The 141,037-nt window shown below is 52.4% G+C and overlaps 1 protein-coding gene across 1 annotated transcript; it reads right to left on the bottom strand.

The window, feature by feature from the left end:
• Positions 1–22,442: 22,442 nt before the first annotated feature.
• On the bottom strand, positions 22,443–101,021 carry LOC102445544 (protein-arginine deiminase type-2). The gene is made up of 16 exons (XM_075906208.2): positions 100,798–101,021; positions 85,884–86,067; positions 79,606–79,678; positions 68,980–69,041; positions 65,875–65,992; positions 63,535–63,660; positions 59,003–59,181; positions 56,327–56,430; positions 52,556–52,667; positions 50,554–50,661; positions 38,289–38,440; positions 36,723–36,867; positions 34,363–34,456; positions 30,965–31,050; positions 26,266–26,394; positions 22,443–23,047 (listed from the first exon to the last, which is right to left on the bottom strand). Exons 1-16 carry the CDS (start codon positions 100,887–100,889, stop codon positions 22,814–22,816), a joined length of 1,998 nt encoding a protein of 665 aa, XP_075762323.2. The 5' UTR covers positions 100,890–101,021; the 3' UTR covers positions 22,443–22,813.
• Between the last annotated feature and the right edge of the window lie 40,016 nt (positions 101,022–141,037).

Raw genomic sequence — 141,037 nt, 5'->3', positions numbered from 1 at the left:
ATCCAGCCCCGCTCCCCACCATCCGGTTCTCTCTATCCTTCTCCTCTCTCCCCCACTCCCGCCTCCCCCACCATCCAGCCCCGCTCCCCACCGTCCGGTTCTCTCCATCCTTCTCCTTCCCCCCTCCCGCCCCCCCCACCATCCAGCCCCGCTCCCCACCATCCGGTTCTCTCCATCCTTCTCCTCTCTCCCCCCTCCGGCCCCCCCCATCCAGCCCCGCTCCCCACCATCCAGTTCTCTCCATCCTTCTCCTTCCCCCCTCCCGCCCCCCCCACCATCCAGCCCCGCTCCCCACCATCCGGTTCTCTCTATCCTTCTCCTCTCTCCCCCCCTCCCGCCCCCCCCGTCCAGCCCCGCTCCCCACCGTCCAGTTCTCTCTATCCTTCTCATCTCTCCCCCCCTCCCGCCCCCCCCCCCCACCATCCAGCCCCGCTCCCCACCATCCGGTTCTCTCTATCCTTCTCCTCTCTCCCCCCCTCCCGCCCCCCCGTCCAGCCCCGCTCCCCACCGTCCAGTTCTCTCCATCCTTCTCATCTCTCCCCCCCTCCCGCCCCCCCCCCACCATCCAGCCCCGCTCCCCACCATCCGGTTCTCTCTATCCTTCTCCTCTCTCCCCCCCTCCCGCCCCCCCATCCAGCCCCGCTCCCCACCATCCGGTTCTCTCCATCCTTCTCCTCTCTCCCCCCTCCGGCCCCCCCGTCCAGCCCCGCTCCCCACCATCCGGTTCTCTCTATCCTTCTCCTCTCTCCCCCCTCCGGCCCCCCCGTCCAGCCCCGCTCCCCACCATCCAGTTCTCTCTATCCTTCTCCTCTCTCCCCCCTCCCGCCCCCCCGTCCAGCCCCGCTCCCCACCATCCAGTTCTCTCTATCCTTCTCCTCTCTCCCCCCTCCGGCCCCCCCCGTCCAGCCCCGCTCCCCACCATCCAGTTCTCTCTATCCTTCTCCTCTCTCCCCTCCTCCGGCCCCCCCCATCCAGCCCCGCTCCCCACCATCCGGTTCTCTCTATCCTTCTCCTCTCTCCCCCCCTCCCGCCTCCCCCACCATCCAGCCCCGCTCCCCACCGTCCGGTTCTCTCCATCCTTCTCCTTCCCCCCTCCCGCCCCCCCCACCATCCAGCCCCGCTCCCCACCATCCGGTTCTCTCCATCCTTCTCCTCTCTCCCCCCCTCCGGCCCCCCCCATCCAGCCCCGCTCCCCACCATCCAGTTCTCTCCATCCTTCTCCTTCCCCCCTCCCGCCCCCCCCACCATCCAGCCCCGCTCCCCACCATCCGGTTCTCTCTATCCTTCTCCTCTCTCCCCCCCTCCCGCCCCCCCCGTCCAGCCCCGCTCCCCACCGTCCAGTTCTCTCTATCCTTCTCATCTCTCCCCCCCTCCCGCCCCCCCCCCACCATCCAGCCCCGCTCCCCACCATCCGGTTCTCTCTATCCTTCTCCTCTCTCCCCCCCTCCCGCCCCCCCGTCCAGCCCCGCTCCCCACCGTCCAGTTCTCTCCATCCTTCTCATCTCTCCCCCCCTCCCGCCCCCCCCCCACCATCCAGCCCCGCTCCCCACCATCCGGTTCTCTCTATCCTTCTCCTCTCTCCCCCCCTCCCGCCCCCCCATCCAGCCCCGCTCCCCACCATCCGGTTCTCTCCATCCTTCTCCTCTCTCCCCCCTCCGGCCCCCCCGTCCAGCCCCGCTCCCCACCATCCGGTTCTCTCTATCCTTCTCCTCTCTCCCCCCTCCGGCCCCCCCGTCCAGCCCCGCTCCCCACCATCCAGTTCTCTCTATCCTTCTCCTCTCTCCCCCCTCCCGCCCCCCCGTCCAGCCCCGCTCCCCACCATCCAGTTCTCTCTATCCTTCTCCTCTCTCCCCCCTCCGGCCCCCCCCGTCCAGCCCCGCTCCCCACCATCCAGTTCTCTCTATCCTTCTCCTCTCTCCCCTCCTCCGGCCCCCCCCATCCAGCCCCGCTCCCCACCATCCGGTTCTCTCTATCCTTCTCCTCTCTCCCCCCCTCCCGCCTCCCCCACCATCCAGCCCCGCTCCCCACCGTCCGGTTCTCTCCATCCTTCTCCTTCCCCCCTCCCGCCCCCCCCACCATCCAGCCCCGCTCCCCACCATCCGGTTCTCTCCATCCTTCTCCTCTCTCCCCCCTCCGGCCCCCCCCATCCAGCCCCGCTCCCCACCATCCAGTTCTCTCCATCCTTCTCCTTCCCCCCTCCCGCCCCCCCCACCATCCAGCCCCGCTCCCCACCATCCGGTTCTCTCTATCCTTCTCCTCTCTCCCCCCTCCCGCCCCCCCGTCCAGCCCCGCTCCCCACCGTCCAGTTCTCTCTATCCTTCTCATCTCTCCCCCCCTCCCGCCCCCCCCCCACCATCCAGCCCCGCTCCCCACCATCCGGTTCTCTCTATCCTTCTCCTCTCTCCCCCCCTCCCGCCCCCCCGTCCAGCCCCGCTCCCCACCGTCCAGTTCTCTCCATCCTTCTCATCTCTCCCCCCCTCCCGCCCCCCCCCCACCATCCAGCCCCGCTCCCCACCATCCGGTTCTCTCTATCCTTCTCCTCTCTCCCCCCCTCCCGCCCCCCCATCCAGCCCCGCTCCCCACCATCCGGTTCTCTCCATCCTTCTCCTCTCTCCCCCCTCCGGCCCCCCCGTCCAGCCCCGCTCCCCACCATCCGGTTCTCTCTATCCTTCTCCTCTCTCCCCCCTCCGGCCCCCCCGTCCAGCCCCGCTCCCCACCATCCAGTTCTCTCTATCCTTCTCCTCTCTCCCCCCTCCCGCCCCCCCGTCCAGCCCCGCTCCCCACCATCCAGTTCTCTCTATCCTTCTCCTCTCTCCCCCCTCCGGCCCCCCCGTCCAGCCCCGCTCCCCACCATCCAGTTCTCTCTATCCTTCTCCTCTCTCCCCTCCTCCGGCCCCCCCCATCCAGCCCCGCTCCCCACCATCCGGTTCTCTCTATCCTTCTCCTCTCTCCCCCCCTCCCGCCTCCCCCACCATCCAGCCCCGCTCCCCACCGTCCGGTTCTCTCCATCCTTCTCCTTCCCCCCTCCCGCCCACCCCACCATCCAGCCCCGCTCCCCACCATCCGGTTCTCTCCATCCTTCTCCTCTCTCCCCCCTCCGGCCCCCCCCATCCAGCCCCGCTCCCCACCATCCAGTTCTCTCCATCCTTCTCCTTCCCCCCTCCCGCCCCCCCCACCATCCAGCCCCGCTCCCCACCATCCGGTTCTCTCTATCCTTCTCCTCTCTCCCCTCCTCCCGCCCCCCCCGTCCAGCCCCGCTCCCCACCGTCCAGTTCTCTCTATCCTTCTCATCTCTCCCCCCCTCCCGCCCCCCCCCCACCATCCAGCCCCGCTCCCCACCATCCGGTTCTCTCTATCCTTCTCCTCTCTCCCCCCCTCCCGCCCCCCCGTCCAGCCCCGCTCCCCACCGTCCAGTTCTCTCCATCCTTCTCATCTCTCCCCCCCTCCCGCCCCCCCCCCACCATCCAGCCCCGCTCCCCACCATCCGGTTCTCTCTATCCTTCTCCTCTCTCCCCCCCTCCCGCCCCCCCATCCAGCCCCGCTCCCCACCATCCGGTTCTCTCCATCCTTCTCCTCTCTCCCCCCTCCGGCCCCCCCGTCCAGCCCCGCTCCCCACCATCCGGTTCTCTCTATCCTTCTCCTCTCTCCCCCCTCCGGCCCCCCCGTCCAGCCCCGCTCCCCACCATCCAGTTCTCTCTATCCTTCTCCTCTCTCCCCCCTCCCGCCCCCCCGTCCAGCCCCGCTCCCCACCGTCCAGTTCTCTCTATCCTTCTCATCTCTCCCCCTCCGGCCCCCACCGTCCAGCCCCGCTCCCCACCATCCGGTTCTCTCCATCCTTCTCCTCTCTCCCCCCCTCCCGCCCCCCCGTCCAGCCCCGCTCCCCACCATCCAGTTCTCTCTATCCTTCTCATCTCTCCCCCCCTCCCGCCTCCCCCACCATCCAGCCCCGCTCCCCACCGTCCGGTTCTCTCCATCCTTCTCCTTCCCCCCTCCCGCCCCCCCCACCATCCAGCCCCGCTCCCCACCATCCGGTTCTCTCCATCCTTCTCCTCTCTCCCCCCCTCCGGCCCCCCCCATCCAGCCCCGCTCCCCACCGTCCAGTTCTCTCCATCCTTCTCCTTCCCCCCTCCCGCCCCCCCCACCATCCAGCCCCGCTCCCCACCATCCGGTTCTCTCTATCCTTCTCCTCTCTCCCCCCCTCCCGCCCCCCCCCGTCCAGCCCCGCTCCCCACCGTCCAGTTCTCTCTATCCTTCTCATCTCTCCCCCTCCGGCCCCCACCATCCAGCCCCGCTCCCCACCATCCGGTTCTCTCCATCCTTCTCCTCTCTCCCCCCCTCCCGCCCCCCCGTCCAGCCCCGCTCCCCACCATCCAGTTCTCTCTATCCTTCTCATCTCTCCCCCCCTCCCGCCCCCCCCCCACCATCCAGCCCCGCTCCCCACCATCCGGTTCTCTCTATCCTTCTCCTCTCTCCCCCCTCCGGCCCCCCCGTCCAGCCCCGCTCCCCACCGTCCAGTTCTCTCCATCCTTCTCATCTCTCCCCCCTCCGGCCCCCACCATCCAGCCCCGCTCCCCACCATCCGGTTCTCTCTATCCTTCTCCTCTCTCCCCCCCTCCCGCCCCCCCGTCCAGCCCCGCTCCCCACCGTCCAGTTCTCTCCATCCTTCTCATCTCTGCCCCCCTCCCGCCCCCCCCCCCACCATCCAGCCCCGCTCCCCACCATCCGGTTCTCTCTATCCTTCTCCTCTCTCCCCCCCTCCCGCCCCCCCATCCAGCCCCGCTCCCCACCATCCGGTTCTCTCCATCCTTCTCCTCTCTCCCCCCTCCGGCCCCCCCGTCCAGCCCCGCTCCCCACCATCCGGTTCTCTCTATCCTTCTCCTCTCTCCCCCCTCCGGCCCCCCCGTCCAGCCCCGCTCCCCACCATCCAGTTCTCTCTATCCTTCTCCTCTCTCCCCCCTCCCGCCCCCCCGTCCAGCCCCGCTCCCCACCATCCAGTTCTCTCTATCCTTCTCCTCTCTCCCCCCTCCGGCCCCCCCCGTCCAGCCCCGCTCCCCACCATCCAGTTCTCTCTATCCTTCTCCTCTCTCCCCTCCTCCGGCCCCCCCCATCCAGCCCCGCTCCCCACCATCCGGTTCTCTCTATCCTTCTCCTCTCTCCCCCCCTCCCGCCTCCCCCACCATCCAGCCCCGCTCCCCACCGTCCGGTTCTCTCCATCCTTCTCCTTCCCCCCTCCCGCCCCCCCCACCATCCAGCCCCGCTCCCCACCATCCGGTTCTCTCCATCCTTCTCCTCTCTCCCCCCCTCCGGCCCCCCCCATCCAGCCCCGCTCCCCACCATCCAGTTCTCTCCATCCTTCTCCTTCCCCCCTCCCGCCCCCCCCACCATCCAGCCCCGCTCCCCACCATCCGGTTCTCTCTATCCTTCTCCTCTCTCCCCCCTCCCGCCCCCCCGTCCAGCCCCGCTCCCCACCGTCCAGTTCTCTCTATCCTTCTCATCTCTCCCCCCCTCCCCCCCCCCCCCACCATCCAGCCCCGCTCCCCACCATCCGGTTCTCTCTATCCTTCTCCTCTCTCCCCCCCTCCCGCCCCCCCGTCCAGCCCCGCTCCCCACCATCCAGTTCTCTCTATCCTTCTCCTCTCTCCCCTCCTCCGGCCCCCCCCATCCAGCCCCGCTCCCCACCATCCGGTTCTCTCTATCCTTCTCCTCTCTCCCCCCCTCCCGCCTCCCCCACCATCCAGCCCCGCTCCCCACCGTCCGGTTCTCTCCATCCTTCTCCTTCCCCCCTCCCGCCCACCCCACCATCCAGCCCCGCTCCCCACCATCCGGTTCTCTCCATCCTTCTCCTCTCTCCCCCCTCCGGCCCCCCCCATCCAGCCCCGCTCCCCACCATCCAGTTCTCTCCATCCTTCTCCTTCCCCCCTCCCGCCCCCCCCACCATCCAGCCCCGCTCCCCACCATCCGGTTCTCTCTATCCTTCTCCTCTCTCCCCTCCTCCCGCCCCCCCGTCCAGCCCCGCTCCCCACCGTCCAGTTCTCTCTATCCTTCTCATCTCTCCCCCCCTCCCGCCCCCCCCCCACCATCCAGCCCCGCTCCCCACCATCCGGTTCTCTCTATCCTTCTCCTCTCTCCCCCCCTCCCGCCCCCCCGTCCAGCCCCGCTCCCCACCGTCCAGTTCTCTCCATCCTTCTCATCTCTCCCCCCCTCCCGCCCCCCCCCCACCATCCAGCCCCGCTCCCCACCATCCGGTTCTCTCTATCCTTCTCCTCTCTCCCTCCCTCCCGCCCCCCCATCCAGCCCCGCTCCCCACCATCCGGTTCTCTCCATCCTTCTCCTCTCTCCCCCCTCCGGCCCCCCCGTCCAGCCCCGCTCCCCACCATCCGGTTCTCTCTATCCTTCTCCTCTCTCCCCCCTCCGGCCCCCCCGTCCAGCCCCGCTCCCCACCATCCAGTTCTCTCTATCCTTCTCCTCTCTCCCCCCTCCCGCCCCCCCGTCCAGCCCCGCTCCCCACCATCCAGTTCTCTCTATCCTTCTCCTCTCTCCCCCCTCCGGCCCCCCCGTCCAGCCCCGCTCCCCACCATCCAGTTCTCTCTATCCTTCTCCTCTCTCCCCTCCTCCGGCCCCCCCCATCCAGCCCCGCTCCCCACCATCCGGTTCTCTCTATCCTTCTCCTCTCTCCCCCCCTCCCGCCTCCCCCACCATCCAGCCCCGCTCCCCACCGTCCGGTTCTCTCCATCCTTCTCCTTCCCCCCTCCCGCCCCCCCCACCATCCAGCCCCGCTCCCCACCATCCGGTTCTCTCCATCCTTCTCCTCTCTCCCCCCTCCGGCCCCCCCGTCCAGCCCCGCTCCCCACCATCCAGTTCTCTCTATCCTTCTCATCTCTCCCCCCCTCCCGCCCCCCCCCCACCATCCAGCCCCGCTCCCCACCATCCGGTTCTCTCTATCCTTCTCCTCTCTCCCCCCCTCCCGCCCCCCCGTCCAGCCCCGCTCCCCACCGTCCAGTTCTCTCCATCCTTCTCATCTCTCCCCCCCTCCCGCCCCCCCCCCCACCATCCAGCCCCGCTCCCCACCATCCGGTTCTCTCTATCCTTCTCCTCTCTCCCCCCCTCCCGCCCCCCCATCCAGCCCCGCTCCCCACCATCCGGTTCTCTCCATCCTTCTCCTCTCTCCCCCCTCCGGCCCCCCCGTCCAGCCCCGCTCCCCACCATCCGGTTCTCTCTATCCTTCTCCTCTCTCCCCCCTCTGGCCCCCCCCGTCCAGCCCCGCTCCCCACCATCCAGTTCTCTCTATCCTTCTCCTCTCTCCCCCCTCCCGCCCCCCCGTCCAGCCCCGCTCCCCACCATCCAGTTCTCTCTATCCTTCTCCTCTCTCCCCCCTCCGGCCCCCCCCGTCCAGCCCCGCTCCCCACCATCCAGTTCTCTCTATCCTTCTCCTCTCTCCCCTCCTCCGGCCCCCCCCATCCAGCCCCGCTCCCCACCATCCGGTTCTCTCTATCCTTCTCCTCTCTCCCCCCCTCCCGCCTCCCCCACCATCCAGCCCCGCTCCCCACCGTCCGGTTCTCTCCATCCTTCTCCTTCCCCCCTCCCGCCCCCCCCACCATCCAGCCCCGCTCCCCACCATCCGGTTCTCTCCATCCTTCTCCTCTCTCCCCCCTCCGGCCCCCCCCATCCAGCCCCGCTCCCCACCGTCCAGTTCTCTCTATCCTTCTCATCTCTCCCCCCCTCCCGCCCCCCCCCACCATCCAGCCCCGCTCCCCACCATCCGGTTCTCTCTATCCTTCTCCTCTCTCCCCCCTCCCGCCCCCCCGTCCAGCCCCGCTCCCCACCGTCCAGTTCTCTCCATCCTTCTCATCTCTCCCCCCCTCCCCCCCCCCCCCACCATCCAGCCCCGCTCCCCACCATCCGGTTCTCTCCATCCTTCTCCTCTCTCCCCCCCTCCCGCCCCCCCATCCAGCCCCGCTCCCCACCATCCAGTTCTCTCCATCCTTCTCCTTCCCCCCTCCCGCCCCCCCCACCATCCAGCCCCGCTCCCCACCATCCGGTTCTCTCTATCCTTCTCCTCTCTCCCCCCTCCGGCCCCCCCGTCCAGCCCCGCTCCCCACCATCCAGTTCTCTCTATCCTTCTCATCTCTCCCCCCCTCCCGCCCCCCCCCCCACCATCCAGCCCCGCTCCCCACCATCCGGTTCTCTCTATCCTTCTCCTCTCTCCCCCCCTCCCGCCCCCCGTCCAGCCCCGCTCCCCACCGTCCAGTTCTCTCCATCCTTCTCATCTCTGCCCCCCTCCCGCCCCCCCCCCACCATCCAGCCCCGCTCCCCACCATCCGGTTCTCTCTATCCTTCTCCTCTCTCCCCCCCTCCCGCCCCCCCATCCAGCCCCGCTCCCCACCATCCGGTTCTCTCCATCCTTCTCCTCTCTCCCCCCTCCGGCCTCCCCGTCCAGCCCCGCTCCCCACCATCCGGTTCTCTCTATCCTTCTCCTCTCTCCCCCCTCCGGCCCCCCCGTCCAGCCCCGCTCCCCACCATCCAGTTCTCTCTATCCTTCTCCTCTCTCCCCCCTCCCGCCCCCCCGTCCAGCCCCGCTCCCCACCATCCAGTTCTCTCTATCCTTCTCCTCTCTCCCCCCTCCGGCCCCCCCGTCCAGCCCCGCTCCCCACCATCCAGTTCTCTCTATCCTTCTCCTCTCTCCCCTCCTCCGGCCCCCCCCATCCAGCCCCGCTCCCCACCATCCGGTTCTCTCTATCCTTCTCCTCTCTCCCCCCTCCCGCCTCCCCCACCATCCAGCCCCGCTCCCCACCGTCCGGTTCTCTCCATCCTTCTCCTTCCCCCCTCCCGCCCCCCCCACCATCCAGCCCCGCTCCCCACCATCCGGTTCTCTCCATCCTTCTCCTCTCTCCCCCCTCCGGCCCCCCCCATCCAGCCCCGCTCCCCACCATCCAGTTCTCTCCATCCTTCTCCTTCCCCCCTCCCGCCCCCCCCACCATCCAGCCCCGCTCCCCACCATCCGGTTCTCTCTATCCTTCTCCTCTCTCCCCCCTCCCGCCCCCCCGTCCAGCCCCGCTCCCCACCGTCCAGTTCTCTCTATCCTTCTCATCTCTCCCCCCCTCCCCCCCCCCCCCACCATCCAGCCCCGCTCCCCACCATCCGGTTCTCTCTATCCTTCTCCTCTCTCCCCCCCTCCCGCCCCCCCGTCCAGCCCCGCTCCCCACCGTCCAGTTCTCTCCATCCTTCTCATCTCTCCCCCCCTCCCGCCCCCCCCCCACCATCCAGCCCCGCTCCCCACCATCCGGTTCTCTCTATCCTTCTCCTCTCTCCCCCCCTCCCGCCCCCCCATCCAGCCCCGCTCCCCACCATCCGGTTCTCTCCATCCTTCTCCTCTCTCCCCCCTCCGGCCCCCCCGTCCAGCCCCGCTCCCCACCATCCGGTTCTCTCTATCCTTCTCCTCTCTCCCCCCTCCGGCCCCCCCGTCCAGCCCCGCTCCCCACCATCCAGTTCTCTCTATCCTTCTCCTCTCTCCCCCCTCCCGCCCCCCCGTCCAGCCCCGCTCCCCACCATCCAGTTCTCTCTATCCTTCTCCTCTCTCCCCCCTCCGGCCCCCCCGTCCAGCCCCGCTCCCCACCATCCAGTTCTCTCTATCCTTCTCCTCTCTCCCCTCCTCCGGCCCCCCCCATCCAGCCCCGCTCCCCACCATCCGGTTCTCTCTATCCTTCTCCTCTCTCCCCCCCTCCCGCCTCCCCCACCATCCAGCCCCGCTCCCCACCGTCCGGTTCTCTCCATCCTTCTCCTTCCCCCCTCCCGCCCCCCCCACCATCCAGCCCCGCTCCCCACCATCCGGTTCTCTCTATCCTTCTCCTCTCTCCCCCCTCCCGCCCCCCCCCCGTCCAGCCCCGCTCCCCACCGTCCAGTTCTCTCTATCCTTCTCATCTCTCCCCCCCTCCCGCCCCCCCCCCACCATCCAGCCCCGCTCCCCACCATCCGGTTCTCTCTATCCTTCTCCTCTCTCCCCCCCTCCCGCCCCCCCGTCCAGCCCCGCTCCCCACCGTCCAGTTCTCTCCATCCTTCTCCTTCCCCCCTCCCGCCCCCCCCACCATCCAGCCCCGCTCCCCACCATCCGGTTCTCTCTATCCTTCTCCTCTCTCCCCCCCTCCCGCCCCCCCCGTCCAGCCCCGCTCCCCACCGTCCAGTTCTCTCTATCCTTCTCATCTCTCCCCCCCTCCCGCCCCCCCCCACCATCCAGCCCCGCTCCCCACCATCCGGTTCTCTCTATCCTTCTCCTCTCTCCCCCCCTCCCGCCCCCCCGTCCAGCCCCGCTCCCCACCGTCCAGTTCTCTCCATCCTTCTCATCTCTCCCCCCCTCCCGCCCCCCCCCCACCATCCAGCCCCGCTCCCCACCATCCGGTTCTCTCTATCCTTCTCCTCTCTCCCCCCCTCCCGCCCCCCCATCCAGCCCCGCTCCCCACCATCCGGTTCTCTCCATCCTTCTCCTCTCTCCCCCCTCCGGCCCCCCCGTCCAGCCCCGCTCCCCACCATCCGGTTCTCTCTATCCTTCTCCTCTCTCCCCCCTCCGGCCCCCCCGTCCAGCCCCGCTCCCCACCATCCAGTTCTCTCTATCCTTCTCCTCTCTCCCCCCTCCCGCCCCCCCGTCCAGCCCCGCTCCCCACCATCCAGTTCTCTCTATCCTTCTCCTCTCTCCCCCCTCCGGCCCCCCCCGTCCAGCCCCGCTCCCCACCATCCAGTTCTCTCTATCCTTCTCCTCTCTCCCCTCCTCCGGCCCCCCCCATCCAGCCCCGCTCCCCACCATCCGGTTCTCTCTATCCTTCTCCTCTCTCCCCCCCTCCCGCCTCCCCCACCATCCAGCCCCGCTCCCCACCGTCCGGTTCTCTCCATCCTTCTCCTTCCCCCCTCCCGCCCCCCCCACCATCCAGCCCCGCTCCCCACCATCCGGTTCTCTCCATCCTTCTCCTCTCTCCCCCCTCCGGCCCCCCCCATCCAGCCCCGCTCCCCACCATCCAGTTCTCTCCATCCTTCTCCTTCCCCCCTCCCGCCCCCCCCACCATCCAGCCCCGCTCCCCACCATCCGGTTCTCTCTATCCTTCTCCTCTCTCCCCCCCTCCCGCCCCCCCCCGTCCAGCCCCGCTCCCCACCGTCCAGTTCTCTCTATCCTTCTCATCTCTCCCCCCCTCCCGCCCCCCCCCACCATCCAGCCCCGCTCCCCACCATCCGGTTCTCTCTATCCTTCTCCTCTCTCCCCCCCTCCCGCCCCCCCGTCCAGCCCCGCTCCCCACCGTCCAGTTCTCTCCATCCTTCTCATCTCTCCCCCCCTCCCGCCCCCCCCCCCCCATCGAGCCCCGCTCCCCACCATCCGGTTCTCTCTATCCTTCTCCTCTCTCCCCCCCTCCCGCCCCCCCATCCAGCCCCGCTCCCCACCATCCGGTTCTCTCCATCCTTCTCCTCTCTCCCCCCTCCGGCCCCCCCGTCCAGCCCCGCTCCCCACCATCCGGTTCTCTCTATCCTTCTCCTCTCTCCCCCCTCCGGCCCCCCCGTCCAGCCCCGCTCCCCACCATCCAGTTCTCTCTATCCTTCTCCTCTCTCCCCCCTCCCGCCCCCCCGTCCAGCCCCGCTCCCCACCATCCAGTTCTCTCTATCCTTCTCCTCTCTCCCCCCTCCGGCCCCCCCGTCCAGCCCCGCTCCCCACCATCCAGTTCTCTCTATCCTTCTCCTCTCTCCCCTCCTCCGGCCCCCCCCATCCAGCCCCGCTCCCCACCATCCGGTTCTCTCTATCCTTCTCCTCTCTCCCCCCCTCCCGCCTCCCCCACCATCCAGCCCCGCTCCCCACCGTCCGGTTCTCTCCATCCTTCTCCTTCCCCCCTCCCGCCCCCCCCACCATCCAGCCCCGCTCCCCACCATCCGGTTCTCTCCATCCTTCTCCTCTCTCCCCCCTCCGGCCCCCCCCATCCAGCCCCGCTCCCCACCATCCAGTTCTCTCCATCCTTCTCCTTCCCCCCTCCCGCCCCCCCCACCATCCAGCCCCGCTCCCCACCATCCGGTTCTCTCTATCCTTCTCCTCTCTCCCCCCCTCCCGCCCCCCCGTCCAGCCCCGCTCCCCACCGTCCAGTTCTCTCTATCCTTCTCATCTCTCCCCCCCTCCCGCCCCCCCCCCACCATCCAGCCCCGCTCCCCACCATCCGGTTCTCTCTATCCTTCTCCTCTCTCCCCCCCTCCCGCCCCCCCGTCCAGCCCCGCTCCCCACCGTCCAGTTCTCTCCATCCTTCTCATCTCTCCCCCCCTCCCGCCCCCCCCCCACCATCCAGCCCCGCTCCCCACCATCCGGTTCTCTCTATCCTTCTCCTCTCTCCCCCCCTCCCGCCTCCCCCACCATCCAGCCCCACTCCCCACTGTCCGGTTCTCTCCATCCTTCTCCTTCCCCGCTCCCGCCCCCCCCACCATCCAGCCCCACTCCCTACCATCCGGTTCTCTCCATCCTTCTCCTCCCGCCCCCCCGTCCAGCTCCCCTCCCCACCGTCCGGTTCTCTCCATCCTTCTCCTCTCTCCCCACCCCCAGTCCAGCCCTGCTCCCCACCGTCCGGTTCTTCCCCCTCCCGCTCCTCCTCCAGCCAGCCCCACTCCCCCCAACCTCTTCCTGGCCAGCCCTGCTTCCCACCAGCCGGTTTCGTCCCCCCACCGACCTGCCCCAGCCAGCTCCCCCCCCGACCTCCTCCCGACCAGCCCCACTCCTCTCCCAGACTGTCCCCCCTCCCTCCCTCCCCAATCTGAGATCAAGTGTGTTCAGTATTTTTTTTTAAACCCTAGGAGCAAGCCAAAGACACAGCCAGAACAAGCCCTGAGAATACCCCAGTGAGGACAGCCTAGGGCAGGCCCTAGAAAGAAACTTTTGGGTTTCAGGCTGACAATAAAAAGGCTTGATCCCGTGAGCAAGGAAACATGGGCTATGTCTACACCGGAGGCTTCTTGCGCAAGAACTTTGTGCAGAGCACGTCCACGCTTCTGTGCGCTTTTGCGCAAGAGCGCCCATGGCAGTGTGGACCCTCTCTTATGCCAGAAAGCTCCGATGGCCATTTTAGCCATAGCTGTTCCCGTCCACACTAGCCTTTTTGTGCAAGAGCTCTTGTGCAAAAAGGCTTATTCCTCGTGGGGAGAGGAATAACTCTTGTGCAAAAAGCCTTCTCTTCTGACGATCTACTGGAAACTTTCTGGCGCAAGAACAGGCTTGGTGTGTGGACGCTTTGCAAGGTTTTGTGCAAGAACGGTTGTTCTTCCGCAGGAAGTCTGCAGTGTAGACACAGCTCTACTGTTTGATTCCTCCTGTGGTCAAGGAAACAGGGCTTTGTATGTTCTTTGTAAATAAGTAGGAATGTGACAAAGAAATACCTGACTCTATTGTCCATTTCCCCCCCAGCTAAACAGCATGCTAACCTCTGAATTTTGGCTAACCTCTTGGGTAGAAGAGGGGTAACATATCTTTTCTCCCATCTAAGGGCTGTTTTTCAGGGCAGGTCTTTTACTATGTGTACATACAGGGCCTAGCACAATGTGGGGGCCCTAAATTTGGTTGGGCCCCCTCGTTGCTGCAGTCATACAAATAAATAATAGTTTCTGCAGAAGAAAATGGAGTTAGTCCTGATTTACACCTCTGAGGAAAGGAGGAGAAAATCAGGAATGTGGGGGGTCATAGAATCATAGAATTCGAGAGTTGGCAGAGACCTCAGGAGTCATTGAGTCCAGCCCCCTGCCCAAGGCAGGACCAACCCCAATGAAATCATCCCAGCCAGAGCTTTGCTAAGCCGGGACTTAAAAACCTCTAGGGATGGAGATGCCCGCTGTCGCTTACAAGTGAAACGCTAATCCTTGGCATACTCAGCAGCAGATGCCACATTAGCCAGTAGTGCCAAGGCTTGAACTTGTAAAAAAAAAAATCGATTTGATTTCTCTGCTCTGAGCGGACTTTGAAGGCTTTGAAGACTCTGGAGATCATTTGGCCAAGAGAGGTCTGAGCAGCAGATCTTCTGATGCATTCCTCGCGGATGGGAAATTGAATAATTGTGGGGTTAAAAATGTATATGCATAGCTTACTGCCACGAGTTACTAAACATGGGGGAAATGCGACTTGGGCTCATTAAGTGGAAGGCCTCATCAAATCCGCAGAGCCATTGCATGACAAGCCAGCTGCTTCTCCTGTTTGCTTTGGCTGAAGAGCGCTGAAAACATTTCACACCACTTGATGAGTATAATTACACCCTTCATTTGGGAGAGAAAGAACCTATGACTAATGCTTCCTTCAGCTGTGGACTCCATCTTCCAAGACAGGTGGAGGAGGGGCCCAGTCTGGACTGCCCACGAGTGGGGAGATTGGCACAGCCCCTCCAGGAGCGAGAGGGCATGCACCCCTCGTCTGGTTGCATGTCACATAGAGGGAGGCACGTCAGCTGCTGCAAGTCCCAAACACTTCAGCAGGACGGTAACCCTACCCTGCAGCACACCAGAGACAGGCAGATTTGGAGCTCATCAGTTACGTGTCTGGCTTTCTCCGGCGTCCACTCATTCCTCCAGCTGGCGGATTCCCAGAACAGACAGCCATGTCATCAGTTGACCTTCCCTGGCAGCCAGCTGGCTGGCCTGTCCTTCCTGGGAGTCTCACGCCCTGCAAGCCATTTATTATCTTTTGAGCAACTTGGGCCAGGCTGGCGGAGGTGTTAGGATCAGCAGCGACACTCTCTTAGTGAGAACCCTGGCTTTTTGGTGGTGCCTGGCTCTTTTCCTCACTGCTATCCCTGGCTGGGGGTGTGGGGTCAGTTCAGTCCATGCAAACAAACGGTGTCTTTCACTTGACTCCAGGCACGTCCCTACTTTGGTGAGTGCTAGCCTCGTGGCTGGGGAAACTGAGGTGATGTCTACCCTGCCGGTTTTTTTCAGCAGAAGATATGCAAATCGTGCTCTCATTTGCATATCTTCTGCTGATTCTTTTTGTGGAAGAGGTTTTGCGACTAAAAAGCTCCGTGTAGATGGACCCTTTGGTGCACGATCCCTTATTCCTCAAATGAGGCCACACCTGGAGTTTTGCGTCCAGTTCTGGGCCCCCCACTATAGAAAGGATGTGGACGTATTGGAGAGGGTCCAGCGGACGGCGACCAAAATGATTAGGGGGCTGGAGCATATGACCTACGAGGAGAGACTGAGGGATCTGGGTTTGTTCAGTCTGCAGAAGAGACGAGTGAGGGGGGATTTGAGAGCAGCCTGCAACTCCCTGAAGGGAGGTTCCAAAGAGGATGGAGAGAGGCTGTTCTCAGTTGTGATGGATGGCAGAACGAGGAGCAATGGTCTCAAGTTGCAGTGGGGGAGGTCTAGGTTGGATATTAGGAAAAACTATTTCACTAGGAGGGTGGTGAAGCACTGGGATGGGTTCCCTAGGGAGATGATGGAATCTCCATCCCTAGAGGTGTTTAAGTCCCAGCTTGACAAGTCCCTGGCTGGGATGACTGAGTTGGGATTGGTCCTGCCTTGGGCAGGGGGCTGGACTTGATGACCTCCTGAGGTCTCTTCCAGCCCTAGGGTTCTAAGATATGCAAATAAGAGGTTCTAAGATTTGCATATCTTCTGCCGAACCCCCCCCCCCCCCCTGGCAGTGTAGACCTGATCGACTTGCCCTATGGTACAGATACAGAGTGCATCAGTGGCAGGTCCAGGCATAGCACTGGGCCAGTAGTAACTGAGTCCCCGCTCTGCTTTCCTGATTTGGTCCTTTTGCCTGGGGATTCTGGGTTCGAAGGGAGCTGGATGCCCGAGTGAAGCAAAGGCTGTTTGTCTGGAGTTGGTCACATTGGCTCTGGTTCCACAGAGGGGCAGCTTCTTCCTGTGCTAAAGGACTGATGCCATGGGAATCTCACAGGGTCACCAGCCCCATGCCAGACTAATCCTGCACAGGGAACAATCTGCCCCCAGCATCCCAGCTAAGAGCTGTTCAATTTAACTTCCTCCCATCAAACCAGCAGCTGCTGCCTCTGTTGGGTGAGCCATGTACCATTAGCGGGGAGGAGTCCTATAATAATAATAATGGAGATTGCCTATCTCCTAAAACTGGAAGGGACCTTGAAAGGTCATTGAGTTGAGTCCAGTCCCCTGCCTTCTCAGCAGGACCAAGTACAACCCCTGATGAATTTTTGCCCCAAATTGGCCTCTGCAAGGATTGAACTCTCAACCCTGGGTTTAGCAGGCCAATGCTCAAACCACTGAGCTATCCCTCCCCCCTTGTAGGCCAAGGTGCCACAGGACTCCACACCGCTTTTGCAGATTCAGACTAACATAGCTCCCCCTCTGATACTAGACACCATGTACCATTGTTAATTGTCCCCACCTTGTTCTGCTCTGAAAAAGGACAGAATCCCCGTTTCCGTGGCTAGCAGGCGAATCTCCCGCTCAGTGCGATATGTATTTGGCAGTGTGGGGGCTTGTTCCTGAACGATGCCAGGCCACTAAGGGCACGGGGAGATGGGGGCCCGCAGCCCCGCTCAGGATTGGATCCCGAGCGCTGTCTCTCCATGGATCTCAAAGCACTTTACAATCACTGGTGAGAGCAAGCCTCTGTACAGCTCTGAGTGCCACTTTGCAAATGGGGAAACTGAGGCACAGAAGCACATGTCTGGGGGTCTCACAGTGTGTAAGAAATGGCACCCAACTCCCTACATGTGTCTCACTGAGGCACCCGCTTGCATGTTGCTGATGGGAGAGGGTCCCACCTCCACGGGACAATCAAACGTACACCGATGACTTTGTGACTAACGCAGCTCATTTGAACTTTGCTTTATAGCTGGGCCGGATTTGGTTCTGCGGGCTCAGCTTTCACTCTGTCCCCACAGATAGACATTTAATAATGCTGTCTCCTGCCTATAGCCCAGTCCCCAACAATCTCCCAGGGTACGTCTAGACTACATGGCTCCGTCGACAGAGCCATGTAGATTTGTTTGTTTGGCAAAGGGAAATGAAGCCGCGATTTAAATAATCGTGGCTTCCTTTACATTTAAATGGTTGCCCCGCTCTGCCGACCAGCTGTTTGTCAGCAGATCGGGGCAGTCTGGACGCTCCCCTGTCGACATGAAAGCCCTTTATCGACCTCTCCGGTAAACCTCATCCTACGAGGCATAACGGAGAAGTCGATAAAGGGCTTTCAGGTCAGCGCGGGAGTGTCCAGACTAGCGCGCTGAGCCGACAAACAGCTGATTAGCTGTTTGTCGGCTCAGCGTGGCAGCCATTTCAATTTAAATGAAGCCGTGATTATTTTAATCACAGCTTCATGTCCCTTTGCCGATCAGCCTAATCTACATGGCTCCATCGATGGAGCCATGTAGTTTAGACACACCATCAATGCTTGGGATTTCGGAGGGGAGGGGAGAGGAGCAGGAAGCAGCCACCTAAGTCTTCATGGCGCATCTGCTCTCTGATCCTGTGCTCTCCTCTTCATCCGCCGCCAGAGTACTAGCCTGGAAAGGGCGGCCTCTTGTTGAAATGCATCCTGCCATTTACAAGAGGGCTTTTGCATGGGCGCTGCCCCGACTGAATGAACACTGTGTTGTCTAACCATCTGTGTTGCTTTGCGCACTCTTGGGTACCACCCCTCCCCTTCAGCTGGCTGCTCTGCATGCCACTGAAGCCTGCCCTAGATCGGGGGAGTGTGTGCTCGCCTCCGCAGCTTTTCTGTGTCGCAGGATGCTGAACTCACAATAAAACAGAAGCGATAACGTTTGTATGTGCACTCCAGGCTCCCCAGCGGTCTGGTTTTGGGCACTGTGCTCAGTCGGTAAGACACTTGGCACGTTTTATGCATCTTCTAGTAGGCAGAGTCCAGATTCTGCAGATCATTTACACCAGCGAGAGGTGCGACCACATCAGAACGGACACTCCTGAGTTTTAGGCCCACTCTGTATCCGTGTGGCTGGCTGCCCGAGGTGCGCACGAACGAGGCTGCTAAAAGCTGCACTTTAGACACATTAGAATGGACACCGACCTGCATAAATGCTGGCTGGAGAGATGCATGGAACACGGGGCAGGGAGAGAAAATGAGGAGTTTTCAATAGTGAAATCTAACCCCCAATTAAAATTTTGGTCCTGGATATCCAACACTCCAGTCATCTGAAGAAGTGGGCTGTGCCCACGAAAGCTCATGACCCCATTGACATGTTTTGTTGGTCTATAAAGTGCTACTGGACCATTTGTTGTCTATGTTCATCCTGCACAGACTAACTCGGCTACCCCCTGAAGCTTAAAATAACAGCTCAGTTCCAAACAGGCACCATGCAGTTACACCCAGAATACCCCAGTGAAACGTGCACACAAGAGCACCTCCATTAGGCAAGCCTCTCTTCTAAGCAACAATGTAAAGTGTCATCAGGGCCCTTTTATTTCTCCTCCATTTAGCTCTACTAGGCAACTGGTTTTGGATGGTGTCGCGGGATGATACGCTCGTCCCCCCCCGCCCCGGGAGAGCTGTCTTATCCCTGGGCTTCTTGGGACCACGGCCAACCCCACGTGCCCCACAATGCAAACTGCAGTTATACACTTGTGCCCTTCCACCAGGGCAGTGCAGCCTCACGGCCAGGGTCTCTGGGAAACAGCCAGAGTCTCTAAGGAATGCGCCTCTCTCCAGGGCAGTGCGGCCTAGCAGCTGGAGTCTCTGGGAGTCTCCCTGCTCACAGGGCAGTGTGGCCTAGCAGCTGGAGTCAGTAGTAAATGGGGGCTGGCTCCTCGGCTCGGGGAGGTGGTAGGGGGACCTGGACCTTCCCTACTCCACCAGGTCCCAGCCCAGGGCCCTATTAGCAGTGGCACAATCCATGGCTCTCTCTCAGCGGGGAATCCCACTGCAACACGCTGAGAGCCACAGGCCACGATAACCCGCCCCGGGCTACATCCTACCCGTCTCCACTGGCCTCCTTCCAGGATCCTTCCTCCAGATCCTCTGCTGTAGCATCGGGGTCTCACTGGCTGAGCTCCAGGACAGGTCCCTCTGAGGGTTCTTCTGCAGGAGCTCTGGCAGCTCCTCCTTCCTCTTGAACAGCCAGCCCAGACTGGCCTCTCCAGGCTTTTATACCTGGGCAGCAGTCTGAGCATGCCCGGTAGGGCTGCAGGGGCGGGGTTTCTTCAGGCAGGTGAGCCTGGCCAAGGCCAGATTTCCCAGGGTGGGGCTGGTCCACCCCGTCACAGATGGTCACATGAGGCTGGGTTCAGAGAAGGCCCTAGTAAACTGTGAGCCCTGGTCTACACTAGGACCTTAGTCTGAAATAACCCCCCAAGTTCGAATTAGTAAGTGGTGCATCACACTACCAAGCCCGTTCTTCCGGAATAAGGGGCCACGGAATTAAAACTCTCCTGCTTTTCATCAGGAATAATGCTAATTCTGAACCTATACGTTCGAAATAACGTTCGTGTGGATGCTCCGGTGCTGCTCATTCAAACTAGTTGTCTTCTGGGAGGTCTCCCACCGTTCCCCAGTGTGTTTCCTGGGGCTCTGAGTCCAAGGTAGCGTGGCCACATTAACAGACCCTGCCTCGGACTGCGTTTGATTCTTCCCTGTAGTGCGGACACACAAGTTTGAATTCGTTAAATCGGGAGTTCTTAAATTGAATTTAGTAATTTTAAAATAATTTCCTAGTGTAGACATGGCCTAATTGACTAACACAATAGTCAATCCAGCCAGGGCTACATAGGAATTGCCATCAAGAGTGGTAATTGTTGTCTCTGGAGCTGTTGGTATGGAAGGGTATGTCTACACTAGCCCCCTAGTTCCAACTAGGGAGGCTAATGAGGGCGACCGAAGTTGCTAATGAAGCACGGGATTTAAATATCCTGCGCTTGATTAGCATAATCCCGGCTGGTCGCCATTTTGGAAACTGACTAGCCCGAAGTAACTGTCCGCGTCTATACGTGGCAGAGAAGCGGGATTCCAAGATAAACCCTTAGTTCGAATTAACTGTTACTCCTCGTGGAATGAGGTTTAACAGTTAATTTGAACTAAGGGGTTTATCTCTGAATCCCGCTTCTCTGCCGCGTATAGACGCGGACAGTTACTTCGGGCTAGTCAGTTTCCAAAATGGCGACCAGCCAGGATTATGCTAATCAAGGGTGGGACATTTAAATCCTGCACTTTGTTAGCAACTTCGGTCGCCCTCATTAGCCTCCCTAGTTTGAACTACGGGGCTAGTGTAGACGTACCCTAGGTGTCTAATTCCCTTTGAGGAATGGGGTCCTGGTTATATGTAGGGCTCTCCAGCTACATCTAGACTGCAGGCTTCTTTTGGAAGAAGCTTTTTTTTGGAAGAGATCTTCTGAAAAAACTTCTTGTGCACAAGAGCATCCACACAGCAAAAGTGCATTGAAAAAGCGATCTGCTTTTTCGAAAGAGAGCGTCCAGACTGAATGGACGCTATCTCGCATGTAAGCTGTGATTACTATGGATGGAGCGGCCACCAGGGCACCTGTGCTTTTTCCTTTTTCTTCTTCTTCCAAAAGAACTCCCTCTTCCCCTTCCACACGCGCCTTTTGGTGAAAGACCTTGTTGCATAAATTGCTAGTTTTGTCCCCTGAAGGCTAGTCCAATTTGCCTCAAGAAGAGAGTCACACTTTCAGGCTCGGTCCAACTCTATTTTATTGTTTGCAAACAAGGTCGACAGAGGAGCTCTGTGCTCAAAGCAAAGTCGACCCTGGGCAATGCCTGAGCTGAAACTTTTGTGGATTCCACATTCCTTCTGGCCAGCTTGTTGCAACGTGATTGGTTACTGCAAGTTTACTTAGTTCCCTTATATTGAAAGAGCTAGCAGAAAGTTTAGCAGCTTCTGAGGCATGCGCAATCAGCTAAATGATACGTGCTGTTTCGAGCTTAAGCAATGAGAGGAAGAAGCACACTTAGTTTTTACTACAACCTCTATTGCAAAAAGGCTTCTTCCTCATAGAATAAGGATTACCAATGTTGGAACCCCTCCCCCCTTCGATTTTCTTGTGGAAGAATGTGATTGCAGTGTGGATGGTCCTTAAATTTTGTTGGAAAAAATGGCCATTTTTCCGACAAAGCTCTGTAGCGTAGACATACCCTCAGGGAGGAGGGATCTGGCTGAAATTCAATCTGCAGCTCCTCTTACTAAGCACAAATGCTACAAAGAAATTAAATGGCAATCAAAGGCTGGATAAGCCAGGCTCTGGTTCTTTATACCTGGGACTATTTCTTTAGTGTCCAGACTGCAAAAAAGGACCAGTTTTCTTCCCTTTGGGGCAAAATGTCATCCAGCCAAGATGATGGACCCTCTCTCTGCAGCTCTGGAGAGCCCCCGCCTCTAAGTACTGTTTCCCGCTCTGTACCTCAGGGCCAACAGGGAAAGATATGCCGGGGGAAGTATAAACGAGCCACATGATGGAGAAAGGTTGCAGGATTGATTGATTTATGAGGAAAGACATGCAGGGATTGGGTGATGCACAGATATAATGATCTCTACCAACTGAGGCATGTAAATACTACAAAGAAAATATTTAAGGTGTGCAGAGAGGCACAGCTGGGCATAAAGGGATGAAATTAAGAAAGGGAAAACTAGGCTGGCAAGAGGGAAACATCTTGCTGGCAGCGAGATATAGGGAAGAATCTCTCAAGGAAAATGATGGAAGCCACGTGGTGTAATGTGGACTGCGTTGGAATTGCAAGGTATCACTTTAAGAGAGAAGGCGAGGTTCCTAGACCTGCTTGCTAGTGCAGTGTTTCTCAACCAGTGGTACGAGTTCCCTTAGGGGTACTGGAGAGAAGTCTGGGGGGGTACGTCAACACGACAGAAATTTGGAGAAAACTGCATTTTTTTGAAGTTTTACAGCTCTGTTATTTTTGTACTTTTTACACCCCAAAAATGTCATTGCCTGCCCAGCTACGATTAAGATGTTTAAACAAATGTGTTGCAATGGTAGAAAAAAGATTGTGTGTCTGAAAACTGTAGGCATGGGGGGCACTTATAATTATAATTTATACTTAAACTTTTTTTTTTTTGAAAAAGGGGTACTTTATATAAAAAGGTTGAGAAACACTGTGCTAGAGGGTTCCATAGGGAACTATGTGAGGTGTGTCTAATGGCAGCCATTCTCCAGCCAGCAAGGTGGGGTGAGTTGTGCCTTGCTGCTTTAGGGAGCATCCGGCTTTGTCTGTCTCAGCCTTGTGCGTTCTTGTGTGTTATGCTGATTTCTCAGAAATGCAGTTGTGTTACATTGCAACCTTCCAGCAGGAGCATTGTATGTTTGTGCCGGACGTCTCGGTTTGTGTGCTGTGAAATGTACCAGGCAGATCAGAACTCGCACCTGTCGGCGGCTGAAGTCTTGGCTGCTGCCTCTCATGAAGAACGCACATGGAGAACCGTGCAATGCAGAGAATGAGTGCCGCAAGGGTGTGCTTGCTTAAAGAGAAGTCCAGCAGATTTCCATGCGTTTTCCACTTTATTATCATGATCACAAATCACTGCCACCAGATGGCTTTTGTTACCATGGTCTCTATGGTATAATGCCCCTGACCAGTTCAACCTCCAGCTGCCATGACCTCCAAAGGCTTGAGAAAGCCCAGGATGGACTGGGCTGGGACCTGCAGCATGCAAACTAGAATGGCACTTGGCTGGAAGACTTTCCCCCTAATGGGCGAAACACATCACACACAGGGCTGCCAAAGCACGGCACTGAGACTCCGTACCCAAGTTCTAGAGAGTCATTTGACCAACCTCAAGCAAGCAGCCAACCCACAAAAAACGGAACCTGCAAGGGAGCTCCGAGTGCAGGACTCTCCACCCGCAGGGGGCTAGGGGTCCACGTGCCACCACTTGAAGGAGAAGGGCTTGCGATGGACATTGGTGCCACAATGGACCTCCCCCAGCATCTTATGGTAGGAGGAAATGTCGTCAATGAAGCTGCACATCAGCCCGAGGGGCTCGAGCAGAGAGCGGACGTGGACTTCCAAGCAGCAGTCTCCATCGATGACCGGCCCGAATGGCTTCGGGATTCCCAGGTCTCGGGAGAGGACAATCATGTTCACCTGCGCAGTGAGGGAGGAGATCCCAGGTTATTGCATTTCAGGGAAGCCAACGAGCGGAGTACAGGCAGTCCCCGGGTTACGTACAAGATAGGGACTGTAGGTTTGTTCTTAAGTTGAATTTGTATGTAAGTCGGAACTGGTACATATTGTAGGGGAAACTCTAGCCAAACATTTCTCCAGAGCTCAGTTTTATTCTCCCACACCTCACTTCCCTCAGTCCTTTATTCTCAAGCCGAGGTGTGTGCTGAGAAAAGCCGCTCCGCGTCTCCCTGGTCTGCTGGGGGGAAGCAGCTAGTGCGGGGTTGCCTCACCCCGTTTGTAAGTAGGGATCTGATGTAAGTCGGATCCATGTAACCCGGGGACTGCCTGTACTGAGTGTGTGTTGGCTTAAACATCACCTTAACATACAGAATAAAAAAGGCTAGTGGCCGAGATAGGACCCAAAGGTGGCTCCGACATCTTGTGTCCCTCAGTGGCTTCCCTGGTAAACTGCGGGTCAGAACAAACCCCCACGCAGCACATTACTCACGTGCTTTGGAGCCTGTATTGCTTCTAATTGGCCTCTGGCTGCAATTCAAGGGGCCAATGGGAGGTGGGTGGGAAATGGGGATCCTACTGTGACCATTCTTACGATTTTACGTTTTTTCCTGTTCAGCATCAGGATGAAGCGGTGACTTTTGGAAGTGTTTTGCAAAAAAATGGGAGCGACCAGACTAGCCTGATAGTGAAGGCACTTGTGGGAGAAGTCCCCGTTCTAACCTGCTGGCTATTCTGCTTGCTCAGGTGTGGACCAGAAATTCCATTCTGCACATGAGAAGCATGTTCTAGTGGAAGGGTGGCCGAAATGGATACATTCCCACAAACAATTTTGGTTTCAACAAAGGGATGGATGGACTTCTTCATCAATTTCATCAGCAAATCCCCCACCAGATATCGGTCTAGCACAATAGTTCTCAAAGATTTTGGCCCGCAGCCCACCCCCCTCAATGCAAACCTTTCCACAGACCACCAGCCAACCACCCATGATGACAAAATGGGTGCAGAAGGGAATGGGGGTGTGAGGTTTGGGTCAGAGGTAGGGTGCAGGAGCGGGTTGGGGTGGAGAGTCTCAGTGGGAAAGGTGCATGTGATGGGGATGGGGGTGCTTACCTGGTTTTGTGCCCCTTGCTACCTCCAGGCACCGCCCCTTGCTGCTCCCATTGGCCGGGATTCCAGCCAATGGAAGCAGCAGGAAAAAGCTTCCGGTGAGTGGTTCCCTGCACTGCCATTCCTCCAGCCACAGGGGTAGCGGAAAGGGAAGCGGCAGTGGCAGCACATGGAGCTGCTTCCGCCCCTTGTGAGCCGGGTCTGGCCTGTGAGGCTGAAGGCTTCCACCCTCCCCCAAGCAGGAAGCTGGCACTGGTGCTCCAACCCTGCAGGGGGGCAGGGCTGGAGCGCCAATGCAGGCTCCCCACTGTGGTGGTGGGGAGTCCTGAACCTGCAGCCCACCTGCAAGATGGTCGTGGACTACTAGTGGTCTGCTGACCACACGTGGAGAGCCACTGATCTGGCACAACAGCGGCTCTTTATCCCACAGATGCTGTAACTTTTATTCTGTCCCTTCCTTTGCGCTTCACCCTGACCATGGCTCAACTGGGCTACTCAAGTTGGCTTTGAACTAGGGATGTTAAATATCGAGTAATTGACTAATCAAAGAGTCGATTAGTCGACAGGGCGCCTCCGCCTCTGAAGAGTAGCAACAGCCCTAGGGTTGTGCTACACTTCAAAGGCGAAAGCGCCACGTGGAGACCGTGGTCAGCTGGGGACTCCCCTCTTGATCCCAGGCTCCATGTGGTGCTGCCGCTTTGAAATGCCGCGTGCAGCCTGGGGACACCCCAGCCGGCCCTAGGCTGCATGTGGCGTTTCAAAGTGGCAGCACTGTGTGGAGCCCAGGGTCTGGCCCCAGGCTCCACGTGGCACTGCCACTTTTAAGTACCCCCTCCTTTCCCCTCCCCTTGCTGCCTCTTTCTAATAGTGGCCGTAAGGGGGGTGGGAAGCGACTAGTCGACTAGCCTGTCAACTATTCGATAAGCATTTGCTTTGATAGTTGACTAGCCATTCACATCCACAGTTTGAACATCTGAGTGCTTAAAGCAAAGTGTTCTTAACTGCAGGCTCTGAACGCTGGGATTTGCTTCCCTTTCCTTGGGCTGCAAAACCCGATGTTTGCTGAGATTGTGGGTGAGGTGCCAGGACAGTCCATTTATTTAGGCCTAATTTTAAAAAAAATCACTATATTTTGGGTGTCCCGTAGGAGACACCTCGGGGCCAAAGTTTTCTATCCATGTGTGGAATAAATTTTGTTATGTGCACTGAGGCATGTGAACATGTGCACCACCAGCAAAAACACATGCTGCTGGCTCTGGGCGCTCTGCTAATCAGCTGGGTGGCATTTGAATCTCTCCTGGGTAGCTACCCAAGTGCTCAGCTTACAGGGAACACAGCTTGGGGCCCCATTTGCAGAATGGCTGAGCATCTGTGACTCCTCAGGAAATCAGTGGAGATGCAGTTGCTTAGCAGCTCTGAAAATCAGATCCACTGAGTCCCAAATTGGCCACCCAGAAACATCAACCCTAAACTTAATTCTCAGGAGCAGAGACATTTGGGCTGTGTCTACACTGGCAAGTTTTTCCGGAAAATCAGCCGCTTTTCCGGAAAAACTTGCCAGCTGTCTACACTGGCTGCTTGAATTTCCGGAAAATCATCAGTGCTTATCTGGAAAAATTATGCTGCTCCCGTTCGGGCAAAAGTTTTTTTCCGGAAAACTGTTCCAGAAAAGGGCCACTGTAGACAGCACAGTAGTGTTTTCCTCAAAAAAGCCCCGATCGTGAAAATGACGATCGGGGCTTTTTTTGCAGAAAAGCGCATCTACATTGGCCACGGACGCTTTTCCGCAAAAAGTGCTTTTCCGGAAAAGCGTCCTGCCAATCTGGACATGCTTTTCCGAAAATGCTTTTAACGGAAAACCTTTCTGTTAAAAGCATTTCCGGAAAATCATGCCAGTGGAGACGTAGCCTTGGGGTTTAGTGGTTCATTTCGGTGTTGACGGTGGACATTTTGCCTGTATCGTTGAATGTTCATGGTCTATGCGCCTACTACGATCATGACAGGCACCGTATGCCCATTGAAACCTAATGGGTAGGGCACCTCACCAACCAGTCTCAGGGGTTGGGCCTCACCATGTTGGGGAAATAGGCCATAGCTTTGCCCAGCTTGTCAATCTTGAAGAGCGCAGGGAGGTCGATGATGTCTTTGTCTGTCAGCCCCAGCTCCTTCTTGAGGATGTCTCGGTTCCAGTCGATGCAGCGCTGGACAGGACGGTAAACACAGGGTTAACGTGTCGTGGGATAGTCTAGCTGTACTTGGTCCTGCCTCAGCACAGAGGGATGGACTAGGTCAGTGGTACGAGTACAAAACTGAAATTTGGAGAAAACTGAATTTTTGTTTGAAGCTTTACAGCGCTTTATTATTTTTGTACTTTTTACACCCAAAAATCTCATCGCCCGTCCAGCTACAATTAAGTTGTTTAAACAAACATGTTGCAGTGGTAGAAAAAATTGTGCGTGTCTGAAAACTTTAGGTACTGGGGGTGCTTATAATTTTTTTTAAAGGGGGTACTTTATAAAAAAAAAAGTTGAGAAACACTGGACTAGGTGACCACTCGAGATCCCTGCTAGCTCTGTAATTCTGATAACCAGGTAATCCTGGCTCCTCCTGAAATCTGCTTGCTTCCCTCGCATGAGTAAGTTGCAGTTGCATTAGCAATGCAAACAATGAGGCTAATGTGAAAACGTTCAGGCAGCTGGCACACAGGATCACCAGACTTATCTTCATCCTCGACTCCGAAGCAGGGAGGGAGGCCCCTGAGAGAGCCTGGAAACGTATTGTCCAGGTCCCTCTTGGAGAGAGATGGGCAACCAGGAAGGTGGGCGGTCACATGAGTGGTCCTCCTTCACGTCACTGGGCCGCAGCAGCTCATGGCCCACTGGGGTTCCACCCCATGATTTCCTCTTTCCCCATCTCTACCACGCGCCTCTCGTGCACCAGGGCACTGGAGCCCTGCACTGTTCCGCTCCTCCCCTTACCTCCCAGTACTTCTGGGTTCGGTTCCCATTGCTCACCTTGCCTCCCGGAGTTGGAACGCTGCAAACAGCTGATTTGTGGTCCAGCTCTGGGAGAGGGAGGAGTGGGGGTGGAGCAAAAATCAAGCGATTTGCGGCTCCTCCAAAAGTATTGGGAGGGAGGTGGGAGGAGCAGGAAGTGCGGGGCTCCGGTGTGCTGGTGTGCAAGAGGTGCGGGGGGGAGGGGAGCAGCCAGAGGGTCCACGGGCTGCAGGTGAATCCCAAGGCTATGTCTAGACTGCAAGCCTCTTTCGAAAGAGAGCGTCTAGACTGCACGTGGAACTTTCGAAAAAGCAAGCCGCTTTTTCAAAAGAAAGCACCCAGTGAGTCTGGATGCTCTCTTTCTAAAAAGCCTGTTTGCTTTCAAGAATGCCTTTTTTCGAAAGAGCACTTTCAAAAAAAGGCGTTCTTTCTCGTGGAATTAGATTTACCGCCGTCGAAAGAAAAGCCGCATTCTTTCGATTTAATTTTGAAAGAATGCAGCTGCAGTCTAGACGCAGGTGAAATTTTTTCAAAAAAACCCCTGAGTCTGGACACAACCCTAGTGGACTGCATGTGGTTGCTCATCACTGCCCTTAGAGACCTGAAGATTTACTGATTCTACTCCCTTGTCCCACTGTTGATTCCTGGCATTTGAGGCCAGAAGGGATAATTATATCAGAGCAGAGCCCCGAGAATGAGTAAAGGATCGGAAAAGATGCCTTGTAGTGGTAGACTGAAAGGAGCTCGATTAATTTAGCTTGACAAAGAGAAGGTTAAGGCGTGACATGAGCTATGTGGGTACTTAAATGGGCAACAAATATTTAAGAACGGGTTCTTTAATTAGCGGAAAAAGATATAACCTGATCCACTGGCTGGGAATTGAAGCTAGACAGCTCAGACAGGAGCTAAGGTTTACATTTTTAATGGCAAGAACAAGTTTTCCAGGGTCATGATCGATCCTGTGTCACTCACAATTTTCAAAGCAAGATTGGATGTTCTTCTAAGCCAGGGGTCTCCAACCTTCTAAAGTACAAGATCACTTTTTGAACGTAAGTGCAATCCAGATTCTACCTCAAACCCAGACACCCTAATCCGCCTCCTTCATGCCTCTTCTCTGAGGCCCTGCTCACTCAGTCCTCTCTCCCCCTTTCTCTCTCCTTTTCCCTAGGGAGGGACAGAGGGTTGGGACACAGGCTCTGGTCTTGGGTTAAGGCAGGAGTTCTCAAACTTTGTGATACCACAACCCCCCTCTAAGTTGCTGCAACCCCCCTCTAAGATGCACACGACTCCCTGGAGGGTCGGGACCCACAGTTTGAGAAACACGGAATTAAGGGATTTGGAGTGATAGCAGGGCTCTGAGCTGAGCTTGGAGCAGGGAGTTGGGGTACAGGAGGAGGTTCAGGGTATAGGCTCTGTAAAGGAGTTTGGGTAAGGTTGCTAGATGGTTTAACAAAAAATACCCCCCCCCCCCAAAAAAAACACAGGGAAAAAATTCTGTTGAGGAAAAGAAAAAAGGGGGAGACCAAAGCTGTCGAGCAAAACCGAAACAATTATTCTTATTTTTTTAAAAGGAGGAGGCTCTTTAAGATGGCTGCCATCTTGGGCGCCATTTTTAAAACCCCACAGCTCTGACCCGGTATGCACAGGGAAGCAGAAGCGGCTTCATGAGCCGCACTTTTGGGTTGGCCACAGCTGATATTTAGGGAGGCATCATGTGGCCAGCTTCCGGGTCTCTGCTGGTCATGTGGGCCAGAGCTCCCACCCCAGCCCAACGCTCCCCTACTGTGGTGCCCAACAAGTGCCCCCTTCCGCCCCCCCTTTGCTATGCCTCTGCCGCGCTCCTCACTCCCCTGCCCCTGCCAGACACGGCAGGGGAAAATTGTCCCCAGCGGGCTTCCATCCTCGGGAAACAGGAAATACTGGACATTTCACGTATCCGGTATTTCTTGTTTTTTTTTTTTTTTTTACCAGACAGAGCCCGCAAATACCGGACTGTCCAGGTGAATATTGGACACCTGGCAACCCTAGGTTTGGGTCCAGGGGGCTCAGGGCTGAGGCAGGGCCTTGGGGTGCAGGAGGGCGTTCATGACTAGGGCAGGGGTTTGGAGCTGGCTCCAGCTGACACTGCTGGAGGCTCCTGGGTGGTGGTGCAGTGGGCTAAGACAGACTCACCCCTGCCCTGGCCCTGCATCACTCCCAAAAGAAGCCAGAAAACTTCCTCCAAGCTCCATTGTGCCCCCCCCCCATTCTGTGGAGACAGAATACAGGGAGGGAGGGGGCACCCTGTCATCAGTGCTCCCTCCTCTCCCTCCCCCGGCCTGCACAGCAAGCAGGAGGCTCGCGGGGAGGGGCAGTTGCAAGGCAAAGGGCAGGAGATGTGCAGCAGTGGGGGGAAGGGGCAGCTGAAGAGCCAGCCCTTGACAGCCTCTTGGCCAAACCTGTCAGGATCACCTGTCAGAGGCTCCAAGATCGACCAGTAGATCCCGATCGACTGGTTGGTGACCACTGCTCTAAAACATCTGCTCTAGGAAATACATTGGGGAAGCTCTTTGACCTGTGTATATACAGGGGGTCAGACTAGTGGTCCTAATGGTCCATGCTTTTGAATCAATCACTCATCCATTCTGATCTCCTGTCTTTTGTAGAACATTCCGTTTCACCTGGCGTGGGAACCGCCCTCCAGAGTCCATACAATAGGAAGGGTTCCGTCCCTCAGTGCTCTCATTAGGGCAGTGTTTCCCAATTGTATTTGGCCTCTGAACCCTTTTAAACTCAAAAGAATTTTGCAGACCCCCTAATAACAGTGGGTATGTCTACACTACCCTGCTAGTTCGAACTAGGGTGGTAATGTAGGCATACCGCACTTGCAAATGAAGCCCGGGATTTGAATTTCCCGGGCTTCATTTGCATAAGCCGGCCGGCGCCATTTTTAAATGCCGGCTTGTTCGAACCCCACGTGGCTACACGCGGCACGGGCTAGATAGTTCGAACTAGCAAGCCATTCCGAACTATCTGTACACCTCGTTCGAACTAGGGTGGTAGTGTAGACATACCCAGTCTTATCTATGGAGCTGAAAAAGTAGACCACAAATAAATAAGGATAATAATAAAACAAGGTCATGACATAAGTATTATTGTTATGTATTGTGGCTACGTAGATTAATGGATCATAATCAATTTATATTTGTCACGGTTACATTTTTAAATACAAGAAATCACACAACTATACTGAAGTAACTCCCATACAAGCAACTGGTTTGATAGCTGAAACGTCGACTTTGTCCGACGCGGCGCTAGTCTATTTGTATTCAGTCACCCACGGGATCCACGCTGCCTGAGAGTGAGGACGGGGATTGACGGTTGGATATCACAGGCGATCGCATCACTGACCGGCTGTGCGCACAGCGCTAAGTAGTGACATCATCGTCCCCCCTCTCTGACTAAGCCGGCCTTACACAGGGACACGTATCGTGGCAAACACACATGAAAATGGTTTTCAATAAAATTCATAAATGCTTAAATATTCATTTTTTTTTAAAAATCATAAAATGTTGTTGTAATAGAATTTTCTCATGGAACCCTTAGTTCCACGGAATACCATTTGGGAAACACTGACCTAGGGAATGAAAACGCTGCCTTCGCAAAAACGTATTTGCTCACCGGGACAACACCACCTCCCTTTTTTCCCCTTGCCCTCAGCAGCAGCTCTGTGCTGTTTGGGGTGCACTGGCCTACACATGCCACACCCCATGCTCAGCCCTGGGTAGCTATTTACCTGTACGTACTGGTTCTCCTGCACCATGACCTCATTGGACAGGACCTTGTTAATGGTGACCCGTTTTGTGTCCGTCCCAGAATAACCTACCCAGAGAAACAAAATCACCCATCAGATGAATGAAATGGCAGCCAAAGTAAGCAGCCTGTGATAGAATGTCCAGTTCTAGGTTCCAGGAGCCTTGATCAAGGTATTTAAAATTATGAAAAGAATGAGTCAAACCAAGCCCTTGGATCAGAAGACCCTGAACTCGGAATCTGCATCAGGTCCATGAATAATTGTAAAAGACACAAGGCCTGATCCTGAAGTCAACAGAACAACTCCGCTGCAATTTCCACAGTCACCCAGGAGCCAGCCTTTCCGCTGCCGAGCAGCTCAGGAGATTGGGAGAGTCCAGTTCTGTCACCCTCCTACTCTGTTCCCAAGTCACCAAGGGTTCGTCTACTTGGGAAGTGAGAGGGGAGTCAGATAGGGTGTGACTTTAATGTGCATTAGCTGCTCTAGATTACCTCCTTGCGTGGATGCACTTTGTGCTAAGCGTGTCTTTGTGCAGGTTAACGTAACACACTTCCAAAGTGCTCACATGGGAGTTAGTGCCGGCTGGCTGCTCTAGCCTTTCTCCCCAAGTAGATAATCCACAAGGCCAAAGTTCCCAAATATGGCCTGTGATTTTGGGTGCCCGGCTGGTGATGCTCTGCATCTGATTTGCAAGGGTGCTGAGCGCCCAAGGTTCCTGCAAACTTCAGTGGGGGCCCAACTCAACGACTGAAAAATCACATGAGCAGGGCTGTGTCCTGTGGGAGAAAAATCAAATAACTCCAATTGTGTCTAAGGGGGGACTGTGCAGGAAATCAAAACTCTCTAAGGGTGTGTCTAGACTACATGCCTCTGTCGTCAGAGGCATGTAGATTAGACACATAGGCAAAGGCAAATGAAGCCGCGATTTAAATGATCGCGGCTTCATTTAAATTTACATGGCTGCCGCGCTGAGCCGACAAACAGCTGATCAGCTGTTTGTCCGCTCAGCGCGCTAGTCTGGACGCTCCCCTGCCGACATCAAAGCCCTTTGTCGGCAGCCCCGGTAAACCTCATCCCACGAGGAATAACGGAGCTGCCAACAAAGGGCTTTGATGTCGGCAGGGGAGCGTCCAGACTAGCGCGCTGAGCGGACAAACAGCTGATCAGCTGTTTGTCGGCTCAGCGCGGCAGCCATGTAAATTTAAATGAAGCCGCAATCATTTAAATCGCGGCTTCATTTGCCTTTGCCTATGTGTCTAATCTACATGCCTCTGACGACAGAGGCATGTAGTCTAGACACACCCTAAAAGAAAACTGCTGTAAGGGTTGAAAGTTTTTCAGGCCTCTTTCCCTGTAACAGAGAGAAATCATCTTAACTCTAATCAAGATCCTTACAATGCCTCCTATCTCAAGTTCATGGAGACTCCTAGTCTGTCACAAATTGCCATGTAAAACTCTTATCTTTGTCACAGTTTGCCTTGTAGACTCCTCACTCAAGTTCTCATGTGCCTTTGTTCTGTAAAACTTACTTCTAGCACTTCTAGAAACCTCTCAGAGTACTTCTGCTGAGACTTTGATATGTTAAAGAAAACAATCAACAACTAAACTGTCTGAGCATACTGTATAAAGGATCCCTGAACCTGTCTCAGGGCTGCTGCTGCTCTCACTCTGGTAGCTGTCAGCCTGCATGCATGCATAATAAAGTTTTCCTTCTAGATTTCTCTCCTGCCTCACTGCTTTGACCTCCAGCCTCGGACCCTTCTGGGGGCTCTGTACCCCAGGGGAGTGAGATTTCCCCAACAGTCCTCAAGCCTGAGGTATGGAAAAGCTGTGCTCCTCCTCTGAACGTTGCCCTTCATCTCTCTGGGCCTCGTGTGGCTAACGATATTTCTCTCCGTCACATGGGTGTTGTGGGGATGAAGCTGTCAGTTACTATGGTAGTGGGAATCCGATCAGTACCTACGCCTCCATCAGAGATGGGCGGAAGAGCGTAAGGGGTGCCCTTGCCCCTGGCGTGAGGGTGTATTTCATCCCACTCATAACTAGAAGGTGCCCAAGCCAAGTACTCAGGCCAAACTGCCAGTGCTGCTTTTTGTGCTATGAGCCAGCGAATGCCTTTATTGCTCATGGACACTTTATTATTCAACAGCTGCACCATCTTGGTAATCTCCCTCATTTTAAACCAGAGATTAAGTCCCTGGCAGAGCCAACACAAAATAAATCAAGGCGCTTTGGGCCCAATAAGGGAGAAAAGCTGCTGGAGTAAAAAAATCTGCAATTTGCAAAATCTGGACCAAGTTTCCAGGACGGTATTAGCAGGTCTGAGGTCCTCCATGTGATGCAGCAAGCCAGAGACTTACTAGCATTTCATCCAGGGGAAAATTCATCACTAGGCTGAGGGTCAACTCAGAGCAGAGGCATCGCTCAAGGCTCAGGCAACATCTCAAAATAGGGCTTGCGTGGGACATTTGCAAATTGCACCCTCAGCAGGAGGTCATCTTGTGGGATTGGCTGTCGCGAGGATTAGAGACAGGCAAATCCAGGAATCTGGATAATTTATGATCATTAACAACCATCATGGTTGCTGACAATAAAAATACATCAGCTTCGTTCTTCCAGTGTAAGACAATCACTGCTGGGCTTAGGGAAGAATTTCTGTCCTCCTCCTCTTCGGAGATCACTGATCAGTTAGCCAGGTGCATTGTGGGCTTTTCCCACTGATGCATCCTGAAGGCAGGATATCTGATTTGATGGAGAAAATGGCCTCCCCCAATGTGTCAAACCCTATCTTCTCTTTGGTAACCCCCACTCCCTCTCCTCCCTCAGCACTTTAGATGGCCCTTTTGGAGACATAATCAATTCCCCCCATCTGGGGTACTTTGGATATATATCAGACTCAAATACAAGTAAATTCCATGCACCAGATCAACATTTTGCAAATCCCCTTCTCTGTAAACGAGCTCTAATCCCTTCTTTGGCTTGTCCAGAAGTGCAATGAAAATAAATACATTAAATAAGATGCATCTGCAGGGGAAAAATACATTGGAACGCTTCAGACAGAAAGTCCAGTGCTAAGTAATTATTTCAGGGACAGAAAGGCATATCTGCTGACACAATGTTTCAATTCTGGGAGTCTGGGGGAGTGCCATGTTATATGGCTCCACAACTTGCACTGAGGGACGGTGCCTTTAGCCACATTTTACAGCTGGGGAAACTGAGGCACTAAGCAGCTAACTGACTGGGCCACACAATGAAACAGTAGAATGGCAGGGAATGGAACTCAGGTCTCTCAACACTAGCTTTGCTCTCCCCACTAGGCCATATTGCCTTCCATTACTGATGGCCTCTTTTTGCCAGGAAGCAGATATGTAGTAATGTACCTTTGAACATGGTGGCTTCTCCATGGCCCTCCTTCTGCTTGTCTCGGAAGAGCTTGTAGCAGGCCGATGTACTGGCCATGAGCATTCGGAATTGCTGGGAGAAAGGCGAGGAGTAAGGGAGTCAAAGAGAGAAAAGCATTAAATGATAATCAGGAGCAGCCATAATAATTTAACAACTCAGCAGCAAAAACACTTTGGGTCCATTACACCAAACACAAACTTCTTCTGGTCAATGACTGCTACTAGGAGCAAAGGAAACTAAAGCCAGGTCCTAAACTAGACCGGGAAGGTTGGTTTAAGGTACACAACTCCAGCTATATAAATAACCTTAAGTTGAGCATGGTGCCATCTTCACAGTGGGCAAATGCTCCCGTCGACGTCCCTTACTCCTTGCGACTGTGAAGAGTACCAGCCAACTGGGAGTGCCCTCAGTGTTTGATTTAGCAGGTCTTTACTAGACCTGCTAAATCAAATGCCAGAAGATCAATCTCTGGCGTGGCAAGTGGAGACGTCACCTAACAGGAAGAGCCCAGGTTACTCTAACACCCTATACTGTCCTCTCCCTTGGGCTCTCCCTATAGTACCACATCAAGATTTGGAAACTCACAACTAGCTGGTGCAGTTTCTTGGATCCTCCCAAGCTATGAAGCACCTGGAGCCTTTCAGCGAACCTTATACACGTGCTTCCATGTCCGTGCAATCGCTCACACCAGTTACAAAGCTTGCGAGAGTAATATGTAAAGACCAGCTGTGCTGGATCTTCTTACAGCCACCGTGCTGCTTCCGTCAAAACACGTACTGAGCCTGCGCAAGAAGGTTTTGCCTAGCAGCAGTGGCAAAGAGGACTGAATTGTCCATTATAATGGCTACAGCCAGGGAAGTTCGGTTAACGTGCTCCACTGGTGCCCACACATGTCACATGCAGAATCATTTCATACTTTTCCAGATTCAAGTATTTCTGGTCATTTATTTTTGGTCTGATTTGTTTGGGGGTAGGTCAAAGATCTAAGTTCATCTTATGACCCTGTTGTCCCAGTGTTCTCTTCCTGGAGTGAGGTCTCCTTGTGAGCAACCTGAAAGGTGCTGACCAGCTACCACACCAGCTCAAACCAGCTTGTCCACACGAAATGCTGCATTAACCCTATGCCCCTTTAAACTTCCTGAGCGCTGTTTTCTGTCTCCCGCATTTTAGACCTCTCTCGTTCATTCAGAAACGAGTAGGCTTTGCGTCTGATATGACTAGGCTATTGAAGAACCTCACAGACAGAACAAAAGCAGGGAGGATCAAGGGAACTTCGCGGACAAAGGCCTCGTCTATACGACAAAGTTGTGCCAGCACAGTTCTGTCGGCTTGGACTGGGGGGGGAGGGGAAATCACACCTCCTAGCCGATCTATATGCCGGCAACACCCCAGGGGAGTTGTGACTATGCCGAGAGGAGAGTGCTACTGTTGGCAAAGCTAATGTCATCTGGGGATAGGGTTGCCAGATGGTTTCACAAAAAATACCGAACCCCCCCACAAAAAAAATGCCAGGAAAAAATTCTGCTGACAAAAAAAAAAGCTGCAGGAAATGCTGTTGAGCACAAAAAAAAAAAAAAAAAAAAAAAAAAAAAAAAGTGGACCAGGGCCAAAATGCAGTTGTTTTAGATGCCATTTTAGATGTCCAGTATTTTCTGAATTTTTTTAACGGATGGAAGGTGCAAATAGCAGGCTGTCCAGTTCAATACCTGGCAACCCTATCTGGGGACTTGATGTAGCTATGCTGACAGAACTCTTACTGATGGCTTACAGTGCCTCTCTCCGACAGCCTACCAGTATGAACATAGGCTCTGTAATGCAGGCATGGCCTTAGACCAGTGTTTCTTAAACTGTGTTCCGTGGCACACCGGTGTGCCGCGAGGCAGTTGGAGGTGTGCCGCAGAGAACAACAGAGTTCAAAATGGCCACTCTTAAAGGAACAGGCGACTTTTTTTCCCCTTCAATAACTTCCCCCCTGACACTCCTTTTTTTTTTCCTCAATAACTTTTCCCCAGCCTCTTTTTTTGCTCAACAGAAAGTCCCTGGTGTTGCTCATAAAAAAAAAAATATTGTCTGGTGTTCCTCTGTCTTAAAACATTTAAGAAACACTGCCTTAGACATTCAACTCTATCTGAACTCCTGTAGGTGCTTTCGAAAATACCATCCCATGCCACTAGGTCCATCGGCTGTGTTCTCCCCTAGACTCTTTTACATTTCAGTTTTATTTTTCAAAGGCAGGGAAAATATTATGTCCAAAGAGCTTGGTCATTCCCATCAAAAACTCAGCAGGGCCTGGAAGCCTGTTCCTTTCACCTGTAAAACTGACACCTGGGCAAGTCACCTTTTTGTCAGGGAGGGGCACGAAGGTCACAAATTCATCCACGTGGCCCACGGTCAGCCAATCAGAGTAGAGCTCCACAGGCGACTGGACTTGCTGAGCATAGAGGAAGTCTCTCACCACCTTGGTCATCCTCCTCCCAGCCGATCTAGTGGTTAATTGGCCAAAGGAGAAAACCAGAACATCTATTTCAGAGCTGAGACCCAGAGAGGATGACGATGAATTGAAGAAAAGATTGTTGCACCCTGTGACGGGGCTAGCCTGCCCCGCACTGAACAGGGGGGCGGAGAGCCCGTCTATTGGGTAGAATGTGCCCCTCCCCCACAGCCCTGCTGGGCATGCTCGCAGTGCAGCCCCAGTATAAAAGGCTGCTGGGATGCTCAGTTGGGGCTGACCTCCGGGGAGGAAGGAGCTCCGGCCCGAACCCCAGAGCCACAGCCGGACCTGCTGCTAGAACCAGAACCGTTGGGCCCGCCGCCGTTGCTGCTACCGTCTCCGGGTCGAGCACGCCCGCAACGCCGACTCCGGGGGCCACCCGCCCCGCTGCGGTGGACAACCCTTTCGCTGCTGCTCCAGACACGGGACTTGCCAACATTGCTGCCGCCGCCACCGCCACCGGCCCAGCTTCGCCAGGTGGAGTCTCCGTTGGCCACAGGGCTGGGGTAGGAAGCAACCCAGGGCAAGGGGCAGGGACCCCCCCAGTGGGCTCGGCGCATTTCAGGGAGAACTCCCCGCCGAGCCGGTGGTGGGAACCACCCACCACTAATAGGGCCCTGGGTTGGGGTCCGGTGGACAGGGAGGGCCCGGACCCCCCTACCTGATCCCCTCAGGGTGCAGACTAGGCCTCAGGGCCGGCGATTGTGCTGGACTAGGCCTCAGGTTCTAAAGACACCCATAAATATGTTCACGAGGATGAAATACACTTGGTGCAGAAAGACAGTCCTAGCCCAGGTCTCACCTAACACATCCATCCCCAAGGCGATGCTGATAAAATGTCATGGCAAACTTTTGGTAATTAATTACTGCCCTAGCCAACACAACTTAGAGAAGTCAGCCTGTGACCTTTCTAAACTGTGGTCACTCATAACTGATGACTACAGAGGAGTCCAAACATGGCTGATCTTTGGAGGGGATTGGGAGAGACGATTTGAACCCAAATTGCGAATTGGATTTTGCAACTACCCCTTCGCAGAGTTATAGATAACAAGGACCAGACTGGACCATTGTGATCATCAGCGTGAGCTGTGTAGAACAGGTTGTAGGACTTCTCTGAATGAATGTGTGTTTGAACGAGAGCAGATTTTTAAGCCAAACTTCCGTTCTTGGTTTAAAACATGCCAATGATGGAAAGTTACAACGGGCCAAACCAGTCCCCCAGATCTGTTGTTGAAGTGCCACCAACCACAGTTCACTCTGCAAGACAGATCTAGGACGGCTAGGCCAGACTCCGTTTGTTTACAGACACCCACACGCTCTATACCTGAAGGCAGGTGGAGCAGAGAACTCTATTGGGGTATTCTTATGGCCCCAATTGCTGTGAAACACCCCGGCTTCCTAACTTTCTCTTACGTGGGGAAGCTGCTTCCAATGAGGATCCTCCCCAGGGGATACGCCTTCCCGTTGACAGTCACCGGAGGGCTGACTTCCAGGTTGCCGAAGGAGTCGAGACTGGTGACGACCTCGAACAGAGGCTCCCTGGTCACGTAGCCAAAATCTGGGCCCTGGAACACAGGAGTCAGCACAAGTGTTTCTAGTGAATTCTCTTTGCCCCAAACTCACGTGGTCTTTCCCGGACGTACCCGTTGCTCCCAAAGATCCTGAGCTCAGCCGAGAGGGGTACAATTCGCTTACCAAGATTGCTGTGTAATTCGAGCAGTGGGCATAGGTTGGGTTCATTCCATACTAGGGGTGAAGGGTGGAGCAGCACCTTAGACTTGCTCCGTCTTTGGCATCTGACACACACAATGCCCCCAGGCTGTAAGGGGAGTCGGTGTGATTGTGTCTGACAGTGCATGGATACATGAGGAGGTGCAGGAGGAGGGAGTGACGGGGCAAGGACAGGACCCGTTTTCTCCCCATGTGATGACATCACGATTCTCTGCACAAGTCACCAGCTCTGTCTAGGCATGGAAGGAAGAGCATCCTGCCCACAGTCTTAGAGCGGGGACAGGGCCGGCTTGAGCCATTCCTGCGCCCCGGGCAGCGGGCGCGTGATGCATTCGCGGCTCTGCCCCCGGGTGCAGGGAGGATGCGCAGTCCTGCCCCCCGGCGTGCTGTGCACCTTACAGCTGCAACCGGGTGTGCAGCGCCCCTTACAGCTGCCATCAGGTGCCCCCCCATAGGTTCGCGCCCCAGGCAGCTGCCCGGCTAGCGCCCCCTTAATCCAGCTCTGGCAGTTGCCTCAGCAGTATATCTTCCCTGGGGGTTGCCGGGGGGCAATCAGGCTAAGTCTTCAGAGACCTTTGCTCCAGTGTGTCCCCTGTCAGTGCACCCTGACTTTCTGCAAGTGTTGGTGATTCTCTTAGAGGACTAGATAGAACATCATAGCAGAGGAAGCAAAATACGCTGGGGCAAAACGCTCAGCAATTCTTCTGCATTTCTCTTTTTTGGAGTCAAAATTCCAGGCATTTGGCATGTGGTGGTGTGCCACCTGACTGGCTCTCCATCTCACACAGGTGAGCGTGATTTCCTTTCCTGACTACTCATATCAACTGTAGCTCGCAGAAAAATGAAGTCTCAGAGGGATACTTGTGTTAGTCTGTATCGGCAAAACCAAGGAAGAGTTCTGAAGACTTAGCCAGATTTCCAGCTGGCAGATGCATCTGACAAAGTGGTTTTTACCCACGAAAGCTGATTCCTAAATAAATCTGTTAGTCTCTAAGGATGCATCTAGACAGCACCCTTCTGTAGGAATAAGCTATGCAATTTGCACTACGCAAATTGCACAGCTTATTCCAAGTCTAGGTCAAAAGTGCTTATTTTGAAATTTGGCGCTGTCTTCAAAGTAAGGCACTATTCCGACAAATCCCTTAACCATTGTGGAACGAGGTTTGCAAAGACTCCGGAACAGCATGCCTGCTATTTCAGGAAATAGTGGGCGTGTTTAAAGACGCGGTGTTGCTATTTTGGGATACTTCTGGTATCCTGAAATAGCGCCGCAGTCTAGACGTACCCTAAAGTGCCACAGGACTCCTCATTGTCTTTGCAGAAAAATGAAGGGATGCACTAAAAGTGGTTCCCAAACTTTTTGGCTTCACGCCCCCTTTTGGATTTTTGAGAAACCCTCACACTCCTCCCCCCAAATAGCAGCAAAACTTGTTGAGAAAAAAAAAGGAACTGACCAGGGCCAAAAAACAATAATAGCAGCAAAACTTGGGGGTGGGGTGGGGGGGGGGGAGAGGAGAGGGGCTGGGTCACCTAGAGCCCCCCCCTGGAATTTCTTCATGCCTCCCTAGGGGGGCACGCCCCCCAGTTTGGGAACCCATGCACCAAACCCAATTAGAATCTCCTCTTCCCCGTTCCCAAAGGTTTCACCCAGGCTGTTTGATGGCGTTTTGATGTTTGCAGGCTCACATATCCCCGCCACCCACAATGCAAATGCCGGAAGATCACTTTCTGAATAACAAGCCCTTTGCAGGCCAAATGAGTAGGCAGGAGGGTAAAGTGGGCAGCTGGAAAGGTTTCCAATAAAATGTCTGACATGCAGGAAGAAAAAGCTTTCCTGCTCAAGTCAACACTGTTCTAAATTCCAGAGGGTCAGAATGCTAAGAGCAAATGAATTCTTTGCGCGAGAGCCAAACACGCAGTTCAAAAGGGACTTCTGTCATGACACTGGAGGGAGGATGAAAACCTGGGAACCCACCGCTCTTGATAATAGCTCCCAACTTTCCGTGGCACAATGTGCTCCTGAAGGATGAAATTCTCCCTGACGGGATATAAGTTTTGGGGCGATGCTCTGCCAGGGAGCGAATTTCACACTCTCAGCATTGCCCACAGTAATTCACTGAGCTTTTGGGTCAAAGGCACCAGGGAAACACTTCAGCATTGAAAAGGAAAATAAAGGCTAATGGTGTGGCCAAGCCATTCCCCGCAGCTCCAGGGGTACGGTAAGAATGTGCAGTTAAGTGGCTTGCAAAGGACAACACCAGAAGCCATCAATACGGACCCGCACAGCTTTCGCACATTTGAGTTGGTGCCAATGTGATGTGCGAGAAACAATCTGATTTATGGTTTAAGTTCCAGCTAGGGTAAAGCTGCCCATGGAAGAGGCTCCTCTGGCATACAGAAGTTACATTTTGCCTTGCCAATGCACTGCACTGCAGTGTTGCACAATTGACAAGCAGCTCTGGTAACATGGGAAGCCATGCCACAGTGGAACTTCACTGACGTCTGCTGAATTGTGCCGGGGATAAATTTGGTCCATATAGTTTAGTGCAACAAGCTCCCTAAGATTTTCCATGACCTTGTGTAACTGCCACTGGGCAGATTTGAACCTGGGACCGCTGGAGCTTTGTATATAGAAGCCTCTCTCAGCCTAGGCTATAGAGATCTCTTGTACTCAGCTGTTGCTGAAAGTGGTCTTAGTGTCACTGCACTGGTCAGTGAACCACACTAGGGCTACGTCTACTCTGCAGAGTTTTTGTGCAAAACTGGCCATTTTTGTGCAAAAATTCACGGTACGTCCACACTACACGCGAGTTCTTGCACAAGAAAAAGTACAATAGATCGTCAGAGGACAGGGCTTTTTGTGCAAAAGTTACAAGGAATAAGCCTTTTTGTGTAAGAGCTCTTGTGCAAAAAGGCATGTGTGGATGGACAACAGGAGTTTCTTGCATAAGAAACCCCTATCGGAAAAAGCACAGGTGCTCTAATAGCCATTCTGTGAATGGCCATCAGAGCTTTCTTGTGCAAGAGCATCCATGGCAGCATGGACACTCTCTTGTGCAAAAGCATCCATGGCAGCGTGGACACTCTCTTGTGCAAAAGCACATGGCAGTGTGAATGCGCTCTTGCACAAGAACTTTTTGAGGAAGATCTCTTCTGCAAAAAGTTCTTGTGCAGGAAGCCTATAGTGTAGACGTAGCCTTGGTGTGTGGATTACACTTGCATCTTGTGTAGTCATTTACACCCGTGCAAATGGGTACCAACTGCTGCCGGGGACAGAATTCTACACTCACATTCATTGCAATGACCAGCCTTGGATAGCATCCTCACCAGCCATGTGGAAAATTAAGTCCATCGGTGCTGTCAAGGATCTGTGACCTAGGCTGAAGTTGACACAGTGGTATCATTTAAATATTTAAAGAGACTGGCAGCACAGCTGCCCTGTCAGAAAACAGGCCAGTTCAACCTGGAGTGTGAGCGCCCAGATGCTTAGAACATCAGCCCTGTGCTATTTATCAGCAGGGTACCGTGCTCTTGCTAAGGGTCGCTCTTCTCACACAGGCCGGTCAATAGAGCTTAACAAAGCTATGCATATTGTAACTACATCTTTCTGGGCAACTCTCTTGCCAGGGCTACCCATACTTAGTAATATAGCACTGCCCTTTATTTGCCACGAGAAGGCTTTTTCATGTTGCTAGCCAAGATCCATGAGAATAGCCACTTGCCTTTGTATGCAGCTTCCAGCCACCCTTTATGGTCATTTATGCCCCCACACGACATAGACAGTGGTACAATGAGCGGTCAGTGATGCCAGCTGTTACCACTTCTTGTCACTGACCCAATCATCTGTCCAGCAAGTTTTGACCTACCCAGGCTCCTGTGGTCATCCCTGAACTGGTTTCAAATGGTAATAGCTTAGCCAGGTGGTCGATCCACTAGTTGATCTTTGACAACTAAACTGCAAAACTAAGCTGACGTCCACAAGCTAATGCAGCGTAGACATCTGAATGAGCCACACAGCTGCAGCCCAGCCCAGTGAAAGACTGGCAAACTTGGAGTCAGAAAGGTAGGAGCAAATGTGAGCCAGAGACAGAAAAAAAACCAGACAGCTTATGTGGGTCTTCCCGCCAGCAGAGGCAAGACCCTGAAATATGAGGTTCTTCTGAGACCCCCGCAGAGATGTAATCAAATCCGCCTAACCAGGCTATCAGAAGATTTCTTCCAGGAGAAACGTTGAGGGCTGAGACAGGAGACCGGAAGCTCTACAGGGAGTGACGAGGTTACATCTTTGTTTGACCTCAGGAAGGATCTGAAAATCCTTCAACCAAGATGAAGATGGGACTCTCCCATTTGCTTCAGGACAACAAAAGACATTTGAAGAAGCAAAGAAAGCCACTTGGAGGAGGTCAAATAGCCTCCATTCTTCTCAGTGGATCTGGCGGCTGACAGATATTGTTACTGTTGGGTTTCCTCACCGGTAAATACTCTGAACCAATACTTGAATTAACACAGATTTCTCCATGCTAATTCTCTTTAGGGGTAGCAAAATATGGTCTGCAGGTGGATCCAGCCCGCCAAACCACCAGATCTGTTCCGCCGCCATCCCGTGGTTCACTTTGGTCAGGCTTCCTGTTTGCTGTGCCCCTGCACACCATTCAAAGTGTCTGGCTCTGGGGGCTATGTGCTCTCTGTGCACCCTTGGGGGCGGGGCTTTGCATGCTGCTTTCACCCCCAGCATGGTCTTGCAGCTCCCATTGGCTGGAAACTGGCCAATAGAAATTACCTGGGCTGTGCTTGCCGTGCAGAAAGTGCACAGAGAGCTCCCCCTGGGGGGGTGTGGCATGGCACACACAAATGCACATGGCCCCTGCAGCTGGCTGCTTTGAGCGGCATGCAGGGGTGCAGCAAGCATAGAGACTGCTGGAGGATATGCACTTGGCATAACGTATTCTCTGTCGTTAGGGGCGGGAATATGATTCAATAAACACACCACAACAAAAACAAATTAAAAACGCCTAATTAGAGACTGGAGGTTCGGTGTTATTAACAAACTGTGTGGTCTTAACTGCTAAGAATTTCCCATTTCTCATTCCCGCTCAGCTTGCGATGTGGTTTTGGGCACGTCTTGGAGGGTGTGTCTAGACTTCAGGGCTTTTTCAAAAAAAGTGGCCTTTTTTCGAAAAAACTTCCCCTGCGTCTAGACTGCTGCTGCGTTCTTTCGAAAGTAAATCGAAAGAATGTGGCAGTTTTTTGACCATTGGAAAACCTCGTTTTACAAGAAAGAATGCCTTTTTTCAAAAGTGCTCTTTCAAAAAAAGGCACTATGTAATGCAAACTGTGCTTTTTCGAAAGAGAGTATCCAGACTGCCTGGGTGCTTTCTTTCGAAAAAGCGGCTTGCTTTTTTAAAGTACTGGTTGTAGTCTAGATGCTCTTTTTTGAAAGGGGCTTTTTCGAAAGTATCTTTCACAAAAGCCTCTTTCAAAAGAGCGGCGAGGAGTCCTGTGGCACTTTATAGACTAACCAAAGTGTTGGAGCATAAGCTTTCGTGGGCAAAGACCCACTTCTTCAGATGCATGTAGTGGAAATTTCCAGGGACAGTTATAAATATGCAGGCCAGAATCAGGCTGGAGATGACGAGGTGGATCCAATCAGGGCCCACTTCTAGTAGCTGATCTGGAGGTGTGAATTCCAAGAGAGCAGAAGCTGCTTTTGTAGTTAGCGAGCCATTCACAGTCTTTGTTTAATCCAGAGTTATTTGTTTAATCTTTCGAAAGAGGCTTGCAGTCTCGACGGAGCCGGAGTTACTTTTTTCCTAGTGTTCCCATTTGTAATCCAGGGATTATGCCGGCCTCCCTCAAAAGGGCAAAGAGAGAACTTGTCAAGTGCTACGGTCAATGCAAAGCATGAGTTTCAAGTTCCTTCCTTTATTTGCATGAATGGAAGGATCCAATTCAGAGGCAAATTAATTAGAACAAGGGCAAAGTGTGTAGATAGGCCCACGTCCTAAACCAAAGGGCGTTTCACACTATGGCCCAGTATACCTTAAAATAACACTCTATACCCCCATATTCACCACTTGGCTATGATGGTGATATATTTGGTACAAAGTATGCCTTGTGAGGTACCAATAGGAAAGTTACAATCTGCTGAGCATCATTATCCTACTAAAACGTGTGCATCATTCTCAGAGATGAAGCTATGCCATCTTGCTATTTGTTTATACTGTGAGCCTAGGGAATGGTCACAGACCCGGCCCTCAGCCGTACCAAAGGTGGGTGAACAAAAGCCTTACACGCCCAGCCTCATGTACACAAAGATGCGAGCCAAAGATTTGCCATTCCTCTGAGCGACACTCCAAATCTCACATGCAGCACAGACTGAGTGACCCAGCCAGGGGCTACTGCTGACAGGAAGAAGGAGAGTTTAAATAAGAGCCAACGACATCACCGCATCACCTCTCCTCCCCCACGTGCAGTGACGGCAGTAAGATTGTTTGGAGGACAAAGGCACATTTGAAGAGGCAGGGTGGGGCGGTTCTGAGTGGAAAAGCTTCCCAGCTAGCCCAGTGAACTGCAGGCTTTTGGGCCAGAGAGCAGGGCGGGTACTTAGAGCTAGCGAGGGATGGAGGCACAGTGAGGCTGGACCCCCAGGCATGCCGCAGGCACCTCAATATCTTCGAGGATCTGAGTCTCAGTGACTAGCTCCACCGATGGACACTCACAAGTTGCTTTCTGTTTGGAAGCCTCTGTCCGAAAGAGCGGGCAAGGACATGCTGGACAGTGCTGCTTATAAAGGGACACGCTCTTGGAGAGATGCCTCCGGGATCTCTTTCTCTCTCTCTCTCCTTTTCTGGAACAGCCCCTGGCTTGTTTACACCACGCCGAGGAGACACGCTTGGCAAAAAGGGATCCCTTCACGTGCCCGGGAGGCACCATTTCTGAGGGCTCGTTGAAATGATTTATATGAGACTGCGGACGTGTCGGTTTAACACGTTACCCCTCCTGATGTTCTGGGCATAACCAGCGCTAGAGGCACGAGAAGGGAGCCTGTTTTTACAGCATGTGGAAGAGGAAACTCTCCCTTTCTCGCCCTTCCACAGATGTCCAGAGAGTATTATTCGGACTCTCTTTACCGGAAGGTTCCAGAAGTGCTGGAACAATTAGTATAATGGGAATGCTGGAGCCATTTAATCAAACTCTGTGTATAACCCATTGCACCTTTAATTCCAGCACCTCTGGAAGGGCCTGAAATCCTTCTGCCAGCATTTTCTGAGCGGGGGGGGGGGGGGGGGGGGCAGGCTCCGGCTTTATTTTTGCTTAAGCAGTTCAGTTACTAAAGCATCATCTGATACTCAGACTGAGGTTCACTAGCCACAAGTGGCTCTTTCATGTGTCTCCTGCTGCTCTTTGCAGCACATGCTATTAAACACTGGGGCTACATCTACACTGGCATGATTTTCTGAAAATGCTTTTAACGGAAAAGTTTTCCGTTAAAAGCATTTTCAGAAAAGCGCATCTAGATTGGCAGGATGCTTTTCCGCAAAAGCACTTTTTGTGGAAAAGCATCCGTGGCCAATCTAGACGCGGTTTTCTGCAAAAAAGCCCCGATTGCCATTTTCGCGATCGGGGCTTTTTTGCGGAAAACAGTCCTGTGCTGTTTACACTGGCCCTCTTGCACAAATGATTTGCGCAAAAGTGCTTTTGCCCAAACGGGAGCAGCATAGTATTTCCACAAGAACACTGACAATCTTACATGAGATCGTCAGTGTTCTTGCGGAAATTCACGTGGCCAGTGTAGACAGCTGGCAAGTTTTTCCACAAAATCACATGATTTTGCAGAAAAACTTGCCAGTCTAGACACAGCCTGGGTGCGGTCATTATTAACCAATCTGTTATTAGAGCTGCTCTGCTCTGTGACTATTATAAACTAAGCATTTCCCCTGCCAGGCTGTTAAAGTAGGAATAGCGCTCTAGTAAATGAAACACAGAATTCATACTACTGGCGCTCTTTTGGGGATCGACAATGGCTAAGGCTACGTTTTATCACAGAGCTCGCGGAAGTCACAGGTTCTGTGACTTCCAAAGGCCTCCATGATTTCAGTCCCCAGTGGCTGGAAGCTGCAGGGTCCTGTCATCTCTCGCAGTGACTGGGACCTGCCTCAGGTAGTGGGCCCAAGCGTGGAGCTGGGGTTACCCCACAGCTCCCGGCAGATAGCGGGCAGCAGGAGGCCTGCGCTGCTCTCTGGGCAGTGAGCACCTGACTCTGCCAGACCCTTATTTGCAACCTCAGCTAGACATGCCTTTATGAGGGGGAGTTGCAGAAGGTCACTGAAGACACCAGGAATGGCTTGACAGAGGTTCATGGATCAGGAGGTCTCTCCTGGGATCTACCAAAGCGAGCTGCAATGAGGAGAGGCTTTGCTGAAATCTCAGCTGTGCTAGTCAAACTTCCAGAAATTAAACTGGCTTGAAATCCCATTTGTGGTTTATCCCAGTAACCCGAAAACTGCAGAGGTGCCCATTCAGCATTCTAGCACTGATCGAATCTGACCCTGGGGATGCTGGCTTCCAAAGAGGCCCCTGGCATATCATAGAATACTAGGACTGGAAGGGACCTCGAGAGGTCATCGAGTCCAGTCCCCTGCCCTCATGGCAGGACCAAATACTGACTAGACCATCCCTGCTAGACATTTATCTAACCTACTCTTAAATATCTCCAGAGATGGGGATTCCACAACCTCCCTGGGCAATTTATTCCAGTGTTCGACCACCCTGACAGTTAGGAACTTTTTCCTAATGTCCAACCTAAACCTCCCTTGCTGCAGTTTAAGCCCATTGCTTCTCGTTCTATCCTCAGAGGCCAAGATGAACAAGTTTTCTCCCTCCTCCTTATGACACCCATTTAGATACCTGAAAACGGCTCTCAGTCCCCCCTCATGATATGGCTCTGGAATGCTGGCAGTTACCACACATGGCGTGGTATAGGATTGCGGGTGAAAATCTGATTCTAAAGTCTGAATGGGAGAGAAAAAGATATGACGCCTGCTCTGGATGAGCCTGCTTGGAAAAATCACCCCGGGCGGGTCACGGTCACTATTCTCAGTCATCTGCATAGCCATTTGGTTCCCGACAGGTCTGATCAAAGGAGTCAACAGCTGATTTTGGCAGGGGAAGGAGGTGTCTTTTCAGCAAACAAAAGGCAAGACTAATAAGGGCATTTGCGTTCCGCCGCTGTCCTGGTTTTTCCCCCCGAAGTGATACAAAATTTGCAGCCCCTCACTCTGGTGTGAATCTCAGCTGCGGGTGAAAAGGGTGCAAGAGAATCAGGGGCCAATACAATGGATTAAGGCGGCCCCGTCTGCAGCAGAACCAGCACAGAACTGCTTTGGGGGGGAGGGGCGTGGTCAGGATTGGGGGCTGCCTGTGCTGGGGCACATGACCCACCACCAGGTAGCTCATTCAGTCCTTCCTTCCCTGCCAAAAGGGAGCACGTTGGTGCTACAGTGCCTCCCCCAAAGCCTTAGATTGGGGGAGCTCAACTCTTGCTCTGTGACTCTGGGCCGAGGGGAAGGGAGAGCGATCCTCCCTCACTCCTATGACATTGCTCAAGGCCTTGCCTTGTTAGCAAGGGAAGGGTCTGGGTCTGTAAGACCCACTAACCCTCTTCGTTTTTAAGGAACAGTGGGGAGGGATGCTGCCCATAAGGCTCCATTCTCCAAGGCCTCCTCGTTTCTCTTCCCCACGGATGTTTCATCCTCCCTGCACTGGGAGCCTTCAAGCCCTAGCAGCTCCAGCACAGTTCTTCTCCAAGAGGCTAATTCCCTCTCGTCTCTCTGTCGTGGGGTGGGTCCCTGCGTGCTTATGGCAAGACACGCGCCTCGCTGGGGAGGGGGAAGGAAGCATGTGGAGCTAAACTGTGCCAGCTGGAAAATGAGATTGGAGCTCAAAGGGGATTCGGTGAGGCTTCAAAGCACAAGAGTGGAATCGAATACGTTAGCTGCTCCAAAGGCTGAAATTGCTTCTCTAATAACTAAGGAAAGAATTTAGCAAGGGGGGCAGAGAGAAGTAGTTGCCCGGCTTATTTGTAAAGAAGACGATCAATGTGCTATTCCCAGCCTGCATGGTGACTGCAGGACTGCTTGTACTCATTTGAGGCACGGTGAACGATATATTTCAATGCATTTCAAAGTGATTAACCTTCTCCGAGTGGATGCACAGCTTGTGTTCGTTCTCTCTTCTCTGGTTACCAGCTGTACCGAGGAATAAAGGAGAGATGGGCCTGCTGCGGCTGGCTTGGGGTCCAAACCGTCCCCCAAGTATTTCAGATCTATGGCTTTGACCTGGGCATCTTCTGTAGCTTGCAGAGGAATCCAGCCCCTGATCAAGAATTAAGGGCTGCTGAAATCTCCCTGCTTATCCCTATGCTGTAGTATTGCTAGATGCTGACAAGCAAGGGCTCCATCTCGGGAGGGTGCGGGGACAGCAGCCGTGCATGCCGGGCCCACTGCTTGCTTTTCTTCCCATTGCCCTGACTGGTAGGAAGCGAGGGGAAAGGACACAGCTTGTGTATATGCCTCTCATTCCTGGCTGGCAAGGGGAGGGGTCAGGGAAGTAATTCCCGAAATCTGTGTTCTTTTCCCGTTATATCGTCTGGCGTGCCACAGTTTAGAAAGAAATCACTGGAACCCCAGAGAGCTGGAGCAGTTGCAAGTGTCCATTTATTTCATAACACAGAACTCGCTAGAACCAGCCCAAACCGGCTGGGCTGACCCCTAGTGACCTAACTCAGTTACTAGGACAACAAGATCTATATCGACAACCACCCAATACACAACACCCCTCGCTCCCTGGGTGTCAGGGGAACGGGAAGAAAAAATGCAGCATCCCAGTTCGCACGGCTGCTGCGCTCCTCCCCCCGCCCTCCCAAAACGGTGCCCTTGCCGACAAGGATTTTGCCAGCCCTCAGCAGGAGCTGTCTGTTGCAATCTCTGGGTGGATCTGTCGGGAGGATGGTGGGTTAGAGGGTTCATAAATGCTCAGGAGAGGTCCTAGCTCTTTGGGCCATAGACAGATACTGAGGGTATGTCTAGACTGCATCCCTCTGTCAGCAGAGGGATGCAGATTAGGCAGGTCGACATTGCAAATGAAGCGGGGATTTAAATATCCTGTGCCTAATTTGCATAAAAATGGCCGTTTTTGCCGACTCAGCACTTTGTCGGCAAAAAGCGGCAGTCTAGAGGGGGATCTGTAAACCTCCTGGCAGGGGGCATAAGGGATCTGTTGAAAAAGGCTTTCTTTCTCCACGGATCCCCCTCTAGACTACCAAAGTGCTGAATCAGCCAAAACGGTGGCCATTTTTATGCAAATTAGGCACCGGATATTTAAATCCCCGCTTCATTTGCAATGTCAACCTGCCTAATCTGCATCTCTCTGCTGACAGAGGGATGCAGTCTAGACATATCCAGAAAAGCAGGGCGGGAGGGGCCCTGGTCGCTGTCTGCAGCTAATGTCAAATTGCATCTCAGTTTTTATGAGAGACCCAGAACGCCTATCTGAATAAAAATGCATCTCTCAGCCAGACGCCTTGACATAGCTAGGCTGGGAGCCAGCAAGCGAACGTTTAGCCGGTTAACAGATTAACCGGGATTTGACATCCCTCAGTACTCCACCAGATGGTGGGGGACATCACAAAGTGCTTTCCCGGAGCCCAATCCTGCTTCAGGATCCATGGGCCCAAACTCCTGAACTTCCTGGGATTCTGGACAAGGCCGATGCTAGCCATCACTCAAGTAAATTCCTGTAGTTTCCAAAGTGAGCATGTCTGTAGAGCAGGACTCAGGGTTTACCTCCTATTCTTTTGTCACCCTCGATCACCACAAGCCTTTCCTTCAGCCAGGAGACAATGCAGGGGAGAGCCAATGTGAGCGCAAAACAGAGAGGCTGCTCTTACCAGAATCTCTTTGATGGGAAAGTCCTTCAGACCCCCATCTCTGGGAGAGTCCAGAACCACAGGGAAGCATTTGTGAGGAGCCTGTATGTAGCCAAACTCGATTTCATCCTGTCCAAGTGAGAGAAACCAGCTGTTACACACAGGAGCACTACCCCCTGGGTAGGACACACTCGGCCAGGGTGGCCACCTTTTCAGAAGCAAAAGCAGGACACCTACAAGAGCCCTGCCTCGTGCTCATCCTCGTCCCCTGAGGCCCTACCCTCTGGCCAGGCCAGAAGGTGGAGCAGGGCTGTGTTAAGAGTTGCCCAGGCACCGAACAACCACCGAACCCAAAGATGCTCCTGCCCCAGGGAGCGTTCTAGGATCGTCTCCGCTTTGGGTGGGGCACTCTGGGCACGGGGCAGCGCTGCTGAGGGTCTGGGACAAATGCTGCCCTGGAGTCGCTCATTTTTGGGACTGTCCCGCCCCATCTGGGATGGGTTGTCACCCAGGACTCCGCACTGAGGTCCAGATCCTCATGGGAAATTAGGCGACGCTGATTCCAGTAGGAATTGGGCAGCTAGTTGCCATGGATAAGCTGGGCCTGGGAGCCTTTCGTCCAAGTCCCCGTTGGCTACCAGCAGCTCCATTTCACAGATGGGAAGAGGGGCGCAGAGACGGGGAAGAGAGACACCTTCACAAGCGCCCTCTCATGTGAGGGCCTCCTCGTGTGGAGACAACTTGTGTCCGATTTTTGGGGGCGGAGCATCCCGGCTCCAGCCGGGAGTTTTGTGCTTGTCTCCCTCCCCACTTAATCCAGGCCTGCAGCACCCCCAATAGATCTGCCCCACCCCTCTGTTAGGCTTCAGATCCCCCCTCCGCTATCCCCAGAGTGCCCCGCCCAAAGCGGAGATGATCCCAGAACGCTCCTTGGGGCAGGGGCCATCTTTGGGCTCGGTGGTTGTACAGCACCTAGCACAACGGGGCCCTGTCCATGCGGGGGATTCCTAGAGGTGAATAGCGACCATCATGCAGTTCTGTAGTTTGTACAACTCGGTCCCTGGTGAGCTGGCCCTTTAAGGGATTTGGGCTCAGCTGTGTCCGTGCCAGGTTTTGCCCATCTCGCTAGCTGATGAGCACGAGTTTAGGGGATCATATGACCAGGATGGCCTGTGGCCAGGGCTGCCGAAAGTGGGGAGCAAAGGGGTAAATTGCCCAAGGGCCCGGGCCACTTAAAAGAGCCCCGAGCTCCTGTGTGCTGCCGCAATAGCGCGGACGGGCCTGGCAGCTCCCTGCCCCTTTTAAATCGCAAGAGAGGTGGCGGTAGGTGCTTGCCACTTGCATCCTCCAGCCGCTGCCTGTGGTCCAGCTCCACGCCCATGTGGTGACCCCATGGCAGGCCAGCGGCAGCGCTGGGCCCTCTGGGCCATCGATGGGGGGGAAAAGGGGCATCTGCCCTGGAGCCTTTAAATCACCATCGGAATCCCAGGCAGCCCTGCAAGGGTGGCTGGGGAAAACTAGCCCCCAGCCCCGTCCCTGCTGCCTGAAGTTCCGCCCCTTCCAGGGGCCTGGAGCTTCCCTGTTCACCTGCCCAGGGGCCTGGCAACTCCCTTTTAGGAAGGGAGCGAGGCCAGGGAGATGAGAACTCTCTGGAGCTGCCAGTGAGTGCCTGGCAGAGAGACCTGCAAGGAGCAGGAGGGGAGGAGCCTCAACGAGGAGAGCGGCAAAGGACTGTGAGTCCGGTCAGAGGTCAACAAGGAAGGGGAAACTGAGGCAGGATCTGACGCCAGACTGAGCAAGCCCTGCCATGGAGACTAAGCCAAACCAGCCTCATTTAAACAACCTCTCCTGGCTGGCAAGTTTTAACTCTGGAATTGTTTCATGTACAAAAGGAAAAGCCTCTGTTTTGGTGACCTATGCCCCTGCCAAAATCTTAATTGCTAAATAGGGTGCCTCCTCATGCCCCCAGCCTGTTCCTCTGGGTGGCCCTCCCTGCACCCCGGCATCACCTCAGCCACCTCACCTGCATCCAGCGGTCTCCACGGTTCATGTACCCAAAGCAGACCTTCAGGTCGCAGCTTGCTTTGCTCACTAAACTCTTCACCTCCTTCAGGAACAGATAATTATCCTTCACACTGTGAAAACAAAGGGAAGGGGAAGACATTGGAAGAGGAGGTGTGTGTGTGTGGGGGGGGGAGGCGGGGAGCAAACTCACAGAAGGGGAGGAAAATTACATCCCTTTCCTCAGGCCCTTGAAAGTGAATTGTCCCTGGCGGTTCCGACCTCTTTCCTAGCTAGGGCGTGGACGCGGGGGTTAAATCCTGTCAGCGGTAAGGCTGTAGAGAGGACGTGTACGGTTCTGATCACAGCTCCGAGGCCAGGCTGCTAACACATCAGGCTGTGCTGTTGGCAGCATATGGCCACTCCGGATTCTGATGGGAAGTTTTAGATTTTGGGCTGGGAACTCTGATGTACTGAATGATCTAAAGGACTAGAAAAGATGCCTTATAGCACTGACTGTCCACCAGCGGTACACCCCCCCCCCCCAGGAATCTGCAAAGTTCTCCCAGGGCTACATCAATTCATCTAAACACTCGCTGGCTGTGTCTACACTGGCATGAATTTCCGGAAATGCTTAAAACGGAATACTATTCCGTTTTCAGTTTTTCCGGAAAAGGAGCATCTACATTGGCAGGCTGCTTTTCCGGAAAAGCCCTTTTTCCGGAAAAGCATCTGTGGCCAATGTAGACGCGCTTTTCCAGAAAAGAGCCCCAATCGCCATTTTTGCGATCGGGGCTTTTTTCCGGAAAAGACTACTGGGCTGTCTACACTGGCCCTTTTCCGGAACAGTGTTCCGGAATAAGGACTTATGCCCAAGCGGGTGCAGAATAGTTTTTCTGGAATAGTGGCTGATTTTGTACAGTAGAGCGTCGTTGCTTTTCCGGAAATTCAAGGGCCAGTGTAGACAGCTCGCAGCTTATTCCGGAAAAGCGGCTGATTTTCCGGAATAAGTGGCCCAGTGTAGACACAGCCGCTTTGTTTTACAACAGGCTACATAAGAAGCCAAGTCAGCACAAACTAAAATTTCATATAGACAATACACCAGGGCAACTCAACTTTGGAAGCCCCAGGGGCCACACTGATACTCACAGCACATGCCGAGGGCCGCACCTTAAGTGTGGTTGCATAGACATGCAAATATATATGCAAATATATGCAAATAGCTACTTGCAAGACTACACACCACACAGGCCCCACTTAAGTCAGTTCTGTTGATATTAATAAAATGCAATATTTACCCAATTTCCACACAGGACAGCACTTTTAATGAGCAATGACAGTCCAGAAAATTAACTACTAAAACGCATATCAACAGAAGACCATTATATTGACTACTTTTTTGTTTCAGCTCCCACCTGAGAGCCGAATGTTGAGTGGGCCGTGTGTTAAGTAGCCCTGCAATACACTATACACTGAAAAGCAAGTACAATATTTATATTCCAAGTGATTTTAGTTTATACTTATATCGTAAAAATCAGCAATTTTTCAATACTAATGTGCTGCGACAGTCTTGAATTTTACGTCTGATCTTGTAAAAAAGTAGTTTAAGTGGGGCAAAACTTGGAGGTAGGCAAGACAAATCAGACTCCAGAAAGGGGAGCAGTAGTCTGGAACGGTTGAGAGCCACTGCCTTCCAACGATCAATTCAAAGAGCTCCATCTATTTAGTGTAACATACAGAAAATTATACAATGGCTTCTTAATCTATTAGACATGGGGAATAAATATATTTAATAAGGCGCTCTTCAGTCTAGCAGAGAAAGGTCTAACTTGATTCAACAGCTAGAACCTGAAGCTAAACACATTCAGAATGGAAATAAGGCACACATTTTTAGCATTGAGGGTAATTAACCATTGGGACAACTTACCGAACATCATGGTGAGTTCTCCATCACTGACAATTTTTAACTCGAGTTTGAATATTTTTTCTAAGTCTATGTCTAGACTGCAGAGTTTTTCCGGGACATTGGTGATACCCCGGAAAAACTCTACCGTGTCCAGGGAACGTGTCCGCTTTTTTGGAACAGCTTCTGAAAAAGCGGGTGTGTTCTTTCGGCATCCCTGTATTCCTCATTTTATGAGGAATAAGGGATATTCTGAAAGAGGAGGGTTTTCCAACATTTGGCCCTGTGCAGACGGGCCAAATGTCGGAAAAGCCTCTTCTGAAAAAACAAGCGGAAAAAGATACGCAATTTTCATATCTACTTCTGAAACCCGCCCCCCCCCCCCACAGTGTAGACATAGCCTAAGAGATCTGATCTAGGAATTTGGGGGAGAGGGGAACTATAGTCTGTGTAAACAGGAGGTCAAACTAGATGATCCCAATGACTGAGCCATCAGACACTGGATCATTTTATATCTTTTCTCGACTAGATTTCTTCTACTCTGAGCTGTTCTTGAGGGAGGACACATCAATATTTCAAGTGACTTTCAGATGAAAACTCTTTTCCTACTAAGAACACGAGATAGAAAATTGGCTAGACTGTGGGCCCAACGGCTCGATGTCAGGTTGGTGGTCGGTTTCTAGCGGAGTGCCCCAAGGATCAGTTCCTGGACCAGTTTTGTTCAACATCTTTATTAATGACCTAGATGAGGGGATGGATTGCACCCTCAGCAATTTCGCAGATGACACTAAGCTAGGGGGAGAGGTAGATACGCTGGAGGGCAGGGAGAGGGTCCACACTGACCTGGACAGATTAGAGGACTGGGCCACAAGAAATCTGATGAGGTTCAACAGGGATACGTGTAGAGTCCTGCACTTGGGACGGAAGAATCCCAAGCACTGTTAGAGGCTGGGGACTGAATGGCTAAGTAGCAATTCAGCAGAAAAGGACTTGTGGGTTACAGTGGATGAGAAGCTGCATATGAGTCAACAGTGTGTCCTTGTAGCCAAGAAGGCTAATGACATATTAGGATGCATTGGAAGAGCATTGCCAGCAGATCCAGAGAAGTGATTACAGGCAGTCCCCAGGTTACATGGATCCGACTTACATCGGATCCCTACTTACAAATGGGGTGAGGCAACCCCGCACTAGCTGCTTCCCCCCAGCAGACCAGGGAGACGCAAAGCTAGGGCCCCCCCAAGCAGACCAGGGAGACGCGGAGCGGCTTTTCTCAGCACACACCTCAGCTTGAGAATAAAGGACTGAGGGAAGTGAGGTGTGGGAGAATAAAACTGAGGTCTGGAGAAATGTTTGGCTAGAGTTTTCCCTATAATATGTACCAGTTCCGACTTACATACAAATTCAACTTAAGAACAAACTTACAGTCCCTATCTTGTACGTAACCCGGGGACTGCCTGTATTCCCCTTTGTTCGGAGGCCACATCTGGAATGTTGTGTCCAGTTCTGGGCGCCCCACTATAGAAAGGATGTGGACGTATTGGAGAGGGTCCAGCGGAAGGCGACTAAAATGATGAGGGGGCTGGAGCACATGACCTATGAGGAGAGACTGAGGGATTTGTGTTTGTTTAGTCTGCAGAAGCGAAGAGTGAGGGGGGATTTGGTAGCAGCCTTCAACTTCCTGAAGGGAGGTTCCAAAGAGGCTGGAGAGAGGCTGTTCTCAGCAGTGACAGATGGCAGAAAAAGCAGCAATGGTCTCAAGTTGTGGTGGGAGAGGTACAGGTTTTGCCCACCCTTGCACTCTGCCCCGCAATCATTCATGTCGCAAGACACACGTCGCCATGCTAGCGACAAGCAGGCAGATATAGGCAGGCTTTGTCACTGGCTCTTTACCTGCACACGAAAATGTTCACCGGTGTCAAGGTGTTTGGAGTCATTATCCACGGAGCCACTCGGAAAACGACCGTGTCTGTGAAAATCGGAGCTCGGGGGATTCCCTGGAGGGGAAGCACAACATCGCACAGTCAGCATGTTGATTGGGCGATGGGGGAGCAGGAAGGGTACACAACGGATGGATAGCAGGGGTGGGGAACTGCAGGCTGGAACCGGATGGCAGCTTGCCTTGGCTTGGCCCATGATCCTCGGGGCTCACCCCTCTGCAGTGGGGTGTTGGCACTGGTGCTCCAGCCACATGAGGGGCACTGACCCTACGTCTAGGGAAACTCCTTTAATTTGGAATTGTATGTCGCAGTCTAGGAACTCCTTAACCCATGGGCGGTTGCTTATTTGCATTAGGCAGCTACAGAGCGCTCTGCTTTGATACTGTCTAGGTAGGGAAATGCCAGGGAAGTGCACATTTCTGGGGCTATAATTCCCAGGTCCAACGTTGCCCAAATTCTCATCTTTCTCTATGACCTCGTGGCAGCCAGCCAGCCAGCTGTGTGCTGTAAGCGGTGCGATCCCAGAGGGGAGATCACAGAGCCAACCTCCCATGCATGTCCATTCCATGCAGCAGCAGAGTCCAGTCTCAGAGGAGGGCTGAGCCCGGGAGTGAGAGGTAAAGTTTCATTAGCTGGTCTGTCTTGCCCTAACATTCAGCTCCCTCTAAGCCTCTGGGAGCTGGCGGGGGGAAGAGGGGCGGGAGGGAGTCCTCCCAAAAGACACTGATCACTTAAAACAAAAAAAGGACTTTGAAATAAAAACCTCCAGCCTCAGGCCAATGTAAAGCTGGCACCTTAGATGTGCTAAGTGACGTGTTGAGTTTTAACATCAGCAGCTCCCTCTTCTGTTACATAACAGCTCTATCCGGGAAGAGCCTGGCTCACACCAGCTTCAAGCTGGACCCAGCTTGGGAAGCCCCCCGATGAACCCGAATGTCTGCAGATCTCAAAGGGAGTGGTAGGGGGAGTTTCCTACAGTGGGGGCAGCCACTGGAGAGAGAGGTTATGTGTCTCCCGCCACTCCCGTCGCAACCCCCCGGAGCCATGGCACTTTAAATCCTTTGCGGTCTTGGCATGGGGTTTTCATTCCCTCTAAAATAGAAACACTCCTGCAGCCGAGTATTAAGAATCAGTGCGGGCTCCCTCCCCACCCCAGATTTCATTAAGCTAGATTTACACCGTTGGCCCTTCGCTTCGCAGAGACGTCAGTCGCTTTGCCAAGGTGAGAACTAAGTGCTGAAGGACGCTGCCGCCTGGGAGATGGAAAACGTGATGCATCCCCACCGGGAGGTGTCATGTGCCCCTGCAGAGTGACTGCAAAACGCTGCAGCTGGTGGGAGGATGCCGAAATGCTTGGGGGTGAATTCTGATCTCACTCGCGCCAGTTTTGCGCTGGCAGGACTCCCGGGGAAGTGTGCCTCATTTACATGGTGGCAGTGGTCAGAATCAAACCCTGATTTAGTAGCATTTTGCATCTGCTTTATCTGGCGACGAGTAAATGATGCCCCCAATGCACAGCCATAGTCTAACGTTATAGCCACAGGCTGGGTACCGGGCACTGTTCAGCCAGTGCTCCGTTGGGATGATCACTGTAAGGTGGGATAAGAGCAGCTTAGGCTCTGTCTACACTGCCCCCGTTTTGCGCAAAAAATACGCAAATGAGGCGAAGCATGGACTATTGCAGTGCCTCATTTGCATAATTAATGAGGCTCCAGTTTTGTGCAAAAATGCCAGGGAAGTGCACATTTCTAGGGCTATAATTCCCAGGTCCAGCAAAGAACGCAGACGAGCGGCTCCTGCGCAAGAGGGGGTTTTGCGCAAAAGCGGGGCCTCGTTAATTATGCAAATGAGGCGTGGCGATCTGCCTCGCTTCGCCTCATTTACATATATTTTTGTGCAAGAGGCTCTAGGGTAGACATAGGCTTCGTGTCTATGGCCCGTTTGCTCCTTGGCCTCGCTGGGGAGGCTGTCCGCGAGGGAACTGACCGGTGCCAACCATGCGCTGATACAGAGTCTATGCGTGAAAAACTGAACCGAGACCCCCCCAACTCGCCTCAGACTCTGGCACCAACCTCCCACTTGGACCGGCTGGGAAGGGGCGACCTGCAGGCTGAAGGGTCAATAGCCCAGGTCTGGTTCCCCAGGCAACGGTCACTGTAAGTCCCAGGAGGTACAAGAGCTCACTTGGAAGCAAACGTCATTCACAGACACGTGACCCTGTTCTTGGGCTGCCGGTAAATCCATCGCGCTGATGTCAACCGAGATACCTCAGGATGCATCATGCCGGCTGACTGAACTCCACAGCTTGCTGTGTCTGTAGCAGCGCTGGGCAGCCGATGGCCACGTGCAGCCCACTGGGAGTGCCTGTTCTCTGCCCTCTTTCCCCACGCCTCTCGCATGCTGGGGCACTGGAGCCCTTCTCCTCCTCCCCCTCTCTCCCAGCACATTGCCCACCACTGCCTCTCCATCTTGCAGCCCACTGAGACAAAGGGGGGGCACTTTCCTCTGGCCCACTCACTAGCCCAGGCTGCCCTTTGCTGGTTTTGCAGGGCTGCAAAACTCACGCCGTTTAACTTCCGGCTCCCCAGTGACATCATGCCCTGCCCGCCCCTCCCTACCATGTCCAAACCTCAGTTAACGACTCTAGAAGGCTGATATGGATGGAGACCAGCCCAGAGAAGGTGTCATCTGGGAAGCGGAGGCCCTCCACAAAGAACTCCAGCTCTGCCGATCCTCCTGTGTATTTCACCACATGATACAGCTTCTGCCTGCCCAGGACATGGATGTAACGCTGACCGAAGAAAGGATCTAGAAAAAAAAGTGGGGGAAGGGGAGGAGGGAGGGAGAGTGGAGATATTTAGAAAAAATAGACTTTCCTGTAGCACATCCTCTCCTGCTATGTAATTTTGGGGGCTCCCTTACCCTCTCACCCATAGGCCTTCCATGTTTGGGTCTCAACATCTTTAGTTCTAGGGCCCACACGACGGGCCATAGTTTGAGACCCATTGTTACCCCTGCAGAATTCAGATCTCCTGCAGATTTTTTTTTCCTCCGCCAAATATCGAGGTTGCTGGAGAGGGGCAGCAGTTACACCTTTTGTCCACCAGTGGCTGCCCAATGCCAGGAGAGAGAGCGTGTCCTTCACAGAGGAGGCGTAGGACCGAGAGCGGGGTAGGTGGCACTGCTAGGGGCATCACAGACGGGTTCTGGAGGCTGAGGGGAGGGACAGACTAAGGCAGTGGTCCCCAACCTTTTGGGGCTGCCGGGCACCCGGGGGCGGGGGCCATGCCTGCCTGGCCACTAGGCGGGCGCTCATAAATGCCCCAGCGGGCGCCAGGGCACCCACGGGCACCACGGCACCGCGTTGGGGACCACTGGACTAGGGCATGAGTCAGCTGCTGAATGTGAGAAGGGCTGCAGACAGTAGCTTCCCCAGGAATTGAAATTAGGGGGGGTGTTCAAATTTACAGGGGGGGGGGTGTCAGGGCTGATGAGGGGTGAGACTGTGAGGGTGAAGGTGGGCTGTATGGCACCATAGTACACAAAACTGGGGGGGTGTTGGGGAAATTCAGGGGGGTATATATCCCCATGGGGGGCGTGTAGGGAAATCCCTGGCTGCAGAGCCACGTTGGATGGAGGGCAGAGGGTGCAGGACCACATGGGGGCAGGGATGGGGGAGCTGCAGGGCAACGTGGAGATGGGGAAAGAGAAGTACAGGGACACGGGGATGTGGGGAAGAGGGGTGGTGGAGCAGAAGTGCAGGGACACAGGGACAGGGGCAGATGTGCCAGACTTAATGGGATAAGCTAGGGATCTGCCAGGGTCTGGATGGGGAGACTCCCCAAACAATCGCCCCCCCCCCCCCCCAAAAAAAAGCTTCCCTTTGCTACTTCTCCCACACACATGGAACAACAATCCAGGTTCCTCCCTTCCTTGGATCTCCCGTGCCTTTGGACTGCTTCTGAGTGGTGCAGAAAATACCCTTCTCTATTGTAGTTTAAATGTGGCACAGAATTCCCCCAGGAGTCAATCACTCCTGTTGTGCTCTACAGACACAACAGAGACTGTTGCTAGTGTTTTAACTAGCCTGCTAATAAGTTAATTAAGTGGAGGGGTTAGGAGCCCAAGTATCCAGCTTTCTAGGCCAGTGCAGTGTCATTTGAGCTAAGGGAATGGCTCCATGAAATCCTGCCAAGCCAGGTTCTTAGATGTCAGTCCCGGAGAGTCAGGGCTCTTTGTGCCCTTGAGAGTCATGCTGTGATCGTGCACTGACTAGCTGTGACCTCACATGATCTGCAGAGAAAGATTTTTGTTTAAATCCCTTCCCCATTTCCACTGTTCTTTCAGGGTGTGTCTAGACTACAGGGTTTTGTCGACAAAAGTGGACTTTTGTCGACAAAACGATACCTGCGTCCACACTGCCTTTGAGTTATGTCGACGTAACGTCGACAAAACTGCTGAGTTTTGTTGACGTATGTAAACCTTATTCTGCGAGGAATAACGCCTTTTGTCGACAGAGTTCTGTCGATAGAAGGCATTATTGCATCTACACTGTCCTTTGCGTCCACACGGTTATGTCGACAAAGCGGCTTGCTTTGTCGACAGAACTGGATGTAGTCTAGATGCTCTTTGTCGACAGAAGCTTTGTCGACAGTATCTGTCGACAAAACTTCTGTCGACAAAACCCTGTAGTCTAGACATACCCTCAGTGTTGCGATTGCCGGGTTTTAGAGGCACTTTGTGTTCCAAGCTTTGGATGGCGCTTTGCGGCCTTTTGACGCCAGAATCATAACCACATTTCAGGCTTGGTCCCAGATAACACTACTGGATCAGCTTTAGAAGCATCTCTGCCCACAAGAAGCTGCCATGACTACTCCCATCTCTGCTACTTCCAGGGTTTGCATTTTGTCCTTTCAGGTATTTAGGATAATACTCATATAACACCATTGAGTTTAAGGCCAGAAGACACTGCCAGACCAGCTAGCTTGATCTCCTGTATATCACAGGCCATCAGCCCTAGCAGCATCTGCATAGTGATCCCAGAGTGAGCTAGTTAAGGAATCTTGGACTGTATCTTAGAGAGGAAGCATGACCCTGTGGTTAAGACAGTGGACCAAGAGTTGGGTGAATTTTTTTTCCGGTGAATACATTCTTCACCAAAAAAAATGTAGTTTCAAGCCACTTCACAATGTTTTGTCTTCAAAATTATATAGTGCAACAGAACTGCATTTGGAAATGCAGCCACATTTAATAACAAACAGCAAAATAGAGCCCAGTGCGGATACGAAATGTTGTACCCGCATCCGTGTCTGTATCAGCACAAATGAGCCGTGGATATCTGCATCTACATCCGTGGATCCAGATATCTGTGAATACACAGCAGATATCTACAAATCGGCAGGGTTCTAGGTACAAAATTGATATCCACATCTGCATCTGTATCCATAAAAATGGGCCGCAGATATCCACATCCACACCCGTGGATATAAAGAAGATAGCCACAGATTTACAGGGCTCTACAGAAAAGGGGTACAGATGCTCTAGGCTGAAAAGAAATGTTACACTCAACCCAAAACAATTGGGCGGGGGGCTGATTTCAGCCACCGAACCCAAAAATCAGTGTATCCTGGGGCAAATCGCTTAACCTCTTGATTTGCCATTGTTGAGATGATAATTCTCTCTCTCTCTCTCTCTTTCAGGCCAACAGCTAGCTGATCAGAATAATAGAACCATAGAACACTAGAACCAAAAGGGACCTCGAGAGGCTATCGAGTCCCGTCCCCTGCCCTCACAGCAGGATTACATGTATGCCCCCAACACAATGGCCTTAACATAAAGCAAATGAAAATGGTAATAAAACCTGAGAAAGTCCCGCTGAGATGGGTTGGATCACAGGGATCCCCTGGGCTGTCAGAATTGACAGAGTGGGGGTGGTGGGGTGCCCCAGAAGGCAGGTTGGCAGGCTCAGTGGTATGATCAGCCCACTGGGAGACAGCCCAAGGGGATCTCAGACGACCCAGCCTATCACACCTGCCTCTTAGAAAGGTCCCTTAAAAACACCAAGTTTAAGAATAGGGACGTTAAATATCAGTTAATTGAATAGTCGAGTAACCTCATGAATTCTTATTGATTAATCGACTATTCTATACTCCCCAGGGGTGAGGCCAGTAGCCAGTGCGCTCCAGCCCCACTCCCGAGGAGCCCCCTGCCACACTGCACTGCTGCTGCTGCTGTATCAGAGGCAGCAGTGTGGGGTGTCAGGTGGGAGCGGGTCCACGAGGGGAGCCAGTTTAAAAACCAGTTTAAAAACCAGCTCCCCTTGCAGACCAGCAGCACGGGGTGGTAGCAGCCCCTGTTCAAGTTGGGATGGTGTCTGAGTTCCTGGACCCAGCATGAGCCAGAACTGAGCTAGGCTGCCTGCCCACCCGGCTCCTAACACACTTGGCTGTTTTTTTCTGACAAAACGTGAGTTACATCCACACTGCAAGCACGTTCTTTCGACAGTAAATCAAAAGAACAGACGGCTTTTTGCGCAGTTGGTAATCCTTGTTCTATGAGGAAGAAGCCTTTTGGCGAAAGAGCTCTTTTGCAAAAAGCCATGTGTGGACGGGGAAAAGGGAGTTCTTTCTGAAGAAGAGGGAAGAGGCAAAAGCACAGGTGCCCTGGTAGCTACTCCATCCATAGCAATCAGAGCTTACATGCGAGAGAGCGTCCATTCAGTGTGGATGCTCTCTTTCGAAAAAGCAGATCGCTTTTTCGATACACTTTTGCAGTGTGGACGCTCTTTCTTGCAAGAAATTTTTTCCTGAAGATCTCTTCTGAAAAAAGCTTCTTGCACAAGAAGTCTGTAGTCTACACATAGCCCTATTAGTGTAACTCCAGTGACTCCCGATTGATACCAGCCCGAGCAAGATCGGAATTTAAATACTGGGGGAAATGATGGAGCCGCTAGAGAAGTGCTAGAGCAATGAACAGCTGCCAGGTGGGCGAGTGGTTCCTGATGGGTGGATTGTATCAGTGCTAGGGGTGAGCGTGGAAAACGGTAATAAAGTGCACACGGGAAACAAAGCAAACGAAAAAGAAGAGTTTGTAACCCCAGAGAGGACAAAAGCATCATGAAACAGGGGGAAGGGGAAGAGAAAGAAAAGAGGAGTCACTTACTCTCCACATAAAAGACTCCGACTTTGTCCGAGTCAGACATAGGAATGTAGAGAACCATTTCATACCCAGCAGGAAGTCTTTGGGGGCCTTCGGTTCTCAAGATCATCCGAGACATGTCCTGCAAATCTGGGGTTAAAAACAACAAAGGCAAATGAAGGCAGGACATCGGATACAACATTGCCCCGGCGTGACTACCCTTTCCGAGGTTAGTAAAGTATTTACTAACAGCGGTGGGTGGCAGATTAATGGTCAAGAAACACAGAGCTGGGTGTGTGGGCCAGACTAGGAAAACCAGAACGCCTTCTGTAGGCAATCCACGAAAAGAACAATAAGAACATAACATAAGAACGGCCGTACTGGGTCAGACCAAAGGTCCATATAGCCCAGTAGCCTGTCTGCCGACAGTGGCCAGCACCAGGTGCCCCAGAGAGGGTGGACCAAAGACAACGATCAAGCAATTTATCTCCTGCCATCTCTCTCCAGCCTCTGACAAACAGAGGCCAAGGACACCATTTCTATCCCCTGGCTAATAGCCTTTTATGGACCTAACCTCCATGAAATTTTCTAGCTTCTCTTTAAACTCTGTTATAGTCCTAGCCTTCACAGCCTCCTCTGTCAAGGAGTTCCACAGGTTGACTACACGCTGTGTGAAGAAGAACTTTCTTTTATTAGTTTTAAACCTGCTACCCATTAATTTCATTTGGTGTCCTCTAATTCTTCTATTTAGGGAACTAATAAATAACCTTTCTTTATCAGCCCTCTCCACACCACTCATGATTTTATAGACCTCTATCATATCCCCTTTACAATGGTAAAGGGCACCCAAAATGTCAGAGAATTCACAAACCAAAGACTGTGCACAGAGGATGCTGGAGAGGCAGAAGGTGGCTACAGCAATACTGCACTGTTACATGTTAGGAAGCACCCACTGTGTGCATCTGATCCCTGGTGTGAAGACTCGTGGTCACATACATAACCATCCCACTGCCAAGCCCAGAATGAAGGGCAGACCAATCTCTTTAGCATGGGCAATAATTCAGCATTTCCGATGCAAACAGTTGCCTCTAGCTGGCTCACAGCTGTACAGTGGAATAAACATAATAGCGCCTGTCCAGTGTAACAAGACACAAGTGAGCAATAGGTAATAAAGATGCTGCAGGCCAAATTCTGCCACAGTTGCATCAGCATAACCTCCACTATCTTCGAGATCTGCCCTCTTACTCCTGTGCAACTGCATCAAGGAAATTGGTTCATGTTATGTCGTGGGGAGTTTCACAGCATAGGAAGAAATCAGTGGAAAGGCAGAGAGCTGGAGTAGGTGCAAGTGTCAACAGTTCACATGGCAAATTGGTCACATGGATGTAACAAACTGAGAAGGGAATTTGGCCCTGCCCCTTGGAACATAGTTAAGGATTCAGTTTATGATGCTGGAGCTAGGAGAGAAGCCAGCTCACGCATGGCTGAGATGCTAAGCAATGTAACGTACTCATCCCTAAACTGATCTGACCTGCCTCCAACACAAGGCATGCAGCTCTGCTGAGTCAGTGTTCATGGAGTTGCTTTCCGAGATGGAACCTCGCTCGCCAGAAGGTCAAATCTGGCCCAACATGCAGGTTTAGTGCATAGAAACTTTTGTAAAAAAATGAAGTTACATCCTACCAGACACAGGCTACGTCTACACTGGCATGATTTTCCCAAAATGCTTTTAACGGAAAAGTTTTCCGTTAAAGGCATTTTCGGAAAAGCACGTCTAGATTGGCAGGATGCTTTTCCGCAAAAGCACTTTTTGTGGAAAAGCATCCGTGGCCAATCTAGACGTGCTTTTCCGCAAAAAAGCCCCGTTCGCCATTTTCGCGATCGGGGCTTTTTTGAGGAAAACACTACTGTGCTGTCTTCACTGGCCCTTTTGCGCAAAAGTCTTTTGGAAAAAGACTTTTGCCCAAACGGGAGCAGCATAGTATTTCCAGAAAAGCACTGACAATCTTACATGAGATCGTCAGTGCTTTTCCGGAAATTCAAGCGGCCAGTGTAGACAGCTGGCAAGCTTTTCTGGAAAAGCGGCTGATTTTCTGGAAAAACTGGCCAGTCTAGACACAGCCACAGTGTTTACTGAATAACACATTCCATTGCAGTTTTTTGCCGCTTAACACACTGCAGTTGGCGTCAGCACACGAGAACCTTAACAGTGAAAGTGACTAGAAAGTGAAATGGACTCTTAATCAGCCATGCAAATGCCACAGCAGCACGACAAGGAAAAGGTAAATTAGATTTTAAAAGTTCTCCCAGTGTTGATAACCTGTGTCGTTATTAGCAAAGCAGAAAAGGAAATGCTGCTTATACCTTCTTTCCTGAATATTTTTTCATCGTTGCAATCCAGCGCAGAGATCAAAGGGTTGTCTTTGTCGCAGTTCACCAGCAGGATGGCTCCTTGCCCGTCTGGCCCCCACGTCCAGGAAGCCTGAAAATATAACACCCATCTTTCCCTCGAGTGGCCAAATCTAGTGTCTATCAAACTGTTACTCACAGGAAAAAAGTGTTTCTTTTGCTCTGGAGGTTGGAGGCCTTTTGTTCCAGTGCTGAAGGCAATCCCCACGGATAAGAATGGAGTCTGCACACATGCGTCCCCAGTTCCTGAACAAACTGAAGGCCACTTTTAGTACGAGGAAGAATGTGATGGTTTTGAATCCAAAACGGAGTGGCTTGAGAGGGTGAGGATGATAAGGAAAGGCATGCGGCTTACTGACTTGGTAGCACATGCTTATTCTGTAATGACGTACGTGCTGGTGACTTGTGGGTGAGCATAGCTACATGGGACCTGGAGGAGGGACTGAGAAAGTGACACCCACTCACCTGTTTGCACTGTTCCCCTGATCTAGCCTTTCTTTTAATACGTAGCTATGGAAACATTTCCTGGGGGGCTGTGGCTTCTACTTCAGTATCTGCCATTCACTATAGTGGTAGAAATGTAGTGGTGTTAGTCTGGTGCAGCTGAAACAAAAAACAGGACTGTGTAGCACTTTAAAGACTAACAGGATGGTTTAATAGGTGATGAGCTTTCGTGGGCCAGACCCACTTCCTCAGATCAAATAGTGGAAGAAAATTGTCACAACCATATATACCAAAGGGTACAATTAAAAAAATGAACACATATGAAAAGGACAAATCACATTTCAGAACAGAAGGGGGATGGGGGGGGGGAGGTAAATGTCTGTGAGCTAATGATATTAGAGGTGATAATTGGGGAAGCTAATTATCCCAATTATCACCTCTAATATCATTCGCTCACAGACATTTACCTCCCCCCCTTTCCCCTCCTCCAGCCCCCTTTTGTTCTGCAATGTGATTTGTCCTTTTCATATGTGTTCATTTTTTTAATTGTATCCTTTGGTATATATGGTTGTGACAATTTTCTTCCACTATTTGATCTGAGGAAGTGGGACTGGCCCACGAAAGCTCATCACCTATTAAACCATCCTGTTAGTCTTTAAAGGGCTACACAGTCCTGTTTTTTGCCATTCACTATGTCTGCAAACAACCTGCTAGGAGGGAATGGGTACTTAGAGGTGATGGGTTATAAGAAATTACCCACAATGGATTGTTTTTCCTGCTATGAACCATTCCCCTACCCATCCCCTGCTGCTTCATTCTCAAAATGCATCACCCTACAGACCGCTGCACAGTCTCCTGAGGACCACAGATGTTTTTAAACAGATGTAGCTGTGCTTTTTAATGCGCTGAATATTAACAGAGAGGGTTAAGGAATCAGAGAATCATAGAACTGGAAGGGACCTCGAGAGGTCATCGTGTCTAGTCCCCTGCCCTCACAGCAGGACTAAGCACTGTCTAGAGCATCCCTGACAGGTGTCTGTCTAACCTGCTCTTAAATATCTCCAGTGATGGAGATCCCCGCCCCCCAGGCAATTTATTCCAATGCTTAACCATCCTGATAGGCAGGAAGTTTTTCTTGATGTTCAACCTAAACCTCTGCTGCTGCAGTTTAAGCCCATTGCTTCTTGTCCTATCCTCAGAGGCCAAGGAGAACAATTTGTTCCTCCATGCTCTTTAGCCAGAAACTGCCCCTTCCCCCAACACTCACTTCCTTTTCCATCCTTTCCCTTAGCCGGTAGGACCTGTTCCATCACTGTCATGGGGGCCCTCAAGGCATCCCCCGCTGGGCAGTTCTTACAGTCAGAAGCCAGTAGGGGTCATCCACAGCCCAAGCACAGCAACCAGCAAGGTACTGACACAACATCACAGGAGAGAAGTCGCCAATGCTGATGTGCTGGAAAGGACTAGCCAACAGACTGTAGAAACACTGATTTCGGAAAGAAGGTGGAAGTGGTTTGGGGCATGTGGTACTGATGTCAAAATACCAGATTCCCAGACAACACCCTGACTGGCTACCACTTAGGCTGTGTCTACACTCAGGAGTGGCTCGAGGCAGGCTGTGGCAGCTGGCACCCTAGGCAGAGGCGTGATCGGCGCCCCTGCCTGCACGGCCGTCAATGGCTGGGACATCATCACGGGGCGCCCCGGCGCCCCGTGATGTCATCATCGGGCGCCCAGGCCAGCGGTACCCTAGGCAACTGCCTAGTTTGCCTAGGCTCACAGGCCGCCCCGTCTACACTACAAAGTAAAGTCGCAAAAAGATACGCAAATTGCAAACCGCAATTTGCGTATCTTCTTCTACTTTTCTTCCGAAAGAGGCTTTTCCAACATTTGGCCCATCTGCAGGGGGCCAAATGTTGGAAAAAACCCTCTTTCGGAACATCCCTTCTTCCTCGTAAAAGGAGGTTTACAGGGATGCTGAAAAAACGCATCTGCTTTTCCGATTTTTTTTCCGGAAAAGTAGACATGTTTCTTGGACACGGCAGAGCTTTTCTGGTATCCCAGAAAAGCTCTGTAGTCTAGACGTACCCTTCGTGGAAGATGGAAAGGCAGTGGACCACAGATGCCATAACCATTGAGAAGAACATGCGCCATCAGACAGAGGCGGAAACATGAGGTTGCCTCCTATGTCTCAAAGCGTGAGAGCATCTAATCTGCCTTAATCTAGGCTCGCAGAGGCATTTGAGCGTATTACCACACAGAATGTATCTCCCCCTCAGCTACATAGTGCTGCTCCTAGTGACTCTGTCAGATGCCTTGTGTTCTATGCCAGATGCTACTATTCTTTGGAAAGCAACGTAGCTTCTAACTCCGCCACCCCCAGCTTCCTGGGCCAAACAGTCAACCTAATCTGCAATTCAAGCCCTGCATCAGATGGCTGAGACCGACAAAGGCTGTGCCTGCCGGGGGATAAATGTAGGCTCTATTGGCTGCACACAGATTCTAAGGGAAACAAGTCCCAATATATCAGACAGTGATTTCATTCTGGGCCCCACGCCAGGGCTGAGCAAGGGGTCACAGTTCACAAAGCACAACGCAACCAAAGGCAAAAGTTACCTTCCGGGGGTTGTTCTTTTCAACCACTCCATCGCGGTCTGCGTCCACGTCCAGAGAAATCCCTAGAAACACAACGCCCTTGGTCAGAGCACGGCAAGCCCGGAGACATGCATTGCACAGAAGAACTGAGGGCGGGTGCACGGGGAGGAAGAGACAATACAAAAAAATCTGCCTGGAACTTAACAGCCAAAGACTGTAGCAAATCCTTTTTATAGAGTCGTAGACTTGTACAGTCAGAAGGGGTCACTGTATTCAGTCTGGCCTCCTGTCTGACACATCCGGAACTAATTCCAGTTTGAACTAGAGCAGATCTTTCAGGGAAAAAGCCCCATCTTGATTTTAAAATTGCCAGCGATGGAGAATCCAGCACAACCCACAAATGGTGAGATGTTCCAATGCCTAGCTGGTAAAAAACCTGGCCTTATTCCCATGTATCTCGCTTCCATTTCCAGCCATTGCATCTTGAAGGACCTCTCTGTTGGACCGCTCAGGCCATTATCATGGGTTTGCTCCCCACGTCGGTGTCCACGGACCGATCCATTCACCTTGGAACGGTCTCTTTGCTAAGATAGTCAGAGTCGTGGATTCCAAAGCCAGAAGGGTCCACTGCGATCATCCAGCGTGGCTTCCCATGCTAAGGGTGCTGAATGGCGATTATCTAGCGAATCGCGCCGTCACTACAGACGACTGTACAATCAGTGGATAGGACCGCTCTGCAGAGCTGCAAGCGGCGGTAGCTCCAGGAGTTGGCCTGAGCCAGGACGGCTCCAGGAGCCACGTGCTGCGACTCTGCATTTTAAATGTAGTAAGAGCCACGGGGCACAGAGGCGCAGCGTCCCGGACCAGCGCGAATCGGGACTGCTCGGCCCTGGCTCATGCTGAGTCCAGCAATCTCTGTTCTTGGCAGCAGCGCCTGTCTGCAGAGGGGAGGAGAAGCAGCTACCTTCTGGGACCCCTGCAGACAGGGGCTGCTTCCGGAGCAGCCTCTGCCCATGGTGAACCTCAGCCCTATTCCTCCCCCCCCCCCCCCACACACACACTGCCTCTGGGAGGGGGGGAAGCGGCACCAGGGAGACATTGCTCCCCCCAGCACCAGCTCCTATTTTTGCCCCTCCTTGATGCTTTGTGGACGGCCCTTCTGAGTCACCTGGAAAGCAAGTGAGTCGCCTGCGACTTGGCGAGGCCCCAAAATCTGCTCCCCCAGGCGAAGGGAGCTGCCGTGTGCATGAGCAGCGGGCAGGGAGAGGCAAAGGAACGCCTCAGGGACGGGCGCTGGGGCCTGTTCACCGAAAGCAGCCGCCCTAGGCCGCTCCTGGGCCGACTATTGGCATCGCGTCAGCAGGCAGGAGGCCAAGGTAAATTCCCCGGTTGCTCCGTGGATCAGGAGCCCAGTGGGGAGGGGGAGAAATTGTGGAGGCCACGCCCAGCGCTGATTTATCTTTCCCTCTGCCTAGGTCAGTGTGCAAAGTGCGGCCGACAGGGCCCCATGAGTCTGGCCTGGTCTCACCGTGTCCCCCCCGCCCCCGTCACCGGCCTGAGACTCCCTAGTGACGGCTGCATTAGGGAGCCGGGGCGCCAGAGGAGGAGTGGGGTTAGGGCAGGATGGCAATGCAGGGCCTGACGCGCTAGTGATTCTCCTCCGTGTGGAACCATTTCCACCTGTGCACACAGAGAGCACGGTGCACCAGTCCCAGTGACACCGACAGGCCAGTGCACCGGGGAATCAAGGCTTCCACGCCAGTCCTGGCACCAGAGCTGCCGACAGCAATTTGCTGGGACGGGGCAGGAGATCAGGGTATGATGGAGAATCCCACAGCTCTTTGCGAGGCTTTATACTGCTCCAGCTCTCTCCAGCTTAGGGTCACAGAGTGCTTTATGATACATTTTGCCTCGCGGTATCCTTGTGAGATGGGTATTATTCTACTACTGAGCCAAAAGGGGAAACTGAGGCACGGAGCAGTAAAGTGACTTGCCCAGGGTCATCTCAGAATACCACTCGGGCTCCCAACTCCCACATCTGTGTCTTAACAATAGACCCAGCTGTCTTCCACCAATAATAGCACCTAGCTCTTACATAGCACTTTCCATCGGTAGAGATCAAAGCACTTGAGAAAGTAGGTCAGTAGCATTATCCCCATCTTACAGATGGGAAAACTTAGGCGCAGAGCTGGGCAGTGACCCAGCAGGCCAAGGGCTCAGTTGGGAATCATAGGATCACAGAAGCGGCAGAGCCAACCCCAACTCTATCATCCCAGCCAGGGGTCTGTAAAACTCTCTAGGGATGGAGATTCCACGCCCTCCCTAGGGAACCCATCCCCGCGCTTCCCCACCCTCCTAGGGAAAGAGTTTTTCCTAGTATCCAACCTCGACCTCCCCCGCTGCAACTTGAGACCATTGCTCCGCCATCCGTCACTACTGAGAACAGCCTCTCTCCATCCCCTTTGGAACCTCCCTTCAGGAAGTTGCAGGCTGCTCTCAAATCCCCCCTCACTCTTCTCTTCTGCAGAACAAACAAGCCCAAATCCCTCACATGCTCCAGCCTCCTCATCATTTTCTTTGCCCTCCGCTGGACCCTCTCCAATTTGTCCACTTCCTTTCGTAGTGGGAGGTCCAATGCTGGACACAATCATACAGCTGTGGCCTCTCCAGTGCTGGGACTTGAACCAGAGACTCTTCAGTCCGAGGACAGTGCTCTGCCCACTAGATCGCACTGCCCCCTGCAAACTCCACTTTGGGGCCATCCCTCCATGGCACCCAGTGCAGGCCTCTTCCTTTGTGGCTGCCTGCTGACCTGCACATTTCCAAAAGGAACTGCTTTACAGCTCAGCGCACAAAAATAAAACCAGCGCTGTCATGTGCTCTGTTAGGGCGTTAGGCAGATTAACAGGAAATGTCACAAGGATTGTGTTCTTCGGGTGAGGGAACTTCAGAGAAGCAGAAGAGACTAAGGAGAAGTTGGCTCCTCTCTTCCCTTTGTCTCTTTTCAGGACCAGCTCTCCCGGAGCTCTCTCTCTGGTATAACTAAATTCTCTCTCTTCATTTCTGGCAGGGCCCAGTCCAATGGCCAGAGCATGTGACAAGGAGCAAGAACTCCTGGGTTCCACCCTAAAGGCACGTCTACACTGCAGGGCTAATGCTGAAATAAGCGACGCAACTTCAGCTACGTCAATTGCGTTGCTGAAGTTGAAATAGCTTAACTCAGCTTTTGGCGCTGTCTGTGCAGCAAGAAGTGGAAGGAAGAGCCCTCTTCCTCCGACTTCCCTTACTCCTCGTGAAATGAGGGTTACAGGAGTCAGCGTCATTAGTCCTCCAACTTGCCATTATTTCGAAATAACGGCTTGCTGTGTAGACGCACTCTTTGTTATTTCAAAATCACGTCAGTTATTCTAAAATAACGCGGCTGTGTAGACATGCTCTGGGATTTTAGTGTGTGGGTGTCAGGGGGTCTGCATTGTGCTGTGTGAGCTGGGGTTAGACTTTCTGGCAATGTCTACGCTACAGGGTTTTTGCGCAAAAACCCACGGAGCATCCACACCTCAAGTGCGTTTTTGTGCAAGAAAATGTACAGTGAATTGACAGAACAGAGGGCTTTTTGTGGTACAGGTATTCCTCTTTCTACGAGGAATAACTCCTTTTTGCCCAAGAGCTCTTGCGCAAAAAGGTGTGTGGGGGGATGGGAAACAGGGTTTTTTTGTGCAAAAACAGCCTATTGGTGGCAATCAGAGCTTTCTTTCAAGAGAGCGTCCATGCAGCGTCGACGCTTTCTTGCGCAAAAGTGCATTTCTTTTCCGATGAACTTTTGCAGAGTGGATGCGCTCTTGCACAAGCAGATTTTGCAGAAGATCTCTTCCACAAAAACCTTTTTGTGCAAGAAGCCTGCTGGGTAGAAGTAGCCTCCCTTGCTGTGCCTCAGTTTCCCCATTTGTAAAATGAGAATGATGCTCCCTTCTGTAAAATGCCCTGCCCTTGCACGAGATCTGTACGTGACAGATCTAGCTGAGGTAGGAAGGGCTTCTGCCAGCCCTAAGGTCTAATCGCCTCCTTTCATTTCCCCTCCCCCACGCCCCAGATATGATTTCACTCCTCCAGACTGCATGCATGCCTTGTCTTACTAGGACTCGCCCCTGGCAGGTTGCTGCCTTTTGCTGGCCTCCAGGTGTTACAGCTACAACTGGGCGAATAACTGATCCCTCAGTTTGGTGGCCAAACTGGAAAAAAAAAAGGGGGGAAGAAAAACGTTCTTCTCGTTTCAAACTGAAAATGATTTTTTCCCTGGTCGCCTCCGTGGAAAACTGACACGTTTTGTGCATGTTGAACGAAACATTTCAAATGTCGTTTTGAAGGGCTAGTCTCTAAACAAAATACGGAAACGGTTCATTTTGCAAATGTCAAAACGAAACCTTGTGTGCAGAGCCGTTGTAGCCATGTTGGTCCCAGGGAATTAGCGAGACAAGTTGGGGGAGGCCACATCTTCTACTGGGGAGAGAGACCAGATTTCCTGCCTACTCAGAGCTCTCCTCCAGGTCTGGGAAACGTTGACGGTCTTAAAAGAAAGTCAAGGGACTTTTTTTTGTGGACAAAAGTATTCGCCAAATCCGATCCACAATCCTGAACGTTCTTGGTGGCCGGAAAGATGCATTTCTTGACCAGTTTGCTATTTACCAAAACCAATTTTGCTCAGGTCTCACATGAAATAGGTGGGGCCAGGAGTTGCCAGCCCTCTTCACCGGCTGGAGTGTACCACAATGCGCACCCCCCCCCCCAAACCCTTAGCGCCACCTGGAGCATGCAGGCCGATTTAAAGGGCCAAAGGCTCCAGCTACTGCCATTGCTGCAATAGCAGCAGCAGGGTGGAAGCCCAGGCCCCTCTGAATCGCTGGGCTCTGGGGAAACTGCTCTCTCAGTTCCCCTCCTCCCCCCAGGAACAGGCCGAGTGCTGCCCCTGCTGCTAACTTATGCTGGAGAAGCCAGATCTCTTGGTTTGAACTGGACAGTGCTGGCCCTAAACCAGACCAGCTGGGGCAGTCTGGTTTTGCCCCCTCCAATGTGCCGCTGGAACTGAAGGCAGAGAAAACGTTTCCAGGCAGTACTGCTGACCCCATGTGAGAAGTGCAATTTCTCGAGGCGCTTAGTGTGCTGTCATGACCATGAGGGCTAGAAAGCAGCCTGGGGACTAAGGGGTTAACTATGTCCCTTACCTAGCCAGGTGGAATGGCCAATAGGAATGTAGGTAGGAATTTCAAACTGGGACAAAGGAAATGTTGGTTTTTCCCTCCTTTGTTCAGGGCAGTTCTCTCCAGATATTGAGGGAGACAGACACTATGGCTGTGTCTAGACTGGCAAGTTTTTCCGCAAAATAAGATGATTTTGCGGAAAAACTTGCCAGCTGTCTGCACTGGCCGCTTGAATTTCTGCAAGAACACTGACGATCTCATGTAAGATTGTCAGTGTTCTTGTGGAAATACTATGCTGCTCCCGTTCGGGCAAAAGCCCTCTTGTGCAAATCATTTGCGCAAGAGGGCCAGTGTAGACAGCACAGGACTGTTTTCCGCAAAAAAGCCCCGATGGCTAAAATGGCGATCGGGGCTTTTTTGCGGAAATGCGCGTCTAGATTGGCCATCTGCTGGCAAGGAATAGAGGGTGGGGCGAGGGGCAGAAGAGGAAGGGCAGGGCCTCGAGCAGAGGGGGAGGGGCCCTAGCTTCCCCCCAATGGCGTGGTCACCAGCTGCCCATACCAGCTGGCTGTTGGTGCACAGTGCTGGATTTCAGCCCCGAGGGTTGCCACTTTCAACACTTTGTGTGTCCAGTATTTGCACTGCGGGCGTTTCTTTTGAAGGGCATCTTGCTGTGTTACAAGCTAATCGCCCCTTCTCGGGGAGGAAGTTTTCACTGCATTGCTCTCAGCCTTTAAGTCCTCTCCTCAAATCTCATCCTCACTCTCGCCTCGGGCGCTTCCCCACGACCGGCATCTCCTGCCAGGCTCCCCTTGACTTCCATTCCTCAGGCCTGAGAGGAAGGCCGGCCTGGCCCAGGCAGGTCCACAGAGATCCCTTGCCCCAGTAAGGGTTAGAGAAGAGGGGTGGCAGGAGCTTCCAACCAGTGCCAGGGCCATGGGTGCCTCAACCGTGGCGCACCCCCCACGCTGCCCCTGCCCTCATGCCACTCCTGCTCCCCAAAGTGCCAGCCCTGTGCCGCCGCTTCCCCCGAAGGCTCTCCTCGTCCTTATGGCCAATACACAATCTGGGCCCCCTGGCTCCCCCCATTTCAGCACCCCTATTAAAGAATCAGGCCACTGGGTGCCACTTCTGTAACTGGGTGTGTGCGAATAGCGTGGAGCCTCGCTGAAGTCGAGAAAGACCAGGGCTGGCCTTACATGAGGCAAACTGAGGTGGCCGCCTCAGGTGCCAGACTGTGTGTTGGGGGTGCCCCTAGGACCTAGAGTGTAGAAAATTGTGTCTGCTGCTGGTGCAGATGTATTCTCTCTGCTCTAGATGCCCAGAGATGGTGGAGTGCTGTGCTGGAGGAAGGAGGGCAGAACTGACACCTTTCAAAGTTTTGGCCCAAGCGAGGGGGCATCATTTGAGCTCCCTGCCTCAGGTGCCAAAATGTTGTGGGCCGGCCCTGAGAAAGTCCTTTGGACTGGGCCTTATTCAATAGCGATGAGCCTGACACAGAAATCTCAGCTCTAAATGCTCCATAATTTTACAGGGTCGTTTGCCATGTTTTGGTACAACACAGAGAGCAATAGGGCTTCTCTCTGACAGGCCCTGTAAGTGCTGCCACATTACAAACGCCAGAGCCCGTATCTATTAGTAAAGCAAACCACCAATCATGGACGCAAGCCACGCTTGCTGCGTGTTGCAGGGGTTTGTTTAGTGACACGAATCACAGGATTACTTACACTCTAGCTTTTCAGTGTTCGCTGCAGTACTCCATGAATTTCCCCTCTATACAGGCAGTGGATGTGGGCTGATCACAATATTCTCCTCCCATGAAGTCACGGCTCCAAAATTTTTAATGGAGGCCCCTGTTACCTCCCACACAATTATAGTTTGCTTTCCACCTCACCCTCCAAACTCTCTGCTTCTTCTCCAGCAGTCCCCTTTTGCACACATGCATCCATAGAATCCTTTTCCCATTGCCTCCTGGTACCAGAGAGAAGGCCCCAATATATCGGGTTTCCAGACACATTTCAAGACATCGTGTGAAACAATTCTGTCCCTGCGTACGTTGTTTTGCTGCTAAGGTGACAGTAGAAACAACTTGGGCAGCTCCAATTACTTTCAAGTGAATTTTACAAGAGAAAAAGAGATTCTAGGCCCAGCGCCAAAAGTGGCACATATTGATATGTGTTTGAGTAGTTAAATCCCTGGACTGTCATTGCTCATTAAGGCTACATCTACACTGCAGGCTTCTTGTGCAAGAAGCTTTTTGCAGAAGAGATCTTCCACAAAAACTTCTTGCACAAGAGTGCATCCATACTGCATGGACGCTCTCTCGCAAGAAAGCTGATTGCCATTCAGAATAGCCACCAGGGCACCTGTGCTTCTTTTGATAGGGTTTTTTTTGCACAAAACCAGCCTGTTTCCCATACACACACACCTTTTTGCACAGTTATTCCTCGGAGAAAGAGGAATCCCTGTACCGCAGAACCCCCTCTGGTCTGTCAATTCACTGTAAATTTTCTTGCTCAAAAACGTGCTTGAGGTGTGGATGCTCCGTGGGTTTTTGTGCAAAAACACTGCAGTGTAGACATAGCCTAAACGTGCTGTCATATGGGTGGAAATTGGGTAAATATTGCACTTTTTAAAGATCAGCAGAACTGACTTCAATGGGGCCTTAGTCTTGTGTGTAGTCTTGCCTTAATCTTTGTATTCTTGCCCGTCAGTGTGAAAGAAGCTATTTGCATGTCTATGCAGCCACAATTAAGTTGCGGCCCTTGGCATGTGCGGTAAGTATCACTGTGGCCCCTGGGGCTTCCAAATTTGAGTAGCCCTGGGCTAGGTTCTGATGTCCATTTTGCGGGTGTAGCAGAAGCAAATCAACTGATGCTACGGCAATGCTAACTGGATGTACAGGTGTAGCAGCTCAGCCCCCTCCTCGCTCTTGGGCATTTGCAGTAACAGCATTCAGGACCCGCCAAAAAAGTCAATGATTTGTATTTCAGTCGTGTCTCAAAGGTATATCTGACAGCAGAGCCCTATTGTGGGAGGTATTGTCTTAGAGATACTGTCTGCCCAGATTCCCGCTGTCAATGGAAGCCAGGCACTCTAATATCTTTGAGGATCTGGGCTCTGTAGTATAAGGAGCCAAAACAGACAAAGGATGGGGAGAAAATGACCCCTACTTTCCAGGTGGGGAATGGAGGCACACAAAGTTTGAGACCTATCTTTCTGGAGGTGCTCTGTCCACACAGGCAGGGCCAGATGTTGGAGCATTCAACTTCCATTTAAGCACTAAAGGGAGAGGCCAAATTTTCCAAAGGGCACACGTGCTTTGCAGAGCACTTTTCAAACTCTGGCCATCGGCACTGCAGAGGGAGCTACTGGTGGTTCGAAAACCTGACCCCCATGGTGCTATTCCAAAAACCTAGCCCCGAGCGACACCAGGGAGTCCCTGGCCAAGGTTGGAACTGAACCCAAATCTGAGTCGCAGCCAAGCGGCTCAACCCCCAAACTAGTCTTGCTTGCTCCATCGGCCAGGCAAGGCATGGTCAGAATACTTGCTCTTGGAAAGAAGAGCCCTAGTGCATTTCCATCGACAGGGTAAAGCCACGGGAGTCGATTGTGGGTTTAGGCCAGTGAGAATATTAATTAAATTATCACCAGGGTTGTTCCTACCAGTGCTGGTGCCCGACGCAGCCCAGGACCACCCCACCCCCATACAGAGGGAGCGGCTGCATTGTAAGGGGCAGGGGAGGTCCAGGGTCAGAAGCTGTGTGGGGCAAGGGGTTGCAACTCTCCCGGACTGGCGCTGTTTGCTGCAATGGTGTCTGGTCCAGGAGAGCTGGCATTTGGGAGCGGGGCCAGGAGGGAGGCTGACGTACAGCCTCAGGGCCACAGGCGGGGGGCGCAGGCAGTGGTGCATCTGGAGGCCAGAGAGAAATGGCACTTTGAAGGGGAAACTGCTGCTTCTCTCCAGCGGCCGGCTGCGCAGCCACCTCTTGCTCCCCCAGAACCCCCCGCCTGTGCTCCTGCACCGTTTGCCAGCACCTGGTGAGCAGGGACGGGGCGCAGCTCCCAGAGCGGGAAGCAGCTGAAGTCCTGCTGCTGAGCCCACGGCGGGAGGGGGAGGTGAAGTGAGAGGGACAGCACCGGAGCTGGTGACCGCTTAACATCCTGTCCCTGGGCATACACAGCACAGGGCACCACTACAGTCAGGGCATGGCCTGGATTATCACGCCCCAGCTCTGTTAGGGTTACAGGAGTCCAGAACATAACCTAAGAACGGCCATGCTGGGTCAGACCAACGGGCCATCTAGCCCAGTATCCTGTCTGCCCACAGTGGCCGATGCCAGATGCCCCAGAGGGAGGGACCACAACAGGTAATCCTCACAGGATCCCTCCCTTGTCTCCCATGTGTGGGAACGTAACCCCAGCTCAGAACACAGAACCGCTGACACGCAGGACTGGATGGGACCTCAGATTATCTCGTCCACGTGCCTGCACCGAAGCTGGGCTAAGTCTTAACTCTAGACCATTCCTACCAGGTGATGGTCCAGCCTGTTCTACCCACCCTCCAGTGACTGGGATCCCACAGCCTCCCTAGGGAATTTGTGCTTATCTAGCGGAGTTTAAGCTGTGAGTGCCTGCGAGCGAGCGCGCAAAGGATGCCAGTCCAGACCGGTGGAGAGCTGGCTAGATCTCCAGGATAAACCGCGTGCCCTGTGGTTATGGGCCGTGCTCGTTCCGGGATGGCTGGTGTCTCCGGCTGCAGCTGCTACATCACTTACCCCATGGGCTGCTTGTGCGGTCACAAGCCACAGGCCGGAAGACAACCCCATGGCAGAGATGGGAACCGAAGGAAGGGCGCCTGGCTTCAAGGCTCCTTTGCCCGCCTCAGTGCAGCCACAGGCCCAAAGGAGAACAGCAACCGCTTTGCTGAGCCCAGCAGCCTGAAGAGGCCGGAAGCCTGTGGCTCCTACTTGAGTCCAGAGTCGCACGATGGCTCCTTGCAGGAGACGCACACGGCCATCTCTGCCTACAAGGTTGGCATGGCTGGGTTGCTTGGTCTTTGCCCTGTTCCGGCCCAGCAGGACCAGCGGTTTGTTTCACCCCCAAAGCTCCCAGGTCTCAGGTGATTCCTTTAAGCCAGGGGGTCTCAAAACTTCCTTGCACTGCGACTCCCTTCGCACGCAACCTGCCTGAGCCCCACCGCCCCAAGTGGGGGAGGGGAGAGCTGCGTACACCCAAGGGCTTCTGACCGGGCGGGGGGGGGCTGGACTTCAGACTTGCTGGGCTCAGGGTCAGCCCCAGTCTCGGTGACCCCCGTAAAATGGGGCCACCACCCAGAGTTTGAGAACCTCTGAGCTGAGCGGCTCACGAACACGCTACTCGTTTGCTGCACCAAACCTGCGATACAAGATGGCAGGGTTGGGGCTACCCCCCCCCCAGCACCGGCGCTTACCAATGCCTGTCAGGAAGACCCCAGCTTGGTCGATGGGAGGCCCTCCATCCTCGCCGTAGTAGTTGACGGTTACCTGGAAACGCACAAGACGGGCGAGTGAGCGAGCGAGGGGGGAGGGTGGGACAGGGAACGGCAATTTCCGCCCCAGCTCTAAGCCCAACCCGTGGCGTGGTTCTGCCCCTGCCTGGACGCCTGCTGCTGCTCCTCTCTGGCCAAACTTTCCTCCCTTCTCACCCACCCAGACCACTGCTGTGACAGTGAGCTGCCCTCAGGCCCCGGCCCTCCCTGAAGCTCTCCCCTGGCTGCCTCCCCATCTGCTTCGCTCTCCCGTCTTCCCGCTCCAGTCTCCTTCGCCCTTTGGGGCCCTTCTCCCCCATGACTCCATGTTTCTCCCAGGTCTGGGTCTCCCTAGCAACCCACCCCTGGGCAGCCTGCCGTCACACCTGGCTCCTCAGGTGTCTCATGGGAACCGGCCCACGGAGCTTTCCCCCTGGTGGTCGCGCACTTCCCTGGCTCGGGCTAAACAAACTCCCCCGCGTGGAAGTTTTGCCTGGGGAAGGGCTATGGGTTGGGTTTGCACTGTAGCCATCTGCCATGTTGGGGCCCAGCCTGGGGAGAGGGAAGGGCCCCCCCAGGGCCAATGCACAGCCCAGCCGTGGGGGTGGGGATGTAGCTCTCGGAGATTCCCCCCTCTTGGGCCGGCCAGTTCAACGTCAGAGACGTTCTCAAGGCTGCTCGAAGCTGAGCTGCTCGGGGCCGTTTTGCTCCTGAGGAATAGCCAGGACACAGGAATATGCTGGCGGCACCCTCATGTCCCATGGCCCATCCCCACACCGGGCAGTGCACAGGGAGGGTGCATCACTGGTGACTCCGACTCTAGGCCTACGGGGAAAGTCCCTTTGCTGGGCATATTTGATCAACAGAAAGGTGATGCAGCAAAGCCAGGAATTCCCTTCTCTCCATTGTGCCTGCGAAACTCTCGTGGGCGGAACAGAACCTGGGACCCTTGGAGCCTAGCGCACGAGCCAAAGGGCAGCAGGCTCTTAGCTGCGGCTGTAGCGCAGACTCATCATTCACGCTGTAGGTCGCAGTGCTACTAGCTGGGCTACCGCACTGCACCGAAGGGGTGTGGGTTACACCTGCTCTCCGCACTCAGTAAGACAAGGGTAAATACTGCAGTCCTGACCTGCGGCACCGCTGGTTTTCCAGGCAAGGGGGCACCTAAGCAAAGCGAGGGACATGCACGCAGCTGGAGACTAGTCGCCCCATCCAGCCCATCTGCACTTCTCAACCAAAGGGGTCAGAAGCCCGGACTCCGGAGCTAAGAAGCCCTCGCTCAGCCCTGTAGGAGATCAGACACCAGAGACGGCCAGGAGACTTCGAGGGGCTACATGCCAGATGGCTACAGCAAGCCAGCTCGCTCAGGCTTTGTCTTCACTGCGGGTTCTTCGGGCACAAAATATGCTAATGAAGGACTCATTTGCATAAGTCAATCTCATTAGCATATTTTCTGCCTTTTTTTTGCGCAAAGGGTTTTTGCGCAAAAAGCAGCAGTGTGGACTTGTTTTTGGCACAAAACCCCCTGCTTGCACAAGATCCGTATGCCTGTCCTGGCCAGGGATAAGGATCTTGCGCAAAACAGGGTTTTTGCTCCCCCCCCCAAAAAAGGTCCACACTGCTTCATTTTGCGCAACAACCCAAGTGCAAAAAGAAATGGCAGACAATATGCTAATGAGATTGCAATTTATGCTAATGAGTCCCTCATTAGCATATTTTCTGCCGGAAGAACTCGCAGTGAAGACGTTGCCTCAGAGTCAGCGGCGCGCCTGGTGGGTGGCAGCCCTGCAGTGCACGGGCCTGCTGCCATGGGAGACCCACGTGGCGAGGGAAGGTTTAAGTGACTGGACTCGGCGCCGTTTTCCATTCCCCGGGGGTGCTGGGTGACATGGAAGGACGCAAGCGGCTCCCGGCAGCAGAGCTCCGGAGTGGAGAGCAGCCAAGCACTGCAGCGTGTGCATGAGCAGCGGGACAGGGAGGGGCAAAAATAGCAGCTCTCTGATCTAGTGGTGAATCGGCAGGTGCCCTGCCAATGCCAACGAGCTGCTCAGTTTCAGGACTGAGCCTGATTGCGGGGGAGTGGGGAAGGTGGATCCAAAATCTGAAAGCCTCCCAAGGAGACAGAGACTAGCAGGGAGACTGGAGCTTGCACTAAGCCAGGTCTCAGCTTGTCCCTTTCCCGAAGAGGAAGAAAGGGGCCAATTGGCATGGAATTAGCCACGGGTGGCCGGAAGGAGAGGGGAGCAGCCAGACACCAACCCGAGGAAGGACTTTGGCTGCGTCTAGATTGGCATGATTTTCCGGAAATGCTTTTAACGGAAAAGTTTTCCGTTAAAAGCATTTTTGGAACAGAGCGTCTAGAGTAGCACGGATGCTTTTCCGCAAAAGCACTTTTTGCGGAAAAGCGTCCATGCCAATCTAGATGCGCTTTTCCGCAAAAAAGCCCCGATCGCCATTTTCACGATCGGGGCTTTTTTGTGCAAAACAAATCTGAGCTGTCTGCACTGGCCCTTTTGCCCAAAAGCTTGTGCAAAAGGAACTTTTGCCTGAACAGGAGCAGCATAGTATTTCCGCAAGAAGCACTGATTTCTGACAGTAGGAAGCCAGTGCTTTTGTGGAAATTCAAGCGGCCAGTGTAGACAGCTGGCAAGTTTTTCTGGAAAAGTGGCTGATTTTCTGGAAAAACTGGCCAGTCTAGACACAGCCTCTGGGTATAACATAAACATCCCTGACCTCACATTGGCAGCAAGAGGAGGTGATGATGGAAGAGTGAGCTTAGCAGAGGGTTTGCTGCTTTAACAGGGCGGCCGCCTCAGGTGCCAGACCGGGCAGCAGAGAGGGGGAGGCACTAGGACCCAGAGAATTGAGACCTTTCAAAGTTTTGGCCCAAGCGAGAAGGCACGGGGGCCTCATTTGAGCTCCCTGCCTCAGGTGCCAAAATGTTGTGAGCCGGCCCTGTGCTGTAATCTGTCCACTACCTGGTTGGGCCCCTGGGACGTGCTTCCTAGTTAAGGGCTGGATTTTCCAGAGAGTTCAGCCTTCGCCAAACTCGGCTCCCATTGAACTCAATGGGCTTTTTGGCCACGTTTGATGGGGCAGCACTTTTGGATGTCCTACTCAGAAGGATACAGGACTGCGGTCGGACGGGAAGCCACGAGAACAGAAGGGATTGATGCACAGGGACCTGAAAATCAAAGCCTTTTAGTGTCACAATCCCAGCTGCCGGACTGCATGTCGGTTTCCCGATCCAGTCCTGTGGCATAGTGTGTGTGTGGGGGGGGGGGGTGTCTACTTTTGTAATCCTGTGTTCACTCTGATGTTGCATTCACCGTTTGTCTTATGGGGTTATCTGTGATCCTACTGTCCTATGCTGCTGCTCTGTCGTGGCACTGTGTGTGGGTGCCTCAGTTTCCCCGGGCCCTGCAGCACTAGCTGCATGAGGAGGGGGGGGCTGGGGGTGACTCACTGGGGAAGCAGGTGCAGTCTCTCCCCTCCTGAGGCCCAGGTGACAGCAGATAACACCTTGGATCTGGAAGGAGGACAATGGAGGAGGCGGGGCTGCCTGGGGCGAGTGAGCCGTGGCTGTGGGGGTGAGGCAGTCTCGGCTGGGTAGGATGAGGAGAGGGGACAGAGCAGGAATGGGGGGTTCAGGGCCCGTGAGCCCTTCCTCAGTCCTGAGAGGATGAAGGCTGTCTGCTCTCGGTGTCGGAGCTAACATCGAGCCTGCGCTGCGCTGTGTCTCTGAGAAGCAATAAAACCGTCTACTCTCCCGGCCGGCTGAGCGTCACATCTGGCTGCGGATGGGGGTGCAGGGTTGGGAGCTCCTCGACGCACCGTCACGAGCTCAAACTCCCCAAGCCTGCTAGCCAGCTTCCAATAGCGGGCAGAGGGGTCCAATGCAGGCCGCTCACCCCTTCCGTTGCAAGCTGCTCAGCAACCGACCGACAGAACAAAGCAGTGGTCCCCAACATGGTGCCTGCGGGTGCCATTGCACCCACGGGGGCATTTGTGTGCGCCCGCCAAGTGCTCGGGACTGGCCTGGCCCTGGGCACGTGGCGCATGCATGGTGCCGGAGCCGGCCCCGGGCGCATGGCGCACAGTGAGCGCCGGCCCCGGGAGCGCCGCGGATTGGCCGCCCGCGCTCTAGGCATGCGGCGCTTGGAGAGGGCGCCGGCCCTGGACGTGCGGTGCTTGGGGATGGTGCTGGCCCCGGGCACGCGGCCCTTGGAGGGGGCACCAGTCCTGGGCACGTGGCTATGGGGGGGGAAGGCCCGGGAGGGCCCGCCCCCGGGTGCGCAAGTGTCCCTGCCCTCTGGCGCCCGGCGGGCGAACGGCCATGCCCCCTGGCGTCTGGCAATCTCAAATGGTTGGGGACCACTGGAACAAAGCATAGACACAAGTTTGAGCCGAGGAGCGGTCAGCAAACTGCTCTTTCCCGTCCCCGCTGGGGGAACATCAGACCCAAGGGCTACGTCTACATTGGCCCCTTTTCCGGAAGGGGCATGTTAATTTCAGCGATCGCAATAGGGAAATCCGCGGGGGATTTAAATATCCCCCACGGCATTTAAATAAAAATGTCCGCCGCTTTTTTCCGGCTTTTAGAAAAGCCAGAAAAGAGCGTCTACACTGGCCCCGATCCTCCGGAAAAAGCGCCCTTTTCCGGAGGATCTTATTCCTACTTTGAAAAAAGCGCTTTTTCCGGAGGATCGGGGCCAGTGTAGACGCTCTTTTCCGGCTTTTCTAAAAGCTGGAAAAAAGCGGCGGACATTTTTATTTAAATGCCGCGGGGGATATTTAAATCCCCCGCGGATTTCCCTATTGCGATCGCTGAAATTAACATGCCCCTTCCGGAAAAGGGGCCAGTGTAGACGTAGCCAAGATGTTTTAACTGCTTCCTCCTTGGGCGGAGGAAACGCTTGAAACACGAGAACGGCACCAACCCCTGACAAGGCCATGGCCACCCAAGGCTCACCAGCTCCCAGTGCTGTGGACATGCCCAGCCCTGGCAGTGTTCCACGTGGGACTCTTCACCACGCGGCCTGGACATGGAGTGAAAGTACAGTGAATGGAGCACAAGGGTCTGGGGTCCTCAGACGGACCCTTGATCGAGACACACAGAACGGTATCGCCCTGCTGGCTTTGGGGCCAGCCTCGCACAGTTACCCATGTCAGAGCCTTTATGTAGCATTCCTCCCTCTACGCTCCAGCCACGAGCCTGTATTCGACTCCCTACAGCAGGGGTGGGCAAAAGAGCCTCTGTGGGCTGGATCCGACCTGCCAAGCAGGTGGATCCAGCCCGTGAGGCCCTGCTGCTCCTCCACCCCCAGGCCAATTAGGACCTGGGGGCAGGGGAGCATGAGAAGCCTCTGCCCGCCCTGCCAGGAGCACGTGGCGCTTTGAAGCGCCGCACTGCTCACAGGGTGGGGAGGGAGAGCGGAGGAGGCTTTGTGCACTCCCCCGCGTCTAGGCCCTCATTGGGGCATCTGGGGGGAACATGGGGTGGGGGCAAAAGCACTCCTTCACCCCTAGACCAATCATTGTCTGGGGGTGGGGAATCTGGAGATACCTTGGCCACGCCCCTTCTGCTCAATGCCCCGCCCCTTCCTACGTGGCCCAGGGCCACTTCGAAAATTTCCAAAGTGGCCCCTGGCAAAAAATTATTGCCCACCCCTGCCCTATAGCCTAAGCTACATGCACACATCCAATGACCTGTCTTTGCACCTCAACCAAAAAGGAGACGCCATGTAACAGCAACCACAGTGGCAAAGTTCAAAGGAAGCCAGCCACCAATCAGAAACTGGGAGCATCCTCATTTGATCCTGGAGCTTTCAAGTCTGACTGAGGACACGAGAGAAGAGGCCACTCACACAAACGTCCCTGACAGTGGAGATGACCCCCAGACATGCTCTGTCCAGTGTAGGGTGGATGTTCCCAGAGCACCCTCAATCCCAGAATCCCCTTGGGATACCTCGCCTCCTGCTTGCCCACACAGGACAATCTATCGCCCCCCTCTAAGGGAGGGAGAGGAGCTGACGGACTTTGCCTCTCTGAGGAGTGAGAATTAATACCAGCCTGCACCTGCCCATAAAGATGCATTTCCCCTTGATCCTAGCTCACCCTTGGCAATAGCAGCAAGCACCCCAAGCACGTCTCATCCCGACTCCTGTCTCAAGCCAAGTGCATGCCCAGGATACAAGGACGCCCTCCCAGCCTCCCTTTACCTTGTTGTCATTGGCCTCGGCGCTGGCTTTACTCATGCTGAGCTTCAGGACTGTCCCCGGGTCCAGAGGCCACTGCTTCCCGCCATCTGGGGGGACCTCCTGTGATTGGTCATCGGTAACAACTTCAACTTGAACCCCAGCCGTGTGCTTGACGCTGAACGACACAGCGCCTGCAGGAGCCGCTCTGCAACAGAGGGAGGGCGTGGGGATCAGAGGGCTGTGGAGAGACAACTCGGAGATGCCTCGCTCTCCCTTTCCCTGTTCAAAAACTTCAGGGGGCAGCCGAGTTAGTCTGTAATAGGAAAAACTTAAATGCAACCAGTAGTCTAGTAGCACCTTAAAGACCAACAAAACATGTAGATGGGATCCTGAGCTTTTGTGGGCAAAACCCACTTCTTTGGATAACTGGAGTGTTAGAAGTCCAGATCCGAGAATAAATAAGGGAAGGAGGGAGCCAGGGGTGGGGGGGGGGAGGGGGGAAGAGGAGAAAGAAAAAAAAGAGAAAAAAGAAAAAAGCGGGAGGGGGAGAGAAAAAAAAAGCGAGAGAGACCGACAGACAGACAGACAGAGTAGATAAACTTGGGCTAGCCAAGTTAGTCGGTAACAGGAAAAACTTAAAAAACAAACAACAAATAGTCTAGTAGCACCTTCAAGACTAAATAGTTACAAGAGGCTGATAAGAACCATAAGCACCTTCATTGGTTAGTTGGTTAAGTCATTAAGATGTGGAAGATATGTCACTCCCATGTCAAGGCTCCTGAAGAGATGCTTGCACTGAACTCAATAGAGCAGCACTGATGATCAGGTAAATGTCTGTGAGCTAATGATATTTGAGGTGATAATTGGGGAAGCTATCTTTGTAATGGGGAAGATAATTAGAGTCTTTATTCAAACTTAAGTGTAAAGTGTCGAATTTAAGCATGAATGACATTTCAACCAGAAAGGACATTGTCTCAACAATGACTTGATTACCTGCATCCTGCTTCAAAGGCCTTTTAAGACTGCACTTGAAAGAGAATCCTCTGAACTGTCATTCATGCTTAAATTCGACACTTTACACTTAAGTTTGAATAAAGACTCTAATTATCTTCCCCATTACAAAGATAGCTTCCCCAATTATCACCTCTAATATCATTAGCTCACAGACATTTACCTTCCCCCCACCCCCCTTCTGTTCTGAAATTTGATTTCTCCTTTTCATATGTGTTCATTTTTTTAAATTGTATCCTTTGGTATATATGGTTGTGACAATTTTCTTCCACTATTTGATCTGAGGAAGTGGGTCTGGCCCACGAAAGCTCATCACCTAATAAACCATCTTGTAGTCTTTAAAGTGCTACATAGTCCTGTTTTTTGTTTCAGCTACACCAGACTAATACGGCTACATTTCTATCACTATTCCCTATTAGAGCAAGTCTCATCTGCGGACCACACTATGGACCCCCACATCCTTAGCAAGCGGATGGGCTGGATTTCGGAATACAAAGAGCTGATCTTTTGGACAATGGGAGTCCCTAGGTGCAGTTATGATGGGCTCTTTCTGAACACTAGCTCAGGGCATAAATGCAGGGGCAGTTACGTTAAGAACCTGTGGAAGACGTGCTGATTTTGTTCTAGCGGCACATGGCCCGGGGCTGCAGCACCAAGCGGCCATTGCTGAAGGAGAGCACGGAGCTGAACCTCAGCAGTTGTAACCCCTCACCTGCTTCAGGTCACGGGGAAATAATCCTAGAACCAGCCCCCTGTGGTGCAACAAGTAACCAGAAACTCAGTTGCCAAAGCAACTAATCCTGTAGCTCATGCGTAGTAACTGGAGCTTCTCGGCTTTCAGACAGAGTCAGCCTGGTGCATGCAGAGGAGTGAAGGGCGATGCTAGCTTATGTCCCCAAAGACAGACCACCCCACACCCCTTCACAGAATCCTAGGACTGGAAGGAACACCCACAGGTCATCAGGTCCAGACCCCTGCACTCATGGCTGGACCAAGCACCACCTAGACCATCTCTGGCAGATGTTTATCTAACCTTAAATGTCTCCAGTGATGGAGATTCCACAACCTCTCTCAGCCATTCATTCCAGTGCTTAACCACTCTGACAGGTAGGAAGTTTTTCCTAATGTCCAACCTAAGCCTCCCTGGCTGCAATTGAAGCCCATTGCTTCTTGTCCTACCCTCAGAAGCCAAGGAGGAAGGAGAAACCTTATTCTCCTTGTTGCAACCCTTTAAATACTTGAAAGGTGCTATCATGTCCTCTTTGCCTTCTCTTTTCCAGATTAAACAATCCCAGTTCTTTCGGGCTTCCCTCATAGGTCATATTTGCTAGACCGTAAATCATTTTTGTTGCTCTTCTCCTGAACTTCTATAATTTGTCCACCCAGAACTGGACACAATACTCCAGTTGAGGTCTAATCAGCACAGAATAGAGTAGAAAAATTACTGCTTCTGTCTTGCTTACAGCACTCCTGCAATAACATCCTAAAATATTTGCTTCCCTCCCACCCCCAACAGTGTTACACTGTGAGGGTATGTCTACACTGCCATCCTAGTTTGAACTAGGGTGGCTAATATAGGCATTCGAACTTGCAAATGAAGCCTGGGATTTAAATATCCAGGGCTTTATTTGCATGTTCCCGGGCGCCGCCATATTTAAATGCCCCATAGTTTGAACTACCTGCCTGCAGCTACACGCGGCACGGACGAGATAGGTCGAATTAAAGCTCCTAATTCAAACTAATGTTAATCCTCTTGCAATGGCAGTCTGTGCCACGTGTAGCCACGGGCAGGTAGTTTGAACTACGGGGCATTTAAAAATGGCGGCACCCGGGAACTTGCAAATAAAGCCCGGGATATTTAAATCCCGGGCTTCATTTGCAAGTTCGAATGCCTACATTAGCCACCCTAGTTCGAACTAGGATGGCAGTGTAGACATACCCTTAGATCGTATGTAGCTTGTAGTCTGACTCCACTATGACCCCTAGATCCCTTTCTGCAGTACCCATTCCTAGATAGTCACTTCCCTATTTTGTATGTTTGAAACCAATTGTTCCTTCCTAAGTGGAAGATTTTGAATTTGTCCTTATTGAATTTCATCCTATTTACCGCTGACCATTTTTCCAATTTGTTCGGATCATTTTGAATTAGAATTGCACCCTCAAAAGGACTTGCAACCTCTCCCTGTTTGGTGTAATCTGTAGACTTTACAAGTGCACTCTCTACTTTGTTATCTGAATAATCGACGAAGCACTGGACTAGGGATGTTAAATATAGTTTAATCAACTAGTTGAAGGATTTTCCATCAACTTTGTCCATAGGTTTCCAAAATGGGGGGCACTCCCCCAGAGGGGGTGTAAAAAAATTCCAGGGGGGTGGCCCGAGGCGACCGACCCTCCCCCCCATCAATCCTCCCCACCCCCCAAGAAAGAGCCCGGTCTGTCCAGTAAAAAAAAATTCAGAATACCATGTGAAATGTCCGGTGTTTTCTGTTTTTCCTGGCTTGGGAGTCCGCCGGAACATGCACAGCTCGGGCTGGCTGGGATGGGGGGAGGATGGAGCATCCCGGGCAGATTTTAATATGGCCTCCTTAAAAGAGCAATGCCTGCTCTTAAAAGGGCAACCTTTTTTTGGGGGGGTCAACAACTTTTCACTTGGAGTACCGGCACCTTTTTAAAAAATTTTTTATAAACACTGCTCCTGGGAATTAAAGGGGCTGCGACTGTTTTTCAGCCCCGATCAGTTCCCTTTTTTTTTCTCTCAACAAGTTTTGTTGCTATTTTTTGGGGGCGGAGGGGGGGCGTGAAGGTTTCTCAAAAATCAGAAAGGGGCATGATGCCGATAAGTTTGGGAATCACTGGTAGTCAATTAGTCAATAAGCAAGGGAGCCACAGAGGGGTTAGCTTCCGGTCTCGGCAGCTAACCCCGCTGTGGCTCTGCCTTTTAAATGTATTAAGCGCTGGCAAGCTTTTAATACATTTAAAAGGCTGAAGCACAGCAGGGGGACCCAGTGTGAGCCAGGACAGCTGATTGCCAGCTCATGCTGGGTCCCTTCTGCTGAACTTCTGATTTTCAAATGTATCAAGAGCCAGCAGAGTTGCAGCATCAGGGACTGGGTTTGAGCTGGGAATCAACTGATTCCCAGCTCGCTCCCAGTCCCCGCTTCTCCCCTGTTTCCTGCAGAAATGGTGCTGGGGGGAACTGGCTTTTAAGTTGGTTCCCCCCCAGCACCGGCTCCTACTCCCCCCCTTGCTGCCTCTGTTAGAGGCAGCAAGGGCAGTGTGGGGGGAGGGGGGGGTGACTAGTCGAGGAACTGGTTGACTATATGATAGACAAGTCGACTACTCACTTACATCCCTACACTGGACCCAACACTGATCCCTGCAGAACCCCACTCGTGTTATGTCCTTCCAGCACAACTGCGAGCCATTGATAACTACTCTCTGGGAATGTTAGTCTGTATCTGCAAAAACAAGTCTTGTGCACTTTGAAAACTAACAGATTCCTTTGGGGCATGAGCTTTTGTGGGTAAAACCCACTTCAGGAGTATGCATCTATGAAGTGGGCTTTACCCACGAAAGCTTATGCCCAAATAAATCTGTTAGTCTTCAAGGTGCCATGGAAGTCCTTGGTTTTTCCTCTGGGAATGGTTATCCAATCAGATACTCACCCACCTTACTGTGGCTCCATCTAGATTTACATAGTCATGTGAGACTGTATCAAACACCTTCCTAAAGTCTAGATATAACACATCTACCACTTCCCCTTGATCTTTCTGTCTTAGCTTCTGAACCTAGCCATTTTCATTGGCATTCACAACCGTAGGCATCCAATCACCACCAATCTCCTCGGTGAAAAGCAAACTAAAGAAGTCATTAAAGAACCTCTCCCATTTCCACGCCAGCTGTTATGTTTTTCCCTCTTTGTTTAGTAATGGGCCTCCCCTGTCCTTGGTCTTCCTCTTGCTTTTAGGATATCGGCAGATTGTTTTCTTGTGATCCTTTATGTGTCTAGTGAGCTCGAGCTCATTTTGTGCCTTGACTTTTCTAATTTTGCCCCTACATACTTGTGTTTAATGCTCCCAGTGCAAACGATTCCTTTCCATTTCTGCAGCAGGAGCGGATTCAAGTGCCCCGTCACCAAAGACTAAAATCAATGCAAGCAAGTGCAAGAAAGGACATGCAAATTGCTAGAAAACACTCCCTGGAGAAAGAGCATTGTAAGGGCCTCTCCCAACTTCAATGCCTTCTTCCCCACAATGCTTCCAGCAGCAGAATCTTCATGCCCCATAGCCTGGGCCATATAGCCAGGACACCAGAAAAATCAGTGTCACTTACCCAGAGTTCTAATCACCAGGAAAAACCCACTGCACCCACTCATCCCCCCAACCCCTCTCCCCACTACAACTGACCTTTCGCTATTTTGGACTGATTTTTTAAAAAACCTATTTAAAATTAACCAATGTACTTCCACCCCCAAACAACCTGATATTAGAACCACAGGACTGATTAGAACTACAGGACTGACACTTGCCAACCATTGCGTGGTGCTCGAGCTGTATCACAGACAGCTAGCATACATGAGCGAACCTTTATGCCCTGGAAATTCACATGCAAATTCACGCCTCTGTGCAGCTAACGGTGAGTTTGCAATTACAGAAGCCCGAGGGCAGTGTGTTGCTGAGCAGCGTGCAAATGTGGAGAGACAGCTTCTAACTACCAGGGCACAGAGCTAATGCCTCAAGAAATGAGTTTGCTGAGTTAAGTGAGTTGTCCAGAGGCCAGGATCCCTCCGGGATGCTCATCGGAAAAGCTCTCCCCCTGAACAGGCTGAGATGCCGGACACTGGGTGGAACTGCTTTCCGCTCATGTCATGCTGTCCAGCATGGTCATGGATGGCAAGACGAATAGGCTACGGGGCCTTCCACAAACTTAGAGGAGCATGATGCCTTCCAGAAACTTTCAAAGTGGAGACCGATCTGCCACACGCAGGCCCTCCTGTGGGTTTTAAAGAATCTGTCTGATCTTTAAACGCCCCCCTCCCCACATACGCCAAACTATCCCATTGAGCTTTGTGGAGGAAACCTCATCTGCCTGGCTATCTCCTCCTCTTCTCTGACACTTGATTGTCCACCCTAGGGCCGGCCTTAAGCCGATTCAGCCAATTCGGCTGAATCAGGCCCCGTGCCCTTGAACCTGGAAGTCAGCTCCCTCGGCTTGGCTCGGCTCCCACCTGCCCTTACCTGCACACGCTGTGGGCTGTTGCAACCATGTGCGTCATTTGCAGGTGAGTGAGGATTTTAAAACTGAGAAGGCGGCGGCGCACGCGGTTTGGCGTCTGGCCCCGCAGAAGGGAGAGGAGGGGGACACTAGGAGGAAGGGCTGGGAGAGGAAGGGGCTTGTACAGAAGGGACGGGGGAAGGGGGTGGGAGAGAGGAAGAGGCTTGGGGGGGGGGGGGGGAGAAAGCGGAAGGTACCAAGAGACAGTATGGAGGAGAGACAAATGCCAGGGGGCCAAGTACAGACAATGAGGAAAAGGGCAGAAGGGGATATGTCAGTGGGAGGGGGGACAGGGTGATGCTGGGAGGGGAGAGGAGAGGGGAAGGGCATTAGGGGCTAAAGCGGGAGAGGGAGGTTCTGGGAGAAGGCTTGAAAGAAGGGGTGGGCATGAAAAAGGTGGGGATGGAGCAAGGCATGTCTGAGGGCACAGAGGGGCAGGAGGAGAATGGGGGTAGAGGATGGTGAGGGGGTGGACATCAGGGAAAAAGAGGGCAAAGGGGGCAGGGGCAGCGAGGGAAGGGGGAGGCACGAGGAGAGTGCAGGGCTAAGGGAAGGAGTAGGTGCCAGGGGATTCTGTGGGCAGACACCTACAGGGGAGGGACTAGCACCAGAGGAGAGAGGCAGGGGAGGTGTGTAGAGGGAGGTGTTAGAAGAGGGGTAGCTCACATGATCAGAGTGGGGCTACTGGAGGAGTGGTCACAGGGGGGAGAGAAGGGCTGGTGGAAGGGGGCAGGTTGCAGGAGGGCTGAGGGCAGTGAGAATCATAGAATCATAGAGCTGGAAGAGGCCTCAGAAGGTCATCAAGTCCAGCCCCCTGCTCTAGGCAGGACCAATCCCAATTAAATCAACCCGGCCAGGGCTTTGTCAAGCCGAGACTCAAACACCTCTAGGGATGGAGACTCCACTACTTCCCTAAGGAACCCATTCCAGTGCTTCACCACCCACCTAGGGAAATAGTTTTTCCTAATATCCAACCTGGACCTCTCCCACTGCAACTTGAGACCATTGTTCCTTGTTCTGCCATCTGTCACTACTGAGAACAGCCTCTCTCCATCCTCTTTGGAACCTCCCTTCAGGAAGTTGAAGGCTGCTCTCAAATCTCCCCTCACTCTTCACTTCTGCAGACTAAACAAACCCAGATCCCTCAGTCTCTCCTCATAGGTCATGTGCTCCAGCCCCCTAATCATTTTGGTTGCCCTCCGCTGGACCCTCTCTAATGCGTCCACATCCTTTCTATAGTGGGGGGCCCAGAACTAGACACAATACTCTAGATGTGGCCTCACCAAAGCCGAATAAAGGGGAATAATGACATCTCTGGATCTGCTGGCAATGCTCCTCTTAATGCAACCTAATATGCCATTAGCCTTCTTGGCTACAAGGACACACTGTTGACTCATATCTAGCTTCTCATCCATTGTAACCCCCAGGTCGCTTTCTGCAGAACTACAACTTAGCTGGTTGGTCCCGAGCCTGTAACAATGCTTGGGATTCTTCTGTCCCAAGTGCAGGACTCTACACTTATCCTTGTTGAACATCATCAGATTTCTTGTGGCCCAATCCTCCAATTTGTCTAAGTCACTCTGGACCCTATCTCTGCTCTCAAGCGTATCTACCTCTCCCCCTAGTTTAGTGTCATCCTCAAACTTGCTGAGGGTGCAATCCATCCCCTCATCCAGGTCGTTAATAAAGATATTGAACAAAACCATTCCTAGAACTGAACCTTGGGGCACTCCACTAGAAACCGACCGCCATCCTGACATCGAGCCGTTGATCACTTCTCGCTGGGCCCGGCCTTCTAGCCAGCTTTCTATCCATTTTACCATCCATTTATCCAATCCACATTCCCTTAACTTGCTGGTGAGAACATTGTGGGAGACTGTATCAAAAGCCTTGCTAAACTCAAGGTATATAACATCCACTGACTTTCCCACGTCCACAGAGCCTGTTACCTCATCATAGAAGCTAATCAGATTGGTCAGGCACGACTTGCCCTTTGTGAATCCATGCTGACTATTCCTAATCACTTTCCTCTCTTCCAAGTGCCTCAAAATGGATTCTTTAAGGATCCCTTCCATGATTTTTCCAGGAACCGAGGTAAGACTGACCGGCCTATAGTTCCCTGGATCGTCCTTCTTCCTTTTTTTGAAGATGGGCACTCTATTTGCCTTTTTCCAATCATCCGGGATTTCTCCCAATCTCCATGACTTTTCAAATATAATGGCCAAAGGCTCCTCAATGACATTTGCCAACTCCCTCAGTACCCTCGGATGTATTAAGTCCGGACCCATGGATTTGTGTACGTTTAGCTTTTCTAAATAGTTCCTAACCTGTTCTTTACCCACCACGGGCTGTCCATCTTCATCCCATCTTGCGTCACTTAGCGCATTAGTCCCAGAACCCACCTTGTCCGTGAATACAGAGGCAAAGAAAGCATTGAGTACTTCAGCTTTCCCCACATCATCTGTCACTAGGTTACCTCCTTCATTCTGTAGGGGTCCCACACCCTCTCTGATCACCTTCTTCTTGTTAATATGCCTGTAGAAACCTTTCTTGTTACCCTTCACATCCTTAGCCAGTCGCAATTCCATCTGCACTTCTACCTTCCTGATAACCCCCTGCCATTCTCGAGCTATACATTTAAACCCCTCCCTGGTCATTTGTCCAAATTCCACTTTTTGTAAGCTTCCTTTTTGTGCTTAAGTTCACCAAGGATTTCCCCCGTAAGCCAATCCCGACTCCTACCATGTTTGCCTCTCTTGCTACACGTCGGGATGGTTTCTTTCTGTGCCTTCAATAAGGCTTCTTTAAAATACTGCCAGCTCTCCTGGACTCCTTTCCCCTTCATCTTAGAATCCCAGAGGATTCTGCCCATCAGATCTCTGAGGGAGTCAAAATCTGCTTTTCTGAAGTCCAAGGTGTGTATTTTACTACTCTCTTTTCTTCCTTTGGTCAGGATCCTGAAATCTACCATCTCATGATCACTGCTTCCCAGGTTGTCACCCACCTGGGCAGGAGTCAGGACAGCAGGGGAGGGTGAGGAGCTGTGGGGGCAGGAGAACTGACTTAAATGGGGCCTGTGTGTGGTGTAGTCTTGCCTTAATCTTTGTATTCATGCTTGTCAGTGTGAGAGAAGCTATCTGTATATATTTGCTTGCATATGCAACCACTCTTAAGTGGAGGCCCTCAGCATGTTCTGTAAGTATCAGTGTAGCCCCCAGGGCTTCCAAAGCTGAGTTGCCTACTCTGTAGGTGTCTGTCTAGCCTGGTCTTAAATATCTACAATTTAAACCCATTGCTTCTCATCCTAACCTCAGAGGCCAAGCAGAACAATTTTTCTTCCTCTTCCTTATGATACTCTTTTAGATACTTGAAAGCTGCTGTCATGTCCCTTTCTGTCTTCTCTTTTCCAAGGTAAACAAGGCCAATTTCTTCAGCCTTGCTTCATTTCTCATGTTCTCTAGACCTTTCCTCATTTGTGTTGATCTTCTCTGGGCTTTCTCCAGTTTCTCCACATTTCCTGAAATGTGGCGCCTAGAACTGGACATGGTACTCCAGCTGGGGACTAATGAAGAGGTCTCGTTCCCTGCGTAAGGGACGTGAGACTGGGCGGGTTAATTTCCATCCTCCTGTCTATTCCTTTCCTAAGCCAGGAGGGCACAGTAGTTCTGTTGGGGGTTGGAGAGAGGATAGAAGCGAAATCCAAGATCAAGGAGACTGGACCTGTGGATGCTTTGGGGGTCTGCAGTAAGGGCCTGCTTTGGGAAGCCCCCTCTTTGGAGGTGAATGGGGCAGCACTGAGACACCACCCGGAAGCAGGTGCCACAGACACTAACTGCAGATTCATGGGACGGCTCTCAGATCTTGCACACGCATAAGATGATAGATCTGCAGGAGGGAAGGGCAGTGGCGTAGTGAGGGGGCTGGAGGGGGCAGTTGCCCCGGGAGAAAAATAATATAACATTTAGCTAAAACTAGATGTCACTTTTTTTTTTTTTAAAGGAATACCATATCTCCTGCCTTTTGTCTCTTTAGGTCCCCAGTTAACATTTTCAAAAGCACGAGTGACTAAAGTCATTTTTGATAATTGGACTTGGAAATCTAAGCTCAGATTTTCAAAGGTAATTAAGCTCCTAAAGAGACAGTTGCCAACTTGGATCTTCAAAGATATCGGAGTTTTACACAACTTTGAAAATCTGGTCATAAGTGTCCTAATTAGTTCTGAACATGAGATGTAGGAGCCCAGTCCTAGTTCCTTCGGCATTTTTTTAAAAATTTGAACATTTGTCTACACTAATTCCCCTCCTTTCTCTTTCACTATCCAATAAATGCATGGATCAAAATTACAGGTGCTTTGTGAATATGCTGACTTGAGAGTGGAAAGATTTCATATTGTCATGTATGAGTCCTGCTAACCCATCTCAAATATGAAAAACTAGGTTGATACCTGTTCATATCAGGAGCTGTTGAATTCAGTTTACCATTTGCACTATCTCATTAGGATCTTTAGTGGAGAAGATTTTTATTTATTTATACTGTGTGCAAAGCATGGGCTCACAAGAATTCCTCCATTGTTTTACCATGAGTCTCAAAACATTTGGGCTATGTCTACACTTGCGGCTGCTTGCGCGAGTAAGATGCAAATGAGGCTAAACGTGGAATATCACCGAGCCTCATTTGCATACCTAACGAGCCACCATTTTTTCCCAGAAGAGGCTCTTGCGCAAGAAGGCGCATCTACACTGCCCCTTCTTGCACAAGAAAAATCCTCTTGCGCAATGCCGTTACACCTATTACTTGACAGGAAGAACGGCATTGCACAAGAGGGCTTTTCTTGCACAAGAAGGGGGCAGTATAGATGCTCCTTCTTGTGCAAGAGCCTCTTCTGGGACAAAATGGTGGTTCATTAGGTATGCAAATGAAGCTCGGTGATATTCCACGCACAGTGTAAACAGCACAGGACTGTTTTCCGCAAAAAAGCCCCGATCACAAAAATGGTGATCAGGGGGTTTTTTTTGCAGAAAACCGCAACTAGATTGGCCACGGACGCTTTTCCACAAAAAGTGCTTTTGTGGAAAAGTGTCCTGACAATCTAGACGCGCTTTACCGAAAATGCTTTTAACGGAAAACTTTTCCATTAAAAGCATTTCCGGAAAATCATTACAGTGTAGATATAGCCCCAGTGTTTAAAGGCAGAGCTGACTAGAATCAGTTGAGTCCTTGTCTTGTCTCAGTGATTGCTTGAGCAAAAATCATTGATAAAATCTTGTGTAGACTGAGCTTGGACTCAACATGCAGGCAATATGTGTTGAAGGGCAGTGCAAAGGAGGCAATGGTGGTGAGGTACTATATTACCTAGTGAAATTAGTGGTGCTGAAATCACTAAGGACTGGAATTTGACCACAGAACTGACACTTTCTTAACAAAGACTCCATTTTTGCTATTTAAAAAGTAAATCAATGTAACAAAACTGCAACGCTCTCTGGTAACTTAAAAAAAAAAAAAAATCAAACTTTAAATTTTATTGAAAAGATTGGATAGTTTGCAATTGAAAATATTTGCCCTACACTTAAGGCAACTGATTTAATTTTGTGTAAAATTTTGCATCATAAAGGATGGCATTTTTTTGGAAAATGTTCAACTATATTGATATGCATTTTGATCAAATCTACTTCTGATGTGATATTTGTGTGTGATTGTGGTTTGTTGTTTGGGTGCTTTTTTTGTGCTCAACAAAAAATCCTAGGGGGGGCAAAACGGTTCGAATTGGGCCCCGCACTTCCTAAAGCTGGCCCTGGTCCAGCTTTTCAGGCAAAGGCCACCTTCCTGTTCAGTTCGTACAGCACCTAACACAACGGGGCCTTGGTCTGCGGCAATGTAAATAAATATTTACATTCAGGGATTTTTTTTTTTTAAAAAAAGTCCCTACTCCTGGCTATCATTTTAGGAAGCCAATGTGTCAGCAAAGCTTCTGTTCCCCCCTCTTTTTAAGATACATCATGAATTATATGCCTGGGTAGCGAAACAGACGAGTATTACACAACCTCTGTCAGTTTCACCTGATTGCTGCTGCCCTATGGAGAAGCAGAGATGCAAAAGGGAAGAGAGGACAGAGAGGAGAAGTCTCATTTTTAGACAGCGGCTTGTGTTGTTTCTTTGTGCTACCAACCCTCCCCCTTCTCCCCAGTCAAATCCTAAAATTCATAATGGCCCATTCGACCAGGTGTTTTGTAATAACCCCCAACAAATAAAAGTTCTATGGAAACTCCCTTCTGTGACCGATTATTTTCTCCCCACTGACTCAGGATGGCTAATGGAGCAGAAGTAGAGCAGCAGCGATGCCATTGTGCCGCCTCCTACAAAAACAAACAACCAAAAACGGTTCTTGCAGCCTTGCCAACAGCAGTGATGCAAGCGGAGCCCTGGGAGGCGTCAGACGGTGTCGATTGCGGGGGGAAGTGGAAGCCATGAGGCTGGATTTCACTCGACATGGGAGGGGATGCCACTGATCTCCAAGGAGCGGGGTGGGGGCTGTATTAATTGGGACCAGAATTGAGTTCGCTGTGTTCCGTGGGGGCTACTGTTTGGAAAGCATTTACAAAAGTCAGAAAACTGCCATTGATCCCATTCAGACCAGAAACGGGCCAATACAGAGCTGTATCTTAAAAAACAAAAAAAACCAACAAAGGGGCTGCACCCCCTGCTCGCTCCCCTTTTGTGTGGGGTAGGCAACCCTGGCTCTCCCCCTGGTTACCAGGCAGGGCCAGGCTGTGGCTGCACCAGCACAGGGTCCCTTCTCCCTCCCCTCCTCCACCAGCCCGGCCCTTTCTCCCCTGCCCCACCCCGCACCATGAGGGTCCTGCCACAGGGGCAAAGGAGCAGCTGTTTATAAAAAACAAGGGCAGCCGCTCTCCAAGTGGCAACTGCCAGACCTTCAGCCAGCCGCTGTGTGGCAGTTGAGGGGACCGGGGTGCACCTCAGTTCCACCCCCCTCCCCCAATCCCGCCTGGCATGGGTCCTGCTGTGCCCCCCCACCCACCCATTTGCAGATCCTGCCACTGGCACCCCAGTCAGCGCTTTTTTTTTTATTTATTTATTATTAAAAGAAACAATAGCTCTGTCTTGGCCTGTTTCTGGTCTGAATGGGATCAGTGGCAGTTTTCTGAATCTGTTTTGTAAACACTTTTCAAACAGTAAAGCTTCAGCCAGCCGCTGTGGGGTGGCTCAGGGGGCTGGGATGCACCCCAGTCCTAACCCCCTCTCCCACCAGCCTCATGTTCCCACTCCCCCAGCCTTTCCCCGCAAGCCCAGCAGCAGCTTACCTTCCAGGTTCACCTCTCCCCCAGGCATCCCTGATGGCCACTAAGATACAAATGAAGTGATCTGATTTTTTGTATAGTTGCCAGTTACACACCACAAGTCGGAAGCCAGACCTGGATGTGGCAGAGTTGGGTCAGGCCTGCTCAGCAGCTGGAAGCCACCCCCTTCACCAGCACAGGCACTAAAATCACAAGTGAGGCATCTGGGGCTCAGGATTGAATCTGACTCCTGTGCCAGCTGTTCCGGGGCTGTGACTGACTGGATCCCTACCCACCACGTGTCACGTGCTGGAGTTCGATCCCTCAGGCGCTGTGGAGACTTACGTGTGGGACCACGCTCAGTGAAGAGGAGATTGCGAGTGGGGGGAGGGGCTCTGTAACAGGGCAGGCCATCTGCAGCAAGGGGGGGGGGGATCACAGATGGGGCAGCAGAAAGCACCGGCTGAGTTCAGGAGGGCAGCAGGTGACAGGTGCCTGGAAAGGGTGCAGGGAGACCAGTGATCGGGTGTAGCCGAGAGAAGGGGCCAACCTGTGTGTGGGAGAAGGGGGCTAATGGATGGGTGCTTGAGTGCCCCAGGGAAAGGAGCACCAGGCAGAGTGGTGGGCTGGGTGCAATGGGGGCAGGGTCCCTTAGGTCATAAGAGCGGCTACACTGGGTCATACCAACGGTCCATCTAGCCCAGTATCCTGTCTGCCCACAATGGCCGATACCAGATGCCCCAGAGGGAGGGAACACAACAGTGATCCCTCCCGTCACCCACCTCCAGAGAAATCAAGGCTAGGGACACCATTCCTATCCATCCTGGCTAATAGCCATTGATGGACCTAACCTCCATGAATCTAGGTAGCTCTTGTTTTAACCCTGTTAAAGTTCTACCTTTCACCACATCCTCTGGCAAGGAGTTCCACAGGTTGACTGCTGGCTGAGTGAAAAAAAACTTCCTTTTCTAAAGGTCAGGGACGTGTGTGTGTGTGTGGGCAGCAGAAGAAGGGTGCCCAGGGCACAGTGGGTGCCTGCAGCAGGGCAAAGCTGCTTGGGGCCAGGGCTGCAGTGGCAGGTGCAGCAGGACAAGAGTGTCAGGGGCACAGCAGACAGGAGAAGGGGGCTCACGGCCCAGTGGGGGACACAAAGGGCAGGAGAAGGAGACCCCGGGGGGGGCGCAGCGGGCAGGAGAAGGGGACCCCCGGGGGGGGCGCAGCAGGGACCCTGGGGGGGCGCAGCAGGGACCCCGGGGGGGGGGCGCGCAGCGGGCAGGAGAAGGGGACCCCCGGGGGGGGCGCAGGGAAGCCGGCCGGGCCCCGGCGGGCTGCGGGGCCCCCGGGACACTCACCCGTGCACGTCGGCGGAGATCCGGGTGCCCAGCGCGCACACCGCCTCTATCCGGCTCCCGTACTGCAGCCGCAGCGTCCGCTCCCGCAGCATCTTCCCCCGAGCGGCGCCGGGCGCGGCCCCGCAGCTCTGCCCTGGCTCGCTCGCTCGCACCCGCCCTGCGCCGCCACCTGCCGCCAGGTGAGCCCGAGCCAGCCGCGGCCCCTGCGCCCGCGAGCCCGGGCTTATCCCCGGCCCAGACACGCCCCCTCCTCCCTAGCGGACCTCGGGGAGCCAATCAGCGGCAGCAACCCCCCTCCCTCCGTCAGCCAGGGCTGAGCGTCCGCTTTGTATTTAGAGAAGTTTGGGACAACTTCCCCCCCAGCGCACCCCCCACTCCCCCTTTAGCCGGGGGGGGGGGCTGCACCCACACTTCTAGAGCACGTGATCATGAGCTCGTGTGTGTGTGTGTTTGGGGGGGGGGGCAGACAGTGCCCTGGGCAGACCCCAGAGAGCTCCCAGACACAGGCCAAGGGCTCCCCCCGCTGTCCCAAGCTCAGCCCCGCTGGTGCTGGAAACCGATCCCTGTGCAAACAGCCCCGCTCCCGGCCTCCAGCCTGCCCATCCCGCCCAGGCAGAAATCGATCACCTCGAAACCCCGCACAGGCCACGGCTACTGTGGTGGGCGTGGCCCGGGGCTTAACACCTGAGCCCTTTATCCGGTGGCAGGTTATGGAGCTTTCATACGATCTCCTTCCTTCCTTCCTCCCACAGTGAGCTGGTGGTCTTACTAGTACAAGCTGCTGTCTGATGCTTTGAGGAAGCCTCCTTCAAACTGTCACATTTATAACCCTAAAGTTACAATGTCATAGCTAAGAATTGTGTTTTTGGAGAAAACCAGCAAGGTGGAGACCTCTGATATGTGGTGCAATTGGTAATTCATCCATTACTGATTAATTTAACACATACCATGTTAGAATATGCATATGGGCTTTTCTTTTATTACTAGGGTGTTATTTGATGAGTTTATTAATGTTCAAGATAAATAGATCTTTTCTGAAACACACTAAAACAAAGAAAACGTCTTCCCTGGGTTACAAGGTAGCCAGGTTGGAATGATTAAATCTCAAAGAATTTAAAAAACATCCAAAGATCTCAACCAGAACTGAGATCCCTTTTGGTCTTAGAGACTCTCTAAACACATGTCTACACTCGCGGCTTCTTGCGCAAGTATGGCTGATCTTGTGCAAGAATTCGCAGAGCTTCCAGACTGCCCGCCTGCTCTTGTGCAAGGAAATTTACGGTATGGCGTGGTAAGAGAGGGCTTCTTGCACAAGAGCTATGCTCTTTTTGAACAGGTGTAAGCCCTCTTGCACAGGAGCTCTTGCGCAAGAGGGCAGTGTGGACGCTCGGCCGGGATTTCTTGATCAAGAGAGCATCCACACTGCCATGGGCGCTCTTGTGCAAAAGCACAGCTCGCACATGGCAGTGTGGACGTTTTCTTGCACAAGACTTCTTGCACAAGAACCCTTGCGCAAGAAGCCGTGAGCGTAGACATAGCCGCAGTGAAGCACAGTTCCCTGTTCTGAAGAGGCTGGGTGCTGGATCTGCAAACATGCCCTGTTACTGTACCCAACTCTACACATATGATTTTAATATAATTTCTTGTGTGCAAAATTAAACACAAGTATAAGGGCCTAATTTAAGCAGCTGCAACGAACACCTATCAGACAATATGAAAGGGTAAGAACATAAGAACGGCCGTACTGGGTCAGACCAAGGGTCCTTCTAGCCCAGTATCCTGTCTGCCGACAGTGGCCAGCACCAGGTGCCCCAGAGAGGGTGGACCGAAGACAATGATCAAGCGATTTGTCTCCTGCCATCTCTCTCCAGCCTCTGACAAACAGAGGCCAAGGACACCATTTTATCCCCTGGCTAATAGCCTTTTATGGACCTAACCTCCATGAAATTATCTAGCTTCTCTTTAAATAGGGATGAGAAGGTCACATGTTTACATGGCCTGGCCTTGTGCACAGGTTAGTGGTTCTGAGCCTGCAGGCATTATTTTTCTGTGTATTTTAACATCTAAAGATCAGCAATCCCCACTGGCTCGCTCCCTCGCCTCTCTCAGCGGATGGCTTCTCGTAACCATCACAACAGCAGTCTTCTAGGGGAAAGGTTTGATAGTACAGGACTTGTTAGTCTTGTTTGAGCAAGATGTTCCATGTCTAAGGAGAGGAGTGAAAAGAAGCACCGAGAGGCTGACAGTGAAAATACTCAGACTTTACTCAGTTTCATATCCAGATACCTATGACGTAGCCCCAGTCATCTACTGCAGTGGCTCACAACCTTCTCAGACTACCAGAGTCCATAGGGCGAATTGGGGCAGCTGCCGCAGGCACTGTGCTTTGGGGGCCACATGCTTTTGGGGAGCCAGAACAGCTGCCCCCAACCAGCCTATGGATGGGAGGAATCTGGGAGATTATGGGGCCTGGTGTGATTGCCCCCCTGCACTTACCATGTGGACGGTGGGAGCCGGAGCAGCCCGACAGCTTACTCTGCCCTGCTATGCTGCCCTCCTAGCCCTCTGCACTCTGCTTCTCCATGGCAGCTCCAGCTCCTGCCGCCTGCATGGTGAAGGGAGGGACCCCTACTACCATCGCACCAGGCCCCCTAAAATCCCCTGGGTCACATTGCACAAGGGAAGGGGAAGGGAAAGGGAGCAGGGGTAGTGTTTGGGGGGAGGGTTACCCCTTTCAGGAATCTGATTTGTCTTTCATAGCCCAAGTTTCACCTCACTTAAAAACTACTTGATTACAAAATCAGTCATAAAAATACAAATGTCACAGCAAACAAGTACTGAAAATTGCTTACACCCTCATTTCTACCATATAGTTATAAAATAAATCAATTGAAATATAAATATTATGCTCCCTTTTCAGTAATATATTGTATATATGAAATTTTAGTTTGTACTTTTGTACAAACATTGTAAAACCAGGCAAATATCTAGACGAGCTGATGTGCTCCCTGGAAGATCTCTGTGTACCCCAAGGGGTACATGAACCACTGGTTGAGAACCACTGATAAACTGTTTCAGTTGCAAGTATTACAGGGAAACAATCTTCCTTTAGAAGCAGTTTCCACTGGCATTTTAAAATAAATTGATCTGGAGAAAGGGTTAAGCAGTGAGGTAGTAAAGTTTGCGGATGATACCAAACTGTTTAGGATAGTCAAGACAGAAGCAGACTGTGAGGGACTCCAAGAAGATCTCACCAAACTCAGTGATTGGGCAGCAAAATGGCAAATGAAATTTAATGTGGATAAGTGTAAAGTAATGCACATCGGGAAAAATAACCCCAACTATACGTACAGTATGATGGGGGCTAATTTGACTATGACAAATCAGGAACGGGATCTTGGAGTTATCGTGGATAGTTCTCTGAAAACTTCCACACAGTGTGCAGCGGCGGTCAAAAAGGCAAATAGGATGCAAGGAATTATTAGGAAAGGGATAGAAAATAAGACCCAGAATATCTTACTGCCCCTGTATAAAACTATGGTACGCCCACATCTTGAATACTGTGTACAGATGTGGTCTCCTCACCTCAAAAAAGATATTTTGGACTTGGAAAGGGTTCAGAAAAGGGCAACTAAAATGATTAGGGGTTTGGAATGGGTCCCATATGAGGAGAGGTTAAAGCGACTGGGACTTTTCAGTTTAGAAAAGAGGAGACTGAGGGGGGATATGATAGAGGTCTATAAAATCATGAGTGGTGTGGAGAGGGCTGATAAAGAAAAGTTATTTATTAGTTCCCTAAATAGAAGAACTAGAGGACACCAAATGAAATTAATGGGTAGCAGGTTTAAAACTAATAAAAGAAAGTTCTTCTTCACACAGTGTGTAGTCAACCTGTGGAACTCCTTGCCAGAGGAGGCTGTGAAGGCTAGGACTATAATAGAGTTTAAAGAGAAGCTAGATAATTTCCTGGAGGTTAGGTCCATAAAAGGCTATTAGCCAGGGGATAAAATGGTGTCCTTGGCCCCTGTTTGTCAGAGGCTGGAGAGAGATGGCAGGAGACAAATTGCTTGATCATTGTCTTCGGTCCATCCTCTCTGGGGCACCTGGTGCTGGCCACTGTCGGCAGACAGGATACTGGGCTAGAAGGACTTTTGGTCTGACCCAGTACAGCCGTTCTTTTGTTCTTATGTTAAATTGACATTTTCTATTGACTGTTGATTTATATTTTAAGAAAATACATGAGCAAACTTGGCCCCACAAAGTTGCTTTAAATATTTCCCACTCACCTCAATGGATATTTCACCCATCTCAAGGATGAATCTAATGTGGTTAGAGTGTTCAGTTTATTTCTTGACACTGGGGAACTTGATCCTTCAATTTCAACATGTAGAAATATACATTTAAGTTGTTCAGAATATTAAATGTCAATTCATTTCATTTCCATTTCAGAGAGTTTTTGTCATGAAAGCTCTCAGGCATCTTACAAACAATGTACATACAGAACCACTAAAATGCAACAAACTTTGGGGCGTGGAGACCTCAACCATGGGAAAATTTTACCCAAAACACTGAGACAAATTGTGCCCCCCCCCCACACATGTAGGGATAACATATTAATGTATTAAAATAATTCCCCCAAGTGGAAGTGACTCCCCATAATTTGTTCCCCACAACTTAGTGTTTAGATTTATTTATTATTATTATTTGTTAAGATTGTTAAATGTTTAGATTTATAATTATTGCCCCTCTAGAATATAATTTGTTAGGAATGCAGTATTAGGTCATGTAACTTAAAACTGTTAAAAATATAATACTATGTAGCCAGAAACAGCTCCCCTCTGTGTCCCAGGGAATGCTCAAGCTTTTGCAAGGGACTGCTTGAAATTGACATTGCAGCTGATACAGTGTAACAATGCATTGTCAAGCCACTAACTCTGCTTTGGGAGCCAAGCCCTGTAATTGACTAAGGGCATTGTTAGGTTCTCTTCAAAGCATTGTGAAGCAATTAACCCTAATCGCAAAGTGAAACATTGTAACTATAACAGTAACTAACTCAGCACTCAGACAGACAATGTTTCAAGAAATGCCACCCAGAAACTTGTGACTTTTTTGTAACTACAACTCTTGTATATGTAAAGTTGTTATTATACAAAATACTGTATGGGAAACATTAATTAAGGAATGTATGTAAGAGAGGGAGTGCTTGGACGATGAATGAATGGTTTTGAGAGGTGCCAGCCTGAGAATGCAGCAACAAAGGGCTGAAGAAGGCGTCAGGTGCCAGTGCAACCAAAAGGTGTCAAGTGGAGAAAACCAAGTACTGGAGGTCCATCCTATGAGATCACTGACAAGCACCCGACAGCCACCCTGGACATCAGCATGATGCAGCAATTCCCATAGACTGGCATAGGAAGAAATTCCTATAAGAACTAGACTAAAAGACTCCGGAGTCAGAGTCCAAGGTTCTGCTGCCAGCCCACCAGGAGTTTCAGATGTGCATATGATCAGGACTTCACTCCCCGCTACCATCACTTGTGTACAGAATTCTGGCCAGTATTCTGTCACAAGCAACTTCCAAGTAGCTAAACAACGTTGTTTGCTTCTATCTTTTCTTTATTCTTTATTATTATCTTTACAATAAATGTGGCTTTTTGCCTTATCCCCCTCATAAGATCCTGCTTGCTTTTATTGGTACAACAAATACGCACACTTTTATGATGCATCCAAAACTCCTCTCTCTCTCTCTCTCTCTCTCTCTCTCTCTCTCTCTCTCACACACACACACACACACACACACACTTTTATGATGCATCCAAAACTCTTCAATTGAATTATTTCTCCAACACCCTATCATATGCAATAGGAATATATAACTGCCTCCTAGTGATTTGCAAATCAAAAAATGATAAACTAGCTCTAAGGATGAAGTTTCCACTCTAAATTTAAATTTGTCATTGTCCAATTTTCCATAGTTAGCATCATCCACAAATCCCATTATCACTCACACATGTTGGGTTTAATCAAAACCTTTGATTAAAAAAAATAAACTAAAACCAGGCTTTCTTCAATTGAGCAGAACAACTTTCTAAAAAATGGTTTTTTTTTATGAGGTTGGGAGAGGACAGACCAGGTGAGTAGCAGCTACCTGACATTGGGTCATTTCAGGCAGCTGGAGTGAAATTAAGTGTCGAAAGATGACTTTGGCAACATGGGGCTTTTTGAGCTGTGCCAAAATAGTAGTTGACAATGCCATCATTATGTGATAATGTCAGTGGAACAATGGGGAGAAGCAATGAAATGCAGAGCCAGAGCCAGAGGAGTTAAGGGAAAGATATGCTAAAGCATCGCTGGGCCACTGATCTTTTGACAACATTCCGTTACAATGAGGCCAACAATGGAAGGAGATGTCATTGTTAATGGTGCTTGGCAGATGTCACTCGAGGAAAGGGACATGCACTGCACACTATTTAGGAATAACTACATTCTGATTGGCTTCAGGCACAAGCGAAGTGCGATTCGGCCAATCAGGGATCAGCTTAGCCATAAAAGTATTGCATATGCAGATGGTCAGCAGACATTTCGATTTTTTGTTTTCCGTTTCATTATTCTCAGCAAAGAGTGTGATGCCAGCAGAGACTTGCTGACCAGCTTCTGCTTCATTGCTGCCACAAGGAAGTGTGTCTGCTCTGAGGAAATGAAATATTCGGCACATAACATAAGAACATAACATAAGAACGGCCATACTGGGTCAGACCAAAAGTCCATCTAGCCCAGTATCCTGTCTGCCAACAGTGGCCAGCACCAGGTGCCCCAGAGAGGGTGGACTGAAGACAATGATCAAGCGATTTGTCTCCTGCCATCCTTCTCCAGCCTCTGACAAACAGAGGCCAAGGACACTATTTCTATCCCCTGGCTAATAGCCTTTTATGGACCTAACCTCCAGGAAATTATCTAGCTTCTCTTTAATATCTGTTCTAGTCCTAGCCTTCACAGCCTCCTCTGGCAAGGAGTTCCACAGGTTGACTACACACTGTGTGAAGAAGAACTTTCTTTTATTAGTTTTAAACCTGCTACCCATTAACTTCATTTGGTGTCCTCTAGTTCTTCTATTATGAGAACTAATAAATAACTTTTGTTTATCCGCCCTCTCCACACCACTCATGATTTTATAGACCTCTATCATATCCCCCCTCAGTCTCCTCTTTTCTAAACTGAAAAGTCCCAGTCGTTTTAACCTCTCTTCATATGGGACCCGTTCCAAATCCCTAATCATTTTAGTTGCCCTTTTCTGAACCCTTTCCAAGTCCAAAATATCTTTTTTGAGGTGAGGAGACCACATCTGTACACAGTATTCAAGATGTGGGCGTACCATAGTTTTATTCAGGGGCAGTAAGATATTCTGGGTCTTATTTTCTATCCCTTTCTTAATAATTCCTAGCATCCTATTTGCCTTTTTGACTGCCGCTGCACTCTGTGTGGAAGTTTTCAGAGAACTATCCAGGATAACTCCAAGATCTCTTTTCTGATTTGTCATAGCCAAATTAGCCCCCATCAAACTGTACGTATAGTTGGGGTTATTTTTCCCGATGTGCATTACTTTACACTTATCCACATTCAATTTCATTTGCCATTTTGTTGCCCTCAGTTTGGTGAGATCTTTTTGGAGTCGCTCACAGTCTGCTTCTGTCTTGACTATCCTAAACAGTTTGGTATCATCCGCAAACTTTACTAAAGAGAGGCTCTTCGCAGAAAGGGAATATTCCCCTCCATGCTCTAGCTGTGCATTCCATTGCTGGTTTTCATGGCAAATAAGGTGGCTTCAAGTGACCCTGAAAAGCCCTGGAGCTTTTGGGATTGGGGGGAATTTCAAAAGCCCTGGAATTTGGGGGATTTTTAGGAAATGGGATCATCAGCATTTGTGAACTAATATGGGGTCCCTAGGGAGAGGCCCTGGCAGGTGCGGGGAAGAAAGGCAGCGCTGCAGTGGGGATCCAGTCGATGGGGATCTTGTAGATCTCGGAGCCTCTGACAGGTGACCCTGACCAGTTTGATTAAGAGGCTGTCAAGTGCCAGCACTTTGGCTGCCCCATCCCTCACTTCTGCACATCTCCTGCCCTTTGCCTTGGATCTGCCTCCCCCCTACCTCCGGGAGCCTCCTGCTTGCTGTGCAGGGCAAGGGAGGGAGAAGAGGGGCACTGATGTCAAGGTGCCCCCTCTCCCACCCTGGATCCTGTCTTGGGGCAGGGGGAGGCACAACAGGGCTTGGGATGGAGGGAGTTTGCTGGCTGCTTTTGGGAGTGGGGCAGGGCCAGGTCAGGGGTGAGCCTGGCTTAGCCCCCCTGCACCACCACCCGGAAGCCACCTGAGGTTAGCAGGGCCCAGTCGGAAACCACATCCTGAAACCCTACCCCAGCCATGAACCCCCTCCTACACCCCAAGCCCCTGCCCTAGACCCAAGCACCCCAGCATCCAAACACTCTCCCAGAGCCTGCAACTAGAACCCCCTCCGGTACCCCAACTGCCTGCCCCAAGCTCAGCTCAGAGTCCCTCTCACACTCCAGATCCCTTAATCCAAGACCAGAGCCTCCCCTCCTCCCACCCGCTGCCCCTGACTGGTGAAAGTGAGGGAGGATGGGGGAGGGAGGGAGGATGGAGCGAGCAGGGGCGGGGCCTTGGAGAAGGGGCATGAAGGAGGCGGGGCCAGAGTGTTTGGGTTTGAGATAGACCCTGGATTGCGCTTAAATTCAAAAAGTGATCTTGCGCTTTAAAAGGTTGGAGACTTAATGGAGAATTAAGGTGTTGGATTGGGACTCAGGAGGGACGGGCGTGTTCTTGTGCAAGTCACAAGGCCGGTTTTCACGAGAATTCGGCAGCCCTGATTTCATCGCTTCATTAAGCCCGGCTGGGTCCTACAAAGGCAGCTGCTTCCCTTAGGGGCTGGAGCAGACGGAGCTAGGGCCGGAGCTGTGTGAACCGGCTGATCCCCTTTCGTGGGGCTCTGCACACGGTGCGGTAGAACCCACCAGGAGGCAGCCTGAGCGGCTGTCGGTATCGAGCGGCTGCGTGTCGTTAGCAAACCCTGGAGCTTGGGACCCAGCTGAGCCTCTGTGATTTCTTGACATCAGTTTTGTTGCATCAGAAGCCCAGAACACAGCAGGTGCTGGGATGCTGGGAGTTCCCTCGGAGACCGGCGCGACGCTGCTTCGCTTAGATCAACACTAGGCGCAAATGGCTCCTTTGCAGCACTCAGACTCCGGGATGGAGGGGGAGGAGCAGGGATGAGGGGGGTGCTCCCCAAAGCCTCTTCCCCTGAGGGTTCCCCCTCCCCCCGCATCTCCCGCTCCAAAGGCTCTTTAGCAAAGTAAGCACTCACGGCACAGGCACAGATGTTGAAGAGTCCTGGGGGGTACTCGACCCACTGCTCTGGCCCAGGGCCTTTCCCCAATCCACCCCTTCTCCCAAGGCCCCACCCCTGCCTGACCTCTTCCTGCCCACCTCCACCCTGGCCCTGCTATCTCCCACCCAGTTCCACCCCCTCTCCCGAGAGAGCCACATCCTTGCTTCTCCCTCCCCCCCAGCCCCAGATAGCTGATGGTGGCGGGTGGGAGGCGCAGGGAGGTGGAGGTGCTGGTCTGTGAGGCCCACTGGTGGGCAGGAGGCACTGGGAGGAGGGAAGGAGCTGCTGGTGGTTGCTCAGTCCCCAGCAATTTTCCCCCGTGGGTGCTCCAGTCTCGGGGCAGCCAGAGTCAGTGCCTGTAAGTCAGGGGATAAGAGGGAAGGTCCTCCCATGGATTGCTGACTGGTTAAAAAGACAGGAAGCAAACTGTAAGGCCAAAAGGCCAGTTTTCACAAGAGAGAGGGGTAACTACCTGAGTCCCCCAACGATCTGTACTGGGCCCAGTGTGGGTCACCAGATTAACGAGTGATCTGGAAAAGAGGGTGTACAGCGAGGTAGCAAGATTTGCACACTGTACAAAGTTACATTTTAACCGACCCCCATATTGATCGGTCATTTTTCCTCTTGCATTTGATGAGTAAAGGAAGGAATGAGAAAGTGTCAGGTATGATTATGCCTCAAATTCTTATCTAACTGGCTGGATCCAGGCCAGTTCCCGAACAAAGAACAGAAACTGCATCTACCAAGTCCATACCATAAACTTGACAGTTATCGGCATGATTTGCATAATTCACTGGGCACCATCTGCATGCTCAGCTCGGTTCAGAGCATGCCAGAAATTCCACTCCCTGAGCCTGTGCACATAAGATGTAACTGGCTTTGATGGCTCAGATATCTGAGTATGAAGTGCATAGTTATGGACCTCACACATTCACTGTGATTTTTATATCTCTGCACGAAGGTGCTGAGGGCAATAGAAATGTAGTTGATTAAGGACTAGAAGATCTTGCCCTCCTACTTTCTTTCTAAAGGAAGAGCTGCCCAGAGCTCCCGGGCCTGTGTATTTTCCTTGCCTACCTGCCGTGGCCCCGAGATACCTCAGAAGTCTCCATTTTCTTCTCAATTTTAAAATGTGGAATTGTCTTGGAGTTTGGGTTTAAACCTTCTCCGGGGAGAACTGTGATTCAGTCACTGCAGTGCATGGTTCAGAGCCACCGGGAGAGTCACTAGCCCAAGGGTGGCCAACCCATTTAACAAAGAGAGCTGAAACAGCGGCAGAAAAAACGCGAAGGGAAAGGAAAAAAAGAAAAAAAAAAGGAGGCTGCCCCTTTATGAAACAAGCGTAGGCTTTTTGGTCATATCAGGTGCCCATCGATGACCACCATCTTGGGTGCCATTCACCGGAGGGGAGCCGGGGACGGGGGTGCAGGAGTGGCTTTGCGAGCTGCACTTTTGGGGGAGAAGAGCCACATGCGGCTCACGAGCCACAGGTTGAACACCCCTGCACTAGCCTGTAATCAGACGGGGTGGGAGTGCTGCCAGCTAGTGCTGAGTCTCGGGATTCTTGTTTTCCTCAAAGCCCTGGCTCTTGGCGTCAAGTGGACCTGTGATGATTTCAGCCTTCGTACATAGAAAACAACGTCGGTTCTAGTCCTCGTGGCTATGGAGAAAGCTTTAAAATGTGACCCCAGAGCACCTTAAAGACTCAAAAAGCAAATAAAAAGATCTCCACATCTATCATTGTGACATTATCTCATGATTTCAAAGCCAATCCCATTAGTTTGGAAAAAAGAAGATTAAGGGGGGACATGATAGCGGTTTTCAAATATCTAAAAGGGTGTCACAAGGAGGAAGGAGAAAATTTGTTCCTCTTGGTTTCTGAGGACAGGACAAGGAGTAATGGGCTTAAAGTGCAGCAGGGGAGGTTTAGATTGGACATTAGGAAAAAATTCCTAACTGTCAGAGTGGTCAAATATTGGAATAAATTGCCAAGGGAGGTGGTGGAATCTCCCTTTCTGGAGATATTTAAGAACAGGTTAGATAGACATCTGTCAGGGATGGTGTAGACGGAGCTTGATCCTGCCTTGAGGGCGGGGGGCTGGACTCGATGACCTCTCGAGGTCCCTTCCAGTCCTATTATTCTATGATTCTATGATTTTTGGTGAGCCTGATTCATGATTTTTGAACATTTTGGGGTTGGCAACACACTGAGAGTGACTTCAAAGTGTCAGTTTCACTCCTGCCTAAAGTCAGTTTCTATTTTATTATGAAACGGGTACAGTATGAACACCTGGGGTCTTGCCTTAGTAGGAAGTTTCCAAAGTTAAATGATCTATTCCATGCTTGACGACCTGCATAAAGCGACAGAACGTTATCTAGATTTTTTAAAAAGTTGTTTCAATTGTTGTACTCAAGAGTCAGGAGCAAAGAATATGCATTCCCATTTTAAACCTACTGTGGAAACCTTTTGTTTCAACACTACCTAACCACTGCTCCTCACGTGACTTGACACAAGACATGAGAAAATGTCAGTATTAGAGCTTTGTAGGCCTCATATTTATTAAATTCCCTTTTTTATATAGGCCCTAGCAGGTGTACCCAGTGTTGCTCAGGGCTTTAACTGAAGTTTTTTGTTTGAAATGCATGAATGCTTTATTTCAATGACCGTTTTTTTAAAAAATGAAGGAAAACGAAGGAAAATGAAGGCTGGAGTGTGGGTCTGGGAGTAAGGAGAAGCAGGGGTAGAAGGTCGGGAGGTGCGGGGGGCTCAAGGCAGAGGGTAGTGGCATCAGGGCAGGGCGAAGGAGGTGGGGATGCAGAAATCAAGGCAGGTGGGAGGTGCAGGCCTCAGGGTAGGGAGGCTGGGAGATGCGGGGGATATTTAAATCCCGCGCTTCATTTGCAATTTCGGTCGCCCTCATTAGCCTCCCTACTTCGAACTAGGGGGCTAGTGTAGACGTACCCACACAGATAGAGAGATGCATTCTAATAGATAGATAGATAGATAGATAGATAGATAGATAGATACAGAGCCCTATCAGCTAATTTCTAAGTTATTGTTTTCAACAAACAAACAAACAAAACCCCAACCCTAGAATTTTCAGGTGCCTACTTGAACCATGGTTAAAGTTGCCCTCTTGCCTCATCAAACTCTACAGCTCCGCTTCCAGGAGATAGCTTCCTACTAATGAACTTTTACAGCCAGGAGTGATTCTCTGACTTAAGGGAGGAATCTTGCTGCTGGAAAATCCAGGGAAGCCTGAACTGTGAGGTGGACGAGTTTTTAATTGGCCAGGCACCCAAGGGATAAATCTGTCTCAAAATATTTCCAACTGTCCCCTCTTCTGGGTTTGAAGGAATGCCCGGGGGCATTCTCATTGGCAGTGTGAGATCTAGAATTGCTGAAAGAGTCCGACACCCTCTAAAACACCCTCTAAAAATCCTAAAATTGAACGGGCAGCTCAGGGTCTTCACATGAACTTTTTGTCTTGAACGAGGCTATTTGGCTGTCTCAATTCCAGCTGACCCCCTCTGCCTTGGACTGCTTCTGAGGATAGCCCCGTGAGGGGTGTATAAACCTCACACTGCGCTAGGGCAGTTCTGGGTGTGCATGTGCCAGGAGAAAGCTGGGATGACAGAAGAGAAAATGGTACCCGCAGAACACAGGGGAAGATATAAAACCATCTCCTAGCAGCTCCACACACAAAGTTCCTGCATTCGGTGCTAACCCCCCTCCCCTCCCCCCTTCCATAGCATATGCTCCTGGGATCAACAACTTGGGAAAAAACATGCACCGCACCTGAAAATAGCCTTTCCCAGATAGGGCAACATCCTGAATGGTGCATGCTGGGAAACATATTGTAAGCGATGCTACAAGCTCTGAGTGGCCACTAGGTGTCGCCTGGTCACCACCTCACAGCTCCTCAGTGCCAGCCGGGATGTGGAACCCTTTAGATGGGAGAATTGAGTCCTCCAGTCACTGCCTGACCCAACAGGCAGGGGAGCAGGGAGAGCTTCCGGGACTGGGAGCTGCAGGGGATCAGGACATGGCCAGGAGATGCTGGGAGAAGTGGGGAAAGGAAGAGGGCTCACATTCAGATGTGACCATTTTCTTCCACTATTTGATCTGAGGAAGTGGGTCTGGCCCACGAAAGCTCATCATCTAATAAACCATCCTGTTAGTCTTTGAAGTGCTATACAGTCCTGTTTTTTGTGTCATCAATGATGTTACACAAGTGAGTTGGCACCATCCATTAGGAGGGGCTGGACATGAGCACATGGTTTTGAACTTTCAAAACTAAAATGGGGGAGGGGAGGGAGATGGAATTTGGAAAAAAAATGGTGACATTTCCCCATAAGTCAGCTGTGCTTGGGCTCTGTCTGGCCTGAGATTTTTCCTGAAATCCCCCCCCATAGGTGATGAGTAATGTAGGCAAGGGAAGGCTTTGACTTCCCCAAACAGCCCACACTAGCCAGCCACTGCAGAGGGCTGGGCCCATGGCATGACAGCCCTGCTCCCCAGGTTCTTGGGAGGGCTGGGGCCGAGGTGTGACAGCCCCTAGCCCTCTTGATGGCCAGGAAGAATCAGGCTTGAGGGCTGTAATTTGCCTGGCCTTGGCTGGGGGTGGAGGGTGGGGAGGCTGTTGAAGTGATATGGTCTTGGGGGAAGGGGTGTGGCTTTGTGGGGAAGGGGAGGGGCTTGTGCTTACCTTCTCCAGCTGGGCCTGCACTTGCTGCACATGTTCTCCAACCATTGAAAAGGTGGCTGATTGCTGGTTAGGCACAGGTTGGAATAAAGACCATCCAGATGACTTTGAGCAAATTACTCTCTCAATGCTCTTGTGGTCCCCATGGGTAACACAGATAACTCCTCCTGCAGAGAGACAGACCCCACCCCAGAACTGTTTGACTATCTTCTCTATTTAGACCTGTGGCTCTCAACCTTACCAGGCTTCCGTACCCCTTGCTAGAGTCTGATTTGTCTTGTAGACTCCAGGTTTCACCTCACTTAAAAACTATTTGCTTACAAAATCAGACGTCAAAATGCAAAAAAGTGTCACGGACAAATTACTGACTCTCATTTTTACCATACACTTATACCATAAATCAACTGGAATAGAACTATTGTACTTACATATCAGTGGACAGTCTATAGAGCAGTATAAACAAGGCATTGTACGACATTTTAATTTGTACTGACTTTATTAGTGCTTTTTATGTAGTCAGAGGTACATCTAGATGAGTTGAGGTACCCTTGGAAGACATTTGTAAACTAGGGATGTAATTGTGTAGTCAATTAACTGATTAACTGATAAGCAAAAGCTTATAGAATCATAGAATCATAGAATCATAGGACTGGAAGGGACCTCGAGAGGTCATCGAGTCCAGCCCCCCGCCCTCAAGGCAGGACCAAGCTCCACCTACACCATCCCTGACAGATGTCTATCTAACCTGTTCTTAAATATCTCCAGAGAGGGAGATTCCACCACCTCTCTTGGCAATTTATTCCAATATTTGACCACCCTGACAGTTAGGAATTTTTTCCTAATGTCCAATCTAAACCTCCCCTGCTGCACTTTAAGCCCATTACTCCTTGTCCTGTCCTCAGAAACCAAGAGGAACAAATTTTCTCCTTCCTCCTTGTGACACCCTTTTAGATATTTGAAAACCGCTATCATGTCCCCCCTTAATCTTCTTTTTTCCAAACTAAACAAGCCCAGTTCATGAAGCCTGGCTTCATAGGTCATGTTCTCTAGACCTTTAATCATTCTTGTCGCTCTTCTCTGTACCCTTTCCAATTTCTCCACATCTTTCTTGAAATGTGGCGCCCAGAACTGGACACAGAACTCCAGCTGAGGCCTAACTAGTGCAGAGTAGAGCGGCAGAATGACTTCACGAGTTTTGCTTACAACACACCTGTTGATACAACCTAGAATCATATTTGCTTTTTTTGCAACAGCATCACACTGTTGACTCATATTCAACTTGTGGTCCACTATGACCCCTAGATCCCTTTCCGCCATGCTCCTTCCTAGACAGTCGCTTCCCATCTTGTATGTATGGAACTGATTGTTCCTTCCTAAGTGGAGCACTTTGCATTTCTCTTTATTAAACCTCATCCTGTTTACCTCTGACCATTTCTCTAACTTGCTAAGGTCATTTTGACTTATGTCCCTATCCTCCAAAGAAGTCGCAACCCCACCCAGTTTGGTATCATCTGCAAACTTAATAAGCGTACTCTCTATCCCAATATCTACATCATTGATGAAGATATTGAACAGTACGGGTCCCAAAACAGACCCTTGAGGAACTCCACTTGTTATCCCTTTCCAGCAGGATTTAGAACCGTTAACAACAACTCTCTGACTACGGTTATCCAGCCAATTATGCACCCACCTTATCGTGGCCCTATCTAAGTTATATTTGCCTAGTTTATCAATAAGAATATCATGCGAGACCGTATCAAATGCCTTACTAAAGTCTAGGTATATGACATCCACCGCTTCTCCCTTATCCACAAGGCTCGTTATCTTATCAAAGAAAGCTATCAGATTAGTTTGGCATGACTTGTTCTTCACAAACCCATGCTGGCTATTCCCTATCACTTTATTACCTTTCAAGTGTTTGCATAGGATTTCCTTAATTACCTGCTCCATTATCTTCCCTGGGACAGACGTTAAACTGACCGGTCTATAGTTATAGGTTAGTGCTATAGACTACACGCATTTCCACACAACCCCCCCCCCCCGCCAGTAAATTTTTAGCAGGCTGGCCCGCAGCCTGGCTCAGTCACTACTCTGCATTTAAAATGTGTTAGGAGCCAGGCAGGCAGGCAGGCAGGCTGGCTCAGTTCTGGCTGGCATCGGGTCTGGGAGCTCAGACTTCCTCCCCCCCCGGACAGGGGCTGCTGCCACCCTGAGCTGCTGCCTCTGTATCAGAGGCAGCAGCGTGGGATGACAGGCACTCTGGTCCACAAAGGGAGCTAATTTTTAAATTGGCTCCGCTTGCAGACCAGCTTCTGTCTGGCATTCTGCGCTGCTGCCCCTGTATCATGGAGTGGCAGGGGGCTCCCCAAGAGTTCAGCTGGAGCTCACTGGATGCCAGTCCCACCCCTGGGGCCTACCGAATAGTCAAGTCACCGATAAGAATTCAAGAGGGTAATCGACTATTCAATGAACTGATATTTAACATTCCTGCTGCAAACCCCCAGGGATAGGGGTACCCCTAGTTGAAAACCCCTGATTTAAACTGTAAGCTCTTTTGAGGCAGGGATGTCTCTGGGTATATCTACACTACAAAGTTAATTCGAACTAACAGACGTTAGTTCGAATTAACTTTGATAGGCGCTACACACGCGAACTGCTAGTTTGAACTTAATTTGAACTAGCGGAGCGCTTAATTCGAACTAGGTAAACCTCATTCCACGAGGACTAAGCCTAGTTCGAATTAACTAGTTCAAATTAAGGGCTGTGTAGCCACTTAATTCGAACTAGTGGGAGGCTAGCCCTCCCCAGCTTTCCCTGGTGGCCACTCTGGGCACTACCAGGAAAACTCTTCTGCCCCGCTCCCGGCCCCGGAGCGCTTAAAGGGGCACAGGCTGGCTACGGTGCCCGTGCCAGGTGCAAGCCTGCCACCACCCAGCCAGCAGACCCTGCACCTGGCACAGCTTGAGCCAGCCACCTGCTGCCACCCAGCCCTCCGCCTCTTCCCGGGACCAGGCTGGCGGCTCCCGGGAGCCTGCTCAGGTCCGTAAGAGGCGGGCGCCTGCCTGGTCTAGTGCGGACATCGTGGACCTCATCCACAACCTCCGTACTAGGCACAGGAAAGTGGCCGTCTAGGGCAGGAGAGCTGCCAGCCTGGCCACCCAGGAGCAGGTTTGCATGAAAATCAAGGTGGTCCACTGAGACCCCCGACCCTGAGCCCTGAGCTTAGAATGGCCGTACTGGGTCAGACCAAAGGTCCATCTAGCCCAGTAGCCTGTCTGCCAACAGTGGCCGACACTAGGTACCCTGGAGGGGATGGACCGAAGACAATGACCAAGCCATTTGTCTCGTGCCATCCATCTCCAGCCTTCCACAAACAGAGGCCAGGGACACCATTTCTACCCCCTAGCTAATACCACTCCATGGACCCAACCTCCATGACTTGATCTAACTTCTCTTTAAACTCTGTTATAGTTCTAGCCTTCACAGACTCCTGCAGCAAGGAGTACCACAGGTTGACTATTTGCTTTGTGAAGAACTTTCTGTTGTTAGTTTGAAGCCTGCTACCCATTCCTTTCCTTTGGTGTCCTCTAGTCCTTCTATTATGGGAACTAATGAATGACTTTTCTTTATGCACCCTGTCCATACCACTCATGCTTTTATAGACCTCTATCATATCCCCCCTCAGTGTCCTCTTTTCTAAACTGAAAAGTCCCAGTCTCTTTAGCCTCTCTTCATATGGGACCTGTTCCAAACCCCTGATCATTTTAGCTGCCCTCCCCTCTCCCACCCTCTCTGTTCCCGTCTCCCACCTCCTTTTCCCAGTCTCCCCGAGTTTTGTTCAATAAAGAGAGTTTCTATTTTTGAACACACGTGTCCTTTATTTTGTACATCAGGAAGGGGGGCTAGGGAGGGGTAAGTGGAAGGAGGTGAGGGAGGAATGGGGTACGAGCCCCCGATGGGGGCTCCTCAGGGTGGAAGCTCTCCTGAAGCCCCTCGATTGACCCCCCCCCAGATGGCAGCCTGCGGCAAGTGCAGCCGGGCTGATGGCCTAGTGCTGTGATGTGCCGAGTGTGGGCACTCAGGGTACTCCAAGCCAGGACTGCTTTGCTGTCCCTCATCGAGTTAGACAAGCGAGGGGGAATCCCTGAGAACTGTCTGTCCGGGGTGGGGGTCAGGTCCCTTTAAGCACCGCCCTCGGCTAGCCTGAGGCAGCAGCTCCACGCTCTAAGTCCTAATCTGATGCCCTGCCGGCACTGCTTCCGGCCATCCTTAACCCCGGTTCAGGGTCCACTCAATGTGGACATGCTAGTTTGAATTAGCAAAATGCTAATTCAAACTAGTTTTTAGGTCTAGATGCACTAGTTCGAATTAGCTTAGTTCGAATTAACGAATTCGAATTAAGTTAGTTCGAAGTAGTGCTGTAGTGTAGACATACCCTCTCTGTCTCCATGTGCAACACCTAACAAAATAGGGGTCCGCACTCAGGACCTCTAGGCGCTACCATAATGCACACCCAAAATGGCAGGTTCTCTCGTGTAGACCGATACTGAGACGGGATATTAAAATGGATAGAGGATTATGTAAACTATTTGAAATTAAGACAGGGGTAAGGCCAGGGTGCATCCTGTCTCCATTCTTGTTCTTACTCATAATTGATTATGGCATCGTGATGTCAGAATAACCATTATGGCTTAAGGTGGAATCATTTGAGATTATTGGCCCTAGATTTGCTGATATCACTCCTCTAATGAAAATGCTGAAGGACTTCAACTATGCCTAAATGAAGGCAAAGAAATGACAGAGAAGGCAGGAGAGTGATTCAATGTAAAGAAATGTAAAACCGAGGGAATTGGAGATATGGATTTAAACATCAAAATAGACAAGGAAGAGCTAGGGAAGGTAGATGGATTCAAATATCGTAGAAGCACAGGAAGCCAAGTTGCCACATGCTCTGAGGAAATAAGAATAAAGATCGGCAAAGTGAACGTTGCCTTCAGCAAACTTTAAATTTTCAGATATTCGTAGATTTCAGAGTCCCAAAGGACCATTCCGATCACAGAATCCAAGGGCTGGAAGAGACCTCAGGAGTCATCCAGTCCAGCCCCCTGCCCAAAGCAGGACCGACCCACCTCAATCATCCCAGTTAGGGCTTCATCAAACCAGGACTTAAAAACCTCCAGGGATGGAGATTCTACCACCTCCCTAGGGAACCCAGCCCTGTGCTTCCCCACCCGCCTAGGGAAATAGTTTTTCCTAATATCCAACCTAGACCTCCCCCACTGCAACTTAAGACCATTGCTCCTTGTTCTGCCATCTGTCACCACTGAGAACAGCCTCTCTCCAGCCTCTTGGGAACCTCCCTTCAGGCAGTTGAAGGCTGCTCTCAAATCCCCCCTTGCTCTTCTCTTCTGTAGACTAAATAACCTACAAGGAGAGGCTGAGGGATTTGGGTTTATGTGCTCCAGCTCTCTAATTATTTTATTGCCCTCTGCTGGACTCTCTGCAATGGATTCACCTCCTTTCTATAATGGAGGCCCAGAATTGGACCCAATATTCCAGATGTGGCCTCACCATGATAAGCCTGGGCCTAATGACTACATGCACTCCCCTGCCCTTGCTACCTCTGTGTCAGAGGCAGCAGGTAGTGGGGGAGGTGGGAGCCAGTGACCATGGAGAGCTGGTTTTTAGATAAACCATCTTGTTAGTCTTTGACGTGCTACATAGTCCTGTATTTTGTTTCAGCTACACCAGGCTAACATGGCTACATCTCTATCACTATTCTACATGCAAGGCACTACATTTAGCCGTTTGGAATGGAAATCCATCAACCATATGAAGAAACTTGCACAGATACAGACAGACATCATCTTTCTATCCAAGTGCAAGAAGATGGACATCGTACCCAAAGGACTGAAAGTGAACAATCCATTCACGTGTGTTCATTTTTTTTAAATTGTATCCTTTGGTATATATGGTTGTGACTATTTTCTTCCATTATTTGATCTGAGGAAGTGGGTCTGGACCACGAAAGCTCATCATCTAATAAACCATCTTGTTAGTCTTTAAAGTGCTACATAGTCCTGTATTTTGTTTCAGCTACACCAGACTAACACGGCTACATCTCTATCACTGGTTTTTAGATTGAGCATGGGATCCCGTGGAGCCACCTGGATCCTCATGCTGCTGCCTCTGATAGAGAAGCAGCAGCGTGAAGGGTGAGGGGGGAAGGCAGGAGCCAATACGCATGAGGGAAGCAGCTTTTAAGATGGCTCCCTGCAAGCACTGGCTCTGCGGAGCCACTTGTTCCCTGCCTTGCTGCCTCCCAGGGAGGCAGTGGGGGAGGATAGGTGGGGACCGGTGCTTGGAGGGAGATGGCTTAAAATCTGGCTCCCCACAAGCACTGGTTTCATGGAACTGCTTCCCCACCCCCATGCTGCTGCCTCTGTATCAAAGGCATCAGCATGGGGGAGGAACAAGCGGGATGTCGGAGCAGCGCCTGTCTTTGGAGAGCTTGGCCCCTTGCAGACAGGGGCTGCTGCTGCCACCTGCGTTGTTGCCTCTGTATCAGGGTGGCGTGTGGCCACTGGTCCACAAGGGGAGCTGGTTTTTAAATCAGTTTATCTCCCAGACTGGCTCCCACTGGCCCTTCACTGCTGTCTCTGATAGAGAGGGATTGTGAGCGCACTGGCTGCCGCCCCCGCCCCGGGAGACTAGCAAATAGTCGTGTAACCACTAAGATTTGGTGCAGTTACAGTAACCGATATCTAACATCCCTAATAGTAACGTCGTTGCTTTTCTTGTTACCTTTCACATCCCTTGCTGGCTGCAATTCCAGTTGCACTTTGCTCTTCCTGATTACACGCCGGCATGCTCAAGCAATATATTTATACTCCTCCCTCGGCATCTGTCCAAGTTTCCACTTCTTGTCAACTTTCTTTTTGGGTTTAAGATCACCAAGGATTTCACTGAGCCAAGCTGGTCTCCTGCTATATTTCTTACGGCACATTGGGGTGGTTTGTTCCTGGGCTTTCAATAAGGCTTCTTTAAAATACTGCCAGCTCTCCTGGTAGTCACACCTGACCTCCTGCATAACCCAGGCCAATACATTTCAGCCCCTAACAATTGGTTCTTGTGTAGGGCCCATCGTTTGATATAGGTGAGCTATTTAGGGTGTTCCCGGGTATTTTGGAAGCCAGGTCCAGACAGAGAAGCAGCTCATATTTTCATTAGTGCTGCATAACAATCAGCTGTGCAGATGAGCAAATGACTTGATTGAGGTCAGCTGTACTATAGTATAGCAGAAAACAATGTCTCTGTTCTACAAGAGCTTTTAAGAGTCTGAAATCGGGAGTGAAAAGTGGAAATCTCAAAACATTTTGTACATTGAAAATCTAAACATTTTTTGAATTGGCGCAATCAAAACATTTTATTTCAATGTTGATTTTTTTTTCATTTTTTTCAACACTCTAAATTAATGTAATCCCCAACCAGAAAATTTTTCACAAAAATGCAGCATTTTTGTTTTTAAAAAATATCAAAATGGGACGTTTTGACACCTTCCAAACTTTTTTCCAAAAATGGTTGGGAAACAGGAACTTCATGGAAACTGGCCCTTTCCCATGAATAAAAGCTTCCATTTTAATAAATTGGAATTTACCAATGAAAAAATGTCCAGTAAAAAAATTGCCAACCAATGCTAGTCAGTTGCAAGAGCTGGGAAGATAATCTAAGTGTTCCTGGCACCCATTCCTGGGCACACTCACATACATTGTGCCATCTCATAAGAACAGAAGAACGGCCATACTGGGTCAGACCAAAGGTCCATCTAGCCCAGTAGCTTGTCTGCCGACAGTGGCCAGCACCAGGTGCCCCAGAGAGGGTGGACTGAAGATAATGATCAAGTGATTTGTCTCCTGCCATCCCTCTCCAGCCTCTGACAAACAGAGGCCAGGGACACCATTTTATCCCCTGGCTAGACAGAACCCTGTTTTACACAGAGGGAACAAAGACTTGGAGAAGATACGTGACTTGCCCATGGTCGCACTATGAGGAAGTGGCAGAGACAGAAGGGCGAGCCCAGACTGAAAGGACCCACCAAACATTGTTTTCTGGCCATCAACACCCCCATCTGGGTCATTTACATAAGGTGCTTTAATTAACAATCATGTACTTCTGGGGAATACTCTTCTTACTGATCACAGGCACGTCTCTGCACCTTGAATGGATAGATCTTAGGTAAGGCATCACTCCTCTAAGCCACCAGTTAGTCATGGGCTGCTGCTCCTTGCTGACTGCAGCAGGAATGTTGCCACTTACACTGAGTAATGGGTCCTCCCTGGATACTTTTGAAATTGTCCCTGTGTTTCCGAGGACAGTAAAGAGGCCTGGCCTGATTCTTTCCGGAGGTGCTGAGTCCCCGTAGCTGCTAGTCACCTCAGTGGCATTTGGGGCTGTCAGCAGCACCTATGAAGGAGTGAGCTGTACAATATGAGGGTCTTTATGTCTCTCTTATCACTGGATTATTGTGGAGGGCCGTGGGGCGAGGCTCCTTCAGCTGGAGCGAATTTAAACCCCTCTGAAAGTCAAGGTGTCTGTCTGGACATGGAGTGCCAGGAGGGTCAGGCTCCCTAGTAACCTGGAAAGCCCTCCCTACCGATGGCATGAAGTGAGTCCGATGTCTCTGGCTCACCCGTCTGAGTACAGGAGAGCCCGACAGCCCCGTTCTCCTGTAGGCACCAGCAGCCCGCAGCAGGGCTGAGAAACACGCACCGTGAGGGCCCTCTGCTGAGGCATTCCTGTTGGCTGTGGGGAGGCGAGACACCCCTTCCCCCCACCTTCCCTCAGAGAGAGCTCACTCCCATCTGTGGCTCGTGGGACATCCTGAGGCTGGGAGGCCCTCAGCCCCCAGGCCCCGTGTCTCCTGGGAAACAGCAGCGAGGCTTGCCCGGGAGTGAGCTGTCATGCAGTCCCGGGCAGCGCACCAAAGGGTGGCTTGTCTCAGAGAAAGGGAAACCTGGGCAAGAACCCCAAACCCTCATCAAGATCTTTAGTCCTTGCCCAGACACGCCCAGGCAGGGAGACTGGGGAATAGCTGTTCTCCCAGAGCGACCCCCTTCCCAGTTCAGAGACCAGTCCCCACAGGGCACCAGAGGGGAACGGGTGGGGGGGGGTTCAGAAGGAAAGGGGGAGCACGTCATGGACCCAGCTGTCGCATTCTTTGTGCCCCCTTGCTCCCGATCTGCCCAGCTCGGTACTTCATGAGGAAACCAGGGGGGCAATCCACCCCCTAAATCAACAAGTTCAACCACAACACCCCTCTCCCCGCCCCCCGCAGAGCACCCGAGCAGGCAGCACGCAAAACCGACCCGACCAGTTGCTAAACAACCTGGCTCCGCACCCTGAGCTCAACCCTTCCTTTCAGCGAGGAAGCCGAGAAGCTACCGAGTGGGATCGTGATTCTTGGCATCAGAGGCAGAAGCACGTATCTCGTTGGCTGCTGCCAGACATGCCAAGCACGTACACACAGGATGCAGCCCGGAGGTCGGAGAGCCAGCCAGAGGCGTTTGGCCGCACGGTTGGTCTCCATGGCGCCTTGACAGCCTTCTTCGGCAGCACCAGTGGGGGGGCCACGGTGCCTTGAATTTCATGGGGGTGACCCCGGGGCCAGACTCGCCCCAGGGACTAGCCCCAGCTCAAAATGGGGTTTAGTGGGGACTCAAATGAAGCAAAGTCTCTTGTGCCCACCTGTCCGGGGACAGCTCCACCCTGAATGATCCATAGAAAACTCAAGGCGAACAATGTCATCAAAGCAATCAGAGGTGGGGGGGGGAGGGAGGCAGGACAAAATCTCCCACTGTGCAGTGTCTGGAATTACCGACCTGGGTCCCTCCACCATGGTTCCTCACGGAAACACAGGGTGTGTGCGTGTGTTATTTCTCACGATTTAAAATTAGTGGCATCACGTCTGAACTTTTCTCCTGCTGACCCCTCTCAAAAGGCCCCATTGCAGGGGCACAGAAAGCCTTGCAGGGTCATCGCATGCGTGTGCAGGAACAAACCCTATTGTCCCACCAGACCACATTTCGGAGCTTGCAGTGTAGAGGGGCAGGTCAACTGGCGGGAGTGGGGGTGGGGGGAGGGAATGGAAAATAGGGCAGCTGCCCCAGTACTAGGGGTGTAAAAAATTGTTTAAAAGTATAACTGTGTAACCTCTTAAAATCCTGGCGGTTATATCAAAGGTGGGCAAGATAAGGCCCACGGGCCGGATCCGGCCTGTCAAGCTATTTGATCTGGCCCGTGGCTTGCCCTGCCGCTCTCCCACCCCCAGACCAATTGAGACCTGGGGGTGGGAGGGGGTGCGAAGTCTCCTCCCCCTGCCAGGGGCGTGTGGCACCTAGAGGGAACCGCCCCTTTTCGCCTGAGGGCCTCCCCTTCCACGTGAGGCCCCGCCCCTTCTCGGAGCCCAGACCTCAAGCACATACTAAAATCCATGAAGTGTCCCCCTTGCAAAAATTATCGCCCACCCCTGGGGTATACGGTTACATGCAATTATATATAAGCTTTGTACCGCGGAGCCTGCAGTGCAGCCGGCTGCTGGGGAGCAGGGCCAGCTGTGGCCTCGCTGCAGGCTCCGCAGTACAACTTTTCTCCCGCAGAGCCCGCAGTGTGAGGTGAGCCCCGGCGTGTAGCCGTAACGGAAACCGGCAAGCAGGCTGCACTTTTACATCCCTTCCCAGGGCCCCGAGGCTCACGGCTGCTGGTACTATGGCAGCGGTGGCATCCAGACGCAGGCCTTTCAATCGCCACCGGAAATCCGAGCAGCATCCTCCGGGCGGCACTGGAGCTGGTTTTGGGCTGAGGGGGTGACTGGTTGCGATCGGGTTGCCCTCTCTCCTGGACCAAACGGACCAGACTCCATTGCTGTGAATGGGGTCTGTCTAATCCCAGGAGAGGCAGCCCTCACCACCCCAGGGTGTGGCCACAGCTAGGGGCACCTGCAGAGCCCTGGGCTGGCGGGGCCAGCAGGCAGTGAGACCCGGAGGCCAGTGGAGCCAGCAGGTGACAGGACCCTGAGGGCTGGCAGGCCTAAGGGGCGGGGGGAGGTGTCCAGGAAAGTCCATGGCAGCAGGGCCAGCCCCTCGGTGTGGGAAAACTGGGGGCAAAACTGAGAGTGCTGTAGCATTCCCCTCCCCCTACTTCTCCTGCCCATGTGGAGGGTTGGCTGGGGGAGGATTGCTCCCACCCCGTGTCTTCTGCCTGAGATCCAGCTGCTTCTGGGGATGCAGAGCTGCCCCCCATCTTGCCAAAGGGTCTGTCAGCTCCCAGGAATGGGGGGACTTTCACTGTGATTCCAGGGGCTACTTAGTCACCTGAAAACTCTGGGTTTTGACACACAACTTAGGAGTTAGCTGACGGGAGCACTGCATCCACTTCCAGAAGAAGAAAGAACGTGAAATAAATGTTAGACCCACTCTGCTCTGTTACTAACATGCTCTGACGTTCTGTGGAAATTCAGAGGTGAAAGTAACTTACGTTTCTTACAGGTGCTGCCATATTGCAACACCCTCCCCTCCCCAGGGGCAGGGGTGGGGCAGGAGTTTGGGGGAGGTTGTAATACGACTGTAGCTGTAAGAAATTGAAGAGGGCTGGAGTGTGGGAGGCTCGGTGTAGGGGGTTGTGGTGTGTGGATGTGGGGCTCAGGGCAGGGGGCAGGGATAAGGGGAGTTGGGACAGGTGTATGGGGATTTGAGGACTCAGGGCAGGGGATGGGTATATGGGGGGCGCAGGTTGGGGGTGTGAGGAAGGGCTCAGGGGCTGAGGGTGTGTGGGGTGCAGGTGGGTAAAGGCACTATTTAGGGACAGCCCCATAGCCCTTCCTCACACCCCCAACCTGCGCCCCCCCATATCCCGATACCCTGAAGCCTGCCCCCCCAATTTGTACCAGGACACTGCTTGCTGCTCCCCTCCGTCCCTGCCAGGGAGCAAGAGGGATGCTCAGAGCATGGGTCTCTGACTCCTCTGCCCCAGCCAAGAGGGGGAGGATGCAGGGATGCTGAGCGTGACAAATGGGAAACACAAGCAACATCCTGGTACACATCTCGGGGGAAAGGGGCCTCCAGTGCCCTGCCCGCCCTAAGTGGTGGGGAGGATGGGGAAGGGGCTTGGGCTGGTGCAGTCCTGGACTGGTGTGGGGGGGTGTCCCCCGCCGACCCCTTAAACCTGCCTGGCTGTGTGCTGGTTCACCGGGCAGCCTGCAGGAGAGCCCCAGGACCCCGGCTGGAAGTGCGCCCCATCTCCTCCCGCAGCCTGCCGGCCCCGCCTTGCCAGAGCCCGCACCAGGGCACAGGGCCTTACTTCCCCTCTGGGCCAGTACCTGGTGGGATGCTGGTTCGGTTTACAATGGGAATGTCGATCCTTACTTTGTCGCTAACCGCGAGAGAGTCGCTGTCAGGACGGCTAGGCTCCGGCTGACCTCTGGGAGGGGAGCGGGCTACAGCGGGGTTACAGACACGAACATCAGCATCTGGCCAGATCTGGCCACGAATCTCCATTTAGCTCAGCACCCTGCTGTGGCCAGGGCCAAGTGTGCGAGAGGGAACGAACAGAGCCGGCAACCCAGTGAGTCATCCCCTGCAGCTTCTGGCAAAGAGAGGCCGGGGACACCCAGAGATTGGGGCGGAATCCCTGCCCATTTGGACCTAACCTCCAGGAACTGAGCTGGCTCTTTTTCGAACCCTGTTACAGTCTTGGCCTTAGCCAGGAACTGGCTAAGGTTGACCGTGAAGATTAAAACGTTCATTGTTTGTTTTAAATCGGCTGCCTGATCATTTCTTTGGGTGACCCCTCTCTCCTGAGCTACGTGAAGCAGCCAGTAACATTTCCTTATTCCAGTTTTCCACTTCATTATGCCCATGCAGGTTCTGGGGCGGTGGCGGAGGAGATATTTGCTAGTCATCTGCCAGGGTTCGTTAGTGATCGTCCCGGAGACCATGGGGCAGAGCAAAAACTTCTTTGAAGAGATGCTTTTTCCCAGAGCAGCTTTGCTCTGCAGCTGGCCCAGAGTTCCTTTGGGTGGAGTTAGTGGGGGGATGAGCTCCTCTGGTGACTCTAGCCAAAGGGGGGAGGTATTGGCAGAAGTGGTAGAGCCAGGGGCTGGCCTTCCCAAAGGGGAACTCTGCCCACCACCAGGGCTGGATTATCCAATAAGCAGACTAAGCACGTGCTTAGGGCACCAGCAAAGCAGGGGCACCAAAAAAAAAAAAAAAAAAGATTTTTTTGGAAAAAATTTGATATTTAAAAAAAAAAGCATCAAAAGTTGTCATCGTGGGAAAAGTCAGAACTCCGCAGAATTCTTGTTCTCAGCTGAAAAGAATAGAAACCCCTCAGAAAACAACAATGCGTCAGGACAGACTGGATTCACTTTCCCTATTGCGTCTGGGAGCGGACGTGCTTCGTCAAGTCAGCTTTGATGAATGTATCTAGAATTTTGCAATCAGAAAATCTAGAAAGAAGCTATTTTAATTTCAGAAGACGTGTCAGTTTTGTGTCATTTCAAAAAATATCATTTTATTTTACGGTATAGTATTGTTTTTATTTTGAATTACATTTGGGGGGCACCATAATGTTTTCAGTGCTTAGGGCTTCTAAAAGTCTTAATCTGGCCCTGCCCACCACCCATGTTGTGCGAACGTGTTCAGAAAACTATCTGCAATGGCACCAGCATCTCTTTCTGGCTAGGTAACTGCTATTTTCCATCCATTTAGTTAGCTGCATGGCTCGGATTATATTTTGCCATGACTTTGCATTGACCAGCATCAAATTTCATCTGCCGTGGTGTTGCGAGATCCCTTTGTAACGCGCTGCAGTCCGCTCTGGGCTTCACTATCTTGAGTCATTTTGGGTCATCTGCAAATGCTGCCACCTCACTGTTCACCCCTTTTTCTGGGTCGTTTATGAGTTGGTTGAACAGCTCTGCTCCCAATGCAGATCCTGGGTGGGGGGACCCCGCTGTTGACCTTTTTCCAGTGTGAAAACCAACCATTTGTCTCCTGCCTTTGCGTCCTGTCTTTTAACTGGAGTGTCTGGCAGTGCTTTCAGGTGCATCGAAGGATCTTTAATTTAATTTAGTTTAATTTAATGACTAGCCTTTTGTTGTCTTAATCACCCTGCCTCTGTCTATAAACAACCTCCCTGCCCCAAGGATGGGAAGCTGGGAGCAGCACAGAACTCATCCCATTCCACACTCAAGCCGGTCTGGGGCTAAGGCGTATGCTGTGAGCCGGCCTCTGATAGAAAAGGAGTGGGGTGAGGAGCTTCCCCAGTGGCTTTCTGTCTCCCACTCGGATTGTGGGGATGCAAAGAGCCAGTGATGCTCTTCTGGACCATCTGAGTCCACTGAGCACATAGCATTTTACAAGCGGCCAGTAAATCCCCAGACTTACATCCCACATCCTTTATGCTCACATAAGCATGAGAAACGTCCAATTGCTGTTGGAAATTTGCTACTTCCCCCCTCCCCTGGACCTCACCCTCATCCTCTCTCATTACTGAACTCTCCCTTTTTAAAGTTTAGTGTCATTGTGTCACTGGTCGGCATGTCACTTCCCCGGGGAGTTGGAGCCTAATTATATCGTGGTCAGTATTAATTAGAGGTCCAGCAGCAGCAGCTTGCTGAATTAGCTCCTGTGCGTTACTTGTGAGCCATAACTGTTGCTCATGGGACTTTCGGGTACCGCTGGGAATGGTAGGGGTCTACCCACGCTAGCACGACTGCACCTGGAGGTCACGGCGGCCTGGAGGGAGCCATGCGCTCTTCAAAATGGCGTCCCCCTCCTCTGGGTGACACCAGAGAAACCACATGTGGGTTTGTCTCTGTGCTGGACACTGAGCCAACCGGCTTCAAACTGGGTGGTTGGCCGGCTCTGTGCACCTGGGCTCGCACCGCACTGAATGGCACTCACAATTTCTAGGCCCAGTGAACCTCCTCTGTCACAAGGGCAGGGCTGGATGAACTCTCCTGGGGTCCCCTAGGCTGGGGGGGAGGGGTTCTGAGTGTGTGAGCAGGGTAGATGTGGGAGGGGTGAGAGCTCCGACAGGGGGGGTGCAGGCTCTGGGGTGGGGCTGGGGATGAGGCATTTGTGGGGCAAGAGCGGACTCCAGGCTGGAGCCAAGTGGTTTGGAGTGCCGGAGGGGGCTTAGGGCAGGGGGTGGAGGGCGGGGTCTGGACAGGCTCAGGATTGGCGTGTGAGATGAAGGAGGGGGTCTCAGAGCCAAGGCAGGAGGTTGGGGGGTGGAGTTTGGGAGGGAAGTAAGGCTGTGGGAAGGGCGTCAGGGCTGGGGCAAGGGGCTGGAATGCTTACCTGGGGCAGGGGGTTGCGGTGCTTACCCTTTGGGGGCAAAGCACGCTGTCCTGTGCTTGCCTGCAGGCACCATGTCCCTCACCCCTGCAGCTCCCATTGTCTGGGATTCCTAGCCAATGGGAACTGTGGAGGCGGAGCCTGCAGGCAAGGGCAGCATGGGGACAGACTTTCCCCCCGAGCTCCAGCTTCCTTCCTCCCTGTCCCCTGGCCAGGCAGGGTAGGATACTGTGCAGGGACTTTAATGGCTGCAGCCTGGGCTAAGGGGACTTCGCAAGAAGATTTGGGCTTCTGGCGGCCCACAGATCTTTTTGTGGGTCTCCCTTAGCCCGGGGCTCAAGAGACAGTTCAGCTACACAGCTCTGGAAGCGAAATGGGCACATACAGAGCCGCCAGTAGCTGGCCGTGGTACTCCGAATGGGAAAACGGGCAGAGCAAACCAAAGGGTAGCCATTGGTATCAGGTGCCAGGAAAACGAAACCGCCAGGATGAGACAAGCCCCTGAATTCCCCTGGGTTTCAACAGGCAAGAGGGCTCTGTCTGCATCGCAGCTGCACAAAAACTGAAGCCCCAACGCGTGTCGCATCTGGGGACTGCCAGCCAGGAAGAGCCCATCGCCTGTTCTGACCAGAGACAAGCTCCAAAGCCGCACAGAGGCCAACGCTCTGGTTGGAGCCCTTCATAGGAGGGTGAAGCAAGTGCCACAGAGAGAGGAAGAGAATTATGAAGCATCAAGCTAAAACAAAAGGAGCCAGGGATGTATCCTGGGGAGCTAGTGGCCTCGTCAGGCCCCTGTAATGAGCAGGCCTCAGGCAGAACCAACAGGGCCGGCCCTCAGCACTGCCTGGACCACAATATGTCTCCCCTCCCAGCCCTCAAAGACACCTAGTGAGGTGCTCCGGCAGCAGTTTAAAGGGCCTGGCGCACCAGCCATCACTGCTGCCATAGTAGCAGTGGCCGTTTGAATCACCGGGCCTTGGAGCATTTGCCGCGTTTCCTCCCCCCGTGCTTCCCAAGGCCGGCCCACAACATTTTGGCACCTGAGGCGGGGAGCTCAAATGATGCCCCCATGCCCCCTCGCTTGGGCCAAAACTTCTACACTCTGGCGTCCCCGCCCAGTCTGGCACCTGAGGCAGCCACCTCTGTTCACCTCATGGTAAGGCGGCCCTGCTGCTTCCCTCCTCTTCCCCCCCCATGCCTTCTTCCCCCCTCCCCTACCTCCTCTCAGCAGGCCTGGGTGAATCCTTGACTTTCTATTTCGTCTCTGTGGTTTGGGGTCCAGCCCAGCCATGGCGAGCTCTGCTCAAAGCTGTTTTTTCGCTGTCGGGCTCTGAGTGGAGGCTCCGTGGGGGCGGTTTGATATCTGGTTGCCGTGTGGCATGAAAACTCCCAGCTTTTGCTCTCAAGGGCCGCAGTCCCAGACATTCGGCTGCCCTCCCATGGGACAGGCAAGACGTGAATGGCTGCAAGACTCTCAGCAGAATACACGCACTGCAGCCTGAGAAGCCAGAGCTCCTGGTCTACTTGAGACTCCCAAACAGACCTACACAGAGAGGAATTGGCGAGATTCCAAGGCAGGGAGGTTCGCTAATCTCCAATACATCACAGGCCATCTGCTCGCGGGGAGGGATTCTGTCCCCCCATGGAGAGCCACGTTGAGAGTGCCACTGAGCTCTGCCAGCCGGGAGCTGCTTCTGACTCAGTCCAGGATGAGCGACAGTTTGTGTCACAGCAGCCCCATCCGGCGGGTGTGTTCTATAAGGTGGCAGGGGCCCAACGCCACCTCGGTGCTAGCGCTCCCCGCGTTCGGCGCCAGTGCATAGGACAATCTTGCTGAAGGAGGCTGGCGGTTCTGTGCTCATCAGACAGGCTCACCATCTGGTACAGCCGCCCAGCTAATTAAATCAATCCTTCTGCAAACAAGAACGGCAAGCGACAACTGGTTGCATGCCTCTCGTTATTGCAAGTAATTAGCCGACAAGGCTAATGAAATTGCCGGCTTCAGTTACGCACATGGTGGAATAAATAATGTGCAATTATCAGCTCACGGAGATTATCAACCTTTCTTTGTCATTCTGAGAGGGATTAAAGCTAGTGCCCAGCAAGGAGCCACCCAATAAGGGAAGGGTTTGTCCATGTAGGGGGTCAAGACTCCTATGCAGGGCCTGTGCCGGAGTCACAGAACTGCAACTACCTGGCCTCATCCATGCTGCTACATGGGAAATTGCTAGATGCTGTCCAGGAGGAGGTGGGTTAAAGTAGGGAAAAGGGAGAACCACTGCCATACGGGACACATTTAATAGACAGGCTGTGTCTAGACTGGCAAGTTTTTCCGCAAAATCATCTGCTTTTCCGGAAAAACTTGCCAGCTGTCTACACTGGCCGCTTGAATTTCCGGAAAAGCACTGACGATCTCATGTAAGTGCTTTTGTGGAAAAGCATCCTGCCAATCTAGACGTGCTTTTCCGAAAATGCTTTTAACGGAAAACTTTTCCGTTAAAAGCATTTTCGGAAAATCATGCCAGTGTAGACGTAGCCACACGGAGTTGCGGTGTGGAGGGGGGAGGGTCATACACCTCCAAACCCCTCAATGATATTGCGCCACCATTTGGCGGCCCATTTAACTTGGCGACCACCTAGTTCGCCTATATTTTTCCTAATGTCCAACCTAAATTTCCCTTGCTGCACTTTAAACCCATTGCTTCTTGTTCTATCCTCAGAGACCAAGATGAACACGTTTTCTCCCTCCTCCTCATGACACCCTTTTAGATACCTGAAAACGGCTATCATTTCCCCTCTCAATCTTCTCTTTTCTAAACTAAACAAACCCAGTTCTTTCATCCTTCCTTCATCGGTCATGTTCTCTAGACCTTTCATCATTCTTGTTGCTCTTCTCTGGACCCTCTCCAATTTCTCCACATCTTTCTTGAAATGCCGTGCCCAGAACTGGACACAATACTCCAACAGAGGCCTAACCAGTGCAGAGCAGAGCGGAAGAATGACTTCTCGTGTCTTGGGACATGGGATTAGCTCAGGAATGGGATTAGCCTTCTCTGGAAGGCAGCTCTTCTCAGATGACCTCACTTATCACAGTTTCAGATGGTCATATTTCCTGAGGCTGACGAGTCACTTTGGAGCAAATATGGACCCAATCCCATGAGCAATGTGGAGTCGCCGACATCCGGGCAAGTGCTAACAAGTCAGAAGGCAGGTTGCACAATTGACAGCAATTCCACAATGCCCAGGAGATTAAAGAATCAGGTTGCACCCCCTGCTTAGAGGACAGTCACTGTTGTTTCTAATTCCGCTGGCCCTGCCGCACGATTTTCTGGGCAATGCTAGTTTCACAACACCCAGTTGTGCAACACCGCGTCCAAAATTACAAACAGTGTATTTTCCCCTTGTGAGAGATTTGTGTAGCTTGATGGAAATGAACAGTATTGGGGGGCAAGGTGGGGATCATCTTTTGGCTCAGTGTTCAAACAACGCACAATGGGGTCCTTTGAGGAATATTAATCATGATGGTAATATTGAAATGGACCACGTGGGCAGGTCCACTGATGGGAAGGGGGAGAAAGGAGCAACTTGCCTGGACCAGTGATTCCAAGGGGCTTCTGTTGCCACCGCTGCTACTGAGCCAGCCACAGCAGTGGCTGGAGCCCTGGACCCTTTAATTGGCATCTGGAGCACCGCATGGCGTTGCAGAGCACCGGGCGGTGCTGAAGGGGGACAGGTGGCATGATCCAAACAGCACTGAGGGTTGGCTCTCCTGACCCTTTCAGGAGGCAGAGCTGCCCCGTCCCCCTTGCCCAGGGGCCTGGCCAGGCTATCATCTCCCCTGCATGTGGGGGGAATTTTCAGCAAAACATGCCGAGGGAGCATTTTATCTCCTGTATCCCAGAATGAATAGTCATGGAGCTCTACTGGGAACCAGTTCGGTGTCCTAGTCCCTCTACTAGGGACCAACCAGCTAAGTCGTAGTTCTGCAGAAAAGGACCTGGGGGTGACAGTGGAGGAGAAGCTGGATATGAGTCAACAGGGCGCCCTTGTAGCCAAGAAGGATAATGGCATATTAGGGTGCATTAGGAGGAGCATTGCCAGCAGATCCAGAGAAATGATTATTCCCCTTTATTCGACTCTGGTGAGGCCACATCTGGAGTATTGTGTCCAGTTCTGGGCCCCACACTATAGAAAGGATGTGGACGCATTGGAGAGGGTCCAGCGGAGGGCAACCAAAATGATTAGGGGGCTGGAGCATATGACCTATGAGGAGAGGCTGAGGGATTTGGGTTTGTTTAGTCTGCAGAAGAGAAGAGTGAGGGGAGATTTGAGAACAGCCTTCAACTTCCTGAAGGGGGGTTCCAAAGAGGATGGAGAGAGGCTGTTCTCAGTAGTGACAGATGGCAGAACGAGGAACAATGGTTTGAAGTTGCAGTGGGAGAGGTCCAGGTTGGATATTAGGAAAAACTATTTCACTCGGAGGGTGGTGAAGCACTGGAATGGGTTCCCTAGGGAAGTAGTGGAGTCTCCATCCCTAGAGGTGTTTAAGTCTCGGCTTGACAAAGCCCTGGCTGGGTTGATTGAGTTGGGATTGGTGCTGCCTACAGCAGGGGGCTGGACTTGATGGTCTTCTGAGGTCTCTTCCAGCTCTATGGTTCTAGGAGTCTAAGCAGCTAGGCAACCTACAGTTTGTTCGGGGTGCGGGGGTGGGAGCGGGGCGGTGTTGTACCTTTCAGTGTTCCTGCTGGAGGCAGCTACCATTTTAAATTCAGGCCAGTGCTGAGGAGAGGCTCACTACCCTGCTTGTGTTCTTTCAGGGTTGCCCAACTTTGGCACCCACAGGTGTCGATGCCTTGGAAGAATGTTTCTGGCAGTCCCATAGTCAAGAGAGTAGATTTTCCATCTCTCGCCCTGCCCTGTTCCTCAGAATCCTCCTGGCTGTCTCCCTCATATCCTCCTGTTCTCTCTCTCAATAGGGAAAGACCAATAGAGCCAACTAGGTCTTGTCCTACAGCCTGTGCTTCCAAGAAGAGGTCCTTGAGCTGGGATTCTTCAAGCCACATGGCTGCTCTCTGGGCAACCCTAGGCAGAGAAAATCTCCTCTTGTTCTTTCGTGTCCTTAAAAAAACTGCTTATGTCCCCGAGAGCTGCTGCTGTGCTAAGTAATTGGAGTCGAGGCTTGTGCTTGGCACGGGCCTGCCTGCGTCCAGCAGCCGCTGCTCACAGGGAAGTGTGAGGCACGCCACTATAGAGGAGCAGAGCCTCTTCCTGGCTGGCAATGGTGTCATTGGAAGCCAGGGGAACGAGTCGGGCTGGAAAACAAGCCTGGCCAAGCCAGCTCCTTTTTGCAGTTTGCCAAGCCCAGCCCCAGAGTTAGCAAATTCAGTCTGCCACGGGGGAAAATAACACTGCCACCTCCTCGATGAGTGTGTGTCTGCGGCACGTTGAGATGCCGGGACCTGTCGGTCACAAGATGCAGCCATCAGAAGGTACGAAGGATGAGATGACAAGAGATTAGCCACCAGAGAGCTTCATTCTTCCTGGAAGCCTAACTCCGGAGCACAGAGGGGATGCTGCTGATCTCTGTGGTCCAGATTCCTCTACCCACTCCTAGTTGGGTGTCTTCCAAATGTTTAATAACCAGGCTCCAGCACACAGTGTAATTACAAGAAAATGCTCAGCCCTGACGAGTTAAAGTTCGAAGCACCCTTGCAGCCACATGGGCAGGTAGGAACCTCGCACCAGCCACTGACAGGTGGAGGAGGAAGAGGCAGGTGTAGCTTCCAAGAACGGAAATTTGTGCGTGTTAACAGGAGGGACTGTTAGAGGTCACCGCCAGACCCCATAATATAGCCGTGAGTGACACAATGAGCCATACGTGGATAGAGGTCTAGATACAGTACCCTCAGCCATGGGACTGCCATACCTCTCTGCCACTCCCTGGTAGAGCGGGGCTCTTGGGTTGAGACGTTGCAGAACAATTACTGCTCGGGGTTAGGGAATGGAAGAGCTCGCGCTTGTGGGGACAGACTCTGGAAGAGTCTACGCTGACGTGGCCCCTCGTGTGGACGCATCGTGCGCCAAACGAAGGAGTGTTGCTGCTGGGGTAGGAGCCCCACGTCCCTGAATGTCGCTAGCGGGTGGCGTAGCGGCATTTACACGGCGGTGGGGGGCTTTTTGACTTCCCGAGGGTGGTTTTTTCACACCCCGGCAGACATGCCGGCGCCAGTATTGGTTTTAAATGCAAATCAAGCTACCAAAACACCGGCGCGCTGATGGCACGTAGGGGCAAAATCCCACACCCGGGCCCTCGATGCCCTGCCAAGGCTCACTGTCTCGGTTCATTTGTCATTGCAGCTTGTGCACTGGACTAGCCGGGTCAGGGCCGTTCCTATCAGTGCCAGTGCCCTATACAGCTGAGCCCCAGCTCCCCTCTCTGCGGGGGGAGTGGCAAGAGCCGACGGTGTGGAGGGTGGGGGGTTGCCAACTCTTCTGGACTGGTGCCATTTGCTGCATTGGCGTCTGGTCCCGGAGAGTTGGCAAGTCGGAGCAGGGCTGGGAGGGAGGCTCACGAGCAGCCTCGGGGCAGCAGGCAGGCGGCAGGAGCACTGGCCAGAGGAGCGGAGGGTGGCCGTGCAGCCAGCCAGCCAGCCTCAGGGTTTTGAAGGGGAAACTGCTGCTTCTCTCCAGCCTGTGGCTGTGCAACCATCCCTGCTCCCCCAGAGTCCTCCGGCCTGCGTTCTCGCACCACTCGCTGCTGCTTGGTGAGCAGGGGCCGGGCACAGACCACGAAGGACAGGGGAGGGTACTTCTGAGGGATGGGGTTAGGGGCCCCTGTGTTGAGCCTGTAGCAGAGGGGTGGCTGGGGCTGAGGGCTGACAGAGCCCCAGAACTGAGCTCGTGTGGGAAGGGGTGAGGAGGGATGGGCTGTGGGCTGCTGGAACATGGCGCTGAGCCCAAGGGGGGGATGTGGCTGGGAGTTGGGGTGAGGGGCCGCCGGAGCCCCAGCACTGAGTACATTGGGGCAGGAGGGCGACCAGGGTCAGGCTGCTGGAGCCGGTGCTGCCCAGGGCTGCTTAACGTCCCATCCCTGGGGCATCCCTACGTCGCTACGGATGCCTCAGCAGAGTGCTGGGTAGGAGCGCTGAGGGGAGTCAGCAGAGCAGTGAGCAGCTCAGGACTGGCTGTCAGATGCCAGAACTCCCTGAGGAAGCTAGCCCCGTGCCCAGCCCACACCAGGAGCAACGACAACGTCACTTGCACGGATCCGTAGCACTTTCTGGCCGCAAATCTCAAGACAGGCAACAAGCATGAAATGCTCCTGCTAGCTGCCTTGCGAGGTAGATACAGTGTTGTCATCGCTGCGTCCACACTCGGGCCGTTGTGGGAGACGGGTGCATACCTTCCAAGCGGTATCCTGTGCGGTGCAGACAAGACTCCTTGCTGTGCATCACAAGAGCTCTCCCAGCGCCTCGCGCCAGCTCTGGCTGGGAAGCTCAGCCCGTAAAGGTGCAGCTGCCAAAAACCCGGCCTCCTTGAACTATGTTCTTTCCAGCCCTGACCCTACGGGAGTTTTGCCCTTGATGTCAGTGGGGCAGGATCAGACCCAGCAAGTTGCAGGTTTTTAAATCGTTTTAAACGATTCCATGTGAACGGCGGTGAGCAGTTTTTTGTCGTAGCATCCCCTGACCAACTCCCAGGCTTTCAGGGCTTGAAGATTGACTGTGCACGGAGGCTATATCTACACTACAGGGTTTTTGCACAAAAACCCATGGAACATCCACACCTCAAACATGTTTTTGCTAAAGTAAATTTATAGTGAATCGACAGAACAGAGGGCTTTTTGCGGTATAGGTATTCCTCTTTCTACGAGGAATAACTCCTTTTTGCCCAAGAGATCTTGCGCGAAAAGGTGTGTGGGGTTGGGAAACAGGGTTTTTTGTGTGCAAAAACAGTCTAGCAAAAGAAGCACGGGTACCCTGGTGGCCATTCTGTTAATGGCAATCAGAGCTTTCTTGCGAGAGAGTGTCCCTGAAGTCTGGATGCTCTCTTGCACAAAAGTGAATCGCTTTTCCAATGTGCTTTTGCAGTGTGAACGCGCTCTTGTGCAAGATTTCGTGGAAGATCTCTTCCGGAAAAAGCTTCTTGTGTAAGAAGCCTGCAATCTAGACATAGCTTAAGTGAAGAAAAAGTTCCTTTGTTTGTTTTAAACCTGCTGCCTAGTGATTTCATTTGGTGACCCCTAGTTCTTATATTGTGGGAATAAGTAAATAACTTTTCCTTATTCACTTTTTCCATACCAGTCATGATTTTATAGACCTCTGTCATATCCCCCCTTAGGCTACGTCTAGACTACCAGCTTCTTTTGGAAGACGTTTTTTTTGGACGAGATCTTCCGAAGAAACTTCTTCTGAAAGTGAGCATCCACACGGCAAAAGTTTATCAAAAAAGCGATCTGCCACCCTATACCGAAAGCCTACCGACAGCTATGCTTACCTGCATGCCTCCAGTTCCATCCAGGACACACCATACGATCCACTGTTTACAGCCAAGAACTGAGGTACAACAGCATATGCTCCAACCCCTCAAACAGAGACCTACATCTACAAGATCTTCAAGAAGCATTCTGTAAACTATGATACCCACACGAGGAAGTGAGGAGACAGATTGACAGAGCCAGACGTGTACCCAGAAGCCTCCTGCTACGGGACAAGCCCAAGAAAAAAACCAACAGAACACCACTGGCCATCACCTACAGTCCTCAGCTAAAACGTATCCAACGCAACATTAGTGATCTATAACCCATCCTGGACAATGATCCCTCATTTTCACAGGCCTGGGGAGGCAGGCCAGTCCTTGCCCACAGACAACCTGCCAACCTGAAGCACATTCTCACCAGCAACTACATACCGCACCATAATAACTCTAACTCAGGAACCAATCCATGCAACAAACCTCGGTGCCAACTCTGCCCACATATATACACCAGCAACACCATCACAGGACCTAACCAGATCAGCCATACTGTCACTGGTTCATTCTCCTGCACATCTACTAACGTAATATACACCATCATGTGCCAACAATGCCCCACTGCTGTATACATCGGCCAAACTGGACAGTCCCTACGTAAAAGAATCAATGGACACAAATCAGATATTAGGAACGGCAAACCTGTAGGGGAACACTTCAATCTCCCTGGACACACAATTGCAGATCTAAAGGTAGCCATCCTGCAGCAAAAAAACTTCAGGACCAGACTTCAAAGAGAAACTGCTGAGCTACAGTTCATCTTCAAGTTTGACACAATCAGCTCTGGATTAAACAAAGACTGTGAATGGCTCGCTAACTACAAAAGCAGCTTCTCCTCTCTTGGAATTCACACCTCCAGATCAGCTACTAGAAGTGGGCCTCATCCTCCCTGATTGGATCCATCTCCTCATCTCCAGCCTGATCCTGGCCTGCATAATTATAGCTGCCTCTGGAAATTTCCACTCCATGCATCTGACGAAAGGGGGTCTTTGCCCACGAAAGCTTATGCTCCAACACTTCAGTTAGTCTATAAGGTGCCACAGGACTCCTCGCCGCTTTTTTTGAAAGAGAGTGTCCAGACTCAATGGATGCTGTCTTGCACGCAAGCTGTAATTGCTATGGATGGAATGGTCATCAGGGAACCTGTGCTTTTTCCTCTTTCCTCTTCTTTCAAAAGAACTTCCTCTTCCCTGTCCACATATGCCTATTTGTGAATGAGTTGTTTTGCAAAAAGGCTTCTTCCTTGTAGAATGAGGATTACCAATGCTGGAAAAACTCCTCTGTTCTTTCAATTTTCTTGCAGAAGAACGCCATTGCAGTGTGGACGTTGCTCAAGGTGTGTCGGAAAAACGGCCGTTTTTCTGACAAAACACTGTAGTGCAGGGGTTCTCAAACTTTGTGATACCGTGACCCCCCTCTAAGTTGCTCGCGACCCCCCGGGGGGTCAGGACCTACAGTTTGAGAAACACGGCTGTAGTGTAGATGTACCCTTAGTCTCCTCTTTTCTAAGCTGAAAAGTCCAAATCATTTTAATCTCTCTTCATATGGGACCCGTTCCAAACCACTCTATGCCATTCTAAGCTGTCTCTACACTAGGAGGGCTTGCCAGAAGTCAGCAAAAGGCTAGTGATTCTGGGACAAGCTTTGTTAAGATCTTCAAACTGGCTCTAAGACTGGGCTTGATAGCTTCCTGGAGGGGATAGTGTGATGAGACTGCCTACAGTGCTGTGGGGCGGATCTGGGACTGCTAGTAGCGATTGTCTCCAACAGCTGGTCAGATGGGTCATTAGTTGGGGAGGGCTTTGTGTTACTACAGTGAGTTTTTTCGCCTGTGTCAAGCTGCTGAATCTCACCCACATGCCCACCGTCCAACTGATCCCCATATTTGGGGTCAGGAAAGAATTTACACCCAGGTGAGACTGGCATTGACCCTGGGTGTCTTTCACCTTCCTCTGCCATAGGGAGCATGGGTCACTTCACTTGCCCGTGTCACGCAGTCAGAAAAAAAAAGCAAATATTATTTCGGGATGTATCGCAGGAGTGTTGTACATAAGACATGAGAAATCATTCTTCTCTCCATGAGGATTAGGCCTCAACTGGAGTATTGTGTTCCATTCTGGACACCACATTTCAGGAAAGATGCAGACCAACTGGACGCTCTTTTCCGGCTTTTCCCCAAGCCGGAAAAAAAGCGGCGGCCATGTTTATTTAAATCCCGCGGGGGATATTTAAATCCCCCGCGGATTTCC

The sequence above is a fragment of the Pelodiscus sinensis genome, chromosome 24 (genome assembly GCF_052426305.1).
Source record: "Pelodiscus sinensis isolate ZL-2025 chromosome 24, ASM5242630v1, whole genome shotgun sequence".
NCBI lineage: Eukaryota > Metazoa > Chordata > Testudines > Trionychidae > Pelodiscus > Pelodiscus sinensis.
Note: the sequence above shows the minus strand (reverse complement) of the source record. Positions and strands in the feature narration are given on the sequence as shown.

Excerpts from the sequence above, each read along its gene's own strand:
- LOC102445544 (XM_075906208.2), bottom strand. The coding sequence starts at position 100,889 with ATGCTGCGGGAGCGGACGCTGCGGCTGCAGTACGGGAGCCGGATAGAG. Across the intron at positions 79,679-85,883 it reads CCGAGGCCAATGACAACAAG|GTAACCGTCAACTACTACGG; the intron begins GTAAAGGGAGGC and ends GTGCGTTTCCAG. Across the intron at positions 63,661-65,874 it reads AAAAATATTCAGGAAAGAAG|ATTTGCAGGACATGTCTCGG; the intron begins GTATAAGCAGCA and ends TTTTAACCCCAG.